Source organism: Bubalus bubalis, chromosome 2, assembly GCF_019923935.1.
Source record: "Bubalus bubalis isolate 160015118507 breed Murrah chromosome 2, NDDB_SH_1, whole genome shotgun sequence".
Classification (NCBI taxonomy): Eukaryota; Metazoa; Chordata; class Mammalia; order Artiodactyla; family Bovidae; genus Bubalus; species Bubalus bubalis.
In genome coordinates, this window is record NC_059158.1 from 31,057,936 (window position 1) to 31,170,994 (window position 113,059).

The following is a 113,059-nucleotide window of genomic DNA, read 5'->3' on the forward strand; positions in this document are numbered from 1 at the left end:
TTGGATACACACACACATACATGCACACACACATATGAGATATTTAATCAATATTTATTAAAATACTATCATATATAAAATATTTTAATTTGCCAGAGTATAGTGGGTTTTTATTTATCCAAACTGCCCAGAGGAGCATCTCTGTCAGTTATATGTTCAGTGAGCTTCAGAATTTTTCTAAAAGAAAAAATAGTCATTGATTATTAGAGTATTGAATACAAAGAAACATAGATTCTTCACTAAATGAGGTTAAGAACTAAAAGATTGTCAGGAAAGGAACAAAAAAAAAATATTTTACAATAATAAAATTTAAAGCTGAGTTACTTAAAAACAAAATATCTTTCAACATTAGATCGTTTAGGAATGAGTTCTATTTTGGTTGTAATTGGTGCAGTGATAAAGAATCAGCCTGCCAGTGCAGGAGACCCGGGTTCAATCCCTGGGTCGGGAAGATCCCCTGGAGAAGGAAATGGCAATGCATTTCAGTATTCTTGCCTGGAAAATCCCATGGACAGAGGAGCCTGGCGGGCTACAGTCCGTGGGGTCACAAAAAGTCAGACACGACTGAGTAATTAAACAGCAACAACACTAGGCTCATCCACAGGCAGATATGAGTTTCAAGTTTCTTAAAGCAGAAAGCAACTCCATTATTGCCCACCCCCACCCCTTCTGATCCATTCTCTAAATCCACTGTTTGCTGTAGAAATACCATATAACAGTGCAAATGCTTCTGTGAAAAGTCTGATATTTCAGGGAAGATGCCAAGAGTTGCAAAAGAAGCCTCCTATCTAAAATGAAGAATAAAATAAATGACTGCTCGAGACATCCTCCCCCCAGATTTATGATTCTATGCAAAGATTAAAAAAAAGAAAAAACCTCTTGGAGTAAATTGTATGTCATTAATCACATTATTCATGTTCAGATATTCCTTTGAGCAATAAAATATACTCTGGCACCCTAACATTTGCTACTTAATGGTCTTTTGCCCATAAATAATGCTTCTTAAAACTGTTCTCATAACAGCTTATTATAGAAAAATCTAAAGACATCCCCACTCCTCATCACCTGTAAAAGTTTTCAATATTTTTTGAGTTACCAGCATTGACCTCTATGATTTCACAATAAAAATTAAGAGGTAACTTGAGATGGAGCCAGATCCAAGTTCTCCTGCCTAAACTGAAAGAATTTACAAATGACTATTTAGCAGATATGGAAAACAGAATGGCAAATCAAGTAAACACCTTAAATCAGTGTCAAGGATGATGATTTAATTCTATCCAACTTTATCCAGTCTTAGAATTATCTTCAAAGAATGTTAGGCCACAGATTTCTCTCTGACCTGCTGAATTGTCACTTTTTAAGGCAGGAGGTAGCATGGACATTGTAGATAGCTACTTATACATAGGATCTGAAAGTGTTCTTCCCAAAATGGGCTTTCCTACTGGGCTGCTCTGGCTTCTGAAAAGTTTGTGGTTTTTTTGCCTGAAAGCTTTATCAACCCCATATTTATTTCTAGGTATATACCATCTGAGGGGCCTCCCAGATGGCACAATGGTAAAGAATCCACCTGCTAATGCAGGAGGCTCAAGAGACACAGGTTCAATCCTTGGGTTAGGAAGATCATCTGGAGTAGGAAATGGCAACCCACTCCAGTTTTCTTGCCTGGCAAATTCCATGGACAGAGGAGTCTGGCGGGCTACAATGCTTCGGGTCACAAAAAGTTGGACATGACTGAGCACGCATGCATGCACATATATTATCTGAGAAAATAAGATGTGAATCTGTCAGCATCCATGAAATCTTTAACATCAAGGAGTTTCTGAAATGAGTTACTTGGTACCGAGTAGCAGCCAGTGGAGCTGAAAATAAGTGGGATACTGCTGCTGCTGCTAAGTCACTCCAGTCGTGTCCGACTCTGTGCGACCCCATAGACGGCAGCCCACAAGGCTCCCCCGTCCCTGGGATTCTCCAGGCAAGAACACTGGAATGGGTTGCCATTTCCTTCTCCAATGCATGAAAGTGAAAGTTAAAGTGAAGTCATGTCCGACCCTCAGCGACCCCATGGACTCAGCCTTCCAGGCTCTTCCGTCTATGGGATTTTCCAGGCAAGAGTACTGGAGTGGGGTGCCATTGCCTTCTCCGAAGTGGGATACAGGTAACATCAATGGCACAAAGGAGGAGGATGGAAACATGGTAACACATGGTGATGCTTGAAAGAACACAGAAGGTCATGAAATATCCAGAAAGTTAATAAAGAAGCACCCAAGAGTTAGGGAAAGGACATCAAAGCAAGAAGAGCAGCAAGAATTGACAATATTCAACTTCTAGAGGTCAAATTTCTTAGCATTAAGCCTAATATAATGTAAGCAAGGAAACACAGATTTTAAAATTCTTTAAGTCCAATGGATGGCTTATCTAGGTCATTGTCAAGTGGGTGTTGGCCCATTTTTACTACTGTCTTCAAAGGCTGCCCACAATAGGCCTAGAGGACAAAAGGTCTGTGGTTAGATTCAGTTTAACCTCAATTCCAAAACTATGCTGAATCAAAGCGGTGAAAGCAGATGGACACACTCGTCTTGTCCTTGATCTTAGAGGAAATTCTTTGAGTTTTTCACTATTGAGGATAATGTTTGCCATGGGTTTTTCATATATGGCCTTTAATATGTTCAGGTAGATTCCCTCTATGCCCACTTTCTAGAGAGTTCTTATCATAAATAAGTGTCGAATTTTGTCAAAAACTTTTAAAAGAATTCCTACAGATGAAAAAAATACACACACACACATTGATTCCAGAAATGTGTCCCCTCACTAGGCTGGAGTTTTGCAGTAAGAGGCCAAAAACTCGAGATCAAACTTCCTTGTAGCTCAGCCCCAATGACCAGCCAGCCTGGGCCCCTCATCGTAAGCAGGGAGACCACTACCGAAGACCCGGGGGTGGAATTTTCTTTGCCTGCTTTGTTCTCACCTCTCTGCTGCCCTCTTCAATCTCAGGCTCTGCCTTTCCCACTGGAGAACCACAGTGCCTTATGCCATCACCCCCACCGTATCCTTTCCTGTCAAATTCTTCTCTAAAAAATTGGAGTTGATGCATGTGGTTGACATAGGAGAGTGTTCACAATATATTTGGTGAGGAAGAAAAAAACTATCAAAGACTTATGAATCACTTTTTTTTTAAAAAAAAAAGGAGAGAAAAAATATAAAGATATATATCCAGGGGTTATGTTTTTTTTATTATGAACTGTGGTAGTCTGGCATAGTGATATTAGGAGGAATTTTTCCTCTACTTTTTATTTGAGATCACTTGATGATATATTCATTTTCTAATTATGTAGCAGAGGTATGTTACTTTTATAATATCTATATTTTAATATAGGAGTTGTTACAGATTATTTGTGAAATTTGTGAAAATTTTACACCCATTCATTCATATAAACATTTACAAACTACAAGTTGTATGGTAGGCCTCTACTGAGTCCATGAGTCCCTTCCCTTGGGACTTTGTCATTAAGAGGGGGCCTTGCTGGAGCTGAGTTAGATTTTTCTGCAAAAGACTACTCATAGCCCTGAAATCTCACCACACACATGGAGCAGCTCACACCTCTGCCCCTGATCTGTGCCTAGCACTGGCCTGAATGTGTGTCAGCCACAGGTCTGGGACCCAGGAGACACCTTGGGAATTTTCTCCCCATTTCTTGAGTCTCTTCTTGCTCACTGAGTGTTCTGCAAATTTAATAAGCTTAAACCGTGCTCTTCATGGCGATTTTTTTTTTCTGTGTCAGCAGCTGCAGAAGCTTGATGTTCATCAGGCAGTCATAATACTCATACTAATATATTGTAAACCACATCTGTACCCTAGTGAAGCAATCTGGATGATTCTGGCATCCTTGTATTAAGGATATGGTATTTTTGTTTTTTATATACATGAAGAAGGACCCTGCAAGAGCTTCAACAAAGTGGCAATCAAGAAGAAAAAAAATAATGTGGGAGCTCAAATAACCCCAATCCAGGTCTCCGGAGAGGTAACCTTTATAAGTTAGTTAAGTGTTAATGAGATCCTTGCCTTCTCTACAGGAGAAATATTCACAGCCACAAAGAAAACTAGTAATCAGCTGAGGTCGGCTGTCAAACAGAAATGCACCTAACACCCTTCAGATTTTCCTGTCGTGGTTCAATATGATGCTAGAGAAGAAAATAGTCATTTTTTTTTTTTTTTTGACCCACTTAAGACAAGAAGCATGAGAAGGAAGAGAGGGATAGAGGAAAAGAGAGAAAGTGAAGGCGGGAAAAGGAAGCAAAGAATATTTTCTGCTGCAGAACCAAACCAGCAAGAGAGCAATCAATTCAACTCAATAGCTCCTAAGCCATGTAAAAAGGGGGCTGAGTTGTCTGTTGAGAATAATAACGTTCAAGTCAATTTATTCCAAGCAGTTCAGCTTGAAGCAAATTGACAAATCTAAGGCAATGGGAGGATTGTAAGCCATAGAAGTCTGCTTTAATTCTGTCTTAAATCATTTGTCTTAACTTCTTGTGTGTCAGCTGTCACATAACTCCCAATTCAACCACCTCTCCTCTTCTGAACTTCTGAGTAATGAGTTTGAAATTAGTTTATCCCACATTCTCTCCAAACCACTTTTCCCAGGCAAAAGGCAGTACAAATTTCATGTAAGAATGACCATTTTAATTCTCAGCTCTCAGTACTTTTCATTCTCAGGACAAGAGTCCCCACCTACTTAATCCAAGTATCAGACAACATTGTCCAATTCTGGCATGGGGCACAGTTGCCCCTTCCTTTGCCTGGGGTACTCCTATTCTCTCTCTGTTAGGATCTCTTCCTAAGGAAGCAATCAAATAGCCCAGACCTCTGCAGATTATCAAGGTAGGCATTGTCTCAAGAGCATACAGGAAAATGTAAGCCCCAGAGGGGACGCTAGAACCTCAGGACCCCTACTGGCATCATGACAGAACACCAGATGGGCAAACCCTTCTCAAGTGGGAAATACTTTTGTCCATACCCTCACAGTGAACATTTTATTTCCTCCCCCCAGCCCTTAAACTCTAGGATAAAAAGAAACTTAGGCAAAATAAAATGGCTTTCAAAAAGGGATACAAAATCCCCTGCTTCCTTCCCAAATTCATGTCCTGCAGGCTCTGAGCTCATCCAACTCTCCACATCAGATCATGTAGCTGAGATTCCTAGTGACAACTTTGCCCTCAGGAATAGTCATGGCCAACATGAAGCACACACAGAATCTTCAGCAAATGAATCTATTCATATTCCTTTGAGAAGAAATCAGCCATACCACATGAGGGTTAAAGAAAAATGGGAGGAACAAACCGGCTAGACACACAGTTACTTTGACAGGAAACTCAGAGGGCTTCAGACAGATCCGAAACTGTAAATTTTACTGCAATCTCTCATTGTTCTACTGTTCTTCCTTGTTGCATTCATGATCCAATATTCTGTTTCTGCAATGCCTTTTAAGCATAAGTTGATAAGCATTAGTTGATAGATTTCACCCTAAACTCAACAAGAGGGAAAAAAAAAAATCCAGTTCGCCTCATCAATTACACAGTGGCATTCAGCATAAAGAGTCAGACAGAACGGCTCTAACTTGATCCTAGTTCTTACAACCCCAAAGAGGAGGGAGAGACATCCCCTAAAAGTGAATTAAGAACCGCAGTCTCTGTGTCAGCCTCGGCCATCCTTATCATTCCCTTTAACTAACTATTCAACTCAAATGTCCTATTTTCCTGACAATCATCTTAGAATTTTTTGTTTCTTCATTTTTTTTCCCCCTTGTTAAAACTCACCAATTTAAGGGCCTGCCAAAAAGAAATGTCTTTCCCTGGGCTTCTCAGGCTGGGTTTGCTCAGATCTTGCGATGTCTTCCTATTGGTTCTTTCCAAAACACTAGTTACTCTGCCCTTCAGCTGATTTTAAACAGTATCAAGTGAAAGGTACTCATTTTCTAGACTTTCCTGCTCTCTCCACCCCTCTGCTGAAAGGACCAATCATATCTTTGGAAAAAATAATCTCATTTTATTGAATTATTGAGAAGAGATGTAATTTTTGGAAGCTTAACTTATTGGTGATTAAAACCCAGCAGCAGCTACTGGGCCCAGATATTGATCAGAAACTAGAATAATGCTATTTGCTGACTGTACTTTAAAACACCATATGCTTGCTTTTTTATTTCCAGATTTTAAAATCTCAGATTACTATTTAGGACCAAGAATTAAATCCTAGAGCTTTTTATTAATTGTCTTCTTAGCTTTTTTAAAAATATCAAGGCACACTCTCTTCAATTACCTAACATAACTTCCTGAAGGAGAGCACAAAAATAGAAAAAGAGAAGCTCACGTATAATTTTTAAAGCATAAACCTTTGTCCTGACCTGGTTTATGGCTCTAAAGGTTTACCAAAATTAAAATCGAGGTTTTTGCTCTCTGGTATTAAGCATCTATGGGATCCTAGCATGGATCAGATATTCTTCACATAACTGGAATGTGTTTAGTGTTCCACATGCCTTGTTCCATTACAACTCCATGACAATAATTTTTTGTCAATAAGAATACTGAGATTGGAGCTTCCCTTGCGGCTCAGTGGTAAAGAACTTGCCTGCCAATGCAGGAGGCACTGGTTCGATCCCTGGTCCAGGAAGCTCCCACATGCCTTGGAGCAACTAAGCCCATGCATGACAGCTGTTGAGGCTGCGCTCCAGAGCCCGGGAGTCACAACTGCTGAAGCCCACATACCCTAAAGCCTGTGCCTGCAACAAGAGATGCCCCTGCAATGAGAAGCTCCCGCACTGGAACTAGAGAGGAGCCGCTGATCACCGCAACTAGAGAAAAGCCCACACAGCAATGAAGACCCAGCAGAGCCAAAAAAATAAAATAAAATGATAAAAAAAAAAAAAGAATACTGAGATTTAGAGAAATTCAGCAGCTCATGAGAAGTTATACTACTTAACTCCTAGTAGAATCTCATTAAAAACTTGTGGACTAAATCAATGAACAAACATTTAACCCACACAGAACATTGTTTCAAATGTATTCAAATGTTTTCATGGACAAAGGGGAGAAATTATATGTATTTTAAAGGAAAAAAAAAAAAGGGTATGTGTCAATAAACACAGTCATTTCAGGAAAGCCTCGTAAAAAATAGGACTATTTCAGAGCAGTCCCAAAAAGAAATATTCCCAGAATTTCCAATACAATCTCGATTTTAAATATTCTATCTTGTCAACACAATAATTGTGCTTTTTCAATCATGAGATCTCATTTTTTAATTTCAGACTTATTGAGGTATAACTGACATACAAAATTATAAAAGATATTTTAAGTGTACATCATGGTGATTTGACATACATTGCAAAAGGATTTCCTTCCATAGAGTTAATTAACACATTCCTTGCTTTATATATTTATCTCTGGTTTTGTTTTGTTTGTTTGTTTGTTTGTTTTTTGGTGAGAACATTTAACTTACATTCTCTTGGTAAATTTCTATTATACAATACAATGTTAAATTTCAATTACAGTCACCATGTTACATGTTAGAGGTTCAGATCTTATTCATCTTATCACTAAAAGTTTCTACCTTTTTACCAACCTCTTTCTATTTCCCCCAACTTCCAGCCTTGGCAATCCCTTTTCTACTCTCTGTTTCTATCAGTTTGATCTTTTCTTTCTTTAATATTCTGTATATAAATGATAATCATGCAATAATTGTCTCTGTCTGGCTTATTTCACATAGCAGAATGCCCTCAGTTCAGTACAGTCACTCAGTCGTGTCTGACTCTTTGCGACCCCATGGACTGCAGCACGCCAGGCCTCCCTGTCCATCACCAACTCCTGGAGTTTACTCAGACTCATGTCTATCGAGTCAGTAATGCCATCTAACCATCTCATTCTCTGTCGTCCCCTTCTCCTTCTGCCTTCAATCTTTCCCAGCATCAGGATCTTCCAATGTGTCAGTTCTTTGCATCAGGTGGCCAAAGTATTGTAGTTTCAGCTTCAGCATCAGTCCTTCCAATGAATATTCAGGGCTGATTTCCTTTAGAATTGACTTGTTGGATCTCCTTGCAGTCCAAGGGACTCTCAAGAGTCTTCTCCAACACCACAGTTCAAAAGCATCAATTCTTTAGCATTCAGCTTTCTTTACAGTACAATTCTCACATCTACACATGACTACTGGAAAAACCATAACTTTGACTACATGGACCTTTGCTGGCAAAGTAACGTCTCTGCTTTTCAGTATGTTGTCTAGGTTGGTCATAACTTTTCTTCCAAGGAGCAAGCGTCTTATAATTTCATGGGTGCAATCAAAATCTACAGTGATTTTGGAGCCCAAAAAAATAAACCCTCTCACTGTTTCCATTGTTTCCCCACCTATTTGCCATGAAGTGATGGGACTGGATGCCAAGATCTTAGTTTTCTGAATGTTGAGTTTTAAGTCAACTTCTTCACTCTCCTCTTTCACTTTCATCAAGAGGCTCTTTAGTTCTTCACTTTCTGCCATAAGGGTGGTGTCATCTGCATATCTGAGGTTATTGATATTTCTTCCAGCAATCTTGATTCCAGCTTGTGCTTCTTCCAGCCCTGCATTTTGCATGGTGTACTCTGCAGGGTGACAATATACAGCCTTGATATACTCCTTTCCCAATTTGGAACCAGTCCATTGTTCCATGTCCAGTTCTGTTTCTTCTTGACTGGCATACAGATTTCTCAGGAGGCAGGTCAGGTGGTCTGGTATTCCCATCTCTTTCAGAATTTTCCACAGTTTGCTGTGATCCACACAGTCAAAGGTTTTGGTGTAGTCAATGAGGCAGACGTAGACATTTGTCTAGAACTCTTGCTTTTTTGATGATCCAATGGATGTTGGAAATTTGATCTCTGGTTCCTCTGCCTTTTCTAAATCCAGCTTGAACATCTGAAATTTCACAGTTCATGTACTGTTGAAGCCTGGCTTGGAGAATTTTGTAGTTCTAATTTTGTAATTAGTAAAGCATTACTTTACTAGCGTGTGAGATGAGTGCAATTGTGCAGTAGTTTGAACATTCTTTGGCATTGCCCTTCTTTGGGATTGGAATGAAAACTGACCTTTCCCAGTCCTGTGGCTGCTGCTGAGTTTTCCAAATTTGCTGGCATATTGAGTGCAGGACTTTCACAGCATAATCTTTTAAGATTTGAAAGAGCTCAGTTGGAATTCCATCACCTCCACTAGCTTTGTTCATAGTGATGCTTCCTAAGGTCCACCTGACTTCACACTCCAGGAGGTGGGTGATCACACCATCATGGTTATCTGGGTCATGAAGATCTTTTCTGTATAGTTCGTCTGTGTATTCTCACACCTCTTCTTAATATCTTCTGCTTCTGTTAGGTCCATACCATTTCTGTCCTTTATTGTGCCCATCGTTGGTATCTAATTTTCTTGAAGAGATCTCTAGTCTTTCCCATTCCATTGTTTTCCTCTATTTCTTTGCATTGATCACTGAGGAAGGCTTTTTTATCTCTCCTTGCTATTCTTTGGAACTCTGCATTCAGATGGATATATCTTTCCTTTTCTCCTTTGCCTTTAGCTTCTTTGCTTTCCTCAGCTATTTGTAAAACCTCCTCAAACAACCATTTTGCCTTTTTGCATTTCTTTTTCTTGGGGATGGTCTTGATCACTGCATCCTATACAATGTCATGAACCTCCGTCCACAGTTCTTCAGACCCTCTGTCTATCAGATCTAATCCCTTGAATCTGTTTATCACTTCCACTGTATAATCATAAGGGATTTGATTTAGGTCATACCTGAATGGCCTAGTGGTTTTCCCTTCTTCAATTTAAGTCTGAATTTTGCAATAAGAAGTTCATGATCTGAGCCACAGTCAGTGCCCAGTCTTGTTCCTGCTGACTGTATAGAGCTTCTCCATCTTTGGCTGCAAAGAATACAATCAATCTGATTTCAGTATTGACCATCTGGTGATGTCCATGTGTAAAGTCTTCTCTTGTGTTGTTGGAAGAAGGTGTTTGCTATGACCAGTGCATTCTCTTGGCAAAATTTTGTTAGCCTTTGCCCTGCTTCATTTTGTACTCCAAGGCCAAACTTGCCTGTTACTCCAGGTATCTCTTGACTTCCTACTTTTGCATTCCAGTCCCCTATAATGAAAAAGACATCTTATTGGGGTGTTGGTTCTAGAAGGTCTTGTAGGTCTTCATAGAACTGTTCTACTTCAGCTTCTTCAGCATTACTGGTTGGGGCATAGACTTGGATTACTGTGATATTGAATGGTTTGCCTTGGAAATGAACAGAGATCATTCTGTCATTTTTGAGATTGCACCCAAAAACTGTATTTCAGACTCTTTCATTGGCTATGAGGGCTACTCCATTTCTTCTAAGGGATTCTTGCCCACAGTGGTAGACATAATGGTCATCTGAATTAAAATCACCCATTCCAGTCCATTTTAGTTCACTGATTCCTAAACTGTCAATATTCACTCTGGCCATCTCCTATTTGACCACTTCCAATTTACCTTGATTCAGGGACCTAACATTCCAGGTTCCTATGCAATATTGTTCTTTATAGCATCAGATTACTTCCATCACCAGTCACATCCACAATGAGGTGATGTTTTTGCTTTTGCTCCATCTTGTCATTCTTTCTGGAGTTATTTCTCCACTCTTCTCCAGTAGCATTTTGGGCACCTACCAACCTGAGGAGTTCATTTTTCAGTGTCCTATCTTTTTGCCTTTTCATACTGTTCATGGGGTTTTCAAGGCAAAGATACTGAAGTGATTTGCCATTCCATTCTCCAGTGGATCACATTTTGTCAGAACTCTCCACCATGACCTGTCCGTCTTGGGTGGCCCTACACAGCATGGCTCATAGTTTCATTGAGTTAAACAGGCTGTGGTCCATGTGATCAGTTTAACTAGTTTTCTGTGATTGTGGCTTTCATTCTGTCTGCCCTCTGAGGGATAAGGATAAGAGGCTTATGGGAGCTTCCTGATAGGAGAGACTGACAGTGGGGGAAACTGGGTCTTGTTCTGATGGGCAGGGCCATGCTCACTAAATCTTTAATCCAATTTTCTGTTGATGGATGGAGCTGTGTTCCCTCCCTGTTATTTACCCAGGCCAAATTATGGTGGAGGTAATAAAGATAATGGCAACCTCCTTCAGAAGGTCCCATGCACACACTGCCACACTCAGTGCCCCTGACCCTGCAGCAGGCCACCACCAACCCACACCTCTGTTGGAGACTCCTGGACACTCATAGGCAAGTTTGGGTCAGTCTCTTGTGGGATCACTGCTCCTTTGTCCGGGGTCCTGGTGCACACAAGGTTTTGTTTGTGTCCTCCAAGAGTCTGTTTCCCCAGGCCTGTGTAAGTCTTGGCAGCTCTATAGCGGAGCCTGGTGGGCTTCCATCTATGGTGTCACCCAGAGTCGGACACGACTGAAGCGACTTAGTAGCAGCAGCAGCATAGTGGGGTTAATGACGACATCCTCCAAGAGGTCTTATGGCACATGCAGAACTGCTTCACCCAGAGCTCCTGCCCCTGAATCAGGCCACTGTTGACCTGGACCTCCACAGGAGACACTCAAACACTCAAAGGCAGGTCTGACTCAGTCTCTGTGGGGTCTCCTGGTGCATACAAGGTTTTGTTTGAGCCCTCCAAGCATCTCTGTGGGTATGGGGTTTGATTCTAGACACGATTTCTCCCCTCCTACCATTTTGCTGGGGCTTCTCCTTTGCGCTTGGATGTGGGATATCTTTTTTTGGTGGGATCCAACATTCTCCTGTCAGTGGTTGTTCAGTGGCAAGTTGTAATTTTGGAGTTCTCACAGGAGAAGATGAGCTCACGTCCTTCTACTCTGCCACCTTGTCTACTCATGTCCCTCCATGTTAGCACAAAAGGATTTCATTCTTTCTCACAGCTGAATAATATTCTGTTGTGCACATTCACACATCTTTTTTATCCATTCAACTTTTGATGGATACTTAGATTGCTGCCATCTCTTGACTACTGTTGTGATCTCACTTTTGAAAATGTTCTCACCATAAACATGCCTCATTTCCCATCACCCATTCACCCTCCTTCTGAAGGTCAGATATCTTGTTTTTCAAAACCTGGACCTGAAGGACAAATCTGTCTTTATTGAAGGTATATGATTTATTTTATTTTTTTAAAATTTGATTGCATGGCACAGCTTGCAGGATCTGGCGCTGGGCAGTGAATACACAGATTCCCATCTGCTGACCAACCAGAGAATTCCCAGTTATTTACTTTTTGAAATTTACAAATCATCATGTCTCTCCAAAGAAAGATGTTGGAATGAGAAAAATAATGAAAAGATGGCTTAAATGGAGGGAGGGGAGAAACAATACAAAGAACATTGACTTTTTAAATTTGTGTGTGGATTCTCTACCAATGCCAGGCCATGTCTTTTGTGTAGATTCATTCTGGCCACAAAATGAAATCTTTGTGTGGATTCAAGAGACCCAAGATCCAGGATTAGTTATACTTGGATGTGTGCTAAATCACTTGAGTCACATCTGGCTCTTTGTGACCCTATGGACTGCAGCCTGCCAGGCTCCTCTGTCCATGGGATTCTCCAGGCAAGAACACTAGAGTAGGTTTCCATATCCTTCTCCAGAGGATCTTCTTGACCCAGGAATAGAACCTGCATCTCTACCATCTCCTGCATTGGCGGGTAGGTTCTTTACCACTAGTGCCATCTGGGAAGCTCTTTAGTTATGCTTATTGTTGATATAAAAAGGTAACTACTGACCACAGAGAATCCGAGTTAAGTGTCCAAGGAGAATCCCAAATGCTGGATTCCAAGAAGGAAGACATGAATGGTTTAGAAGAGAGGGACGCCTTCTGTGCAATATAATAGTGTCCAAAAGGTTCATCTAGTCAAGGCTATGGTTTTTCCTGTGGTCATGTATGGATGTGAGAGTTGGACTGTGAAGAAGGCTGAGCGCCGAAGAATTGATGCTTTTGAACTGTAGTGTTGGAGAAGACTCTTGAGAGTCCCTTGGACTGCAAGGAGGAGATCAGCCCTGGGATTTCTTTGGAAGGAATGATGCTAAAGCTGAAACTCCAGTACTTTGGCCACCTCATGCGAAGAGTTGACTCATTGGAAAAGACTCTGATGCTGGGAGGGATTGGGGGCAGGAGGAGAAGGGGACGACAGAGGATGAGATGGCTGGATGGCATCACTGACTTGATGGACATGAGTCTGAGTGAACTCTGGGAGTTGGTGAGGGACAGGGAGGCCTGGCGTGCTGCGATTCATGGAGTCGCAAAAAGTCGGACACGACTGAAAGACTGATCTGATCTAATCTGATGTAACTATTTGGGTGGTATTATCTATTTCTAAAATTAAAGAATATGTTTTCTTCTACCATGCAAATCTAATCGGTTCTGGGAATAAAACAGTAAAACAACAAAGTTTGTTCCTTCTTTCATGGAGTTTCCACTTTAAAAGAGGTGCAAGATCACTACAAAAATGTATTTAATTACTGTTGAAATAAGCACTTATTCAGTAAGCATTAATAGGAATTACAAGTGTCTCCAAAGTCATGTGGTGGGAAGTCCCTATTTTAGAGGTGGGCCAGGAGGAGTGAGAGGATGAAACAGCAGGACCCTGTGGTCTTCCCGCTATGTCCTCTGCCTCCTTTTGTCTCTGGAAAGCTTTAGTCAAAGAATAAGCTTAATCAGAGAAATAAGAACATGCAGAAACAAAGGGAAACAGTCCAAGGAGACTAAATGATGATAATGTAGTCATCAAACATAGTTAAGGGCTTTTAGTTCCTTCACAAGAGCTATAGATAATATTCTGAACCAATTCCTGTGAGCTGTCTTATAGATACTGAAATCCCCTACCAGGTGGAAGAAGTCATTAATAATTACATGATGACCAGACTATAACTGTGACCTAAGCTGCCACAGTTCCAAAAACTGGCCGCAAAGAAATGGAAACAAACCAACCCTGGACCTGAAGATTAGCTGTACTTAAAACAACCAAGATGATGCTGGTCTGACCACTGATGATCAGTTTCAAAATATCTGCCAGAGGTAACTATGCTGTTTCTGCATGTAGCCCCCTCCTTCTGTCTATAAATTTCTTCCCCTCTGACTGTCAGTTGGGGGAGTTGGCCTTTGGACAGAGGTCTGCCCTCCGCTCCAGTTGCCAGCATCTGAAATAAAGCGAAATTTACTTTCCACCAATCTGGCTGGTTTTTTGGCATTTGAGTGGCAAGCAGCTGGATCCTACACCTTTCAGTAACAGATGTGCCTTGATAAGGTACTGGGGTAGTTAAAAGCCTCAGATGCAAGAAAAGCTGTCATTTATCAGATCCAGCACTTAGCCCCTGCCAGGGTCCTCCTGATATCCAACCCAAGACAAGAACCTGTGAGGTGCATATCTCACTCTTTTCTGGGTCTCAGCCAAAAAGATCTCAATACCACCCCCAGGACAAGAGTATCCAGCATCTAGTCCGCTGAATTGTTTTCTCTGGTGTGTGTCTGTGTGTGTATACTTACTGCTTCAGTTGTGTCCAACTCTTTGTGACCCTGTGAACTGTAGCCTGTCAGGCTCTTCTGTCCATGGGATTCTCCAGGCAAGAATACTGAAGTGGGCTACCAGTTCCTCCTCCAGGGATCAAAACTTTGTCTCTTGCTTCTCCTGCATTGGCAGTATGAATATTGACAGTATTCTTTACCACTGGGCCACCTGGGAAGCCTGTGTTCTCCATTATATATCCCCAAGTAATCTTGAACTTCTCTTTCATAGAGCTCCCTTCTTAATGCATGTCTCTTCTGCCTGAAAAATTCATGGCTACAGGAACTGTGACTCTTGGTGACCAATGGTGCCCCAGGACCAAGCACACCATCAGAAGCATATTTAGTAGGCACTCAGTAAATATTTTTTGAGTGAATCAATCAATGAAGAGGAGGGCCGTTCCATGTTAGAACTGAAACCAAGAGGCGAGGAGTCAGGGTGACACAGCAGAGGTCTTGCACAGCAAGACTGGACCACATTGACTGTTCCCCTGTTCCCTCATGAAGAAAATAGAGTAGGAATTTGAGTTGACCTTTATCCCTTCTCTCTTGCTTCTGAATTCTTCTGATTATTAGTCATGGTGCTATTTTTCAGATCCTCTAGTGAAACTTTTCAGTTATAAGCTCTTGGGCCCCAGATAGTGATAAAGGAAGATTTTCTCATCCATTTATTTGTCCTTAATCTTCTTTGTCTGTCATTTTGACTTAACACCAATAATACTCAAGCAGATGGTTGTAAGTTAATGCTGCTTCCCTGGGATTTAACATATAAACTTGGGCATTAGGGGAAATGCAGACTTATGTCTCCTTTTATATCAGGAAAGCAATCACCATTAAAAAATCCATCTCAATGAATGTTTTTCCCACACAGGAAGCAAAAAACCTATGTATCTCAACTGAAATAATCCGACTTGTCAACTGATCTACTATGAATAATGTATCTAGTAGCATTTTTTCTAGAATAGTAGCCTGAATCCAGCTCCCTGGGTCCACACTTTTGAAGGACTACTTCCATCTTAGCTGAGAACAAACTCAAATCTAAGTCATCATAAGGGATGTGCAATTATTATTTTGAGCATCCCTGCCCTGTAACAAATACTCTAGTGCAATATTTAAGTTTTACTATAGCTGACTATTTTTTTAATTTTCTTTATTCCCTCTTTAGGGCTTTTCTCCTTTCTTTGGCTATATGGTTCCATTCTAGGTATTCTAGATATCTACTCTCTCACTTCCTTCATATCCTACTCCAATGACCTCTTTACAGTGTGGGTCTTCCCTGGTCAACCTATACAAAAATGCCTAGCTTTATACCTTGGGAGAAAGGTAGATATACTTTCCAGATATAATTCAGGGAAGAAGAATCCAAACACTCTGAGTTGAAGAGACTGAATAGGGAGTTTTAAAAGGTAGGAAAATATCATCTCTAATGGAGCCATATGTCATCCAATCAAAACTGACCCAGATTTGGGAGAATGGCATTGAAACATGTAAAATATCATGTATGAAACGAGTTGCCAGTCCAGGTTCGATGCATGATACTGGATGCTTGGGGCTGGTGCACTGGGACGACCCAGAGGGATGGAATGGGGAGGGAGGAGGGAGGAGGGTTCAGGATGGGGAACACATGTATACGAAATTAAAATTAAAAAAAAAAAAAAACTGACCCAGACTTGACACAGATGTTCGAATTAACAAAGACATGAAAACAATTATTATTATAACTCTATTATATATGTATATTCAAAACTTAACTAGAGACATGGAAAGTATAAAAACGTCCCTAATCAAACTTCCGAAGATGAAAACTGCAAAGCCTGAGATTAAAAAAAATACTCTGGATGGTAGTATTAGATCAGAAAAGATGGTGAATTTGAAGAAAAATCAATAGAAACTCATAAATGAAACAAACAGAAAAAAATATAATTTTATATATGTAAGTTTTCTCTTATTATTTAAACGCAGTGTGGGATATATAGTATATATAAAAGTAAAGTGAACAAAAACATTACAAAGATTAGAAGTGAAGAAAAAGAAGTATAATACCATGTGGTTCTTATGTTATATGCAGAGTGCCTATCTTTTAAAGGTAGACTGTGATCAGTTATTTATAATTCCTAAGGCAACCACTAAAATAACAAAACAAAGTTGTAGCTAATAAGCCAACAAAGGAAATAAGAGGATATCATAAAAGTAAAAAAGGAAGGAAGAACAAAGATTAGATGATGTCTTCGTCAGGGTTCTCCAGAGAAACAAAATCAACAGGGGTGTGTGTGTGTGTGTGTGTGTGTGTGTATGAAGAGGGAGAGATTTATTAGAAGAAATTGACTCACATGTCTATGGAGGTTAATAAGTCCAGCAATCTCACTCACTTCTGGGTATTTTTCCAAAGAAAACAAAAGCACTAATTTGAAAAAATACATGTACTTCTATGTGGGTGTATTTGCAATATCCAACATAGGGAAGTAAACTCAGTGTCCATCGATAGATGTATGGATCCAGAAGATAAATGCTGTTGTTCAGTAGCTAAGTCATGTCCAACTCTTTGCAACCCCATAGAGTGCAGCAGGCCAGGCTATCTTGTTCTTCACTGTCTCCTGGAGATTGCTCAAATTCATGTAGTTTGAGTCAGTGAGACTACCTAACCATCTCATCCTCTGCCACCCTCTTCTCCTTTTGCCTTCATATTTCCCAACTTTAGGGTCTTTTCTAATGACAAAATTGTTAAGAATTTTCTGTCTAACTAAAGGAAGAAAGGGGCTTTCCTGATGGCTCAGTGATAAAGAATCCACCTGCAATGCAGGAGATAAAGGAGACAAGGGTTTGCTCCCTGGGTCGGGATGATCCCCTGGAGGAGGAAATGGCAACCCACTCCAATATTCTTGCCAAGAAAATCCTGTCAACAGAGAAGCCTGGCAGGCTACGGACTATAGGGTCGCAAAGAGTTGACCATGAATGAGCAACTGAGCTTGTCAAGGAAGAAAACCTCTTTGATTGCAACTGCATTATTAAAAGGCTTTTAAACCATACTTTTACCATGCCAAGTCACTTCAGTCATGTCTGACTCTTTGTGACCCTATGCCTACCAGGCTTCTCTGTCTGTGGGATTCTCCAGGCAGGAATACTGGAGTGGGTTACCATGCCCTTCTCCAGGGGATCTTCTTGACCCAGGAATCGAATCCGCATCTCTTATGCTTCCTGCATTTCCAGACAGGTTCTTTACCACTAGCGCTACCTGGGAAGCCCAAATCATACTTACCTGTTTTCAAGTCTGAATAGAATAACAAGCCTCATGGCTTTTTGTCTAGCCAGAAGATGACTTTTGTCAAAGAGATGATCTTTCTCTGCCTCTTACTCTGCTTTCTGGAACACTTTTCCTCGCGCCTCCAAGATCAGCTAAATGTCACTATAGGTACCATTCCATTCTCACCATCACATTCCAATGCAGAGAACCACTAATTCCTCCCTGGCTATATTGACCACTATTATACTGACTATGATAGCGCACATCCCATTGTACCTTAGTTAATCCCCTGTGCCCTTGACAATTCCCTCTGCATAATTCTTAAATACACAGACTGTGTTTTGCTCATTATCTTTGTATACCTCATACCTTCACCTTGTCTGCTTCATAGTAAACATTCCAAAAAAGCATACTGAGTAAACAGTCGTTGTCACTGATCATTTCACACTATGAAAACACCAGGGTCTTTGTTTCTCTTCCACCCCATCTGTGAACCGTCATCATTGACATCTACGTATTATACGTATATTAGAAATTCATGGTCAGAGTGAGAATGTTAAAGACTGGATTGATCAGATGTCCTTTAAAGAATTTTACTCTGATTGCACTTTTCTGATTCATCAAATGTACAAAATTGAAAGTTAGCATTTGTTGTCCAACAGTGTTTTTAATTTAGAACCCTTAGCCCCCTGAGATAACTGTGAGCATGATGTCCTAGGGCATGACATTTCTGGAAAGTACTATTACTCATTCTCATAACCAATCTGCATTTAAAGGTCAAAATCTGAAGCTCCTTATTATATATGTGGGCAATGACCTTGGAAAGGATTGACTTTTCACTGTCCTCATTCATCCTCAAATAATTATTTTTTCCTAAATAAACTTATCAAAGATTAGAGGGAACTTTACATTAAAAGGGCTTCCCTGATGGCTCAGGCAGTAAAGAATCAATGAAATGATTGTGGAAATGAATGATTTCCTCCTGAAATGTAGGAGATCTGGATTCGATCCTTGGGTCCAGAAGATTCCCTGAAGAAGGGAATGGCTTCTAAGATCACATAACCTATTTAGTCTCTTTTGGTTCTGAGACCAATTCCAATGTGCACGTGCATGCACACACAGACACACACACACAGACACACACACACAGACACACACACACATACACACACACCAGCAAATAATTCTCCAGGCAGCAACAGGATGTCCTGCCATTCAACTCAGTTCTGACACTATCAATCTGAAGAGAGCTTCAGATCCCACAGGTCAAGGAAGGACAAGGTCATTTATCCTCCACCCACCACTTCAAACACCAGCCAGTTGTAAGCCCAGGTCGTTATCTGTTTCTGATCAACTGACTACAAACTGCAGGCCCCAGACCCACCCTAGCTCAGAACACCAGCTGCAAGTCCAGATGGTTACCTGTACTTCTGACCAACTGCCTATAAATTGGAGGTTCTAACGACCCTTTTTTTGGGCTGGATTAATTTGCTAGACCAGCACTCAGAACTCGGAGAAATATTTTAGTTACTAAATCACTGATTTATTGTAAAAGGATGTAACTCGGAAACGGCCAAATGGGAGAGATGCTTAGGGCAAGCTTGCCCCTCTTCCCAAATTTCCACATGTTCATCAGACTGAAGCTTTCCGTACCCTGTCCTTTTGGGGGATTTTTATGGAGGCTTCATTACATGGGGGTTCCCCTTGTGGGTCAGACAGTAAAGAATCTTCCTGCAATGCAGCAGACCTAGGTTCAATTCCTAGGTCAGGAAGATCCCCTGGAGGGAAAATGGCAACCCACTCCAGTATTCTTGCCTGGAGAATTCCATTGACAGAGGAGTCTGGAGTTGCAAAGAATCTGACACAACTGAGCAACTAACACTTTCACTTTCTTTCATTACACAGGCTTGATTGATTGAATCGTTAGTTCAGTTCAGTTCAGTCTCTCAGTCGTGTATGACTCTTTGTGAGCCTATGGACTGCAGCACGCCAGGCTTCCCTGTCCATCACCAGCTCCCAGAAATTTCTCAAACTCATGCCATCCAACCATCTCCTCCTCTGTCGTCCACTTCTCCTCCTGCCTTCAGTTTTTCCCAACATCAGGGCCTTTGCCAGTGAGTCAGTTCCTCGCATCAGGTGGCCAAAGTATTGGAACTTCAGCATCAGCATCAGTCCTTCCAAGGAATATTCAGAACTGATTTCCTTTAAGATTGACTGGTTTGATCTCCTTGCAGGCCAAGGGACTCTTCAAGAGTCTTTTTCAATACCACAATTTAAAAACATCAATTCTTCGGTGCTGAGCTTTCTTTATAGTCCAACTCTCACATCCATGCATGACTACTGGAAAAACCACAGCTTTGACTATGAAGACCTTCGTTGGTAAAGTAATATCTCTGCTTTTTAATATGCTGTCTAGGTTTGTCATAGCTTTTCTTCCAAGCAGTAAGCGTCTTTTAATATCATGGCTACAGTCACCATCTGCAATGATTTTGGAGCCCAAGAAAACAAAGTGTCACTGTTTCCACTGTTACCCCATCTATTTCCATTAAGTGATGGGACCAGATGCCATGATCTTTGTTTTTTGAATGTTGAGTTTTAAGCCAGCTTTTTCACTCTCCTCTTTCACTTTCATCAAGAGACTCTTTAGTTCCTCTTCAATTTCTGCCATAAGGATGGTGTCACCTGCATATCTGAGGTTATTGATATTTCTCCTGGGAGCCTTGATTCCAGCTTGTCCTTCATCCAGCCCAAAATTTCATATGATGTAGTCTACATATAAGTTAAATAAGCAAGGTGACAATATACAACCTTGATGTACTCCTTTCCCTATTTTGAGTCTGTTGTTCCATGTCTGGTTCTAACTGTTGCTTCTTGACCTGCATACAAATTGCTCAGGAGGCAGGTCATGTGGTCTGGTATTCCCATCTCTTGAAGAATTTTCCACAGTTTGTTGTGATCCACACAGTCAAAGGCTTTGGCGTAGTCATTGAAGCAGAAATAGATGCTTTTCTGGAATTCTTTTGCTTTTTCTACGATCCAATGAATGTTGGCAATTTGATCTCTGGTTTCTCTGCCTTTTATAAATCCATCTTGAACATCTGTAAGTTCTCGTTCACGTACTGTTGAAGCCTAGCTTGGAGAATTTTGAGCATTATTTTGTTAGCCTGTGAGATGAGTGCAATTGAATCACTGGCTACTGGAAACTGATTCAACCTCTAGCCCATCTGCTCTCCCCAGAGGTTGATGGGTGGGACTGAATGGACTGACCATCTAATCACAGATTGGTTGCACAGGCAACCAGCCCCCATCCTTAGGAGTTTTCAAAAGATCAATCATTAACATAGCAAAAGTCACCTTTATTGCTCTTATCACTTAGGAAATTCTAAGTGTCTTAGGAGTTTTATGCCAGAAATGAGGGGGAAAACCAAATATCTATTTCTTAGTATAAATCACAATATCACAAGTCAAAATTATCATTTTCATAAGAGTCCAATTAAATTAAGTGCCTGAGTCTTTTTTATGTCTGCTCTCCTGGTATCTTACTGGCATTTTTTTATTCTTTTGAAACTAAAATAAATATTGTGGAGCCCCAAGGATGAAAGCTTCCTTGGTGGTTCATATGGTAAAGAATCTACCTGCAAAGCAGGAGACCTGGGTTTGATCCCTGGGTCCAGAAGATCCCTCGGAGAAGGGAACCCACTCCAGAATTCCATGGACAGAGGAGCCTGGTGGACTGCAAAGAGTCGGACACAACTAAGTGATTAACACACAAAGACCAAAGACCAGATGAGAAAGAAGGGTCTTGAAATGCAGGAACAGAAGAAAAACAGACCCTTATCACCCTTCCCGCCATGTTGTAAGCACTGCAGAATTTTTGAGTCTTCCTGAGTAGCATGGCCTGTCTCTGCTCCTACCCCATTGGAGGAGAACATGTTTGCCTTACTCTTCTCCCATCCTGTGTAGGGAATGTATATGTACCTCATCCAATCAGGAAATGACTTGCAAGACCTCTATCCTGCTCCTTGTCCCCTGGCTATAAAAATAGACCAAGGACCCACATTTGAGGGGTCAGCTCTCCTTGGCTATCAGGAAGTTTCCTTGCTGTACTGGCAGGTACCCCCTTTCCCCCACTGCTCTAATAAACTTTGTTCTCCTTTTATTCTGCTTCATGTCTGGAAATTCTTTTCCAACTCATGCACAGATCATGACATTTACATTATTAAAAAAACTATAATATATCCTTACTGAACCTTCTTTGTTTCTAGTTGCTATTCTAAACTGTAAAGATTTGGGCAGGGGGCAGCGTTGGGTGGTTCTGTTGGATCTTTGTGGCACACAGGATCTCTGTTGCAGTATGCAGGATCTTTCCTTGCAGCTCGGGGGCTCCAGAGTGTGTGGGCTCAGTTGTTTCAGTGTGCAGGCTTCAGAGTACTTGGCCTTAGTTGCCCCTCAGCATGTGGGATCTTAGTCCCCCAGCCATGGATGGAACCCACATCCCTTTCATTGGAAGATGGATTCTTAACCACTGGACCTCCAGAGAAGTCCCATGTAAAGTTCTTTTTAAAATCATTGTTTTGTAAGCTCAGTATCCTACCAAAACAAGACAGTAAGGCATAAATCCAACAGGAGGTGAAGGATTTGTTAAACAAGGATTTGTAAGGCAATATCATGGAAATGCAATACCTCTCTTTAGCTTTAGATGAGTCATACAGTTTAACAGACTCTGCCCAATGAATATTTTGGGTATGCATTGTCTCAAAAGATTTAACCAATTTATCAAAAAAGCATTGGAAATCCACAGATTAAAAAATTTGAGCTGGTGGCACAGGTATTCTCAAATCTTTCACATGTGTCAAAGAAAAATTTCTGCCAGATATGAAAAATTGGTTTCCACCACAACAGACAGTGCTCTGGATGTTTTAGATCAAAATCTATGTTTATTAGAATTAAACATAAGCATAAAATCCATGTTTATTGAAATTAAACAAGGTGCTCATGCTTTCCTCACTGCTTCATTCCAATGTGTGATAAATATTGAAAATATTTTTCCTCACTTTTTGGAAATAGTCTCTATAAAAAGTATCATAGACACAGTTATTATATATATTCTGGTGCCAGAATTCATCACCGATTTGTGGACTTAGTGAAAGAAATAAAAATCAATGAGTTTAATTCTCTTGTATTCTTTGCTAATGTCCATTGGTTGAATTTGTGAAGTTGCTTATGAGTATTTATTGTATTGCTAACTGCAATTCAAAATTTTCTTGAAACAAAATAAATGCCTTTCAAATATCCCTTAATCAAAGACAAAAAATCAGGAATTTGATTTATGTTTCCTAACTGGTATCACACTGCATATAAATGAGCTAAATTTTCAAGTTCCAAGGAAAAAAAGAGCTTATTGCAACCTAACTAGAGAGGTAAGAAAACTTAAGTTAGCATCAAAACTTGCAAGTTTCTTGATACTTATTGTCACATATTTTTCTAACATAAATTGACATAAAGAAGATTTTTTATTATAATTGACAATGTTATAGAGACTGGCTACAAACACTAACAAACAATATGCCTGCAATGCATTGTTAACTAATAAACATTAGCAACATGCCTTTAAAATCAGTGATAACAGTACTGAGTTGGCACAAAAGTTAATCAATTTATGAAACTTGAACAGGCATATTTTTGAAAAGTATATGCTTTTGCTTCAAAAGTTTGATCAAGTATTCTAAAACAGATAAACCAGTTTTGTCAATGTGAATATAAATGTTAAATAATAATACCTGTGGCAGATTCATCTTGATATATGGCAAAACCAATACAATATTGTAAAATTAAATAAAATTAAATTTAAAAAAAAAATAATAATAACATAAATTATTTTGTTGGCACTTGATTCAGGAATTGAAAACTTTCAAATTTGGTTGGAACAATCCAGATACGTGAGTCTATGTTTACCTTTTCAAATGTAAATTTTATAAAATTTAAATAGGGATCAAATAGAGCACTTGCATTGAGATGGGCTGTATTAAAAAAAATTCATTAATAATTTTCTGCTAATTACACATTGAAATAAAATATGACTAAAATAAATATTACCTGCTCTTCTATTTTGTAATGCAGCTGCTAGAAAATTTAAAATAAGAATTACATATGAGAATAGCATTATATTTCTATTGGGCTATGCAGATATAGAAGACAATTTGAACAGTAAGAAAGAGCTGCTGCTGCTGCTGCTGCTGCTGCTAAGTCACTTCAGTCGTGTCCGACTCTGTGTGACCACATAGAGGGCAGCCCACCAGGCTCCCCCGACTCTGGGATTCTCCAGGCAAGAACACTGGAGTGGGTTGCCATTTCCTTCTCCAATGCATGAACGTGAAAAGTAAAAGTGAAGTTGCTCAGTCATGTCTGACTCTTCGCGACCCCATGGACTGCAGCCTACCAGGTTCCTCCATCCATGGGATTTGCCAGGCAAGAGTACTGGAGTGGGGTGCCATTGCCTTCTCCAGTAAGAATGAGCAACATGCTAATTAACATGTATAGAATACTGCATTCAACAAATGTGGAACATACATTTTCATGTGCACGTGTAACATTTACTGAAATTGATCACATGCTGAGCCCTAAAGCTAGTGTCAATAATTTTCAAACAATTTAAATTATCAAAAGTATGTTCTAAAGCTTATGAGTACACTTGCTGTACATTTATAATAATAAAAAGAAACAGAAGAAATAAAAATATCCAAGGCTATTATAATACTCAAGGAAACAAAAATATCCCAGATGTACATATTATTGTTATCATTAAAATGGAAAGCATAAAGAACAAAAACTACATGTGGGAAATAAATGTTGCATAAAAACATAGAACTCTAAACAATATACATACCTACACACATGTAAACAGCATGCATTTTAAAAATCAATTTTTATACAAAAGGGCCTTAGAGGGTATTTTAGATACTATTTTCAGTAAAATTGTTAAAGATTATATTTTAATATTTCTTAAACATGCTTATTATTAGCTTGGAAAAGTGAGATCTTACATAATGGTATTTCTGAATTACAAAAAAAGGAAAGTAAAAAATTGAAAGACATTATACCATGATGAGTAGCACTATAACTTGAACTTTACAGTTAGATTTTTTTAAAGGCTCAACTTGGTTGACTCAGCAGTAAAGAATATGCCTGTAATGAAGGAGACCAGGGTTCGATCCCTGGGTTGGGAAGATCCCCTGGAGGAGGGAAGGGTAACCCACTCCAGTATTCTTGCCTAGAGAATCACACGGACAGTCTACAGGGTACAGTCCATAGGGTCGCAGCCAGTCGGACATAACTGAAGCGACAAGCACGCATGTACACAAAGCTCAACTTAATTTCTAACTCACACAGGTGGGGTTTCTGAAATGATCATTCAATATTCACCTTCAAAAAAGCCAGAAATCTTTACCACTGGAATCTAATGATAGGATTTAATTTGTAAGAAATCCATTAACAAAATAACTATTATAATTTGTAAATAGAAAAAATATACTTTCTTTAATTAATTTCTGGGCCAATTGGTAGAGAGTTGAAAGAGATTTTCTTTTTTTCTTCTTTTTTTATTTCTTTTTCAGAAAATAAAATAGGAGCCACTTTCAGAAGAAAAAATAAATGAACCATTCAGTTTCCTTTGGGTTCAATATAGGCAGAAATAGGATAGGAAACAAGCCATTTTAGAAACTGACACTTTCCTTTATATTTTCACATTTATTACTTGTTTCACAGAGACCAAGAATGTGTGAATATCATCCACCAGTTGGCTGATTTAGAAGAGCTGTGCTCCACAAACTCCGGAGTAGCCTAAACTTTTAATTGGGCGCTAAAAAAAACAAACAAAAAAAATAGCCCTTGCAGCACTCAGGAAGTTCAATATCAGAAGTAAAAACGATAATAGGCAAGGAGCCATCCAAAAGCTATATTTATTTAAAGAGCAAAGATTAAATTGGCTTACTAGGGAGAGTAAAGTGAGTTACAGTAAGCTTCCACAGATCACCTAGCTCCCATTAACATGCTGGAACAGTCTTGGTAGCAAGAACCAAAGCACACTTTTCTTTTCTCCCTGTAGGTTCAGGATGATGAAGATTGCAGATTAAAATTTTCTAAATTTCCCTCTATCTGGCCTTGTTATTTTATCAATATTATCCCTCACCTTATTTTTAAAATTATATCTTTATTTTGTGTTTTCTTCCATTGTGTGTGTGTGTGTATGTGAATTCAGTCGTGTCCGACTCTTTGTGACCCTATGGACTGTAGCCCTCCAGGCTCCTCTGTCCATGGGTTTCTCCGGGCAAGAATACTGAAGTGAGTTGTCATTTCCTCCTCCAGGGGATCTTCCAGACCCAGGGATTGAACCTGCATCTCCTGGGTCTCCTGCATTGGCAAGTTGATTCTTTATCACTGAGCCACCTGGGAAGCCCGTCTTTTTCCTTTCAGTTCAGTTCAGTTCAGTCACTCAGTCGTGTCTGACTCTTTGTCACCCCATGAATCGCAGCATGCCAGGCCTCCCTGTCCATCACCAACTCCCGGAGTTCACCCAGACTCACGTCCATCAAGTCAGTGATGCCATCCAGCCATCTCATCCTCTGTCGTCCCCTTCTCCTCCTGTCCCCAATCCCTCCCAGCATCAGAGTCTTTTCCAATGAGTCAACTCTTCACATGAGGTGGCCAAAGTACTGGAGTTTCAGCTTTAGCATCATTCCTTCCAAAGAAATCCCAGGGCTGATCTCCTCCTTGCAGTCCAAGGGACTCTCAAGAGTCTTCTCCAACACCACAGTTCAAAAGCATCAATTCTTCGGCGCTCAGCCTTCTTCACAGTCCAACTCTCACATCCATACATGACCACTGGAAAAACCATAGCCTCGACTAGATGGACCTTTTTTGGCAAAGTAATGTCTCTGCTTTTGAATATGCTATCTAGGTTGGTCATAACCTTCCTTCCAAGGAGTAAGCGTCTTTTAATTTCATGGCTGCAGTCACCATCTGCAGTGATTTTGGAGCCCAGAAAAATAAAGTCTGACACTGTTTCCACTGTTTCCCCATCTATTTCCCATCAAGTGATGGGACCTGATGCCATGATCTTTGTTTTCTGAATGTTGAGCTTTAAGCCAACTTTTTCACTCTCCACTTTCACTTTCATCAAGAGACTTTTTAGTTCCTCTTCACTTTCTGCCATAAGGGTGGTGTCATCTGCATATCTGAGGTTATTGATATTTCTCCCGGCAATCTTGATTCCAGCTTATGTTTCTTCCAGTCCAGCGTTTCTCATGATGTACTCTGCATATAAGTTAAATAAACAGGGTGACAATATACAGCCTCAACATACTCCTTTTCCTATTTGAAAGCAGTCTGTTGTTCCATGTCCAGTTCTAACTGTTGCTTCCTGACCTGCATACAAATTTCTCAAGAGGCAGGTCAGGTGGTCTGGTACTCCCATCTCTTTCAGAATTTCCCACAGTTTACTGTGATCCACACAGTCAAGGGCTTTGGCATAGTCAATAAAGCAGAAATAGATGTTTTTCTGGAACTCTCTTATTTTTTCCATGATCCAGCAGATGTTGGCAATTTGATCTCTGGTTCCTCTGCCTTTTCTAAAACCAGCTTGAACATCTGGATGTTCATGGTTCACGTATTGCTGAAGCCTGGCTTGGAAAATTTTGAGCACTACTTTACTAGCGTATGAGATGAGTGCAATTGTGCGGTAGTTGGAGCATTCTTTGGCATTGCCTTTCTTTGGGATTGGAATGAAAACTGACCTTTTCCAGTCCTGTGGCCACTACTGAGTTTTCCAAATTTGCTGGCATATTGAGTGCAGCACTTTCACAGCATCATCTTTCAGGATTTGGAATAGCTCAACTGGAATTCCATCACCTCCACTAGCTTTGTTCGTAGTGATGCTTTCTAAGGCCCACTTGACTTCACATTCCAGGATGTCTGGCTCTAGGTCAGTGATCACACCATCGTGATTATCTGGGTCATGAAGATCTTTTTTGTACAGTTCTTCTGTGTATTCTTGCCATCTCTTCTTAATATCTTCTGCTTCTGTTAGGTCCATACCATTTCTGTCCTTTATCGAGCCCATCTTTGCATGAAATGTTCCCTTGGTATCTCTAATTTTCTTGACAAGATCTCTAGTCTTTCCCATTCTGTTGTTTTCCTCTATTTCTTTGCATTGATCGCTGAAGAAGGCTTTCTTATCTCTTCTTGCTATTCTTTGGAACTCTGCATTCAGATGCTTATATCTTTGCTTTTCTCCTTTGCTTTTTGCTTCTCTTCTTTTCACAGCTATTTGTAAGGCCTCCCCAGACAGCCATTTTGCTTTCTTTTCCATGGGGATGGTCTTGATCCCTGTCTCCTGTACAATGTCATGAACCTCATTCCATAGTTCATCAGGCACTCTATCTAACTTTTTCCTTTAAGCTACCTCAAATCTTATGTGATATAGTAGGATCATTGGTGAAGAAAAAAATTCAAAATACCTAAGTCAAATAAATATTAAATTTATTTATATGCTTTATTGTCAAGATCCAGTAACATAACCTGTTAATAATGCTTCTCAATAAACCATTCTTCATTTTCTCTCTTCTTAACCTGTAATTTATATGTATATTACAAATTCATGAATATGCTGATTTTTACCTTAATGAGTTTTACCTCCTTTTGAATTCATTCATTCATTTGTTGTTGTTGTTAGTAATTCATGACAGTAGGAGACCTAGCTGAAAGCCGTAAAGAGCATATCCTGGGCCTCCTATGCTGGAAGGCTGCACAATCGAGCAAGTGATTAATGAGACATAATAGCATTTCTGTTTGTAAGATGGCATGATCAGTGCTGGCCGGCATGATAGAAAGATCTAAAGGGCAATTCTGAACGTCTCTCTGCTAGTGACATGTATACCATTCTACTAGTTGCTCTCCATTCTGCAGCCAAGACCTCTGTAGCGTCTCAGTGATTCCAGGCAGAGTATAGAAACAAGGACATCTTTTTGCAATGTGGTGTGCCTTTCTTACCTCAAAATTGACTAAATTCGAAAGCCAACTTTGTAACCTCTCTTCGAAAGCATTCAGTTCAGTCGCTCAGTCGTGTCCGACTCTTTGCGACCCCATGAATTCGTGAGTCTACAATTAGAAAAGTCTTTCATTCCTCAATCAGCGGGTACCAGATCCATTTAACAAGCGTCAATACTCTCATCCCTGCCTTCTTGGATTTCCATAAAACTTGCTATGAAGGCAAGCAAATCAAAATGGACTGAAGTACATTGAAAAGATGCTCCAACCTCTTCTTATGCATTGAAAGGCATCAAAGTGAAGTCACTCAGTCGTGTCCGACTCTTTGCGACCCCGTGGACTGTAGCCCACCAGGCTCCTCTGTCCATGGGATTCTTCAGGCAAGAATACTGGAGTGGGTTGCCATTTCCTTCTCATGAAAGGCATCAAACCTTCTTTTAAATCTTTGGTTATCGTAGTCATAGTTAATAACCTGGCTGTGCTCAGTCACTCAGTCTTGTCCAACTCTTTGCGATCCCATGGGCTATAGACTGCAGACCACCAGACTTTTCTGTCCATGGGACTTTACAGGCAAGAATACTAGAATGGATTGCCATTCCCTTCTCCAGGGGATCTTCCTGATCCAGGGGTTGAACCCACATCGCTTGCATCTCCTGCACTGGCAGGCAGATTCTTTACTGCTAGCACAACCTGGGAAGTAACCTGGCTAAAAACTGTCATATCTGGGAGATCAGAAGCTGCTTTTTGGTGCTCCAGACAAATACACTGAATACTAGCTGATTTTTTTCCACACTGTAAAATAGATTCTCATATCATATAAAATACCAAATGTTAATATAAATAGTATTAATTTCAGCTTACTGAAAAAAATACATAATCATATCAAGTCACAGACCCTTAAGATATAAAGCAATAATCTCATCTGGTCCAAGACAGTAATGATTATTATTCATGTTTTTTTAAGTATCTTTGCTAAAATCATGGCCAACTATTAATTTTTGTCTTTAGAACTTTGAAGGAAAAAAATCTTGGAAGGGATACGAGTGGATTGATTGTCCTTATAAGACCTCTGTCATGTTTTCCAAAGAGATGCTTCACAATTTGTATACTTAGATGGACTTACAATTTCCCAGTAGTTAATGCCATGGGAAGGATTTGTAAAACACACTCTTGTTCCTGACACATGAAGTCCACTAAAATCTTTCTTCTAACATATATTTCTTCTAGAAGTGTAAAGGTATAAAAATCTTGAAAGATATATGATTTCTAAAGATAAGTGGGTCAAAATATATATTGAATCTGGCAGGTACCAATGGCGCCACTTACTCCCTTCTGCAGAGAAGCAGATGCCTGGTCACCCTCCCACCATGGCTTCTGTCCTGCTCTCATATTGCTGACATGAAAACAGACTACTTTTACAACAGTAATGATGTTATAGAATTGACAATTAATTTTTAAAGCCAGAAACTTGCTATACATTTTGGTATTGATATGGTTAGATTTTCCTCACCTTTGCTAAGATATAACTGCTCCATAATATTGTGTAATTTTAAGGTGTATCACATGATGATTTGATACATATGTCCTTAGTTTTTTTTAACTGAAGATAATATAACCAAAAATAAATAAATATATGAAAAGGTAATGCACGTCTTGTAGCAAAAGTAGTTCTAAGAGAAAAGTTTAAAGTGATAAATTTCTACACTAAATAAAAAGGAAGATCTCAAAGAAACAACCTAACTTTGCTAATGAAATGAAAGGAATCAAGGAAAAATAATCTACACATTAGGAATTGCAACATATTTTTAAAATATAGTGATACCTAATCAGTCAGGGGGAAAGATATGTTTCACATATGTAATGTTTGTGAGTAATTGAAACCGTTCATTTTATATCCTCGTTATTTCAGGGATCTTCAATTTTTTATGGTAGAAATTTGTGGATCATGTATTATATATTTCTACCCATCATTAGATTTGAAGTCAATGGGGATGCTTTGTAAGATAATAGACATTAGGCACATCACTTGAGCTTTTAGTATTTCTGATCCTTACCTATAAACGGGAAATAAAATTTTATCCTCTGGCTGCACACAAGGAGTTTGTGAGGGTCAAATGAGATAAATATATGATAAAGCATCTTCAGAATTTGAAAGTACTAAACAAAAATAAGAAATGTTAGCTATGGGGCTTTCCTGATGGCTCAGTGGTAAAGAATCCTCCTGCCAATGCAGAAGTGTGTTTGATCCCTGATCTGGGAAGATCCCACATGCCGCAGAGCAGCTAAGCCCGTGTGCCACAACTCTCAAGCCTGTGCTCTAGACTCCACGTGCCGCGGCTACTGGAGCCCGCATACCCGCAGCCTGTGCTTGGCAGGAGAAGCCACCGCAATGAGAAGCCAGCACACCGCAGCTAGAGACAGCCCCCAGTCGCCACAACTAGAGAAAGGCCTGTGCAACACTAAAGATCCATAACAGCCAAAAATAAATAAATCATTGGTTTTTAAAAAATGTTAGCTATGCTATTCTAGATGATTCAGGGCTATTGTTATAAACGCCAATCTTTGTCATATGCTGGAATAAGTGATATCTTGTGAATTGTCTAGCTCCTCAGCGCTCCATGTTCCTCACTTTGTAGGCCAATATTCAGTGTTTTTGTAAGTTCTGAAGTCTTCTTTTTAGAATCTAGGCTGTGATTATTAAAGAAATATGAAAGGAGCAAAACACACACACACATAGATATACACACACGTTCTCTGTTTTTGTTTATTATTAACACTTTAATATTAAAAAGGCAGCAACTCTCCTTTTAAAGAATCGGCACTCTTTTTGTGTGTGCAATTAAAAGGTAATCATAAGCTATAAAATTGCCTACCCTGTATCGTCTTGTCAGGGAAACAATGTAGGCTCTGATTTATTATCCTGTGAGACTTTTCTTCTTCCCACCCAAATTCAGTTCTCTAGTACCTGTGTTTCTTCTATACTTATGGACTGAGTTCTGAGAAGACAACCTATGAGAGAAATAAAATAAACATTTTATTTGCACCTCCTGAGTCATTTTGATTCACACAGGTAAGAGGGTTTAAATTAGGCAGTTTCTGGCTGGGCAAGTTATGCTGTTCCTAAAATGGAACAGAGAGGCTGGAGGTGTGAGTGTAGTCTAAAACGACTCATCGTCAGCCGCAATTAGACTTTCTCAATCGCCTGCCAAGTGCGTGACAGGCCTGGACACCGGGCTGCCCAGCCCCTGCTAAAGACTTCCTTGACTTCTGGTAATCTTCCTCAGCTACTGAAAACTATTGATCTCGTTTCCACACATCTCAATGGTAATCAGCTTCTCTTCAAGCGTCCCCATGGATACCACAGACCAACCTGACCTCTTAAATAAGCAGAGTTGATTCCTATTAATATTTTCTCTCATCTGAGTTAAAGAGTCAGACACCACCAACTGCGGCAACTTCTAATTTGTTCTTAAAATAGGACAGACATTTCCAGATGATCCACTCATATGAGGCCCTATTTCTGACAGTGATTCAGCAGTATAATTGGTACCCAGAGAGATGGTGGTACAGGTTTCATCTAGGTAGTACCTAAATGGAAAAAAAAAAAAAAAAAAATCACAGAATAAACTAAATAAGCTGTGTGTGTGTGTGTGTGTGTGTGTGTGTGTGTGTGTTAGTTGCTTAGTCGTGTCTGACTCTTTGCAACCCCATAGACTGTAACCCACCAGGCCCCTCTGTCCATGGGATTCTCCAGGCAAGAACAGTAGACTGGGTTGCCATTTCCTTCCCCAAAAGAAACTATAGAAAGAAAGAAAGTGAAGTCGCTCAGTCGTGTCCGACTCTTTGCGACCCCATGGACTGTAGCCTACCAGTCTCCTCCATCCATGGAATTTTCCAGGCAGGAGTACTAGAGTGGGTTGCCATTTCCTTCTCCATAAATAAGCCATAGGGGTTTTGAAATCAATTTAAATCCTTAATCTCTCACTTTTTAGCTATTTGTGATTATCTATAAAAATTGTCGTTCAGTTGCTCAGTCATGTCTGACTCTTTTCGACCCCATGGACTGCAGCACACCAGGCTTCCGTGTCCTTCACAGTCTCCCGGAGTTTGCACAAATTCATGTCCATTGAATCAGTGATGCCATCCAATCATTTCATCTTCTGTCGTCCCTTTCTCCTCCAATTCAGTTCAGCTCAGTTGCTCAGTCATGTCCGACTCTTTGCAACCCCATGGACTGCAGCAAGCCAGGCTTCCCTGTCCATCACCAACTCCCGAAGCTTACTCAGTCTCATGCCCATCGAGTCAGTGATGCCATCCAACCATCTCATCTTCTGTCGGCCCCTTCTCCTCCTGCGTTCAATCTTTCCCAGCATCAGGGTCTTTTCCAATGAGTCGGCTCTTCGTATCAGGTGGCCCAAGTGTTGGAGCTTCAGCTTCAGCATCAGTCCTTCCAAAGAATATTCAGGCTTGATTTCCTTTAAGATTGACTGGTTTGATTTTGCCATCCAAGGGATTCTCAAGAATCTTTTCCAGCACCACAGTTCAAAAGCATCGCTTCTTCAATGCTCAGTCTTCTTTATATATATTTATATTTTTATACATATATATATATTTGTTGTTTAATTGCTAAGTCTGACTCTTTTGGGACCCCATGGACTGTAAGCTACCAAGCTCCTCTGTCCATAGAATTTCCCGGGCAAGAATACGGGAGTGAGTTGCCATTTCCTTCCCCAGGGATCTTCCCAACCCAGCATCAAATCTTTATCTCCCGAATTACCACTGAGCCACCAGGAAAGCCTATATATATATGCACACTTTGGTTGTTTCCATGTCTTGGCTATTGTAAAGAGTGCTGCAATGAGCATTAGGGGGCATGTATATTTTTGAATCATGTTTTTCTCCAGATACATGCCCAGGAGAGGGATTATGGAATTGTATGATAGCTTTATTTTTAGCTTTTTAAGGAACCTCATATTGTTCTCCATAATGCTCTATCAGTTTACATTCCCACCAATTGTGTAGTACACCATACCCTCTTCAGCATTTATTATCTTTTGGTGATAATAAGATAACAAAATATAGATTTTGTGATAAATGGCCATTCTAACCAGTGTGAGGTTATACCTCATTGTAGTTTTGATTTGCATTTGTCTGATAATTAGTAATGTTGACCATCTTTTCATGTGGTGACATTCAGTTGAGAACTCTGACCTCCAGAACTATGATATATAAAATTCTGAGGGGTTTTTTGCTGTTGCTGTTTTATTTCTTCTTGGTTATGCGGGATCTTTTTGCCATGTGGGCTTTTCTCTAGTTGCAGGGAGTGGTGGGTACTCTAGTTGAGGTGCTCAGGCTTCTCTTTTCTGTGGCTTCTCTTGTTATGGCGCACAGTTCTAGGCACACAAGCTTCTGTAGCTGCGGCTCCCTGGGCTCCAGAGCACAGGCTCAGTAGTTACCATGCACCGCCTTAGCTGCCCTGGAGCATGTGGGTTCTTTCCAGATCAGGGATAGAACCCACGTCTCCTGCATTGACAGATTCTTTACCACTGAGCCACAAGGGAAGACCAATTCTGTTGTTTTAAAACACTAAATTTGTGGCAGCTTGTTATAATAGCTGCAGATAACTGGCATTCATGCCTATCAAGTCCAGCCCATCTCTCATCCCTACCCTGGCCTGCTGCTACCCATTATCTCCTGCTTTCTGCTTCCTGTGTACATATATTGTTAACAAAAAATACATATATATTTATCCAAAATTTTCTTTCTTTCTTATACAGAATTTCCATACTGTATACAAACTCTTTGCACCTAGGCTGGTTTTTTTTTTTTCTTTTTTTACGGAACAACTTACATTCTTGTTCTTTGTTAGCACCTGTACAGGACTCCATAGTGAGGATGCTCTATAACTCATTCAACCAGTCCTTAAATGATCAACATTTAGGTGGATTCCGAGCTCTGCTAATAAAAATGGAACTTCATAAAGAATGACTTTATGAATATGGTCTCTAATAATCAGGGAGCTGTGTTCTTACACTAGATTTCTAGACATGTTTCCCTACAGTAAAAGTATATTTTTGTGTGTGTGTGCTCGCTAAAATGCGTCAGTTGTGTTGGACTCTTTGTGACCCCATCGACTCCTCTGTCCATGGATTTCCCAGGCAAGAATACTGGAGTGGGTTGCCATGCCCTCCTCCAGGGGCTCTTCCTGATCCAAGGATCGAACCCGGGCCTCCTGCACTGTCAGGCAGGTTTTTTGCCACGAGCACCACTTGGAAAGCCCATGTTCTTTTGTAAATATTGTCAAGTCCCCTCCATAGAAGTCATACTGCAACAAGTTTTCACTACAACAAGCAATACATGAGAATCTCTACATCTTCACAATCTCTCCAAAAGCATGAGCTGTCAAACATTTGTGTTTTTGCCAATCTGATGGTTGGAAATCGTTTTTAGCGTAGTTTTTAATTTTCATTGTCCTTATGAGTGACAGTAAGACACTCAAATAGGCCATATATGTCCAGGCAGGTGCAGATTTTCTGTACAGAAAAGATCTAAGGGTGCTTTCTAGTTAAACAAGGTTGAGAAGTGTTGATTGTGCATAACTAGTATCAGGAGAGTAGCGGTCTGATAAATTTGATGGAGTAAGTAAGGCTTGAATGGAATGAGAGTTCCCCCAGGCACTGGCCACCACCGTCACTGGCTAATGGTTCGTAAGCAGGTCTTACAAGCTGCCTGTGTTCTACCACGGGTCCTTGTAATAAAATGCTGTATCCCTGAATGCGTGTAAGTTGAGTTTCTTTTCCCACTGTATCGTTAGGTAATCCATCTGAACCATTTCAACCTTATTTCATCATCTGATCATAATTAGCCTCCTGCCCTGCTTGGGGGATAGTATGCCTGCTCTTTGTAGGGGAAAGCTATGGGCAGATGACATTTCAGGTCCTTCACTGTAGGATTTCAGCCACCAGGTGGCACTAAAGTGTTTATGCTATGCTATGCTGCTGCTGCTGCTAAGTCACTTCAGTCGTGTCCAGCTCTGTGCGACCCCATAGACGGCAGCCCACCAGGCTCCCCTGTCCCTGGGATTCTCCAGGCAAGAACACTGGAGTGGGTTGCCATTTCCTTCTCCAATGCATGAAAGTGAAGAGTGAAAGTGAAGTCGCTCAGTCGTGTCCGACTCTTAGCGACCCCATGGATTGCAGCCTAACAGGCTCCTCCGTCCATGGGATTTTCCAAGCAAGAGTACTGGAGTGGGGTGCCATTGCCAGCCACCAGGTGGCACTAAAGTGTTTAATGTATTCAAATCCATCGTTTGCACTGTCCGTTTGTCAAGACTGCGGCTAATTTGCCTGTGAATTATTTATGACAATGTAGTTACAGCTACTCTATTAGCTTCCTATCACTGCTGTAACATACTGCTACAAATGTATTGGCTTAAAACAATACAACATATTATCTTACAGTTCTGCTGGTCAGAAGTCCAAAGTGGGTCTTGCTGCCTTAAAAGCAAGGTATTGACAGGACTGCATTCCTTCTAGAAGCTCTAGGAGAGAACTCTTTTTTTGGCCTTCCCCAGCTTTTAGAGGCTGCCTGTATCTTTTTACCAGTAATGTCACTTCCCCCATGGAATGCTTTGTACGATCTCAGTTTCACCAGACAGAGGGCCCTGACCACTAGTCCTCCATGAAATGTACATTGGATTGTGGGATTAAGTGACTAAAGTAGTTCAAGAATGGAACTTATCTTCTGCATACATCATTACTCTGAAAACTCATGTTATCCAGGTAGAGGTCTTTGCTCTCTGGCATCAGCTTCCAGATCCAGTTTTAACTTCTATTCCTTGCTCTGAAACCTTGTCCCTTTTCCTATCTTGGGACCTGGCCAATCCACTAGAAGCACATTGACTCTTGCTCTTGAGTCTAATGAAAGTGCTAGGTCCTCAATTTCACTTCTTTATTAGTTAGTCCACACCACCACCCCGCTTGCTGCAGAGCAAAAAGCTCTGCCACAGGAAAAGCAAAGCACACACGCCCCATCCTCAGACACGTGGAAGGATGGGGAAGGGAGCTAACATTTCTCAGGCATCTCCCATGAGTGCAGGGACATTCACAGACATCCTCTTCTTTGCTCTCCACAATACGATAAAGCATGTTTCATAGGACCGTTTTATAGATGACCAAAGTAGGAAACTCCTAAGGACTAAATAATAGCCTCCCCAAGTCACTCATTAGAAGGTGGAAAGAATGGACTCCCCTGGTGGTTCAGTGGTTAAGAACCCACCTGCCAATGCAGGAGGAATGGGTTCAATCCCTGATCGGAGGAAGATCTCATGTGCTGTGAAACAACTAAGCCCATGCACCACAGCTACTGAGCCTGTGCTCTAGAGCCCGCGCTCTGCAACACGAGAAGCCACTGCCATGAGAAGCCCGTGGGCCACAAGCAGCAGGGCAGCCCCCATTCACCGCAGCTACAGAGAAGCCCTTGGAGAAGTGAAGACCCAGCACAGCCAAAAGTAAATAAAGAAAATTACAAAGTTAAATCTTCTACAATTAAAAAAAAAAAAAAGGAGGTGGTAAGGTAAAAATTGAAACACATATCTGTCTTCAAACCCTGTTTTCTGGCCCACACAGCTTTATGTATAAAGGGCATCACTGAACCACGTCTGAATCCATGCCACCCCCTCCCCAAATTCCCCAGGCCCAAAGGCTGAAGTGTTTGTGGTCTTCACCTCCTGAGTTTCACAGCCCATTCTTGTGTCTGAACAAAGGTTCTACCCACTAGTGGTCTTTAGATGTCTTCTGTCTACACTTGATTGTTTCCTGTTGAATGAGTTTCAGCATTCTTCATTTGTTTTATCAGCTGAGAGCTTCTGTTTGCTGCCTCATCATATCCTGTGCTGAGGGCTCTTAAATCTTAGCAGAAGATTGAAGAGGAAATTGTGGGAAAGCAGGATATGCTTCCTTCTCTGTTGCCTCTTTAAGTGATGTTGCTTTCTCACTGACTGCTTCCCAGAGATCTTTTAACTCTTTGAAAGCCAATTCCCCTCTCCCTGAGCAGTTGTTGGCTCTTGAAGATTTGGGCTGGGAAACCAAACACTAAGTGAAAGCCACGCCTGCTGTTTGCAATGCAAACTTCTAGCCACACCTCTTTAAGCAATGAATGGGATGTGGGAAGGTGGAAAGAGATGATAAAGTATCACCAAACCACCTAACAAGGGTGAAAAATCTATTTCTCAATGGAGGCATTGAGTTATGCCCAAAGATGAGAATTACCAGGAGGGGAAAAATTCCAAGGAGAATATTAATCTTCAAACTGAGTCGCTCAGGTCTAAGATATCTCTGCCTAAGGTTCACTCTTGGATGCTGGAGTCAGAAAACAAGATATTAATATTTTCAAAAAGGTGGGTGTTTCACTTCTGAAAGCATAGGATTATGCAGGAGATATTGTATGTTCTATTTTGTAATATAATTATTTTAAATAAAGAGACAAAAAAGAAAATAAAAATTTTCATTTTTATTTCTGAAATAACACCCAAAATCGTTTTACATATGTACAGTTGTTTAAACAGACACACACACACTCATGCACACACAAATAATAATAACTACAAGAATTTTTTTTTTCTGCTTCACAAATGAAGAAAGTAAGGTACCAGGGGCAAAATTATTTTACTCAAGGTCTAAAACAGAGCAAAATAGCAAGCACATTGAAAAGTCCTCTTGAGAATTGCCTCGTGGTCCTGTGGTTAGGATTCCACAGTTTCACTGCTGAGGGCCCAGGTTCAAATCCTGGTAGGGGAACTAAGATCCCACAAGCTGCACAACCAGCTCCCCAAAAAAGTCCTCTTTATTATTATTATTATTGTCGCCTATCTTTAGGAAACCTAGCATGCTTTAACTGTCTCCAAAGTAAATAAAGTGTGTTTCCTGCCACCCCATTCCCCACCCCCACCCCCATGCCTATCCCAACCTGCCCCAAACCTGGATCCAGATCCTGACCTCCCAAAGGGCCAGGATCCATGCAGAGACATGGGAGGTTGAGCCAAGGAACCGCAGAGCAAGTCCTTGGGGGTGAAAGGGGATTAAGTCTTAATCTTGCCAACGCTGACCAACAAGCTAGGCTTTTGCAGGTCATGGGTAGATCAAAGAACTCATAAATCCACATCCTTAAAGCCCAGTCACCAAATGCTCTCCTCAATTTTTCCTCGGCAAACCTTCTTACTGAGAGTTCAGGCGTCATTTCTGGCAAGAAGAGAAAGTCTTCCAAGGAAACATGACTGTCCCTCTACATTCCAGCCTGCCTTCCAGCCACCTGCAGGAGTTCAATTCTCCAGCCAGGACCCAGGACTTCCATGAAGCATGGGGCAGCCTAGGCAAAATGATTGACATGCTGGTTAAGTCAGAATAATAGCTGGCATGTATGGACAACTTACCTCCCAGGTGGCTCAGTGGTGAAAAAAAACTCTGCCTGCCAAGTCAGGAGACACAGGTTCGATCCGTGGGTCAGAAAGATTCCCCTGGACAATGAAATGGCAACCCACTCCAGTATTCTTGCCTGGGAAATCACATGCACCGAGGAGCCTGGCAGGCTATTCCATGGGGTTGCAAAAGAGGTGGATACAACAACTAAACAAAAAACAACAAAACCCGATAACTTAATTCGAACCAGGTATTAGTCTATGAATCTTGAGTATGTTGGCTCATTGAGTCCCGAAACCTGAGAGGTATGTACTATTATTAGCTTAATTTTACAGATGAGAAAGTGGAGACACAGAAACATTGAGCAATTTCTTCAAGGTCACACAGTAGGAAGGCTAAACTCCCAGCTTTATTTTTCTGTGCCTTTTGCCTTCTCCATGCCACTCCCACATGCCTAAATTTTCAAGGTCCCCCCTCTCGCCCTTCTGCTAAGTAAGCTTGATCTCTAGAATGACTCAGTCCTCTGAATTTGCAACTTCCTAGGAAAACCTTGGTACTTCTCTCTGGGTATCCTTCTATTCGTCCCGTTTCTCACTTGGAATAGTTTTTTTAAGTGAAGTTTAACCATGAATACGTGGAAGAGATTTCAGAAGAATGGAGGAGCCATCCTAGTGACTCTGAAATCACACTAGGTTAATAACAAGCCCTACTGGGTCTATTGGAGAAGGAAATGGCAACCCATTCCAGTGTTCTTGCCTGGAGAACCCCAGGAACCGGGGAGCCTTGTGGGCTGCCGTCTATGGGGTCGCTAGGAGTCGGACACGACTGAGCGACTTCACTTTCACCTTTCACTTTCATGCATTGGAGAAGGAAATGGCAACCCACTCTAGTGTTCCTGCCTGGAGAATCCCAGGGACAGCGGGGCTTGGTGGGCTGCCATCTATGGGGTCGCACAGAGTCAGACACGACTGGAGCAACTTAGCAGCAGTAGCAGCAGTCCGTATGAATCAGCAGAGGGCGCTGTGCAGCGTTGGCCGCGTGTTAAAAATGCCCTTCCCTTTCCTCCCCTCAGAGAAGGCAATGGCAACCCACTCCAGTACTCTTGCCAGGAAAATCCCATGGACGGAGGAGCCTGGTGGGCTGCAGTCCATGGGGTCGCTAAGAGTCGGACACGACTGAGCGACTTCACTTTCACTTTCCTCCCCTGCTTCCCAGGACGGGGTCCCCCAGTTGGGATGTGGGGAAAACTGCCCTATTTTCACACTGCTGCTGTCCTTCCACAGTCCCAGGGCCTCTCCGAACACATGTCCAGACCTTGCTCCTAATAACAGTCCCACCTGAGGTCCCTGGGGTATGTGGTGTTTCCAACAATGGAGGGCCCCTCCGTATCTCACCTCCGGCCCCTTTTCTGACCCCAAACCCCTTCAGTCTAGGATTTTGTGTCCTGGTTTAAGATCTGAAAAACTGCCTTTGCATTGTGATTAACCCCAGCCTCGACCACGATCCAGCCTTGTGCTCCCCAACTGCCTGTGTCTTGAGCTGTAATTCTGTTCTCAGCCCCCTGACGGGGGACCTGCTTTCTTCTGCTGAAAGACCTTCCCAGGGCTGCCAGCCCTCCATTCTAGACTTGGGAGGATCCCTGGTCATGAACTTCCCATCCTATCCTCTGAGCCTGTTTTGGCTCCAGCGTGGTGCCAGCTGCTGCTTCTGAGGGCTTCTAATTCTTCCTGGGTCCAGATGTAAATAGCAAAGAGACTGCAATTACCAGGAGAATTCAATAGGCCCAGGGTCACCTACTGAAGATGTGCTGAAAGAATGCAATCCTCATCCACCCCCCACTTCACAGGTTCAGAAATAGAGGTTGAAAGCTGAAGAATGAGGTGGTGAGCATTTCTGTGGGGCAAGGTGTTGGTGTGTTTCCACCTCCTTCCTCCATTTCCTCCTGATACTGGCCAAACACTGAGCACCTCTGATTCTCCTAAGTGGTACAGTCCCTGACTTTGTCTTCTACTGGTTGTCTCCAGCTACAGATACAGTCAGCCAGATACGCTGAGCTAGCTAAAGTGGAGACTTCATCTACACCTCTCCTCTAGAATGGTTAGCGATCGTATCCCCAGGTGGCCCAGCCTCCTCCACCCAAGATAGTCTAATACAGGGGTCCTCAACCTCTGACATCTAATGTCTGATGATCTCAGGTGGAGCTGATGTAATAACAATAGGGTTAGGGTTAGGGTTAGGGTTAGGGCTAGGGTTGAATCATCCTGAAACCATCACCACCCTCCGGTCCATAGAAAAAATGTCTTCCACAAAACCAACCCCTGGTGCCAAAAAGATTGGGGACTGCTGGTCTAAGAAGCTTCCCCAAACAGATCAAATTAGAACCTTGATGGAAAGATTGGGCTTCCCTGGTGGCTCGGTGGTAAAGAATCTGCTGCTAATACAGGAGACGTGAGTTCAATCCCTGGTCCAGGAAGATCCCCTGGAGAAGGACATGGCAACCCACCCCAGTATTCTTGCCTGGGACATCCCATGGACAGAGGACCCTGGTGGGTTACAGTCCTTGGGGTAGCAAAAGAGTCAGAAATGACTTACAACAACAATGGAAAGATCAGCTTTACTTGGTCATCTGAACTACCTCTCCTTACTTACTAATCAAGAAATTCTAAAGCACTGTCCACCAGGGAAGATCCCTATGGACTAGGAAATGGACAGAAGTTGGGGGCGTTAGCTCTTCAAAGTTCTACTGAATCCTCCCCTTTAAAGTTCTAAAATTAAAATTCAAACATGAAGGCGATTAACTAAGGGCAATATACCAGTGTTTTCCCCTCTGTTTTCATAGCACCCGGTACATGCCAGTCAATGTATATGAAAGAGCCCCTTCCCTCTTCTGGGCACCACGTGCCAATGTCCACAGCAGCATGACAGCAGGTTTGCGTAATCTCTAATCCAGGAGGGCCCTTAAAGTTTCTTCCAACTCAGAGAGTCTTTCATTCCATGAGATTGTTTCAACCCCTTCCTTTGCCCCATTGCTCAATAGATGGGCCATGATTCAGAAAGGAAAGGAATGTAAAAGAGATTGTGCCTGCTGCTGGGTGGTGTTTAAAAAAAGAGTCTGAGACTCCTTGGTATCCATGCAGAAAGGCAGGACACCTCTCCGAGACAAAAGCACAGCAAGTTCCATCACCCTGCCCACATTCTGCTTTTACCTCTCTGGCTTCAGGCTGCCACTGTGTGACTCATCCTGCCCTACACGACTGACTAATATTTGTTTCCCCCTGATCTCACCTGTGTAGAAATAAGTCTCAGAGAGTGCCTGTGAGTAGGCAGCTGATTTGTGCAACTCCACCCTCATCCCTTTAGGAATGATTCTGAACACCAGCTTCTTTAGGGAGAGACGTGCTTGTTGCTTTGTGATTCCAATCAATTAAGATTTCCTTCTCAACAATGGGGCTGCTGTAAGTGTCTACACTCACTGCACGATGGAATTAAGGTGTGTGTAATCACTGCAGATGGTGACTGCAGCCAGGAAATTAAAAGACGCTGACCCCTTGGAAGGAAAGTTATGACCAACCTAGACAGCATATTCAAAAGCAGAGACATTACTTTGTCAACAAAAGTCCGTCTAGCCAAGGCTATGGTTTTTCCAGTAGTCAAGTATGGATGTGAGACTTGAACTATAAAGAAAGCTGAGCACCAAAGAATTGATGCTTTTGAACTGTGGTGTTGGAGAAGACTCTTGAGAGTCCCTTGGACTGCAAGGAGATCCAACTAGTCCATCCTAAAGGAGATCAGTCCTGGGTGTTCACTGGAAGGACTGATGTTGAAGCTGAAACTCCAATACTTTGGCCACCTGATGTGAAGAGCTGACACATTTGAAAAGACCCTGATGCTGGGAAAGATTGAGGGCAGGAGGAGAAGGGGACGACAGAGGATGAGATGGATGTATGGCATCACCGACTCAATGGACATGGGTTTGGGTGGACTCCAGCAGTTGGTGATGGACAGGGAGGCCTGGTGTGCTGCGGTTCATGGGGTCACAGAGAGTCGGACATAACTGAGCGACTGAACTGAACTGAACTGAAACATCAAGATGTATCCTGTATCAGAATGTGGATGATGACTGCATCCTCTCACTGAGGACAGAAAAAAAAAAAAAAGATGTATTCTTAACATTTGATCAAGTAAACTGAGCTGACGTGGGTTTTAAAGATGTGTGTATTTTCATTTATGTGCTCGGCAATAAAGACGTTTCCATTCTCTGAAAGATATCCCCAGTTCCCTTCCCGAAGCTTCTCCTTGATTTTTTAATACTCACGTCTTATCTTCAACGATTCATTAATTTAGATCCATAGGTTGGGCTTAACGATGCATTCTAAATAGGGAAAAAAATAACACTGATGTCTGTGAAGAATGGCATTGACTGGAATGCACATAGATTTATGTCTATACCTGACTGAAGATAAACATTTAACAATGGAAACATGAAGTACCAGAGTTGACACAGCTACCCTGAATTAAATTATCATATTTCACTGAATCTCACATTGTAAGCAACATCATTATATTTTATGTCTGCGGAGGAAGAACATGAAAAAATAACTTGCCAATTAAGTCATGGCATGCCACTGATTACCCAATGTGTTCCAATTTCAGAAATATGCAAAGGTGGATAAAAAATGCCTGTCTTGGAATTGATGGTCTTTGGCACTAAAAGTCACTCTAAGTACTAGCTGACTGTAAATTCTGACTCTGTATATCTCCAGAGAGTTTTTTGTTTGTTTTAAAAGCAGCTCTTATTGAGAAACTGTTGATTGAGTAAATGACTTCTTTCTCATTAATATAACAATGGTAGCAATTTCAGTTGGTGGTTGATGAGACAGATAACTAGGTCAAAAGTCATCTTCAAAATCTTTAGATACACAGACACTGCAGTTCAAGGGAGTGTGGTTCACTGCAGAAGCCCATGGCAGGAAGAATGCTAATTCTCACAAATTACTGGGTCCCTCTGGTAAAAATCTCATAAGTACTCTGGGCTTTGGTTTCCTTACCTATGAAATGACAAGGGTGGTCTAGTATCTCATTTCTAACTCGTCTTATTTCCAGCTCTGGCATTTTATGAATCTATGGTCTACGCGTTCACATCGTCTCTCTCTCAGTGGTCCAAATGTATTTAGTTGAAATACAACCAGTATGGAAACTTTGCTTTTTTTCTTTTCTCATCATGCTGCAGGGCTTGCAAGATCTTAGTTCCCCAAACCAGGGATCAAACCCAGGCCCAAGTGTGAAAGCATGGAGTCCCAAATACTGGGCCATCAGGGAATTCCCTGGAAACTTTTCTTGAGGGGTATGTTCCAGTGACCCTAAGCTCTAGCAGGATACTTCAAATTTGTTGATTGAAGAAATGAATGAATAAAGGTATGCCCTTATGATTCTGTTTGCTAACAAATCCCCAATATTGAGCTATAGTATTTGTCTCTCTATGACTCTACTGAGAACACAGACCTTCCAGTATTGAGACTGAAAGGGAGAGGCTTACCTCTGCTACCCTTGACTGGCCCTTCAGTGAAGACATCCTCATCCTCAAAGCATCTCGTATCTAAAGAAGCAATGAGAGTGAAGAAATGACAACATCCTCAAGGTCTAGACCTGGGTCCTGAAACTTTGAGGCCAGCAACTCTGGCAGAAGCAGCATCAGATGTTTCAGCACCATGCTTGGAAAATAATGAAACTTGGATAAAAGTTGAGGTGTAATCATAACTAGATTTAGGATTAAGATTAAAGTTCTGGTCATGGTTTCTATTTTTTTCACCGGCTATGTTCAAATATAACCTCCAGTTGACTTAAGAAGGAGCAGGACAAGACAGAGTATGGTTCTTCCCTTTCCACCCGCCAACCCCCTGCAGCTGACACCTTGAACCACCCCACAAACTCAACTCTTCTCCACATCCTCTCTGATCAAGACTGCTTCATCCTCCTGCTCCCCCCAACCACATGGAAAAAACATTTACAGTGAGTGACACAAATTCAAGTTACCTTGTGGTCCATAATGGTTCCAAACAGCAAGATGAAGAACCCCTGTGACAGAATTCAACAAAAGTATGAGGGACAGTTCTGCAGACCATAATCCAGAAGTTATTTTAACACCACTCTTCTAGATTCCTTCAAAGATAGTTATCATATATTAGAAACCTCAGTGTCTACTGATTCTCTTGCACTAATGAGTGTTTTCTTTGAATGGACCTCAAAAAAAGAGGACCACCTTCAAGCTTGTGCATGAGAGTGATTGATATTTCTTGAATGGCTTCAAATGTAGGATAGTTTTCAAACTTATTAAATCTGTTTACTTTCTTCCCAGGTATTAAGGTGGTTGTTCTTACTCATGATGATAGTAACATACACATAAAATTTTGTCATTCAAAGTCACAATCAGGGAAGGTGTCATGGGAAAATGAAATGTATTGTAGTCTACTTTCAGTGGAAAAGTCAAGAAACAGGCAGCTACAGTCTCTAAAACTGGTGAAATAAGTTACTGCATAAAAAAAGAGAGAGAAGTCTAAAGAAACCCATAAGACCAGGGTCTCTTGGAGTTTAAATTATCTGGTCACCTACAAAGTCAGAATAATTGCCAGTCAATTCTTTTAAGTCATGGGAGTTGGGGGTCCAAGGAAAATCTGAATACTGCCACAAGAGTGAAGGGAAGCCTGGTTTCTAAGGATGGTTTCATGGAGAAGAAACACTGATCATAAAACTGAAAATGCTTAATTGTAAGTCACAGAGAACGCTTGTTTTAGAAAAATGGAATGTGTGTAACTAAAGGGAGTCTAGAAATTGTCTTTCCATCGAGAAAATAGAAAGAGAAATGATCCAAAAGAGAAATGCAGAACAAAATTTCCTGGGGTTTAATTAAATTGCAAAGTACAAGTAGGATGAGGTCAGTGGTAATGAGTATAACTTCAAGAGCAGGGGAGATTTATGTGAGTCCAAGAGCTTTTGATCCCACTCCCAAAGAAAACCTTAAGAAAAAGTTTCTCTTTAAAGCAATACAGAGGAAAGAATGAAATAAATGTTCTCCATAGTTATTACGGAGAAGGCAATGGCAAGCCACTCCAGTACTCTTGCCTAGAAAATCCCATGGATGGAGGAGCCTGGTAGGCTGCAGTCCACGGGGTCGCTACAAGTCGGATGCGACTGAGCGCCTTCACTTTCACTTTTCACTTTCACACAATGGAGAAGGCAATGGCAACCCACTCCAGTGTTCTTGCCTGGAGAATCCCAGGGACAGCAGAGCCTGGTGGGCTGCTGTCTATGGGGTCGCACAGAGTCGGACACGACTGAAGCGACTTAGCAGTAGCAGCATAGTTATTAAGAAATTATGAGTAAGATATATAATTGTACTGAGTTGGAATTACTGTAAAGTTGGCTTTATTATTTCACATTAGGTTTTTAAGTAGAGTAATAGTGATATGGAATACTTTGTTGCTTTGTTAAACAGTTATATTTAATTTAAAGCATTGGTCAAAATGTTTTTGAAGATATTTTTCTGAAAAGAAGCAGATAATAAATACTTTAGGCTTTGCAGGCTTTACAGCCTCTGTTCTGACTATCTCACCTTTCCCACTGTAGCACTCAAGCCACCAGAGGCAAAATGTGTGTGTGTGAGGTATATTTCAATAAGACTTTTTCAATAAAAAGATGTGTATATAAGCCCATGTGTAAGGTGTATTTCAATAAAACTATCTACAAACACAGGCAGCAGGCCACAGTTTGCCAGCTCCTGATTTAAAATATATTAAAAATATAAACCTTCTGAGATTTCCCTGGTGGCCCAGTGGCTAAGACTCCACACCACTAATGCAAGGGGTCTGGGTTTGATCCCTGGTCTGGGAACTAGATCCTACTTGCTGCGACTAAGACCCAGAACTGCCAAATAAATAGACGTATTTAAATAAATATATATATATATATAAACTTCCTAAATTTTCTATTACTCATGGGTGCAGAAAGCAGCCTAATGACAGCTTCCTAAAAGTGGCTTAGTAGCCAAGATGAAGTGGAACGACTTTTAGATGGATAATCTTATCAAAGCAAGCATGTCAAGCAAGAAAAGACATTAGAGATCATTTTAGATCCATCTTTATTTTACAGAGGAGAAGTCTGAGGACCAGAGAAAGTGACATTGCTGGGATCCATTTCTGTGAATAACAAATGACATTTATTTTACAGAGAATAGCAGGGAAGGAGTATGAGAATCCCTGACTGATTAACATCCAAAGTGAGTGGCATGGACCATCTCTGCATGCTGTGAAAAATGACTATTATTTCATAGATTGCCTAGACTACTTGAGAAAGCATAAAAATTGTGCTTGTTTTGAGGCATAATACATGCCTCACACATCCCTACCAAAGACTAGTCCTCCATAAGTGAAGGTCAATGTCTCGTCACATTGAAACTTTAGAAAAGACAAAAGGAGATGCCTACCCAATCAGCCTGATCATCGAAATCCAACTGGACAATCAATAGACAGAGAGATGTCACAGATAAATGTCTCTAAGATATGAATGGAAATGGAAGGAATATGTGGTGTTCTGTATTTTTAAACCATAGCCATATTTTGTTGTATAGCCAGAATTATAAGGTAATAATATTTTGTAAATAAAAAGTAGCTAATAGTATCAATAGTATCAGTAAAATAAGTCTCTCTCCCAGAACTTACCTGGAAAGCATTGAGCAGGGCAAAGATTATGTGGAATATCAAGGAAGTGCCTTCTATGAGCGTAGCTATTCCAAAACCCCAGGTCAGTCCCAACAGTGGGGTGAGGATGGCGACATTTTTGCTGATCCTCAGGATTATGGCCACATCTTGAGACTTGGAACTGCCAATAGAGGGCCTCTGAGTGTTGATAGCCACAACCAAAACCACAACGAGATTCACAGCCACAATGACCAAGGCTGGGATGGCAAAGGCTAAAAGGGCTTTGGTGTCATCCCAGTTAAGCCAACAGGCACCACGTCTCACGTAGCCTTTCCCTGGCACTGTGCTAGCCACAGTGGTGGCAGCAATAACCAATGGGCACCCATAGCCAACGGCAAAGCCAATGGCCATCATGCGGGACTTCATCATCCTCCGGAAAACCACCAGCAGTCCATAGATGATGAGCAGGGCTTTGAAGAGCATCCAGAAAAACAGACAGAGGTAGAAAAAGTGGCTAAAAAATGTCACCGCAACACACCAGTTGTAGTCCTGGGCCTTTTTGTTAAAGTTGGAGCCTAAGATGAACCACACATTGGCAGTCAAAAGCGACACAGCTATATTGACAATGCATACATGTCGCATATATGATATGTCCGTCATGACCACCCGGGACCAGACGGTGGCTTCAATCATCAGGCAAAGAATCAAGCTAAGGATGGAGACGCTGAGCCCAATGCAGGTGATGTAGTCCAGGACTTTGTTGTCCACAGATATGGGGGACATGAGGATGGAAAAAGACATCATCACGTTGGTGTAATTACACCGGCATTTCACTCTATTCTTGATGTCCAACTTTGTTTCACAGACATTCTCATCCCACCTCCTTTTCCTGGAGTGCCAGCCAACGCACTGGGCTCTGGCATTCTGGGATTTGTTGATCTTCTCAAAGGTGAATAAGATTTGCTCCAATTTTTCTGGTAAAATCACTGAAAGGACCAGTCCGTTTACCAGCCTGGGAAGACGGGCGTTTTCCAAGTGGGCTTCTTTCAGGACAGCCCCCAAGGTGGGAAAAGCTATACCAACAGCTTGGGATGCATCTGGAGGCAGCTTCCACAGCTCTTGCCTGGGAATTTCTATGATTCCTAGGATACCCTCCACTGTGTTGTTCAAGTTCATGGAGAAACGGAGACTTCTCTCTGAGGTATTGTTGTTGATGGGGAACCCTTTCGTCTGAATGAAGAATTCATCCACAATGTGCTCAGGTTCATTTTGGATGTGGAGTTGCCTCGCAAACCAGTTCACTGACTGCAACAAATCGGAGCTGACATTTTTGTCTGGAATGAAAGCCCAGTTTGGAATGACCGCTGGGTCGAGGATGTGGTTGGCCACCTTGCTGTAGCTCTGCAGTGGAGAAAAGTGGATACAATACTGGGGATGTACACACTGTGGCACAAAGTTGATTTCTAAAACCTCAAGTTTCTAAAGATCAGACGATTTGATATTATTTGACATGTTTCTCTTCAAATTCACTGTTTACTAGAATCTCATACTAGTAGGACTTCAGAGAGAGGAAAAAAATTAGAAATGCTAAAAACAAAATATGATAAAAAGAAATGAAATAAAATAAGATTGAGGGTTGACATATATACACTAATATGGATAAAATAGATAACTGATGATATTGATAACCTGCTGTATAGCACGAGAAACTCTACTTAATGTTCTGTGGTGACCTAAATAGGAAGGAAATCCAAAACAGAGGGGATATATGTATACCTGAAGCTGGTTCACTTTGCTGTACAGCAGAAATTAACACAGCACTGTCAAGCAACTATACCCCAATTTCAAAAAATCTATAAATATAAAGTAAAAAAAATAAGATAAAATAAAATGAAATAAGCAAATAAGATGAAATAAAATGAGATGAACTACAGAGAAGGGTTGCCTGCTTTATTATATGCCCCAGGCAGCATTTCCAACTTCAATTTGTATAACCCAAGTTTTCCATGAGATATTAATGACTGTTTAAGGAGGAAACAGTCCTATGGAAATCCAAGTACAGCACACCATATCCTTATTCTTCCCTCCACCCTTGTGAAGAGTGCCAAAGTTTATTAACACATTTAAAGCTCTATAAAGTCCTGCCATAAGACCTACTTGGCTTCATTTACCCCAGAATTCCTATATCTGCTGTACTACAGATCTCTCTTTTAAGAAACGAAACCTCTGCTAACATTTCTCAGTATAATTACATTTTACAAAAATAAAATTTGGGAAACTTTACAGTAGTCAAAATCTTCCTCACAGGATCATTATGTGATAGTTCCTTGAAAATATTCAGTCTGTACAAAAACCTGTATTGAAAATGTTCTTATTTCTTGAAAGGGGTTTCCCTGATAGCTCAGTTGATAAAGAATCTACCTGCAATGCTGGGGACCTCGGTTTGATTCCTGGGTTGGGAAGATCTGCTGGAGAAGGGATAGGCTACCCACTCCAGTATTCTTGGGCTTCCTTTGTGGCTCAGCTGGTAAAGAATCCGCCTGCAATGTGGGAGACCTGGGTTCAATCCCTGGGTTGGGAAGATCCCCTGGAGAAGGGAAAGGCTACCTACTCCAGTATTCTGGCCTAGAGAATTCCATGGACTGTAGAGTCTATGGGGTCACAAAGAGTTGGATGCAACTGAGTGACTTTCATTTTCACTATTTCTTGAAAACATCCATAAACTAGGAAGAATCCACTCCCAAAACTGAAATGAGTTGTTTTTCTGGTTATGGTAGCTTTTACCCTGAAAACTATTTTGAAACTATTAAAGTGAAAGATTTTGAAACAAAAAACTGTCAGATTTTTGAATGAAATTAACAAATACCTTCATTTTCTCTCGGGTGACATTATCAGACAAATCTGTAGAAATGTTTTTTAGTAACTCCACTATAAATGCAATATTTCCGGACGTTGCTTCTGATGATTTCACAGCATTAATTATGCAGGCATAATCCAGTGGGCAATTCTTTTGGATTCCTTGAGCTACACTCCTGATGGGCTCTGGGGTTTGGTAGTCAAGAATGTGCAGAGTTATAGACGGTGCTGCCACGGAGAGGCGTGATGCACTGTCTGAGTCCTGTTGTAAAAAGATGGTTATTTCACTCAAAAATGATTAAGCACCCAACATGTCAAGGAGATCCAACCAGCTCATCCTAAAGGAAATCAGTCCTGAATATTCATTGGAAGGATTGATGCTGAAGCTGAAACTCCAATACTTTGGGCCACCTGATGTGAAGAACTGACTCATTTGAAAAGACCCTGATGCTGGGAAAGATTGAAGGCAGAAGGAGACAACAGAGGATAAAATTGTTGGATGGCATCACCGGCTCAATGAGCATGAGTTAGAGTAAACTCCAGGAGTTGGTGATGGACAGGGAGGCCTGGCGTGCTCCAGTCCTTGGGGTCACAAAGAGTCAGACATGACTGAGCAACTGAACTGAACTGAACTGAAGTGACAGAGACTGTATTGATACTCCTATTCTAAAAACCCTTGACATTTTAGGAGATGCAGAGACAAATGTGCTTCTACAGGGATGAAGGAGAGGCAGAAGGAAACAGTGGCTAAGTGAAAGGATACAACATAAAATATTTTAATTGAGAATTGTTTTATTCATTGGATTTTTATTCTTTCTGGAACACACACCTTGTCTTCCTTTGGTCAAGTGATTGAAAGTACGAGAAAAAGATATCAAAATGAATTTAACTGTAGACAAATTCAGTTGCTTAATTGATTAGCATAAGAGGTATGAAAATCCATTTTTAAAGCTAAAACTTTAATCTCTAAGTGTTTGTCACTGTCTGAATGAATTTCAGATCTTTTTTTGTTTGTTTGTTTTTGAGTAAAGATTTTGAGAAGGCAAAATAAAGTGGTTGAGAGTTTGGGTGAGGAAGGGATGATAAGAAACAAATTTGAACCCACTCTGCAGAATTCCTCAAGTCCAGATCTGAGACTTATTGTCATGCTGAACAAAAAACATTTAAAATGTTTCTTGTAGAATATGCAAATAAGATGCAAATATGCAAATACATCACCATAAAGAGTGCTTCCACAGAAAGGCTTGTACATGTTTCAGTTGATTTCTGCCACTTGTTTCCATTACAGATAAATCCTATTTCTCCATGAAAGTGCTGAGCACAGGGCTGGCTGCAATTAGAAGAAGTGCTGCAAGGTCCATGGCATTTTTCTTAGAAGAGAGAAAGAGGACTGATTAGCATTTCCACACTTTGACAAGGACATCTAACTCCTTCCTGGGGCTTGGGGGTTGCTTCCCAGAGAAGGCAACCACTAAGACCTGCCAGGCAGACTGTGATATCCAGCTGATATCCAGACAGAGTGAAGAACATGTGAAAAGGAGGGTCATTCATAAAAACTGATTCAGAGTGTCTGAGGGGAGAGTGGCAAGAGATGAGGGTGGGGAGGAAAGCAGGGTCAAGTCCTGAAAGACCTTGGATTCTGTGTTTATATGAGGGTTACCAGGAAACCTGATTCGATTTGTGAAAGATAATTAACGATGCATGGAGCAGGAGTTAGTAAACTTTTCTGTAAAGGACCAGGTAAATAGAGTTGCCAGATAAAATACAGGTTAAATGCCAGTTAAATGTTGGTTTTGTTTTCAGATACACTCAATTCCCATTTGCAGCAGTTACAATCTATAAAGTCACTGCCACAAATGCTGAATTAGTGAATACGTAACCATCACTTCTAGGAGAAATACAAGATTAGGTTCCTATAAGCTTCTGCTCACAACATTGTCACCAACCAATCAATATATCACTATATAAGCTTGTTTTGTGTGTTTGCATTTAAAGACATCTTATTTAATATATGCTTTTGATTCACTGACATTGAACTCACAGCCAAGGGTACTATAACTCGTGACAACATATTAACAAAGCTTATCCAGCACATATATTTTCCCCATCAGGCACATCACAACCCTCTTAGGCACACTATACATCACCTTGGAACTATATTTGGGGGCGATTTTAAACAGCAAAATCACCAGCTAAAAACAAAACCACAAAACACGTGACACTACATAGACCACAAAAAACACTTGTTTATAGTAGGAAGGTCAAGTGCCACCTCATTCAACTGAGAACATGCACCTTGGCTGACCATTTTTCTGTTATTCTGTGCATGTCTGTTAATAATTCAGAGAGCTCTGTGAGTGCTGATTTGGAGAAGATGCAAACACAGAATCCACAAATAAAGAGAACTGACTAAAAATGTTCAGTGAAACAGTGGATAATTTTTCATTTATGTATAACCCATGAAATATCACTCATGGCTTATCTGAAATTTAAATTTCACCAGACATTCTATGTCTTTGCTAAATATAACAAAGCTGGCCAGAGAGTAAACATTTCAGCTTTGAGGGCCATATGGTCTCTGTCACAAATACTCGGCTCTGCTTAGTAGCATAAAAGCAATCAAAGACCATGTGTGAATGAGTGAGCATGGCTGGATTTCAATAAAACTTTATTCAAAAAAACTGGCGGCAGCCTAATTTGGCCCAGGAGGAGAGTGGATTGACTTGATGAAGCTGCTGAAGTATTCCCAGGAAGAACTGCCTTCAGATAGCAGCAGGGCAGTAGGAAGAAGTAGATGATACTGAGAACTATCAAGGTATTGAAATAAATACAAACTGAAGTGCCCTATTGGCTGTGAGCCAAAGAATATTGATGACAAATATTTATTACTCGGACAGGAGAATAGAAGCAGGTTGTTTTGCATCTTTCTTTGACATCCACCCAAGTGTATCTATTGTTGCAATTTATTTAAGCCAAGTGCATTTCAATTCCCTCATTCATATAGTTTGGAGGTAATGCCATATTCTTGTTACAAACATTGAATGAGACAGCATCTTGTACAGCACTTGGGTCAGTGTTGTCGTAAATGTTCAATGCATATTAGATACATTTCTCTCCTCTTTCCTTTCTTAGCTCCAAATCTGTATAGATTTGTATTTGCCCCCAGAAATATACTTGGCCATGACTGTGCAGATTCCAGTAATCTACGTGGATGAGAACCGGAGGATTTCACTATCTTACTTCTCATGATGATTCCACAGTTTGTCTCTCACTTCTCCAGAGTAACCAGTCTTGCCAGTTCCGTTCAGTTCAGTCGCTCAGTTATGTCCAACTCTTTGCAACCCCATGGACTGCAGCACACCAGGCTTCCCTGTCCATCACCAACCCCTGGAGCTTGCTCAAACTCATGTCCATTGAGTTAATGATGCCATCCAACCATCTCATCCTCTGTCAATCTCACCAACATGATACCTATTACATCACTGAATAGATAGCTCAGCCTCAGAGTGCTACATGCTTTTAAGAACCTTGAAAGTATCTTTGAATGAAGGAATGAATGATCCTGTCCTCTTCACTCTTCTGCCTCTTGTTAGCTCATTAGTTCAGATTTCCCTTTTGAGTTTTAAAAGGGACTCTCATCTACTATTCTTGGAGAAGGTAATGGCACCCCACTCCAGTACTCTTGCCTGGAAAATCCCATGGATGGAGGAGCCTTATAGACTGCAGTCCATGGGGTCGCTAAGAGTTGGACATGACTGAGCAACTTTGCTTTCACTTTTCACTTTCATGCATTGGAGAAGAAAATGGCAACCCACTCCAGTGTTCTTGCCTGGAGAATCCCAGGGATGGGGGAGCCTGGTAAGCTGCAGTCCATGGGGTCGCTAAGAGTCGGACATGACTGAGCGACTTCACTTTCACTTTTCACTTTTATGCATTGGAGAAGGTAATGGCAACCCACTCCAGTGTTCTTGCCTGGAGATCCCAGGGATGGGGGAGCCTGGTGGGCTGCCATCTATGGGGTCGTACAGAGTCAGACACAACGGAAGCAGTTTAGCAGCAGCAGCAGCTCATCTACTGTTCTAGAACATGTATGAATATCTGCCAACTTGTTTCATTGATTATGCCGTGGGTAATAGTATAATTGCAAGAAAATCTATTGATGATGTTTAACATTTAGAACTTATTTGAGATTGTTATTCTGTGTGAAAACTTGTGGTCTGGGGATTGATCTGCAATATCCATGCCCTTCCTTTATTCTGCCCAGGCTTCAAATGGAAGAAGACTGTTCTGTAGCTACATACCTTGAATTCTTCCAGTCTTGGGTTTTCTTTCAGGACCCTGAAGTTTATCTCCATCCTGTAAAACATAAATTCTCAAAGGTTTTCTTTACAGTGGGACTCTTCTCTCTCATCTCAACTTAGAGACTCCATGTGAATATGAAGAGAAAATGTGTTCAGGACTAGAAAGAAAATGGCATTTGATATTGCAGGAATTTGCTGAAGGGATGTGAGCCCTGGCAGAGAACATGCTGCCCCCAGTGAAGGCTAGAAACTGGGTGTGGTCACATAGGCTCTGAAGGTCAGGGGATTGGGTACATCTGTTGGAAAGCTTAAGGACCCATGGAGAGCACAGTGGCAACAATTAGAGCACTAAACTGTTCTTTGCTTGTATTAACTGTAGCTATGATAGGGAACTAATATGGTCCACCGGATACACAGAGAAAGAAGTGAGAAGATACTAGGAATGAGTGCTAGGTTGCAATAATAGAATCTTTTTGTAGCTATGTTGCTGTTGTTAGTTGCTAAGGGTGTCCAACTCCTTTGCAACCCCATGAACTGTAACCTGCCAGGCTCCTCTGTCCATGGGATCTCCCAGGCAAGAATACTGGAATGGGTTGCCGTTTCTTTCTCCAGGGGGACCTTCTTGACCCAGGGATCAAACCCGAGTCTCCCTAGTAGTTCAGTGGTTAAGAATCCACCTGCCAGTGCAGAAGATATGGGTTCAATCCCTGGGATTGAGAAGATTCCCTGGAGAAGGAAATGGCAACCCACTCTAGTATTCTTGCCTTGGAAATCCCACGGACAGAGGAGCCTGGGGGGTTACAACCCATGGGGTCACAAAAGGGTCAGACACAACTTCCTGACTAAGCACCTTGTAGCTATAAAGGACTGTAAAAATCTAAAAGAGGAAAAGACACTCTTCGTGTTATGGTAAGGAAATTAAGACCCAGAGAATTGAAGCAACTTGTGCGGCTAACAGATAAACTTAAGGTTTGAACCTAAATTGCTTGACCGCCAAGTTAGTGCTTCTGCCTCTCAAGAGTTGCCTGTCTACATACTCCATGGCTTGCAAAGTGGTTTTTCTACTATACTGTCGCACCCTGTGACAATAATATGGTACCGTCACAAGCCCCAGCCAACTCTCAACATTTCATTGTCCCTTTCTTTAGAAAGTTGCCATCAGAAAGGGTAACATTGTAATCATTTGAAAATTTCTTTGAAATGACATGTTATTTATCATAAATTAATCATCTCAGAGACCTGATTGATTTCTCTTGGGACCACATAAGAATTAATCAAACTTACTTTTGCGCGGATATGGAATCTACTCTGAGAATATTCTGTGGCCAAAAATAATATTAAACAGCAAATCGTGGTTGCCTGGGACTTCATTTTCACACAAGAAGATCTTCACCTGCAATAGACAAGGGTGGATCGAGCTGAAGATGACAATACCACATAACTAACCTAATATTTAGTCAGCTAACCAACCACTGAGTTCGCAGCAAAGGTAAATTTCCTTATGCTCCAATGGAGATACACTCACTCTTATCCATTTAGGCTCCCGAGGCAAACTGTGTCCCGAAGCAGACAAAACTCAAGGATCTTGGATAAAGCCTTCCTAGTTGGAGTCAAGACCAAGAGGGACTTTCACGACACCACTGTGCCCTTTGCCGAGATGACGATCCACGGGCACTTATAGGAAGGCTTCCAAGTTGTCTTTTAGTTTAAAATTGTCTTTGAGCGCCTAACCAATGAACAGAGGGAAAGTATGTTTTGACTTATACCATCATCTTGTAGAACAAGTCTGAGCAGGGGAAAGGGAACATGGCAAAATGACAGGCAAAGTCGGTAATGGATTTGCATAGGTGTTGAAATAGAACTGTGGAATTCACAGTCTTATAGTGTGGGCAGAAAGAAGTTTTCACGTAGGCAACCAATCGGTGGATGGGCACAGAAGGCAGTTTTCAGTATCAATATTGTTTAGGATAGATTTTTAACTGATCCTCACAAAGAGAAGTAACAGAAGTACCAGTATGAGTTGTCTTAAAATAACTGTATGTTTTACATATAATTCTCCTGTAACTTTCAAGATGATGCTTTTGAACTGTGGTGCTGGAGAAGATTCTTAAGAGTCCCTTGGACTGCAAGGAGATCAAGCAGTCAATCCTAAAGGAAATCAGTCCTGAATATTCATTGGAAGGACTAATGTTGAAGCTGAAACTCCAATACTTTGGCCACCAGATGCAAAGAACTGACTCATTAGAAAAGACTCTGATGCTGGGAAAGATTGAAGACAGGAGGTGAAGGGGATGACAGAGGATGAGATGGTTGGATGGCATCACCAATTTGATGGATATGAATTTGAGCAAACTCTGTGAGTTGGTGATGGACAGGGAAGCCTGGTGTGCTGCAGTCCATGGGGTCACAAAGAGTCTGACATGACTGAGTGACTGAACTGAACTGAGCTTTCAAGAATTTTTTACCATAACCCAATAATAAACAGATCTTACATTGTGACTCAGTGTGTACTGACAAAAATATGTGTCTATAAAGCTATCTCTATATAAACATTTGAAAATAAATAATTTTTATATTTTAAAAACTTTTATGTTAAAATACTATTCTTCCTATCTGCAAGCAAGACATTCTGATATAGTCACAATTTTTGTCTTGTATTCCACTTTATTCTATCTGACATTCTCTCAAAAATTGGTTGCTACCCACTAAATTGAATTCACAAACCTCTAATGGATGGAACCTGCAATCTGAAAAACAGAAATATAGACTATAAGATTCATTTTCCTTGTCAAGTCAAAAATTGTTCACTTCTGCTGAATTGGTCATCTTGATCCTTTCTCTTTGCTATTCCTCACAATCTGATCACAATCTCCTTCCCCAGGTACACTTCTCAGGCAGAAAAGATATCTACATTCAGAACCAAAGAATAAGACTGATGGGTGAGTGCGATTCTCCTGTACCTGGAGAACATTGTTTGAAATGCACAGTTAAATGATCAAAGTCAAGCCAAAAGGAGGCATTTATAAATAATAATGCCTGCTGTCTAAGGCTTCAGGTGAGAGGCCACTCTCATTCTTCATTATTTTCATTATAGGAATCCTGCTTATAGCTAATCTTGCTGAAAGAAAGTCAAGGGTTTAGCATAGTGACATGATGTGATTTATGGAATCCAAAAATATTCCCCAACCAATGCTAGGGCCTCCAAGGCCACAGTTCCAAAAAATGTTCAAGGAATAGATAGCCCAATAACCATGGCATTTTCTGTAGATCATTATGCTCTTTGTGAAAGACTATGAAATGATGTATTTTATATATTCATATAAACTAAGAAAAATTTTACTGGCATAAATATTTATGCAATATGAAATCATAAGCATACACATAAGGAGCACAAATTTTGAACTAAGCATTCTTGGTTAGTTTGAGGTTAATTTGCTACTTAATCATTCATGTTATCATTGTCTGGTATGTGCAACCCACATACCACTTGGTAGGATAATTATATGGTAAATTTCCTTCAGTTACTACAAATGCTGGGAGATACTGTTTAATGATATTACTCAAGAGAAGTCATAGCATTCTCACTTGTGTCCAGTTTGACGATGGGGATGAGTCAGATGGATAGATGTTTTTAGGTTAGTTCCAATTGGCTTGTTTCTCTTCTCACCAGAAGGAGTTAGATGGAATCCCTTCCATCAGAATTCAGATGTTGGCTGAGGCCAAAAGCTAGAGTGCTCTGCAGAGCAGTGGGGAAAGCTTAAGACCCCTGAGAATGAGGAATTAAAAAATAATAAGCACTGCCAACATAATCTATAATCAGAGGTTGATATTGTACAGAAGAGAATGGAGGAAACACGTTCTCTTAATCATTGGTAAAGACTTGACGGGGGAGTCTCTGCTGGCTCAGACAGTGAATAATCTGCCTGCAACACAGGAGACCTGGGTTTGATCCCTGGGTTGGGAAGATCCCCTGGAGAAGGCACTAGCAACCCACTGCAGTACTCTTGCCTGGAGAATTCCATGGACAGAGGAGGCAGGCGGGCTACATTTGTCCATGGGGTTGCAAGAAGTCAGATATGACTGAGCGACTAACACACACAAAACCTTGACAACTAGAGCAAACTTTGAGTTTGTGTAATACCAAGCTGAAAAATTTATGGAAGTACAAATAAAATGCCTCTCCAAGGCCTAGCACAATGTCTACAAATAGTAAGATTCTCTTTGAGGTTTTAACACTCATATCTTATCCTCAGTGATTCATTAATTTAAATCCATTGGTTGGGCTTAATGATGCCTTCTAAAAGGGAAAAAAATAACAGTGAAGACAATATGAGAAATGACATGGACCAAAATGCACATATATTTATATTCATGTCCATGCCTGACTAGAGATAAACATGTAAAGATGGAAACAAGAAAGTACCCAAATTGACATTGCTACACTGAATTAAATTATCATGTTTCATTGACTCCAACATTGTAAGCAACATCATTCATTATTTTCATGTCCACTAAGAAAGGAAAAGAAAAAAAGCTTGCCTATTAAACTACGACATGCCACTGATTGTACAATATATTCCAATTTCAGAAATGTTGAAAGGTTAGAAAAAAAATGCCTATCTTAGAACTGATGAACTATGGCACTATAAGAGGGGCTTCCCAGATGGTTCAGTGGCGAAAATATATATATAAGCCTGCAGGAGCTGCAGGAGACTTGGGTTCAACTCCTGCATCAGAATATTCCCTGAGTAGGAAACGGTAACCCACTCAGATATTCTTGTCAGTATAATCCCATGGAGAGAGGAGCCTGGAGGGCTACAGTCCATGAGGTCTCAGAGTTAGACATGACTGAGCTCTCACGTACGCAGCACTAAAAGTCTCACTCAGTACTAGCTGACCATAAATTCTGACGCTGTGTGTGTCCAGAAAGCTTTTTATTTGTTTGTTTCTAAGGAAGCAGCTCTTCTTGAGAAACTTGGTTGAGTACATGATTTCTTTCTAATGAGTATAACAATGATGGCAATTTCAGTTTTTACTTTAAAAGATAGCTAGGTCAAAACTCATTCTCAAGCTCTGTAAATACTCAGATACTTCAATTCAAGGGAGTGTGATTTTCACTGAAAAAGCCCAAAGCTAGGAGACTTCTAATTCTCAGGAATTGCTGGATGGCTTTGGGCAAATCTGACAAATGTTCCATGCCTTGGTTTCCTTACCTTTGAAATGACACGGTTGGACTAGAATCTCATTTCTAACTCATGTCTTATTAGAAAGCTCTAGCATTTTTTTTTTTTAATTTAAGGTTCTTGGGTTCACATTGTTTCATCTCAATGGTCCAAATCTCAAGTTGAAATGCAACCAATATGGAAAATTCTTTTGAGGGGTATATTTATATAATTTAATTCCTGAAAACATAACAGTCAACTCTCTTGAGGCAGCACAAGCCAGCTCTAGCCCAGTAGCAGACTAACGCTGCAATCATGTATATTTATCATGGGATGGATGCATATTATCCACCATCAGTTGGGCAACAATTTGTCCCAGGCATCAAAAGGTAACGAGAAAAAGGATGGAAGAAAAACAACACTGGGGGCTTTTATATACTTAAGCTGCTGCTAAGTCACTTCAGTCGTGTCCGACTCTGTGCGACCCCAAGGACTGCAGCCTACCAGCCTCCTCTGCCCATGAGATTTTCCAGGCAAGAGTACTTAAATGTTCTACAAATTCAGGAAATCTCTCTGCTTTGCTCTTAGTAGGCAAACAATACAGAATTTGGTGTCTAATGGATTTTGCCAAGGCATTCTGGTCTCATAGAAGAGCAGGGGGGGTCCATGGTCAAGTCCATTTGGGAATCACTGCATTCCAGCACCACCACCACCACCCACCCCTCACACACACAAGCTTTCATATAGCAAAGTCCCGAGAGTTCTTGAAGTGATAAGACTGTCACCCAGGTTTTACCAAATTTACTCCATCATCAAAAGTGCCTTGGGTGCATTGAAAGCTGCTATCCAAAGACAGTATGCTATTTGGGAACACATTAATCTCCCCAGATTTGAGCTTCCCATGCCTTTGTCAGACCCCTACCCCATGCTACCACCAGGGACTTCCCTGGTGGCTCAGATGTTAAGGGGTCTGCCTGTAACGCGGGAGACCCTGGTTCAATCCCTGGGTCAGGAAGATCCGTGGAGAAGGAAGTGGCAACCCACTCCAGTATTCTTGCCTGGAAAATCCAATGGATGGAGGAGCGTGGCAAGCTACAGTCTGTGGGGTCACAAAGAATCGGACACGACTGAATTACTTCACTTCACCCCATGCTAGTCCTGTGCTAATTCCTTTAATTCACTCAAATTGTGATGCAGAGTAGCCCAGCAGAGGGTGATAGTCCTGGTTAGCACATCCTGAAAGCAGGAGGCAGTGTAGGGTCATCTTTAGTCCAAGAAATAAGCCAGAATTATCCTGAAACTCGAGATGATGCTCGGAGTAGAGAGGGAAGGGAGGCAGGCACAGATACACGGCAGTCAGAAGTTTGGGATGACCGCAGGGAGGGCAAGAGAGCCTCAGAAATGGAGAATAAAAAAGAGGAAAAGAAAGATGCAAAAGAACTCTCACCAGAGGCCATCTTCGGTAATTAGGTAAATAAATAGCTTCTGATTTACAAAGAAACTCCCTCCAGCTTCTATACTAGTCACCCAATAAAGGCAACTCCACACTTTGTCCCAAAGTATCCAGAAGGAGATTTATTTCAGAGATAAAAGCAACAATCAGGGGACTTCCTTGGTGGTCCAGGGTTAAAACTTCACCTTCCAGTGCAGGGTCTGTGGGTTTGATCCCTAACCAGGGATCTAAAATCCCCCAAGCCTCTCGGGCAAAAAAACAAACAAAAAACAGAAACAGCATTGTAACAAATTCAATAAAGACTTTAAAAATGGTCCACATCAAAAAACTCTTGAAAAAATAAAATTAAAAAAAAATAAAAGCAACAAGCAATCTGGAATGGCAGCTTCTCAGGAACTAGAAAATTTCCAATTACTCCTCCTTATTCCCGCAACCCAACTCTCTGTGCATCCTCATAGAGGTGTGAATCACCTCCTTTTGCTTTTCACTTAATAATAAGCAGCAGTTCTAGGTGGCTGAATGGAAGCCAAGCTCCCTGCTCTGACATGGTGATTACTTTGGAGAGAGAGAGAGAATACAGTGTTTGCAGCCTTCAGAGGCTTAAAGGAAAATGCAGCTGCACTCAAAAGTCCCAGAGGGACTGCATCTCAGGATTTAACTTGCTGGAGAATTCACAGCCATAGGCACCTCGCACACCATTCACTGCCTGTGCTCTGAGCCCTAAGGACATGGGGTCAGCACTGGGCTTAAAGCTTTTAGCCCCAGAACCCTAGAGAAAATAGACTGCACATTGTGGGAAACTCAGGTTATCATTACTTAGGAGGTAAACATAGAAGGGCATTTCTCCGTCCCCAGCATCCAGCACAGCATAAGGTGTATAATAACCTCAGTAAATATTTGTTGGAGAAATGAATAAAAGAGTGAATAATGCCAGCTTCTGATGTTTTTGTTTTAAAATCACAAGATCATTCTCCCTAGGTGGAAGGGAGGTCCAAGAAGCAGGGGATATATGTATGCACATGGCCGATTCAATTCATTGTACAGCAGAAACTAGCACAACACTGTCAAACAATTATCTACTTTCAGTTGCTCAGTCATGCCTGGCTCTTTGCGACCCATTGGACTGTATCCCTCCAGGCTCCTCTGTCCATGGGACTTTCCAGGCAAGAATACTGGAGTAGGTTGCCATTTCCCTCTCCACAGGATCTTCCCGACCCAGGGGTAGAACCCTTGTCTCCTGAGTCTCCTGCATTGCAGACAAATTCTTTACCTGTTGAGCCATTGTGCAAGCCTGCTAAAGCAATTACACTCCAATAAAAATAAATTAATTCAATGATTAATTAACAAATAAAATCACAAGATAACTTTCCTCTCTTAGCAGAACAGATGAGCATACTTGCAATGCTAGATAAACTTCAGTTCAATTCAGTCGCTCAGTCGTGTCTGACTCTTTGTGACCTCGTGGACTGCAGCACGCCAAGCTTCCCTTGGATAAACTTGGAACCTGGTAATGTAAGTTGAAATGCACCCAGTCTAATGGACCGCCTCTTTGCTATACTACGTGGAGCCTTATGTAAAGAAAGGTTTTGAGGTCTCATCTAGTTTCAGTAGGAAACTGTGGGCTGCCAGATTAGTGATGTCTTCCACAAGTATGACAGTGCAAGTGTCTTTCCACACTGTCGCCACCAAGTCGGGAATCACAAAATACTGTTTCCCTGGACGGACCTAGAAGGTCCTGGCTATGTTTAAACACCATCTTCTAACTGTCCCATCTTCCCTGAACCTGGAACTGAGTTTCTGAACGCGTTGGAATTCAAAAATACAGTCAGCCTTCGTGGGTCCTGGAACTGTTTCTGATACTAGATGTTAGACGGTGTTGGAGCAGGTGACTCACACAGGCTCAGGCGCTCCCCGCCTGTCTGAACATGATGAGTGAGGGCTGGCATCAGGACTTGCCAAGAAAATAATAGGAAGTGCAACCTGGGAACTGTAGGCGCAGTCAGGCGGGGAGGAATGCAAGGAAATGTGTGATCTCTCAAACCTCTTCATGCAAAACGCTCGGAGGTGAGCTGCCTGAGAATGTTTGTTAACTCCCTGGACACTTTCCCAAAGCGTTGCGCTCCACTGAACTTCACCCCAAGGTGAGAGGAAGAGAAAACTCATTTTCAAACCTTCTAGATGGCACCTCACTGCATACTCCTCAGCCAATCCCACTGGTGGGAAGGATCAATTCAGAAAGGTTAACTGGAGGGTGAGTTCAGTGATCCACATTTTGTTGTGTGTGTGTGTGTGTTGCTCCCCTCAGCTTAATCTCCTGTCTATCCCACTAGGATAATTAAGACTCTGATTATTTAGCCAGATGGCAAGTTGTTTGTGTGTGTCTTGGCCTTGATATAGAATATATTCAGTCTCTCTTACGGGTTCTCCCTTGCCATGGATGAGTTGATTCATAGGGAGCCTTGAGGGAAGAAAAAGATACGAAAGATTTGCTAGTAGAAACATCTCATCCTAGATTATTTTAGATGGCGTCCAGCCCGGGCCTTTGTAGTTTAGCATCTTCTCTGAAAATTGCAGTCTGGATTCAAATTCTGTTAAGTCTGAATAATCACATCATCTCAGAATTGGAAAGCTTCCAGCATCTCACCAACTATCTTGATACTTACATGATGTTAAAGAAATTGATAAGACAGGCAATTTCCCTGCTTCATGAAGAAAGTTCCCTGGAGGGTTGACACTTAAGGAAAAAAAATAGCATCTTAAGATGCACACTTTAGAGGTTCCAGAATTGTCCTCAAAGTATAAGGAATATATACCATCAAATGACATAGTATTGGCCAAAAAGGAGGGTGAGATGCCTTTGCAAAAAGGTTTCAGCAGTTCAGTGGAGGAAATGTTTCCCGTTTAAGGGCAGCTTTGTCAGTCCCACTAAAAGAAGAAGCTACTAAAGCATGCTTCATTTAAAAAAAAAAAAAGAAGAAGAAGAAAGAAAGAAAACATCTAGCTTTACACTCAGCCTAAATAAGGGAATTGAAAGCTAGTTTTCTCATCCAATTATCAAGCAAGGGAGACTATTGGAAAACAGAGGATTTAATTGCCATTTTCAGCCCTAGGAGTGAGCAATTTAGAGCAAATGACAAATGACTTTTTAAAAAGAAACCAATGTAAAAGAGACTGAGGAAATACTCCAGACTTGAGTTAGCCAATCTCTAAGTAATGGGAGGGAAGTTTCCTGCAGAGTCAAGCATTCCAGAAAATACCATCATAAATCACACATCTTCCCCACTCTGGGATATGTCTAACGACAATCCTGTCTGCAGCAGGAAAAGGCGCTGGTGTGGCGTGTGTACTCACGGCATCCAGGAAATCCCGCAGCCCAGCAGGGGGTCGGCGCTAGGCTTCCCCCCAGGGTGCCCCACCATCACTGTGTCCGCCCTGGCACCCCCCACGATGTCAGCGGCTGTGATCTGCCTTCTCCATGTTTGAAAGGAAGCCGAGGAGGCCCTGGTGCTCACTAGCCTCTGTGAGAAGCCGATGAGAACTGTGAACCTGCCCTGGGTTTCGAGGCTTGTGTAAGTCTGTGATTCACTCCTCAGTGGGTCGGTCAAACACGCCTAAGAGAAATTACAGGTTCCTCTCGTCTGAAACAAATCCATTAAAATGAGTCAGTTGTTTGTCCTTTCTTTCCTCCTCTTTATCTCAGATAATCACAGGAGACTGTGGCACCTACTGCATTGGGGTGATGAGAACTCAGCCAGGCGGGTGGTAAAGGCAAGATTGTGCCCCTGTTGTTGTTGATGTTAAATTGTTAAAAGGAGATCCCATTTTTGCCTGTACTGACCTTAAACTTGGAAAACACTGGTTAAGACATGATCCAATCCCTGCCTTAACACCAAAAATATTTTGGTTTATTTTTTAATGACTTGTCCAAGGAGTTCTTACTGAACCTCTTCCTTGGTGCACAGCCATGGGGAATTCAGATGGAGAATTTCACCTATGGGAAACTTCCCTTGGTCTGACTTGGGACAGGGTGGCCAGGTGGATTGTCCTTGTCACCCCCAAATGGTCCCACACCTCCCAATTCTAGCCCCTCCCATTAACCTACCTTCCTGGCTCCTCCATATGACTGTTGCAAACTTTCATTTGACTATTACCAGGGGAAATGTAGACATGAAGAAGAAACAAGTGAGAGGAGTTTTGTTATGTCTGTTGTATTCAAGAGGCTCAGGGAGACGATGCCTGTAGAAATAGGTCATTCCATTTAGGTCATGAGTTAAGTACCGTGTCATTTGGAAATTTTGAAAAATCAGTATCATCAAACTTTTGGTTGTGTAATCAGAGGACTTTATTAAACATTCTATGTACAAAGCACTTCATTCTGCTCTTTGGACATACAAAACAAGTGACTTATCGAGTAACAAGGGTAAATCTGTCTCCAAAGGTTTATGGTCTTATCTGGGAAAGAAAATACATGCACACAAGAAGGCTAAAAGTAAATAATACTATACAATAAATACTGACTCAACAGTGAATGGCCCAGATACACATATTGCAAGAAATCAGTGGAGAGAATCAGCACTTCTGGTTGGACTGATTAGGGAAGGCTTTACAGGGAAGGCAAAAAGTGATGCACAGTTCAGACACAGAAAGGCCTGGATATGTGTATAGTCTCTGAAATATACTCTTTCCAGGGCAGGATACCAAGTATCACAATTCTGTAAACACTGAATGAAAAGATCCTTCAGTAGATTTTGCTGGCTGGTCACCCTGATGAAAGAAACTGAATCCAATGCTCAACACTTTGATTTAGATGCCAGTGAACCAAGACTTCCTTGGTGGTCCACAATTCTGAATCAGGGGGCAGAGGTTCGATTCCTGATCAGAGAACTGAGATCCCACATGCTTCACGGCCAAAAAATTTTCTTTAAAAAGAGAAGAAATTAGATGCCAATGAACCAACTCCTATGAGAGTGTCTCATCCACACTCATGCAAAAGGTCATGGCTGTTTGCTGTTTGTGTGTGTGTTGCACATACATGAATTCATAGGTACTCTAATACAAACAGCTTACATTTTAATGCCAATTATTATTTGCCAAGTACTATTCTCAGTATTTTATCTATATTTGTTCATTTAATCTTTCCAATAGCCTTATAGGGTAAGCTCCATTATTCTCAATTTCTGGTTGGGAAAATCAAGGTCCCAGGAATTTAAATAACTGTCCCAAGGATTATGAAGTGCTAAGTGCTCTGCCCAAGAATCTGCCTTAGACATCACTAGCACCAGTTTCTCCTTGAGCCACCTGGCCAAGTCACTTCCTTGGTGAGGTGAGAACAGGGCGTGCCACGTATCTCCACCCTGGGTCTTCCACAGTCAGCCTGATCCAGGCAGTTCTTTGTCACCTTTCAGGATGGGACAGACTGAAGTGTGGGCCGCAAGAGGGAGGGTGGACTTCTCCAAGAGATCGTCAAATGATGGTGGGGCTTCTCTGTTAGCATCCACGAGCCTTTATTTATTTTTTATCTTTAGGTCACACCACGAAGCAGGCAGGATCTTAGTTTCCCTACCAGGGATCTGACCTTCACCCCCTGCATTGGCAGCACTGAGTCTTAACCACTGGACCACCAGGGAAGTCCTCCATGAGACTTTCTTAATGAATAATAACCCCAAGATAGAGTCTTGCGCACCTCCTCTCTTACATCGGAGTACATCAGAGCAGAGTGTGCTTTCACATGAGATGTGGTTGCCAAACGCACAATACAGATGAAAGGTCAGCCTCTCCCTCTCTCTGTCTCTCAACCCTTCTCTCTTGTGTTCAGACTTTCCATCTGCAAATGGAGGCACTTGGACTCAGTCTTTTCTAAAGTTTTTTTCAGAATTATAAATCCTAAAACCATCTAGCTCCATGACATTGTGTCCTTCCTTCAGTATGTTGATTTGGGGTAACTGACCTTTCTTCATATGGAAATCTCTGCATCAGGAAAACCAGGACTGTGTCTGCTCCATTCTCTTCCCCTGAAGAGACCCTACAGAGATACTGGGAAATGTCAAATTAAAGCTTCTTTCTGACCTCATTTGCAAAGGGTGCAATTGTTGTCCTAAGATGAACAATACCACTTAGAAGATGACTCATTCTCCCGGTTGGTATATTTTTCTACATTCTGATTATTATATTTTTGCTTTCTTAAACGTTCCTACTTACAGGAAATTTTCTATAGTAAAAAAAAAAAAGAGAGAGAGAGAATAAAAAAGTTTTACTACAGTTTCTGTGGTTAAAAAAAAAAGACACCCCTCATTCACAAAGTGAGTCGCCCTTTTCCATTTGTAATGTAACATCATTAATACTGGCTTCTTTTGTCTGTAACTTTAAAAACTTATTTATTTATTTGGCTGTTCAGGGTCTCAGTTGCAGGATATGGGCTCTTGGTTGCAGCATGTGGGATCTAGTTCCCTGACCAGGGATCAAACCTCAGCCCCTCTGCATCAGGAGCTTGGACTCGTAACCACCAGGAAAGTCCCAGTACTGACTTCCTGGGGAGATAACTAAGGGCTACTCATTGCCCTTTGCCCTTTATCCACTAATTTTTTTTTTTTCTGCTGCATCTGACTGTGCTTGCTTTAAAAAGGACCTTTTTTTTTTTTTTTTCCCCAGAAGGATTTTTATCTGTAATACTGTTCTATTATCAGGTGGCTCCTGATTTGAATGTTGAATTTGTTTACATACAAGGTAAGAAAATCAGTAGCTCTCTACTTGAAATATATTTCTCCTTTCTCATCCCAGGTTTCAAAACACCATATTGTTGGTGGGGGTTCATCTTACATGGGCTTCCCAGGTGGCGCTAGTGGTGAAGAACCCACCTGCCAACGCAGGAGACATAGGAGACATGCGTTCAACTCCTGGGTCTTGAAGATCCCCTGGAGAAGGGCATGGAAACTCACTCCAGTATTCTTGCCTGGAGAAGCCCATGGACAGAGGAGCCTGGCAGGCTACAGTCCATAGGGTGACAAAGAGTCAGACACCACTGAAACAACTTAGCACACAAGCACCTCTTACATACTCAGAGTAGACAGAGAGACCCTCGGTGGCTCCGTGGTCTTGAGGAGAAAGTCCAGGGCTAGGAATCAACAGACTTGGGTTTTTACCTCTGGCTCAAATCTCTATTAGCTGTTACTTATCACTCCAGCCTTCAGTCTCCTTAACTTAAACACCTTTCTGGTTCAAAAGCTCTGTGCTTTTTGCTTGGTTCACGGCCAAAGAAGCTGTATCTAAGCCCACGCTAGGCTGACCATGCAATCAGTTTAAATGTGGAGGGGTGGAACATATTGGCCCTTGAATTCCTTTTGTCCAAAGAACAATGACCCACTTAGAGTCGGCCCAATGTTGGTGACTATGCAAGAGGGCCCTCCCTCAGCCACCTGTAGAATCTAGCTGGGTGACATCCCTGGCCACCACTGCCAAGACAAGCCAGAGCTCTCTTCCTGATGAGGCTGGAGACCCTGGCTAGACCAGGATTCTGCTGTCCGCTGTTGAATACCCAGCATGGCATATATATGTAGACAGTGGATGGGGAAAATGTCAGCAACACAGAACAGCTTAGACAGAGGGGCTTTCCATCCTCTCTTCACGTCCTCCTCCGTCAGCACCACCAAGAGGGAGGCTTCCTTCATACTCTTCGGAGGCAAGAAGACACGAATCAGGACATTTCTGCTGGGGTCTCTGCCACTCCTGAAATGCATGACCTGGTCAAGAACAGACAATCACATCTTTAACATACAAGCAGCAATATCTAAAAGCATCATGACAACTGCATCATGGATTGGCTCTTTCTTGAACAAGAAGCCCCTTTGGGTAGAGCCCCCTTGGCAAATGAAGATTCGCTTCCCTTTAAGTCCCTTGGGAATCCAAGAATCAGCTTTGTTCTCTTGTCTGCAAAAGCTATTACAGAACTTGTTTGTCTCCAAGTTGGACCATGCCCTTTCCTCTTGGAAAAGACCTCTCTTTTGACCAAGGCCCTGGGTTGCTGCAGGAGGTCTCAGCTACATTGGTTACTAGAGCCCTGATGTACTGGGATCAGGGAGGAAGGCTCTTTCTAGAATTCTTTTTCTGGCACTCTACATGTGTCTGTGTGAGTCTGTGTGTGTGTTGCTCTCTCTGTTTCTTTCTGTATTTCTCTATGTCTCTCTCTGTATCCCTCAGCTTCTCTCTGTACCTCTTTGTCTCACGGTGAAAGTAGGGGTCCTGCTGTAGATGTCTCCATCTCCCTGCCTGGTCTTCTCTCTCTAGCTCTAGAGGGACACGGAGACAGAGGATTGGAAGTCCTGACTGCACATGTCTGATTGCTCTTCCATCTCTGAGTTGCCACCCCATGTCACTAAGCGTCCCTGTCTGCCTGTCTCCCCCTGTGCCTCCCTTTCCTTTCTTTCTCTCTGTCTCTGACCCTCCTGCAAATGAAAACTAACTTCTGCATTATCTCCAAGGCCTCCCACAGACAGTGTGTATCATAATTCCCTGATCTTTTAACACTAGGGAAGAGAGAGGGTGACAGGAAGAACTGTGGGGATGTTGTTGATATCATGGAGGATGTCCTGGGGATGGGGAATAAAAAGGAGGGAGAGAGGGAGCAGCTGGGACCACGGATCCCTCTGCTCACTCCCCTCTCAAAGACTCAGGCTGATTTACAGGCACCCCCCGCCCCCAGACAAGCCTGACTGTTTTACAGGGACAATAACAATTTCAGACGTCCAAGAATTAGAAGTGTGGCTATATCTCCAACCAGATCTAGGTGAGAGTAGATTGCCTGAGAAGAATCATTTCAATCAAGAAAACATCATTTCTGATTAGAATGAATCAAATTGAGGGTTTTTTCCCCAAGAAATGTCACATACAGGCCACGTATATGGGGTCCCCTTCATTGTGTACTCACCTCCCAAGTTAGGAGTATAGCCTGGCTTACTAGCTTGGGCCTTTGGTGGGGTGACGAGAGAAATCAGAAACATTCTGAGGAAGACAAAGGATAGACGGCTTGTCACCAGCAGTCTGTTCGATTATTCAGTCATTAATATGATCACAATTATTCAAAGCACATGGAGAATTATTTCATTAAGCACAGTATTGTGCTTAGTGAAACATGTCAGACAAAGACAAACACTGTATCTTATCACTTATATGTGGAATCTAAAAAAAATAAAACAAACCAGTAAACAGAAAAAGAAGCCGACTCACAGATATCAAGAACACACTAGTAGTTACCAGTGGGGAGAGGGGTAGAACAGGAGTAGAGGATTAAGAGGTGCAAACTACTACGTATAAAATAAATAAGCTGCCAAGATATACTGTACAGCATGGGGAATAGAGCCATTATTTTGCAATAACTTTAAACGGAGTATAATCTATAAAGACATTAAATCACTATGTTGTGTACCTGAAACTAACATAATATTGTAAATTGATTCCATTTCGATTTTTTTAAAAAGCACATGTAGAATTGTGACCTACAGCAGTTTCTTTCTTGCCTTCACCTCATCCCTGTCCTTTTTTATTGTAGAACCATTGACAACATGTGAATAGGCTGGTATGAGAGATTCTCCTCCTTCCTGGCTTGGATGCTTCTCCTGAAGCCTCTAGTTTGAGATGGAGGTGGGGAGAAGGCAGTTGACTGGCATGGAGAGAGTGAAACAGGCAATCCCTAGTCTTCAGACAACTCCACTTTTTAAATTAACTTTTATTGAAGTATAGTTGCTTTACAATATTATATTAGCTTCTACTCTAGAGGACAGTGAAGCAACTGCACGTATACATCTATCCCCTCTTTTTTGGATTTCCTTCCCATTTCGGTCACCACAGAGCACTGAGTAGAGAGGTCCCTGAGCTACATCCCTAGAGGCTGTCATACAGAGTGAAGTAAGTCAGAAAGAGAGAAACAAATGTCAGATATGAACACACTTATGTGGAATCTAAAAAATGGTACAGATGATCTTATTTTCAAACAACTCCTTCTCAGCTACTGAAATTCTCAACAATACGATCACCACCTTGCGATGCATCTGGGTCTAAATTATCCTTGTGCTTCAGGTACATGTTGTGGAGTGGAAATATCATCTTGCTGGTGGAATTATCACCACATGAACATAGATTAATTCATCACATAGGATATAAAATGAATGCAAACAAGTATGTTTATTATTTTAGTTTAGGGGAGCTGGGACTGACACTCCCCAGGCAGGTAGCCCAAGGAGAAAGACTTAAATCTGGACTGTAGGATATGGTGACCTAAAAGTCAGAGACCTACAGATAGGAGAGGAGGAGACAGGTGGTAGCCTACTTCCTCTGCTGCTGCTGCTGCTAAGATGCTTCAGTCATGTCTGACTCTGTGCGACCCCATAGACGGCAGCCCACCAGGCTCCCCTGTCCCTGGGATTCTCCAGGCAAGAGCACTGGAGTGGGTTGCCATTTCCTTCTCCAATGCATGAAAGTGAAAGGTGAAAGTGAAGTTGCTGAGTCATGTCTGACTCTTAGTGACCCCATGGACTGTAGCCCACCAGGCTCCTCCATCCATGGGATTTTCCAGGCAAGAGTACTTCCTCTGAGTAGGACTAAAACACCAACTTACAGTGGCTACAGCTGGAGGCAGAGTGAAGGAAGGACATAAAAAGGTAAGAACAAATTTGCCTAAGACCCAGAAAAGTGATTCTCTTTTTTTAACACTTATTTTTATTTTATTTAGCTGTGCCAGGTCTTAGATGCCGCATGTGGGATCTAGTTCCCTAACCAGGGATCAAACACAGGCCCCTTTCACTGGAAATGTAGAGTCTTAGCCACTGGGCCACCAGGGAAGTTCAACAGACCAGTGATTCTTAACCCTAAGAGTACATTAGAATCACTGAGGAGCTTAAAAAAAATAATAATAACTCGGCTCTACTCTAAGACTTTCTAGTTTAATTTCTTCAGTGGAACCTGGACAGTAGTATTATTTACAAGCTGTCTAGGTGTTTCTGAGGTGCAGCCAGCCTGGAAAACCTCAGATTCAGACAATCAACAAGCTAATAATGAAATTCTGGGTATTATCCTGACTTACCTTGCATACAAAGACACAAAGAGAAGGAGGGGGGAAAATAACTATTTTCTATAACACCAAAGAGCAGAGCTTCCCTGTGGTAGCTGAATGGATAAATACAAGACACACGTAAAGGAGTGAAACTAAGATGAAAGAGATTGGAAGAGTCTGACCTCCCTCCTGAGAGCATCCAGGCAGACCCCAGGGAAGAAGTGGGAATACATCAGATAGGCTGCTGCTGCTGCTAAGTCACTTCAGTCGTGTCTGACTCTTAGCGACCCCATGGACTGCAGCCTACCAGGCTCCTTGCAGCCTACCAGGCTCCTCCGTCCATGGGATTCTTGAGGCAAGAGTACTGGAGTGGATTACCATTGCCTTCTCCAATCAGATAGGGTAGCTGGAGGCAAACATTTACATTGCTGAGATACTTCAGGAAGGCTTAGATGAGTGTGTCTCAGCTCTGACTACACTAGAACCACCTAGGGAGCTTATGTGTCTTCCCAAATCCAAGTCACAGTGCAGACCAATCCAATTAAAACCTCGGGGGACGGCAGCGGTGGAGCAACATTTTTTTGTAAGCTTCCCAGTTGCTTCTGATATCCAGCCAACATTGAGAATCATTGCTTTAGAGAATCATTAATGTTTCTTCTCAGTAAAAATTGGCTTTTTTTTTTTTTTTTTCCAGCTGGAAAGCATGTAAAGGTTATCAACCATCTTCCAGGTATGCAGACCAAGGACTGGGAAGGAGACCAAAGCTTCGGGAAGAGTAAGGCAAAAGGTATTTGCAACAATATGGATGGACCTGGAGATTAGCATGCTACATGAAGTAAGTTAGGCAGAGAAAGACAAATATCATATGATATCACTTATATGCAGAATCTTAAAATGATACAAATGAACGTACTTACAAAACAGACTCACAGACATAGAACACAAACTATGATTACCAAAGGGGAAAGGTGGGAGGGAGGGATAAATTGGAAGCTTGAAATTGACAGATACACACTACTATATTTAAAATAGATAACCAACAAGGACATACTGTATAGTACAGGGAACTCTGCTCAATAGTCTGTAATAACCTAAATGGGAAAACAATTTGAAAAAAGAATAAATACATCTATATCTATAACTTTTCATACTGTTCATGGGGTTCTCAAGGCAAGAGTACTGAAGTGGTTTGCCATTCCCTTCTCCAGAGGACCACGTTTTGTCAGAACTCTCCACCATGACCCATCTGTCTTGGGTGTCCCTACATGGCATGGCTCATAGTTTCATTGAGTTAGACAAGGCAGAGACATTACTTTGCCAACAAAGGTCTGTCTAGTCAAGCCTATGGTTTTTCCAGTAGTCATGTATGGATGTGAGAGTTGAACTATAAAGAAAGCTGAGCGCCAAAGAATTGACGTTTTTGAACTGTGCTGTTGGAGAAGACTCTTGAGAGTCCCTTGGACTGCAGTCCATCCTAAAGGAAATTGACTTCATTGGAAGGACGTTGAAGCTGAAACTCCAATACTTTGGCCACTGGATGCCAAGAGCTGACTCATTTGTAAAAACCCTGATTCTGGGAAAGATTAAAGGTGGGAGGAGAAGGGGACAACAGAGGATGAGATGGTTGGATGGCATCACTGACTCAATGGGCAGGAGTTTGAGTGAACTCTGGGAGTTGGTGATGGACAGGGTGGCCTGGCGTACTGCAGTCCATGGGGTCGCCAAGAGTCAGACATGACTGAGCGACTGAACTGGAGCTGATATCTATAACTGATTAACTTTGCTGCCCACCTGAAACTAACACGACATTGTTAATCAGCTCTATTGTTGTTTCATTTCTAAATCATGTCCAACTCTTTTTGGGACCCCATGGACTGTAGCCCACCAGGTTCCTCTGTCCACAGGATTTCTAAGGCAAGAATACTGGAGAGGGTTGCCACGCCCTCCTCCAGGTCCCTAACATTTTACAACTCCAGTAACCATGGAAACAAGCCCTCCTGAACATCAAGCTATTGATATTAGGAAAATTTTTGTGTCGGGTCAGAATTTGTTCCTCTGGAATTGTCACACCTTGAATATGGTTCAACTGGTTAGAGTCACAGTGAATGAGTGAGCTGTCATGGGGACCCAAGACTTTCCATCCACTCTCATTTCTCTGTTTCATCACCTGCTCTCCTGCTCCATAGTTTGAGGGTCACCCCTCCAGGCCCTGCTGCCTTGTCACTCTCCTCTAAATGCATTGAAGTCTACTTTCTCTCTGTGGCTGTGGTCCCAGTGCTCCACCTAGAATCTGAACAGCTCAAAGAGGCACTCACAAAGCTCTTCTGAAAAATCCATACCGCAAAAGTGTTAGGTGATGGTTTGAGCAACACTCCAGGTGCCAGAAACTCCAATGTGGCTGTTACCTCGTCAAACTTTTAAATGCAAAAATGAACATGAAGGTTTTACCTCTGATATCCTGGAGATCCATTGTGCAGAGTTTATTCGATCCTTTAAGGCATCTCTTATCTGGGGGGTTAACAAAAGGAATTAAGGATTAGAAGATAATGAAGAACTAACACATATGCTTGAGACTGGCAAACACTATGGTGAGAGTATCTTTCCAGCAAGTACTGTTGGCGGGACCAACAGTAATAATGCTCTTGTTGATACTTTGCCTACAAATACTAGCTGTGGTATTCGATTCATTTAAAAAGTAATCATATGGTCTATAACTACATAAAATCTTAAGTGCTTTTTATGCAGTCTCACTTGCAAAACTGCATTTGTTCTTTATCCTAATCTAGCAGGGAAGGCAGGGCATCCCAGGTGGCTCAGTAGCTAAAGAATGCCCCTGCAATGCCATCACAATGAGAAGATGTGGGTTCAATCCCTGGGTCAGGAAGAGCCCCTGGAGGAGGGCACAGCAACTCAATCCAGTATTCTTGCCTGGATAATTCCAAGGACAGAGGAGTCTGGTGGGCTGCAGTCCATAAGATCACAGAGTCAGACACAACCGAAGTGACTGAGTAGCACAGAAGGCAGGAAAAGCATTATTATGTCTGTGATCCATTGGAAGATTCTAAGGCTCATGGGTTAAGGACTCTCCAGCAGCACACAGCTATTCCATAGAAATATCAGGATTAAAGAGCTCATTTCTTAACCCTTACCTCTTTTACTTTTAGGTTGGTATTGTATCCCCATGGGAAAACAAAAGAGCCTCTGTGAAATATGTCTTTTACAAACCTTGCATATTAACTTAGTAGTAAAACAGCATTGGTAGTACAATAAATAGATGCATAAAATTTACAAAATAAGCCCTGCCGTGTGAGTGTTTGCATCTATGAATTAGAAGGTTTACTTTTCTCAATCCAAGAAGCAATGAAATAAAATAGAAAGAGGGTGATCTTAAAAGCCTGAATAAACATCTGATGTTTTGTTCCTTTTTTTCACTTATTTTCATCATACCACCTACACTCACTCATCTGTATTTGGAGAATTTCCTTCCTTAAGTCCACTGCTCTTTAAGGTAGAAGCCAGGAACTCACTTTCTCAGCCTCTCTTGCAGCTAAGATGTAGCCGCATGGCCTGGGCTCAGCCAATCAGACATGGTAATGCAAGTGCAGGTATCAGTGATCCTCCCCAGGCAGTGTGCAGGGGCTGCAGTAGCGGGAACTCTAGCTCAGCACACACTGTCGGATGTGGCCCTGCCGAGCTGTGCTCTCTGTGCCCAGCAAAGTGGGAAGGGGCAGAGGAGCCTCGTGTGGAGTCATCTGTGCTGTGAATCAGAAACTATTCTTTATGCATAGCCTCCATGCCTCCCAGCCACAGAGAGACCTTCCCAAAGATGTTATCGTGAGATGTAATAACTTTGTCTGCTTCAGCTAGCTAGGGTGGGTTTCTGAGAAATTGTGAACAAGCTACTTCATCACTCTGAGTTTCAATTTCCTCATCTGTAGAACTAAAAATAGGAATAACCAGGCTTGCTTTCAGGGTGAGAGCTAATGAAAATAAGAGCTTAGCCCCATAAAAGCTTGAAAGCTTGCATCATTGAGACCTCGATGTCCTGTTCAAGTGTCTGCACAAATGATTGAGGTGAAAGACTCCCAATAAGTGGCATTTACTAGTGAGCATTTCAGGGCCAAATACTGATAATGCATAAAACAGCAGAAGAATTTATTGTACCTTCGGATCCAGGATTGTTCCAAACACCAGGATGAAGAAGCCCTGAGAAAGATGGAAGAGGGAGGAAGAGCCATTTAACAAAATAAAATGATAATAATAAATACCAGTACTTATTATCAGTTCCTATTCTGGTAGAAGGTAAAAATAACTTTCCTAAATCCTTAAATTGAAAAACAAAAGCCATTTTATTAAATCTTTGACTCTCTCATTTTAAAGTCGCAACACCTAGATTGATCCATTCAACAAATATGGATACAGAATTTTTCATGCACCAGCCACTGCTCTCGACACTTAGAATTAAACAGTAAACTAAGAAGACTGAGGTCCCTGAGGCATGCAAGAATACTATAGGAATTTTTTATTCAGGCAAAATAAAGTGTTATGTGTTTATCAGGAGTTGTGCATCTCATCAGAATATAATGGCCCAAGAAAGTCCAAGGAGACAGGCTATGCACAGCCACCTCACAGTTCTTGAACAATCAGTAATGAAAGAAACTTCCACAGAAAATAACAAAAGCAGCTGTGTTCAGCTTTTATGAACACCCCCAACCTCCTTCCCCCATCCACAACTAAAAACTGTTATAAAACTTGTGAAGAAAAATTAAGTCCACGGATACTCATAAAAACTCTAGAGTTTCTAAGTATACTAACAGGTGCTCAGAAATGCGTGCTCCAGATATTATACTAAAAACTCTAGAGTTTCTAAGTACACTAACAGGTGCTCAGAAATGGGTGCTCCAGATATTATAGTATAGAGAGAATTTATTAGTTCTCATATCTCTTATCTCATATCAATATTTTGGCTATCTGATGTGAAGAACCAATTCATTGGGAAAGACCCTGATGCTTGGAAAGATTGAGGGCAGGAGGAGAAGGAAGTGACAGAGGATGAGATGGTTGGATGGCATCACTGACTCAATGTATATGAGTTTGAGAAAACTATGGGAGATAATGGAGGACAGGGGACCCTGGAGTGCTGTAGTCCAAGGGGTTGCAAAGAGTTGGACATGCCTTAGAGATTGAACAACAACATCTCTTATGATTCATACAAAGATAGACCCCATTAAAGTCACACAGTGGCTGTTCTCCTATCATTATAGTCCATTTGAGTTTTCAACTTTTTTTTCATGGAATTGGCACAAAACCACTCTGGAAGAAGGAAGGAAATGCATTTGTCCCATTTTTCGCCTAAGGAAGCTCAGAGATTTAACTTTCAAAATGTGAACGGCAACAACAAAATACATTAGACAAAATTTCTCCTGGAGATGAGGTTACTCAGGTCTTGACTCACCAGACAAGAGACGTAAGATAATGACCTTCAATTTAGGCATCCTTGTTAAGCTGCTTCTATTTCATAATCAAATGTGATCCTTACCCAGGCTGAGGCCTACTAAGGTACATAATTTAAGACAAACGGCACCCTAAAGATGTTACAACCAAGTGACCATCAGCAGAAACAATATAAAACCCCCTGCAATCATGATCAGCAAAAACCTGGCTGAAGGATAGAGGACTTCACAGGGACCAGTGCATGGCTACCCAGCTCAGCTATTCCCCCAGACAAGCTAAAATACACCTCCCTGTTCACCCAGTCTGTTGAGCGCTCCAAAGCATGGAATGATTCTTTCACATTACTCTTTTTAGTGTTTCTCTTAACCTACAAGAAAACCATTGAAATCTGTCATTGTGTCTATTAAGAAAACGTCATTGATTTTGTGAACCATTCAGTTATAAAGTATCACTTGTATAAAGATGCTTGGGCCAAATACATCCCATTCGGGTTTTGGTACTAGGAATGCATTTTAAACCAAAATCTTCACGAATTTTACCCAGGAAGTAATTTTAAAAGATCAGGGAACCACAATTCTAGCCTGTTTCCTGAAGGCTAAAGGACTAAGCTCTCTCTTTGAAAGATCTTTAATTTCTTTTTTTTTTTTTTTTGATCTTTAATTTCTTGAGTTTGGATTAATTATATTCGTGTCTGAACATTTACCATAATGCTCAGCACAAAAGAAACAATAAACGTCATGGCTCTGTGTATTTCTGTATGTGCGTGTGTGCATTTAATTGCTTTATTATACAACCTGCATCTATAGCAATAAATATGTAACAGGAAAACATTCCACAAGGATCACTTGTCATTGGTCCATGCCACCTTGGGAAAAGTTACAAAAAATATCCTTCAAAAAATTCAGATAAGATTTTAGTCACAGTTTTATCTCTGAGTGAGAAGAATTCACTGGTAGCAACTTCTTTGAATTTCCTTTGGTAGATAAAGCACAATTTGAGCAGGTAAATCTCAAGATGTTCTCCCAGGTTTTAAAGTATGTGCTTTAACTGCTGTAGACTGAATGTTTGTGTCCTCCAAAAATTCATGTTAAATCCTAGTGCTGGATGTGAAGATATTTGGAGGTGGGGCATTTGAGAGGTGATTAGTCATGAGAGCAGAATCTCCTGAAAAGGATTTAGGGTCCAAATAAAAGAGGCCCCAGGGAGCTCCTGGCCCGTTTCAACAGGCAGGGTTATGGTGAGAAAACTGTCCATCTGTAAACCAGGAAGTGGGCTCTCACCGGATAACTCAGTCTATCTGTGTGTGCCTTGATCTTGGACTTCCCAGCCTCCAGAACTATAAGAAATAAATACCTGTTGTTTATAAGCCACCCAGTCTATGGTATTCTTTTGTCACAGCAGCCCAAATGGACTGAAACATTTACTTTTCTCCCACCAAAACAGCTAGAGGGGGTCCTCAAACCTCCCACCCAGCCAGTTATTCTCAGTAAATATGAAGGAAGACACGGGTCAGAAGTTATGGATTGACAAATGAACAGTCAAGGTAGCTCTTGACTATATAATAACACTTCCCTCGCTAAAGGGTGGGGCTTCCCCAGTGGCTCAGAGGTAAAGAATTCGCTCGCAATGCAGGAGCCACAGGAGATGCGGGTTCAATCCCTGGGTTGGGAAGATCCCCTGGAGGAGGAAATGGCAACCCACCCCAGTATTCTTGCCTTGAGAATCCCATTGACAGAGGAGCCTGTCGGACTACAGAGAGTGGAGTCACAGAGAGTTGGACTTAGCACACACACAGCTTGAGCTTTAAAACCTGTGGAGATGCTCCCACAGAGAAGGAACCATGAAATCTTGAAGAAGGTCTTTCGCCTACATCCTGTTGACCTCCTGCATGTTTAGGAATCTCTCTTCTCCATCTGCCCCGTCAGCCTCAGCTGCCCCACATCTCAGTTCCTCCTTAGTCCCTGCATGTCCTGCTTCTTCTTGCTCCATTGATTCTGTCTCCTCCATCAGTGAGGGCTGATGACTGTCCTTTCTCTCCTCCCGCACTGGGCATCCTCAGGATACTCTGATCCACAGACTTGCTGGTAAACAGCAATAACCAACTCGCCTACTTTGTAGCTCTTGCCATTCTCCATGGTTAAATACTTCCACCACAGCTGATTTAAATCCAGCAACACTACCATGTGTAAAATAGATAGCTAGTGGAATAGACAGCTGCTGTATAGCACAAGGAGCTCAGCTCGGTGCTCTGTAACGATGGGTGGGGGATGATGAGGGAAGGTGGGAGGCAGGCCCAAGAGGGAGGGGATATATGTATACATACAGCTAATTCACTTCCTTGTACAGCAGGAACTAACACAATGTTGTAAAGCAATTATACTTCAATAAAAAAAAGATAAAATATGAAAATAATATCAATCAATCAATCAATCCAGCAAGATGGCATCACTGAACATGGAGTCAGGAAGAGATGGACACATCATTACACAGTGTTCCCACCACCCAGACAAAATAGTTGCCAATAACCTCAAAAGTACAGTGAAAAATAGACACGAACAATTACAAAGTGATGCATTTTGAAGATGTATGACCTTTGTTTTCAATCTAACTTATTTAATTTGTAAGGATGTCTATGTTTACAATCAGCTCCCCAAATTCCTGAAAGGTAACAGTCAGCTCTCCTGAGCCAGTACAAGCCAGTTCCAGCCCAGCACTGCCTCATGCCTGCCCCAGGGTCTGACCTTCACCCTGACTCTGCTCTCAGCTCCACACTGTCCCAAGGGTCCTGGCATTTAGCTGGATGGCCCCACCCTCCTCCTTGTCAGGAGTCAAGGCAGAAACAGCTGAAATTACAGGTTGACCCTGTAATAATAGGTAAAGGAGTTCATGGTATCCAAATAAATGTTCACAGCCTGGTTTAAAACAAAAGTCACAGTAAAGTGGCCCCGAGGGAGACAAGGGAAAAAAAAAATGCTTAAAAGTGAAACATGAATTCATTAAGCATTCATGATGAATGGCCATGGGGTACCCAGAAGAGAAGTTTTAGGAACATTACATTTTTTTTAATATTTTTTATTTTGGGGGTCTTGCTGCAAAGTATGTGGGATCTTAGTTTCCAACCCATGCCCCCAGCAGTGGAAGCATGGGGTCTGAATCACTGGAGTTCCAGGGAAGTCCCTAGGAACACTACATTTTGAACCCAGTTCTACCAGTGACTAGCTGCATAAATGTGGGTAAGGCAATTGATAATTACCAAGAGCTATACAAAAAATGTATGGCACAATTAATATTTTTCATACAAATTAAAAAAAAATTTGAAAGGTGAAACACCTTTGTTTTTGTGTTTTTTTTAAACTGGAGTATAATTGCTTTATAGTGTTGTGTTAGTTTCTGCTGTACAACAACGTGAATCAGCCATAAATATATGTATATCCCCTCCTTCTCGAGTCTCCCTCCCGTACTCCCCATCTCACCCCGCAAGGCTGTCCCCAAGACATCAAAACACTTGCTGTAGAATGAAATCATGTACACTTAAATTCTACAAGAGCAAAATGATAAAACATTTGACTTAAAATTTCTATTATAAATAAAACATTTATTTGAAATAGTCTTATTTTCTAATAAGTACACAATTAGGAACAAAAGCACTATTTTAGAGGGCTTTAGAAAAATAAAAGCTCTCTTTTCAGTTAGTTACTATCTACATTTAACATTCAGTATAAGAAACTTTGGCTCTTTGGTATACCATAACTGAAAAAATGAAAAAAAATTTTCAGTCAGGTAAGGAATCATTCAAGATACATACATAAATGCTGGTAAAATGCTCGGATGTATTTTTAAGTAAAAACATACATTGTTTTTTAACCCCAATCCTATGTGGAAACATATTTGTATGTAAGCATAGAAAACATGATAAAGATACATATAAAACTGGGAATATCGCTTAATCCATGAGAAGAGAGACTGTCTTTAATACCACTCTGGATGGCTTGCCTCATTAAAATAAGTTGGTTTCCAATGGTCACTAAAAATTCTAAAATGGTGAGGAGGGTGGGAGGGAGATCCCAGAGAGAGAGAACATACATGTACTCATGGCTGATTCACATTGTTGTACAGCAGAAACCAACACAACATTGTGAAGCAATTATCCTCCAAGAAAACAATTTTATGAAAAAAGTAAAAATAAATTAAATTTTTTAAAATTTTAAATAGAAATATAATATGTGGGCACATTTTAGTACCTCCACTTACATACCTAGATTTTTGGGGAAGTAGTAGTATTTAGTTTCTAAACAGCAACAGCTCAGCTTTTAATATTTTATTTATTTATTTGGCTGTTACAAGTCTTAGTTGCAGTACCCATGATCTTTAAGTTGGGACGTGAGGAATCTTTGGTTACAGCAAGTGGGATCTAGTTCCCTGACCAGAGAACGAACCTGGCCCTCTGCACTTGGAGCGCAGTCTTAGCCACTGGACCACCAGGCAAGTCCTCCATTCACTGTTATCTTTCCTTTTTAAACAGTCCTATAAAACGGGAATTCTTCTACCCATTTCGTAAGTGAAGAAAACATGGCTTGGCAACGTTAAGCAAATATCCCAAGAGAGTGTTACACAGGCATAAGTCAGAGAATCCAGATTTTAATCCAGACCTTTCTGGAACAAAAGCTTACTTCCTGCCTCAATTTCCCTTCCACGAGCACGCTCAGTCATGTCCTACTCTTTGCCACCCGTGGATTGTAACCCACCAGGTTCCTTTGTCCATGGGATTCTCCAGGCAAGCATATTGGAGTGATTGTCATTTCTTCCTCTAGAGGATCTTCCTGACCCAAGGATCAAACCTGAATCTCCAGTGGGAGGCAGGTTCTTGACCACTAGCACCAGCTGGGAAGCCCTCCTGACTCAACATGCTATTTCAAGTCCTTTGTCTTTTATAAAGAAATACGATGCTACGAGCTCCTGATCACAAAACTTTCTCCTGAATTCTCTCACGGTGGACTCGGTCAGAAGGCTCTGGACTTACCTGGAAGGCGTTGAGCAAGGAGAAGATGATGTGGAAAGCCAGCGAGCTGTCATTGAGAACTGTGGCTATGCCAAATCCCCACGTCAGTCCCAGCAGTGGTGTGAGGATGGCAATGTTTTTACTGATCCTCACGATGGCCCTCACCTCCTGGAACATGGAACTGCTGATGGCCGCTCGCCGGGTCTTGACAATCACCAGTGTGACTGTGACCAGGTTGACAACCACGATGGCCAGAGCCGGAACCACAAAAGCTAGAAGGGCCTTGGTCATGTCCCAGTTGAGCCAACAGGCCTCAGGCCGGAGATAACCTTTGCCAGGCTCAGTGGCAGCGACCGTGATAGCAGCTATGAGCAAAGGGCACCCGTAGCCCACCGCAAAGAGAGCTGCCACCAGAACGGATTTGGGCAACGTATGGAAGACTATCAGGATTCCGTAGAGAATGAGCAGTGCCTTGGCGAGCATCCAGAAAAACACAGAAAGGTAAAAGAAGTGAACAAAAAAGGTTGCTGCCACGCATGCACTGTGGTGCCTCATTGGGCCACTGAGAAAGGAAGCCACGATGAACCACACATCTGCCATCAGTAAGGTGGTCGCAATGTTAGCAATGCACACGTGGCGTAAGTATGAGATCTCTGTCTTCGTCACCTGGCCCCAGACCAAGGCCTCGATGGACAAGCAGAGGATCAAGCTGCAGATAGAAACACCCAGGCCTATGTACGTGATGTAAATCAAGATGGGGCTCTGCAAGACGTGGGGTGCCATCAGAATTGAAAAAGAGGTAAACGTCTTGCTCGGGCTACATTTGCAGACCACCTGCTGGGAGTTCTCCTGAATCTTTTGGCAGACCTTATGGTCCCATCTGCTCTCCACGGAGTGCCAGCCTGCACATTGTGCCCTCCTGTCCTCTGACTTGCTGATCTTTTCAAAAATCAGCGAGATTCTTTCAAGTTCCTTGGGCAGAATGACAGACAGGACAAGTCCATTCACAGTGATGCTTTCCAAAACACTGGCTTCTAAGATGGCCCCGAGAGTTGGAAATGCGATGCTGACGGCCTGAGAAGGAGAAGGCACCTCCTGAAGTTCCTCTCTACTGATCAACACCTTCCCCGTGACCACGTCGCTGGTGTCGTTAACGCTCATTGAAAAGGTGAAATTCTTTCTGGCGTTGTCTCTAGAGAGGATGGTGCCCACCGTGTGGATGAAAGTATCTGCTATGTCAATGGGATGCTTATTGACAAATAGCTTTCTTGCAAAGGAATTGATTGAATGTAGCAGGACACAGCTGCTGTTTCTTTCAGGGATGAAGGTCCAGTTTGAGATGCTTTTGCTATTTAGAATGTGGTTGGCCATGATGCTGTAACTCTGTCAATGAAGAACTGGGATTAGTACTGAGCCACTCTCTGAATCTGCCAGAACAATCAACATTTACTTTTAAAATGTGTGGTCCTGGGACTTTCCTGGTGGCTCAGTGGTAAAGAATCCCCCTGCCAGTGCAGGAGACACGGGTTGGATCCCTGAACCGAGAAGATCCCACATGCCATGGAGCATCTAAGCCCGTGCACTACAACTGTTGAGCCTGTGCTCTAGAGCCCGGGAGCCACAACTACTGAAGCCCACACACTCTAGAGCCCGGGCTCCGCAATAGGAGAAATCACCGCAGTAAGAAGCCCTCACACTGTAACGAGAGTAGCCCCTGCTTGCCGCAACAAGAGCAAAGCCTGAGCGGCAACAAAGACCCAGCACAGCCAAGAATACATAAATAGATAAGTAAATAATTAAAATAATACATAAAAAAGTGATCCTCCGGCTGGCAGCAAAGGCATCCCCTGAAACTGCCTGGAGATCCAGAATCTCAGGCCCCACGCCAGACCTAGTCAATCAGAATCAGCATCCTTTTTTTAAAACTGAAGTATTGTTGATTTACAGTGTTGTATTAATTACTGTTGTCCAGCAACAGACTCAGGTACACACACACATATATAAATACACATTCTTTTGCATTTCTTTTCCATTATGGTTTATCACGGGATATTGAATACAGTTCCCTGGCTATACAGTAGGACCTTGGTGTTTATCCATTCTCTGTATACTAGTTTGCATCTGCTAATTCCAACCTCCCAATCCATCCCTCTGTCACCACCCTCCCCCTTGGCAAACCACCAGTCTATTTTCTATGTCTATGTAGAACCAGCATCTTAATGAGACTCCCAGGTGAGGTTAGTACTGCAAGGGAATTGCCTTCCTCCCACTTTGTGCAATGCCTTCCTTCCACATGCCCATTGCCATCATCAATTCCTTTTCATACCTTAGTGAAACTAGCATTTGTTTACCCCGGTCAGAGCACCTATTACATAATTAGCATCTAATGAATCCCGCTTGTGTGCAGCACCCTGTATAGGAACATTTGTTGTTCCTTAATTGCTAAGTTGTGTCCGACTCTCTTGTGACCCCATGGACAGTAGCCTGCCAGACTCCTCTGTCCATGGGATTTCCCAGGCAAGAATGCTGGAGTGGGTTGCCATTTCCTTCTCCAGGGAATCTTCCTGGCCCAGGGATTGAACCAGTGGCTCCAGCATTGACAGGTGGGTTCTTTATCTCTGAGCCATCAGGGGAGCCCACATATGGGAACATACCAAACTGGAAATCGATCCTAAAGACTAAACTTACTTTTTAATAGCCTCTGCTTTGAAGATCAAAGCAAAAAAAAAAAAAATGGATCTAGTTCCATTTTATATTCCTGAGGCAGATATGTATGATTGTTTTCTTTGCACTCAGTTATTTTCCTTTTTTGCAACCTGTTCAGACTCCAAATGAAAGTAAAAAAAGTCTCTTTCTCTCTGCGGATCTACCGTGGTTCTTAGTTTTCAGTAGCCAAATAGATACTGGAAATGTACCCTGGGGTTTGATCCACACCCCATAAGTGGTCTCTCTAAATGTTTGTTGATTGAATGTTTTCACTTTTTCATTCTTCTATTCATTAGCTCTTCATTCACTTACCAATGACGATTTACTAAATACTTGCTGTGCTAAGCACTGGAGATATTGCGATGAAAAACACAGTTCTCAGACCCCCATAAGCTCACAGAGTATCCAGCTTACCTGCATTCCTTTTCTATCAGATGATTCTCTACCACATCCTCACCACCACTCACCTTCATCTTTGCTTCATCAACATCCACCATTGGCACAGTGGAGATGTTGTGTAAGAGTTGCACAATCAAAGCGATGTTTCCCGGAATCCGAGGAGACTTCTGAATGTTCCTGATCACACAGGACAGATTCTGTGGACACTTTTCCATTAACAAATCTGTAATAGTCTCAGGCTTCTTGGTATATTCACTTATTTTTGATCCTCCAAATGTTTGAACAGAATTTGAATCTGCCTAAGAAATGGCAAAAAACAACAAAAAGTTTTTTAATGTTCCTTTTGTTTTAAATAGAAAAGGAGTTTTACTAAAATTTAGGACAGTCTGATTACACGATTGTATATTGCATAATGTTTTTGTATTTTACATTCTCAAGCTCATACTCGCTGTGAATAACCTGCCCAATACCACGGTGTTTCAACAGAAAAGGAAAGCCCTGCCTTGCCAGCCACCTGCTTCCTGCCCCAAATAGCAACTGTGGTCTTTAGTACACCTCTTCTGACTTCTTCTATGTATGTATGCTGCACGTTCATTCTGTAGGTAGATTTCTAGTGCCCTCTAAGCTTATTTCTACTATTCTTGAGGGGCAAAGCATGAGATATGAGCTTATTTTTAAAATAGAAATTCTGAGCTGAATTTGGATGAATCCGTTGGAACATCCATAGAGAAGGACTGAAAGTATTGATAGATCTCCCATGGATTCTGGCTTGAGTCTCACCCTTGAGAGCAAGCAGGGCAAAGTATGGCCCCAGGATAATCACCTGATTTGGGGTGAGAGGTGGGGCAGGGCATGCTGCATGGCTTGTGGGATCTTAGTTACATAAGGAATCAAACCCAGGCTCTCAGCACTAAGAGTGCAGTGTCTTAGCCACTGGATCACCAGGCTATGGCAATAGTCACCAGGTTGCTGCTGCTGCTAAGTCACTTCAGTCATGTCCTACTCTGTGAGACCCCATAGACGGCAGCCCACCAGGCTCCTCTGTCCCTGGGATTCTCCAGGCAAGAACACTGGAGTCAGTTGCCATTTCCTTCTCCAATGCATGAAAGTGAAAGTGAAGTCGCTCAGTTGTGTCCAACCCTCAGCGACCCCATGGACTGCAGCCTTCCAGGCTCCTCCGTCCATGGGATTTTCCAGGCAAGAGTACTGGAGTGGGGTGCCATTGCCTTCTCCTTATCGCCAAAAATGGCCTAATTTTTGGTAAATATAGTTTTATTGGAACTGATAGATTTATTGGACAGGTACAAACACACTTACCAACCACACAGCCTCATGTCTACTTTCCCCTTATTGAGTGCTCCATGCATTGCTAATTTGTTATTTTTTAATTGGAGTATAATTGCTTTACAATGTTGTATTAGTTTTTGCTGCACAACCAAATGAATCAGCCATATGTATACATACATCTTTACCCTCTTGAGTCTCCTTCCCACCCACCCCCATCCCACCCCTCTAGGTCATCACAGAGCAGTAAGCTGAGCTCCCTGTGCTATATAACAGCTTCCCACTAGCTGTCTATTTTATACATGGTAGTGTATATATGTCAATGATACTTTCCCAGTTCATTCCACCCTCCTCTCTCCTGCCATAGCCACATGTCCATTCTCTATGTCTGTATCTCTCATTCCTCCCCTACTAATAGGTTCATCTGTACCATTTTTCTAGGTTCCATATATATGCATTAAATATACAATATTTGCTTTTCTCTTTCGGGCTTACTTCACTCTGTATGACAGTTTCTAGGTCCAACCACATGACTACAAATGATCCAATTTCATTCATTTTTACGGCTGAATATATATATATTTTATGGCTGAATATACATATATATATACAATATTCCATTGTATATATATACCACAGCTTCTTTATCCATCCCGCTGCTGATGGATGCGTAGGTTGCTTCCATGCCCTGACTATTGTCAATTGTGCTGCACTGCTAGTCTGGGGCTCCACTTTGCAGGTGGGAGAAAGGATATTACCTCGAAGATGTTGAAGGCAGTGAGAGTGCGGCAGGACTCAGTGACTTTGTGCCATTTCTTTTGCCTGCATAAAAACCCCATATCCCCTGGAGTGTCTGGAAGGCAAGGTTGGCTGCAGTAGGAATTGTCCACACAAGCGCCATGGCATTCACCTGAGAAAAGAAAAGGTGTCAGCATCGGATGGAGAGGTCTGGGCTCTGGACCACATGGGCCATTTATCACGGTGTCCACAGTTAAGGCACATCAGTCCTAGGGACATCTGGTGTCTTTTCTTTGTAAAGTGCAGGACGATTGAAATAGATCAGGGATCATCCTCTATTTCAGTGACAACCTCCTATTAATTCCAACAAACTAGTATCCTGAACTCTAAGGTTTAAAATAGATAAAAATGGTACCATCCCAGCTGAAATGAATAAGAGAGAAGAGCCCACAGTTCAGTCCACTAGCTCCCTCTCTCACCCCATAGGAACCCCCTAAACATGCCTCATGCCTGCAGCTCCCCAAGAATACAGTTTGGAAGCCAGCATGCCTGATATCCTCTAAGAAATTTCTCAGCTCCAATTTCTTAAAAAGCTAGGAATAAAACCACATATGACCCAGCAATCCCACTTCTAGACATATACCCTGAGGAAACCAAAACTGAAAAAGACACATGTTCCCCAATGTTCATTGCAGCACTATTTACAATAGCTAGAACATGGAAGCAACCTAGATATCCATCGACAGATGAATGGATAAAGGAGCTGTGGTACATATACACAATGGAATATTACACAGCCATAAAAAGGAACACATTTGAGTCAATGCTAATGAGGTGAGAGAACCTAGAGCCTATTATACAGAGGGAAGTAAGTCAGAAAGAGAAATATAAATATTATACACTGACACATATATATGGAATCTAAAAAGATGGTGCTGATGAATTTATCTTCAGGGCAGCAGTGGAGAAACAGAGATAGAGAACCAACCTATGGACATGGGGGGAGGGGAGGAGGGAGAGGATGAGATGCACGGAGAGGGTAACATGGAAACTTACAATACCATATGTGAAATAGATAGCCAGTGGAAATTTGCTGTATGACTCAGGAAACTCAAACCGGGGCTCTGTGACAATCTAGAGGGATAGGATGGGGAGGGAGATGGGAGGAAGGTTCAGAAGGGAGGGGACATGGGTGTACCTATGGCTGATTCTTGTTGATGTATGACAGAAAACCACAAAATACTGTAAAGCAATTATCCTTCAATTAAAAAATTTTTAAATTTTAAAAACTATTATACAAAAAAAGAAATTTCTTAGCTCCAGAACTTTACAAGGAGTTATGTCATCAACAGGGTCTTATAGATCCCCCATAGCTACTGCTCTATTTTGAGTTGGTTCAATCCAAAGGATTTATGGCAAAGAACTCTCAGACCAGGATGGAGCAAGAAGGGAGCAGGGGTCAAAGGTACAATTTAAGATGAGAAGAGTAAAAGAAAATCCAGATACATGCCATCGAGGTGTGCCATCTACCACGCCATGAGACAGAGGGCTGAGAAGAGCTCTGCGTTACAACAGATGGATAGGAACACAGCCAACTGTTAGTATCTGCTGCCAACATACCATGTGGCCTGGTAGGCACCTGCTCCTTGCTCTTGCTGGAAGCCTAGGAAGGAAAATTAAAACTCAGGTCAGAAGCAGTCACTAAAATGTGTAGCCAGTGATTCACTTTCACCACATCTGACTCAGCTCTGACGCCAGCGTGCCACTAAATCTAAGACTGTGATTTTGTCACCATGGTCCCATTTCCCCTCAGCCTGAACAAATGTCTTTCCATGGCTATTCAGCAGGAGAACTCCTTCCACTCCAGGAAGAATGATCTGCTTTCTATCTAGGAAATACACCCTGGGCAGATGTGGGCTTACTGGAAATTAATGAAGGTTGAGGTGCAGAACCCCTTGCTTGCATGGGCCCCTTCTATGTGCTGAAAGAGAGTGTAGCAACGTGTTCACATGATCATTGTTGTTGTTGTTTAGCTGCTAATTCATGTCCAACTCTGCGACTCCATGGACTGTAGCCCGCCAGGCTCCTCTGGCCACGGGATTTCCCAGGCAAGCATATTGGAGTGGGTTGCCATTTCCTTCTCCAGGGGATCTTCCTAACCCAGGGATCAAACTCACGTCTCCTTCATTGGCAGGCAGATTATTTACCCCTGAGGCACCAGGGAAGCTCCATCATTATCATATGTTTGATTAAATTTTCAGAAGCAAAATAGTTTAGCCATCATCTGTTCAGTCCTTTTTTTTTCTTTTTCCAACTCCCCTTCCTTTACATTCTCCCTTATTTTGGAGAGCACTCGAAGGATGTAGCTGTTTGGGGTAGAAGTTGAGTTGGGTATATGTTTAGTTTGGATTCAATAGCATATATTTATGTAGTTTGCAGTCATATCTGCATTACAAGGAGGACATCAACATGTAAGAGGCATTCATTCTCAGAGTATTGACAATTTGTCATAGAACAAGAAAATCATGTGTGCTCAAGATAGATACCTTGCAACTAACATATGAGAAAAATTTGGTTTCCCCAAATTTGACAACAGTCTTTCTTACATGTTTACATGACATTATTAACAATGAATTGAGAAGCTGAAAGGTATTTTTTTTAACTAGCAATAAGAATGAAAAAAAATCTGATCATCAATTTTAAAGGTAAAACTGAATCATCTTTCTATTTTTGTTATAGAAAAAAACTACAAAATTATTGACATGTAAGTATGCAGCCAAAAAATGTAGGGAAGAAATGTTGGCAGTTTATTTATAAAAATATTGTTATTAATTTATTACTGGAGGGACTGCCCTGAAGGTCCAGTGGTTAAGACTCCATGCTTCCAATGTAGGGGACACAGGTTTGACCTCTGGTCAGGGAACCGAGATCTCACACGCCACTCGGTGCCAACCAAATAAATAAATAAATAGATGCATGGACGTGCAAACATTTCAAGATGCCCTCGGCCCATCTTGAGTGGATCATGATCTCCAATGCACCATAATAAAGCACTTCAAAATGAACAATTCTGGATAACACTTGGCCCATTAAACAGACTCCAATGAGGTCACATCCTGCTAGTCAGATAGGAAGGCAGAAGGCAATGGCATGTTATTTACAAAGAATTCTGGAAACTGTCTTCTTAAGTGAAGGAACTGATTCACTTCCAGTTAATCTGCCAAAGTCCATGTATACAACTCCACCTGATCTCTTCATTTCTAGGGTGGTATCCGATCTGGGCCACTTAAGCTTCAGATAGTAACAATCCATGGACAGAGCAGCTTGGCAGGCTACAGTCCATGGGGTCGCAAAGAGTCAGACACAACTGAGCAACTAACACACACACACACGGCAACAATCCTCAGACTAATACTGCGAACAAGACACTTGCAAACCCATCACCTGTTAAACCCGCAGAACTGCCTGAGAGAGGTTGGAAGACAGATAGCACCCCAAAAAAGCTCAGCCCCCAGTAACTTGTAAATTGAGAAGAAAAGGATGGAACATTTCTGGTAAGGTGAGTCCCCAATAATCAAGAAAACAAAGGCAGCCTCCCATGCTCAGCCTCCAAGTTCTGTCTTGTGGAAGAGTGTGGATGAGGAAATGAAGAGGAAATAGTACAGAACTGTGGGGTTGGGTGCCTCCTGGAAAAGGCCTTTCTGAGGGGGTTTCTAAGTTTTCCAAGAAACTGGGCTGTAACTCAGTATTAGGGGGAGGGGAGTCATGGAGAAAATTCCCATCCAGGGGCACATTATTTACAGAGTGAATATTATTTGGAAACTTCTAGAAAGAATTCTTTAGCTTTTTATTTTATATTGGATTATAACTGATTAACCATGCTGCGACAGTTTCAGGCAAACAGCAAAGGGGCTCAGTTATACATATACATGTGTTCACTCTCCCCCAAACCCCCTCCCATCCAGGCTGCCACCTGACCAAGGTGCTCACTGCTCCTTCCTGCCCATTGGTGGTGTTCACCATCAGGCTTCTCGAAGGAGATGCCATTTTGGGTGGGACAGTGTTTCACAGTGCCGGGACCATTCCTAAATCCTGCTCATTCAATGCCATTAACCATCTCCCAGTCAAGGTTGGAGACTTCCCTACAGTTCGGATGGTAAAGAATCTGCCTGCAATGCAGGAGACCCCGGTTCAATTCCTGGGTCAGGAAGATCCCGTGGAGAAGGAAATGACAACCCACTCCAGTATTCTTGCCTGGAGAATTCCATGGACAGAGGAGCTTAGCAAGCTACCATGGGGTTGCAAAGAGTCAGACACGACTTAACTAACACACACACAGTCAAGGTCACACCCCTCCCAGCCTCCACGTTCTCAGGCACCTTTAAGGAAGAGGCACTACCCTGTTTACCAGCCACTGAAAGCTTCACCATCAAAGGATATGGGAAGAAGAGTTGATTACCCTTACATCATTCAAACCCCTTTGCATCTCAGGAAATTATGGAAAAAGCAGATGGGAAAATAATTGGCAGCTATTGACTAAAATGGGTTTTGGTGACCTGTAGTTGAAGTTTCTTCCGGTTGGAGCATTTTACCCCATCTTCGGGCTTCCCTCATGGCTCAGTTGGTAAAGAATCTGCCTGCAATGCAGGAGACCCCAGTTCAATTCCTGGGTCGGGAAGATCCCTTGGAGAAGAGATAGGCTACCCACTCCAGTGTTCTTGGGCTTCCCTTGTGGCTCAGCTGGTAAAGAATCCGCTGGCAATGTGGGAGACCTGGGTTTGATCCCTGGGGTCACAAAGAGTCAGACACAGCTGAGCAACTTTCACTTTCACCCCTTCTTCTACATACCCTTCAGCTCAGATGGGCTGGCTAACTCACGGGTTCTAGTTTCCCTTTGGTCTCCCCACCAGTTCATCCTCCCACCTCCCTCTTCTCACCTGGCATAACGTCCTGCAGGACTCTGTGGCCAAAAGAAACACGAAGCTGCACAGCAAGAGCAAAAGCATCTGAGTCATCGTCTTCAGCACAGTTGCCTTTCTGGCTACTAGAAGAACAAACGAAAAGGCAAAATGTCTCCAATCTGAAGCTTTCAATGTTCCATGCAGAACCAGTCAGCCTGAGACTGGGTTCTGTCCTTAGCGCTGTCTGCTTGGGCTCCACCGCTTCAGAGGTGGGGTCCCTGTGGTCTCCCTAGACCTTACCAGGATGCCGCAGGTGTGCGCACCAGCTGGCCCTGGAGGTACAGGCAATCGCCGTGATAACCTTCAGGTTCTGCTGTTGTCTTGCATGTAACACCTAGCATGGGAATCCCTCCAAAGGCATCTGCTTACTGGGGTGTGACATATCCAGCCCATATTTGGGGAGCAGGAAGGATGGTGCACTCGCTGGGTTAGGCAGGGCTGAGAAAGCTGTGGGTGGCTAGAGTGGAAGGTGAGCTGGCATTCCCACGTGCAAACTCAGATTAGAATCACTTTTGAAGGAGAGTAAGCACCAGGCTTGACCTATGGTCCCTCATTTCCACCTAACTCTGGAGCTGAATTTTCATAGGTAGGTAGCAGCTTCTTCAAAACGGATCTTAGACATGCCCTGGTATTGTTATTTCTGCCAAAACTGATGTCAAAACTAAAATGATTTCTTAGCATCTAGAACCATGCTGGACACATGATGGGGACATAGAAAATTCCATAAGAAAGAAGAAAGGTGGGAGGGAGAGAAGGGAGACAGGAAGAACTGAGGATTTGCATCAGAGTCCATGCTATATAGATATAAATTTTAATAACTTCAATATTTTTCATCCCTGAGTAAGATATTCTTTGTGAGGTGTTTCTTTGCTTTTAGATAAAGAAGGAGAAGACTAGGATGTCATCAACAAAGGCCAGGAGCTTTTACAATGGTTGATACTGACTGACCATTTTTTGGTGAAAAAGAAATAGTCTTTATCCCAGCTATGCATAATTCTATAGAAAACAACGCCATTATTTTAAAGACTAGGCAAATTACATTTTAAAATCATGTTTGCTGCATTGAAATGATTGTCTAGCTGAAGTTACACTGAAATCCAATGATTATTTAAAATATTTTGCAGTGTCTGTTTCAGACCATCATTAACAGTTTTCTGAAGGTCCTATAGTATTTTATTCTCCTTTAATTAAAAAGAATTCTTTTAATTGAACTGTAGTTGGTTTACAATATTGTGTTAGTTTCAGATGTACAGCAAAATGAGTCAGTTAAACACACACACACACATATATAAATATATATATATATATATATATTCTTTTTTCAAATTCTTTTCCTATTTAATTCCTGGGTCAGGAAGATCCCCTGGAGAAGGAAATGGCAACCCACTCCAGTACCCTTGCCTGGAAATCCCATGGATGGAGAAGCCTGGTAGGCTACAGTCCATGGGGTCGCAAAGAGTCGGACACGACTGAGCAACTTCATTTCACTTCACTTTCCTATTTAAGTTGTTACATAGTAGTTCCCTGTGCTATCCAGTAGGTCCTTGTTGGTTATCCATTTTAAATTCAGCAGTGTGTACATGTCAATCCAAACTCCCTAAATATCCCTTCCCCCACCGCCCCCACCCCTGCTTTTCTCAACAAACATAAAATGAGCTTCCCGTCTCCAAGTAATGCCTTAACAGAAATTAAACAATGGTGTCCTAAATAGAAATTAAACAATGACAGCAAGGATGACTACTTTCCGTGTCCCCTCAACATCTCGGGAAGTCGCAGTCTAATGGCACTCTTGAAGCACCACCCACTGGGTGGCAACTTGGCTGGGGTTTGCTCCCTGGAGATCTCCGGACCTTGAAGCCAAAGCAAGATAAGTAGACGTGACAGGAAGTGTCCCCAAGTTTCAGATTCCGCAAAGCAATTCCCAAATTTGTTAGCAATTCAATTCTGAAATATTTCTTCCTATCTTTATGTCAAATTCCTCCATCCCCCAAAGCCATAGGTTGAGTGACAAAGACAAAACAGGCAGAAAGAAAACATGTGCTGCACCCTGGCATGTGCTTTGCATATGGCTCCATCGGAAACAAACATCTGTTTAATTTAAACACACTCACACACACAAGTCATAGAGATCAGAGCAACTCTATAGAATGATTGGGGGTGGGAGGGACTCTACAACTTTAACCCTTAAATCTTGACTAGGAAAAAAGAAAGTATTGGAATAGCAATCATGGCAAACACAAACAAGAGTCAAGAAAACTCCAGACATATTTTGATCAGACACCCAGGAGTATTTCAATCACCAGCCTGGTCAGCTGAGTCTGCGGCTCCTACTTGCATAATTAGGTTTCGAGGTGAATTGTTGAGGCTTCTAGTGAGATCCACAAAACACTATGTAAGTTCCCAGACAGACTGTGGGAATACACTTCAGATGATCTCAGGGGTGGAAGATTCCATAGCGTCTATCCTGTAGACATCGTACTCTTTCACCCCTAGTCAATGACCAATCCCCTCCTCCTGCCTAAATGCAGACACTATGAAAGGAAAGAGATTGGTAAAACAAATAGACACTGTCTATTACTATGTGTCTGACACTATATTTACATTCACTCTTGTAATGCCTTTGGGTAGTTCTAAGTAACTGAGTGATTGCCACAATTTTTTTTTTTTTAAATTAAGGGGCTAAAAGTTGACCCTGGCTAACCTCATAGTTACTAAGTGGCCTAGCTAAGATTTAAACCCAGATCTGCAATTTTTTTCAGTATGTCACATGTCTTTTCTGATATAAGAAAGAGCTGATCTTTGTATGGAGTTAATTCCTTCAGAACATTTCACATATAACTTTCACCTTGACCTCATAAAATTTTATGCGGTAAACAAAAAAGTTGCCATTTTCCCTTTTTTATCAAAGAGGAAATTGTCCAGACAGAAGGTGGCTTTTCCAAGATCATACTCCAAGTTACTGGAAAAACCAGATTCTTTGACTCCTGATCAAGGGCTTTTTAAACTACATCAATCTGTCCCTGTCCTCCTTCCTGTACTCATTGGAGACGTAAAAGAACTGATCACTATCTCTATCTCTCAGTAAAAAAAATTATACACATAGATATAGAGAGACAGATGGAAATAGTGATGTCAGAGATAGATGATAAATAGAGAGATCTAGGTTTAAATAATCTGTTAGAAACATACAAACTAAGTAGAATTTCCTTCAGAACTCCTTCAGTCTTCATCCTGAGTCATCTCCATACTGTGCCCAGATGCTCAGGGTCTCACTTTGACTCCGGTCTAAAAATCTCTGTCCTTGGACAAAGCTCCTTCCTTACTCTGAAGCAAACTTTGCCACATCAATGAGCTCCTTTCTCGGATCTTAGCCATTTGGAATTCTTCTGACTGCCAAGAAGGAACTACCTTCAGTCAGGCTGACTACCAATAATGCGAAAGTGAATATTAATGGTTTGTGATTTAATCACCCCAGGTAAGTGACATTCTAACAGGAATTTCCCAGAGGCAATCTCTCCAACTTTGGCCACCTGATACAAAGAACTGACTCATTGGAAAAGACCCTGATGCTGGGAAAGATTGAAGGCAGAAGGAAAAGGGAATGACAGAGGATGAGATGGTTGGATAGCATCACCAACTCAATGGACATGAGTTTGAGCAAGTTCCAGGAGTTGGTGATGGATAGGGAAGCCTGGAGTGCTTCAGTCCATGGGGTGGCAAAGAGTCAGACACAACTGAGCAATTGAACTGAACTAAACCTCTCCAACAGTAGGAAGTAAAGGCACTGGCCCTGGTCAACGGTCCAAATTCTTGGGCACAGGGATGACCCTCTATGATCCCAACCATAGCCACAGAACTACCTCCTCTGATATGTTTATGTAAGTCCTCTGTTTTCTCCAGATGCCCAGTTTTTTGAACTTTCCATCAATTTCATTGGTTCCCCTGAGCCTTGGCAAGCTTCACTAACCTCCTTTTGAATTGGATGTTTTTCTCTTTATGCATGCAGATTTCCAGCCATGATGAGTAATGAATTACTCACACCTGAAAGGTAAACAGCAAACAGGCAGGAACATGGGTTGATGGCGTCTCTGCAGGCACTTGGTAAAGGTGTACCCCAAGAACCACCAGCCTCATGAGTCACCACAAAACCAAAGAGAGAATTTACTCTGACAGAGGCAGCTGAGATAAATTCAAGAGATCATAAACACATACAAAATTTGGAAAAGAAGACTAAGTAACTAGGTAAACCCAAACTATTGTGGCATTGAAGCACTTCTGGGACTCCATCATATAGAAGTAACTTGAAGTACAGAAAAAAGCATGATTATGTAAGTTTGCTGATCACGCTTGGATAATATATAGTAGGTGGCACTAATGGTAAAGAATCCGGCTGCCAATGCAGGAGACGCGAGACTCTGGGGTCCCATCCCTGGGTCGGGGAGATCCCGTGGAGTGAGAAGTGGCAACCCACTTCAGTATTCTTCCCTGGAAAGTTACATGGACAGAGGAGCCCAGCAGGCTACAGTCCATGGGGTCACAAAGAGTCAGACACGACTGACTGCACACGTAACTGTCAAATAATAATACAGTGCATAGTAAATTCTGATAAATCTATATAAAGGAATATTACACAAATATTAAAAACGTTTATGAAGAGCTTTGATAATATATTAGTATGAGGTAGCAGTGTTTTATATATATATATACATGTATAATTTTATAATAGTAATGGGACATCAGTCAATAGGATGCAACAGCCTCATGGGTTATCTTTGTGAACTTTAGCTCCATCTTATTTGACATTTGGTATTCTCTCATTTATATTATACATATATGAAAATAGCTGTTCACAACTCATACGTATGGAAATCATGAATATTTTCTAATATAAATAGAAAGAGGAGAATGTTTCCAAATAGATCTTTAGAAATTTTTTAAAAAATGTGGAGGGGCTTCCCTGGTGGTTCAGTGGTAAAGAATCCACCTGCCAATGCAGGAGACACGAGCTTGCTCCCTGATCTGGGAAGATCCCACATGCTGCAGAGCAACTCAGCCTGTGCCACAGCTATTGAGCCCATGCTCTAGAGCCGGGGGAGCTGCAGTTACGGAGCCCACGAGCTGCAACAACTGACGTCCTCTCGCCCTAGAGCTGGGGCTCCTCGACAAGAGAAGCCACTGCACTGAGAAGCCTGAGCACTGCAACAGAGAGTAGCCCTCGCAGCAACAAAGACCCAGCACAGCCAAAAATTAAATAAAAAAAAAAACAGTGAGGAGTTTAAAACAAACAAACAAACAACAACCCAATATGGAAACAAGGCATCACCTAACTCCTAAACCTGAAACAATATGTCCGTCCTGTTCAGCTCTGAGTTTCTGAAAAGAGACACTGCTCCTCCCGTGCTCCCTTAGGTGTCACATTCTTTCTTGTTCTCTGTGCCTTTTCTCTGTGTTCACTTAGGTCTTGCTGGAATGTATCTTCTCAAACTTCTGAAATGAAGATCTTTGAGTGGTGAATCCTCTTAATCTTTCCTTCCTGAAGATTCCTGGGGTGAGGGCTGGTCTACCCAGCTTGGGTTAGCTGCCCTCCCCTAATCCAATCAGCTGGGGCCAGGCCCATCTTTCAGCTCCATGTGCAGTAAACACAGAAGACGTAGGCAGTTTCTAGAAAAGTGTGGGTGGGGTGAGGGTTTATCCAGGCAAAATGATTAATAATGCAATAATAATAATAGGTGTCCAATGTATTCCTCCAACAGAAATGCAAATTGAGTCCTAAACTGCTGCATCTGAGAATATCTGTTGATAAGCCAAAGCCATTATTTCCTATTTTAGCTATTTTTCAAATTATGTCATTGTTTTCAAAACACTCACTCTCTTCTAGAGAAGCTGAAAGAGACAGCAGCCCACGCCAGTAGTTTTCAACTTTACACATTAGGATTCCCAGAGAGCTTTATTTATTTATTTTTTAATTGCCAATGTCTGGATCCTACCCCAGAACCACTGAATCAGAATTTCTGATAGTAAGGCTCAAACACTAATATTTTTCCCCAAACTTTTTATTTTGAATAATTTCATTACTACTGAAAAGTTGAAAGAATAGTACAGTGAAAACCTACATATCCTCAACTTAGATTGCACTAATTATTAACATTTAGGGATGAGTAGGGTTTTTTTTTTTAACTCCCCAGCTGATGTTAGTGTGATGGGATTGAGAACACCCCTAACTACAAAACAAAAAAGAGCACAAAATTAAGTAGATACAGCAAGAAAGATAAAGATTAAAAATGGCGTCCTGGCGACCCTCAAGATCCTGTATTTCATGCCCTGGGTTCTATGAGCCACCTTAGTATCATCATCATAAAATCACCTTCGGGGCTTAAAGTAGCATGACTTAGGAGTTTGTTTATTGCTATCAAAAGGGTCAAGAATAATATTCAGAGGCAGTAGAATTCTATAACCTCATTCCTAATTTAGCAACAACAACAGAGGGTTTATTGACTTGAAAGATCAAGATTACATTAAGAGGAATATACTTTTTTCTTACCAACCCAAGAATTGAACCAGGGTCTACTGCACGGCAGGCAGATTCTTTACCATCAGAGACACCAGGGAAAGACCTTTTAAAAACCAGAAGCTGTGTATTCCCAAGAGAGTGGGATTAAAGATAATTAGACCACAGGCTATGGTTTTGTGGAAGCAGCAACCGCTAAAGTAGCCGGTTGGTGAATCAAGTCAAACCTTGCACAAGCCAGGCTCCGTCTGAAAGGGGAGGTGCGGGGAGAAGGAGGAGAGGGAGGGGAATGGTGTGTCCCCGAGGTGACAAGTATTGTATCGTAACACTGATGTGGTTTAGAATCACCAAAACCTGATAATAAAAGTAGACCGAATCTCAGTTAGTTCTATTATTCTTTTCAGACATATTTAAACATATGATTGTCTACGGATACTGCCTCCCATTATTGGCTGGACCCGGGCAAACCACCTCTACTCCCAATGCCTGTGCCTCTGCACCCATGTCCAATTTTAGCAAGATCAGGCGGTCACCAGGCTTGGAGCTGTCCCCTGATCACCTCATATTCGAATGACAGCCTTGGTTTCTGTTTACAAAATATCATTTATTTTGCAAAAAGACAATGATGCCATAACTCTATATCATGCAAATACTGTTGGAAAGGGGTTTAGGTCTGTATGATCTTAAGATATCTCTAAAGACAGAAAATAGTTTTTGCTGTCTTTTAAGTTTTGCAGGGTTTTTTTTTTTTTTTGTCTTTATTGAATTTGTTACATGTTTTATGTTTTGGATTTTTGGCCTCAGGCATGTGGGATCTTAGTTCCCTGACCAGGGATAACTTTCACCCCTGCATTGGAAGGCAAAGTTTTAACCAATGGATCACCAGGGAAGTCCCAGTTTTACAGTTTTTAAAGCTAAACAAAAAATCATTCCTGTGAGCTACAAATAAACTGATTTTTCCAAACTGTAAAAATATTAATGAACTTTCTAGGAGAAAATTTAATAAACCCAAATAATGTGAGGTCCAGTCAAGCCTCATTCTTTAATCGGCAAGTTTACTTTAGAGGGGAAAACTCATTTTGTCAAAATTCAAAGAGAAAAAAGTTTTTAAGCAGAACTAAACTTTCAAAATTCACACTCAACAAATACAAAGAATCCTTCAGAAAAAAGGAAAGAATCAAATTAAGCACCAATTTCAACAATATTTTAAGGAAGAACATGAAAAGCAATGGACATGGAGATGTTTGGGTGTCTTCCACCTCTCCTCGACCCGCCATACAAAGAACACAAGTCAAGAGAAATCTACCCAAACTTTGTATTCCTCCTGAGAAAGTCTGATCTCAGGAAAACAGTGTTTAGGATCAGGAATTCTTAATGCCATAGATTAGTCATTAGAAGTGCAGAATTTGTGTGTGTAAGGGTGTAAAAAGATTCCTCTGTATTCAAGGAGACTTTAAGGCTGGTGATGACTTGATAATAAGCCAAAATTATAGACAAAACATTACAAAGTGTGATGAGGGAAAATTATGATTTTTAAAAAGTTAATTAGCTTCTGTATCTGTACTTAATCACTGTCAAGTCATCAAAGAAAAATTCCTTTAAAGATTCTACTTTCCTGGCCTCTGTTTGCATGGGATCAGAGAAGTGGAGAGTAATAAATAAAAACAAAAATATTGTCCTACGAGACTAGTGCTCTTATTGAATTATGCCAAGTGCCCCTAGGTTACCGAATTCCTTTTTAAGACTAACTCTCTGTATATGTTAATGAAAGCCCACACTACACAGCCTCACTGGCTGCTCATCTCTGAAGTTCTCCAAAGGAAGGCCTTGGACTGAGAAGGTCATGGGGCTACTCACCGCGGCTAGCCAACGACACGGGCAAATTTGTCACTGGCAAATTCGACCTACTCCCGGCAGCTGGAGACGCAGATGTCAAAGACTTCCCTTTGCCATATCTCACAGCAAACCAGCAAGCTGGGCTCCTGTATCTCTGAGCAGTCAATTTAGCCCTGAATGGTGGCTCCCCTGGCTGAGACAGTCAGGCTGGGCAGCCCCATATGCCCTGCAGCCTGCCAGGCAAGTCCTGCTTGGGAGTAGCCCCTGCCGTGGGAGGGGCAGCGTGGCGGAGAATGTATGAGTCATACACGAGGTGAACACATGCAGACTCTCACAAAAGGCCAAGGCTTCTCTTTCTGGCAAAGGATCCAGGACTATAGAGACGGCACAAGATTTGTGGTATTAGGTCACAGCTACTAACATCCTCACGCATCCGCCTAAGCCTGAAAATGGGATACGGGAAACACAAGTGTCTGTGCTTGGAGCTCTGTCTTTGGCTGGCTTTCTGGTCACAAAGATTATGGTTGTATGGTTTGCTAATTGTCTCTGGGTGTCCCTAGTTCAGATACAAGGTGGCACTGCCATTCCCAACCTCCTTGTAGTTGGATGGGGTCATGCAAGTTGTTCTGCCATGGGGACCAGCAATTTAAAATGGTAGCCACTCCATCCTGACTTCCTTGTAACAAGTATGGGGCCTGTTGACCTGTGATGGACATGAGTAAAAGGTGAAGATTATTTCTAGTTGCTAAAATTTGTGGGCTATTTGTTACTTCAGCCATAACTTAGCCTCTGCTGATAGATACAAGGACCAAGGCTCTTGGAAGATGACATAGATAGTTATACATCTTTCTAACTTTGAAACCCTCACAAATCTTTTTCAAATTTTTTTAGCATTCATGGACTTTCTAGCTCTCCCAAGTCCATGTTTCAAAAACCACACTCACATTCATCTGCTGCTGCTAAGTCACTTCAGTCGTGTCCGACTCTATGTGACCCCATAGATGCCAGCCCACTAGGCTCCCCTGTCCCTGGGATTCTCCAGGCAAGAACACTGGAGTGGGTTGCCATTTCCTTCTCCAATGCAGGAAAGTGAAAAGTGAAAGTGAAGTCGCTCAGTTGTGTCCGACCCTCAGCGACCCCATGGACTGCAGCCTTCCAGGCTCCTCCATCCATGAGATTTTCCAGGCAAGAGTACTGGAGTGGGATGCCATTGCCTTCTCCACATTTATCGAAGGTGTGGCATTTTCAAAACGTGTATAAAAGGGTTCTTGTAACACAGAAAGAGGCACTCATTTTTAATCCCAGAGATCCCTTATCCTCATTTTGCTTCCTGGGTCTTCTTTTGCTCTGGATCTTCTAAGGAAAGAAATCTGAGAATCCTGTTTGGGGCCAAAACCCACTCAAGTTCCAGCAGCAGATGGAAAAATTCAGTATTTTCATTGTATATGTACTATACACCCAAGCATCCCCTATATTAGTGGATATATGTAAATTATGTAAATTTCACAGCTGACCTCTCAGAGCTCACCGTCTTATTGGGAAAAAAAAGAAACATAGATGCGAAACCTCCCTGGTCATCCAGTGGCTAAGAATCCACTTGCCAATGCAGGGGATAAGGGTTCAATCCCTTGTTGGGGAACTAGATCCCACGTACCTTGGAGCAACTAAGGCTGTGTGCCAGAGCTACTGAGCCCGAGTGCCCTAGAGCTGTGCTCCACGACACGAGAAGCCACTGCAAGGAGAAGCCTGTGCACCGCAACTAGGGAGGAGCCCCTGCTCGCCACAACTAGAGAAAGCAACTGAGCACAGCAACTAAGACCCAGCACTATTAATCAATCAATCAGTAAGAGAAACATAAACGTGGAAAATGAGTAAGACCAAAACAAGGATGGGTTGATGAAGGCTGGTCCAGGGTCACTTGATGCAGCCTGCAGGCCTGGAAGGGCACCTCCAGGTTATAGTGATGGCAAAGTTGTGGCAACAGGAGAAACTGAGGCTCGTAGTTCATAGGCTGGCTTAACTTTTCTTGAGCACCTACTAGAGACCAGAATATGAAAGACAGAGGTGTTCTTGGGGATCATCCAAGCCCAACCTCACACTGCCCACAGGAGAAAACCAGTTCATTTATTTTTACCAGGGACTCTCAACTTTGGAAAAGGCGAGTCTTGGCCTAAATTAAGTACAGCAGAGCTCACCAGCATGGCTTGAATCTCATCACCAGTTGCTCTCTGACTCATTCATGGCACACTGGTTGAAGATTTTTCATCATGTTGTTCCAAATCTCCAAAACTCCAAACCCACTGTCTCTTTCTTGAGGAAGTCTCCACAGCTTGAAGTGAAACTGAGTGCCCTCCTTTTGCATATAATTACCTTATCACGACTTTTGTAATGTTGGGATTGGAATCTTTCCATCTGAAGTCATCTTCACCAGGGTTGCGACCTAACCTGTCTTGTTCGTTTCACTCTTGCTTACAAACTGGGTCACATTCCTTTTCCTTGCCATTGGCCTCTCCTGCCACTTGAAAGGCCTCCACCCATCTCCACCCAGAGTGATGGCCTCCACCCATCTCCACTCATTCTTGTCCTCAAGGGTGTACTCCGCTTTTGGACCATCCATCACCAACTAACGTGGCCCAGGTCCCCCTCTGCACCACCGAGATATGTGGTACACAAGATTGGCACCACTTCGTCATTTAGGTTTTAGCTCAAATGTCATTTCAGAGAGGCATCCTCTGATTTGGCAGCCATTATTTACCTAGCCAAGGTCATTCTGTCTTCTTGCCAAAAATCTAGACTTGATGACTCATCATTATTTTGAACCAACGGTGACGATGCAAGTCCCCTTACTGATCACTGAATTAGATGTAGATGGATGGCCATTTGTATTCAATGAGGTTTAGTGGGAAGTCCGCTGGGGGATAAGGGAACTTCTAGGAAGGATTTCTCCTGATAAAATGAGGGCGCTACACCAGGGGGAAAAATTTATCTTGCCCCTCTTCATCTACCCTGTTCTCCCTTCTGGCTTTGGCAGCTGTAAGAGGATGTAACATCTGCAGCTATAGAAGTCATCTTGCAACTGCAAGGAAAATGTCAATGTATTGAAGATGGGGAAACAGAAAGATTGAAAAAGTCTTGGTCCTTAATGATACCACTAACTTACCGAACCCACCCTGGGATCAATAACTTCTGGGCTTTTTTGATAAATAATTAGTGCTCCTAGGATTGATATGATCATAAGATTTTCTATTATATGTAGTCAGAGTAGCTTGACTGATACCCTAGTGCCCTCTCCAAAGTAGCACCCCAGTCATTATCTATGATATCCCATGTATTTTCTTCATACATATCACCAGTGCAAATTATCATACTTATTGAAATATTATTGGTTGGTTTTCTTCCCCCACTAGAGAGTAAACACCACGGAGACAGGAACCTGTCCAATTTTATCACTGCTGTATTTTCAGCACATAGAACAGTAGCTGGTGTCTTGTAGGAGCTCGGTAAATGTGTGTTATTCAAGTGATTGGATGAATAAATATCTCTGGTGACAACTCCTTGATACTTAACTATCTCTTATGGCAGATTGTGAGTTCCTTTAGATCAGAGACCTATATTTAATTATTTTTATCCCCCACCCCCAAACTAACAGACTGCTTGGCATACAGTAGGTAATTAATAAATACTTGATGGATGGAGACATATGCTCTCTGGGCCCTTCCTTCAATAACCATGCCTCCATTTAGGACACAGCTCCTGAGAATCTCATATTGGACACCTTGGTGAAGGAATTCTGAACTGTCATCTCAGGACAGTTTCGCTTACAAGAGAATTTTATGAGAGTCTTAACTTGGCATAAAATCCTTGAGATTGGACTCACAGACCAAACTTCTGATAAAGTACTTCCAGTAATCAAGAGCTGATCCCCTCAGAAGACAGTGCTTACAATCCCATCGCAATTATATTATTCCCTGAGTGGACTCAAATAGGTCTCTTTGTGACTGACAACTATTGCCTTGTCTTTGAAACCCTGAACACCTGCATGCAAGCAGCTGAACCTGGCAGGAATGAAATTACCATATTTCACTGACTCTAAGATGCTATTGATTGAAAGATGCGGTGACTTTATGGACAGCTCGGAAATAACACAGGTAACTAAACTCTGAATCAGTGCCAGCAAACCATGGAACAATACCAAAGGGTACTTCAATTTCAGAAGTGCATCTTAGAATTGGTAAAATACAAAATGTATTTATCACTTTGGAGTAATGTACGCAGACTTCCACAGCCCCTCCAGAGGTTGATCAATTTTTCTATGATTCCTCCTGAAACTTAATGATATATATTTGTTCTCTTCAAACCACGGAGGTAACTTCCCCCCCATTCCTCGCATTACCAACCTCATCTCACATTTTACAGAGAAAATAAAACCAGGAGATGAGACTCCATCTGCCTCTCACCAGCAAACCCACAAGCTCACTGTCGCGCACCCCCAGCTGCTCTTCCTTGCCTCTTGTCCTGTTAGAGGAAGCCCCTGTCTTCCTGTCAACACTTGTCTCTTCCCAGGAGCTCTGACCTGTCTCTTCAGCTCTTCTCCAGGGTGACATTCTGTTAGATTTCCTATTTCTTGCCTCATCAAGCTCTCCCTCTGTGATGGATCATCCCATTAACCTTCACATATAACAAGTCTCTTCTTTTCTAAAAAAACAAAAACTAGTTCCCATTCTCCTACTCACTCTGCCCCACCACTTCCTCCTCAGCCAAGCTTCTCCTGTCAACTTTCCACACTGGCTGTGTCCCCTTCCTCACACTCAGTTCTCTTTCAGTCCTGTTTGCTCCTTCAGGCCACTGCAGCCAGCTGTACACAGGCCACCAGTGCTTGCTCTCCACCTTCGTGAACCTGCATGTTAACTCTCTGCTCTCTTCTCGTTTGCTCTCTTGCTGCTGCTGCTGCTAAGTCGCTTCAGTCATGTCCGACTCTGTGTGACCCCATAGACGGCAGCCCACCAGACTCCCCCGTCCCTGGGATTCTCCAGGCAAGAACACTGGAGTGGGTTGCCATTTCCTTCTCCAATGCAGGAAAGTGAAAAGTGAAAGTGAAGTCGCTCAGTTGTGTCCGACCCTCAGCGACCCCATGGACTGCGGCCTTCCAGGCTCCTCCATCCATGGGATTTTCCATCCAAGAGTACTGGAGTGGGGTGCCATTGCCTTCTCCTGCTTGCTCTCTTGGTAGCTCTCAACTCAGGGGACCACTTCTCCCTTGATAGAAACACCATTATTTTTTCTCCTCTTTCTTTTTTATTTTTTAAATTTTGAAAGTATGTTTACGCATTTACAAGAGACTTGGAAAACACAGAACAGATTTACATATAGTTCTACTATATTTTACACCTTTTCAAGCAAATAAATGAAGAATTTAGTTGGAGTTTCAATATCAAACTCTCAAAAACCAATAGAATGAATATCAGAAAAGTAGAAGGAAATAGTCGACCTGAACAGTATCATGAACCAATTCAACATAATTAAGATTTACACAACTTTCACACACAGTAGGGTACAAATTATATTCATGTTCCCATAGACTGTAAACTAGGAGACACTGGAAAATATCCAGGGACATAAAACAAGGTGCAGAAATTTCATGATCTAAAGGTATTGAAATCATGCAGGGTCTGTCCTCTTATCACTGTAGAATTGTTTAGAAATCAAAATCAAAAAATATTTGAAAATAAGCCACATATTTTTAAGTGCAATGAAACACCATTATTTTTGTTTTGTAGCTAATCTTTATTTTATTTTATTTGAGTATAGTTGGCATAATATTGTGTTAGATTCTGGTGCACAGCCAAGTGATTCAGTTATTCATTTCTTTGACCATTCTCTCCAAAGAAGTCCCTTCATCCTTCCACCTACCAACCCTTTAATCTTAAATTGTTGCACCTTTCTTCTTTCTCTTGGTTCATTTGTTCCAGTGTATAATTATCTGCATGCATGTATGCTGTGTGCTCAGTCGTATCAGGTTCTTCGTGACCCCATAGACTGTAGCCTGCCAGGCTCCTCTGTCCATGGAATTTTCCAGGCATGAATACCGGTCTGGGTAGCCATTTCCTACTCCAGGGGATCTTCCCGACTCAGGGATTGAACTCACATCTCTTGCATCTTCTGGATTGGCAGGCGGATTCTTTACCTGCGTCACCTAGGAAGTCGCATAATTATCTACATATTTATTTAATTGGAAGTTGTCTGTCTTTCCCTCCTCCTCAGGAAAACAAGAGCTGGGCACACACACTAAGTGTTTGGTTTTGAATACATTTGATAGCCACAGTTACTTCAACCATCCTTGAAAATACAGGGCTTCACATTCACATCAATCCCTGGTCAGCTTCCTCTCCCTTCTCGGGGTGGAGGGAGAGGGAAGAAGGAAGGGGGATAAGAGTTGCCACAGGACTGATACTTGAAGTAAAGCTTCTGAGATTTTTGAAATTTTCAAAATGAAAAGAATTCAAGCATTACTAGATCCAAGATTCTTGGAAAGATAGAAATCTTGACAATTAACCCAATATACAAAATGTAGAGCTAAATTGGTATGGAAAAGTGGCCTCATTTCTGATATGTTACAATAAAACTTTTGTTTTATAGCTTAGAGCAACATTTCACTTTTGACATCTGCTCAAAACACCACTAGAAAAATCCATTGATCAAGCAACTCTAAGTCCATTACACCTTTTATACATAGTAAGAGTACACCACCGTGATGGCCTTCATAAATTTCAAAAGAAAGAAATCAGGGGAGAATAAGTAAAGGGTTGTTAGGTGATTAAAAACACTTGGGAACTGGTGGGACTGGGCAGCGTTTGTGTCCAATGGCTTGGCTAGGTATTTAAGACCAAGATCTTCAGCAAGTCTCAAAGAGCAAGAGGTTACTGTTGATAATAAGCTCTTTTACATAGTCCAGAGCTTTTTTTGCTAAGTCACTTCAGTCATGTCCGACTCTGTGCGACCCTGTAGACGGCAGCCCACCAGGTTCCCCTGTGCCTGGGATTCTCCAGGCAAGAACACTGGAGTAGGTTGCCATTTCCTTCTCCAATGCATGAAAGAAAAAGTGAAAGTGGAGTCGCTCAGTCGTGTCCGACTTTTAGCAATCCCATGGACTGCAGCCCACCAGGCTCCTCTGTCCATGGGATTTTCCAGGCAAGAGTACTGGAGTGGGGTGCCATTGCCTTCTCCGAGTCCAGAGCTTATCTTCCAGGAATTAACATTTCCTGGAGACCAAGGTCTCAATCTATTTTTGCATATTTTCTGAGTTATTTCACACTGGGACAGGAAAGAATGCTCAGTTCCAGTATTGTTTAACACAGGAAAATACACTGAATTCTCAGCCATCATAAAATCTTAATTGTAAATTTCTAAAACCTACCCTCCTAGTTTTCACTGACAAGCCCTCTTCTTTGCTCACCCCTCATCTTTCCTCAACTCCATTATTTAAGTAGTCAATATTCTAATTTCCAATCTTAATCACTAAATAGGCTTTTAGGCTCAAATTTGATCGGCAGGTGACCTTGTTATCTTGCTCTTCCAGTGTTTTTCTCAATCGCAGAATTAGCCAGCTGGCTAACTCTAAGAGTCTCACTGCTGGAACAGACTGTGATGTTGAATGTCTCCTGGGGGCAAAGTGTTTCCTTTTCACTGTATTCATCTATTTACCTCAAGCCACTTCCCTGCTTTCTTTTTTGAAGGACTGGTCCTTTCAGCTGTGTTCCTGTCTTTGACAAAAATAACTAATAAACAATCTATAATAGGAATAGAAAAGAATTTTATTTGAGCCGAACTGAAGACTATAGTCCAGGAGACATGGATTCAAGAAGCACTTGAATCGTGTCCCACTTGAATTGTGTTCCAAAAAAGGTGGCGATGGGGATAGGAGGTATGCATAGGCAAAAAACCCTCAAAGTTATATAAATAGTTTGTCAAGAATTAGGATTGGAGCCAGCTTGTTAAGTAAGGGTTGTTGATGTCCAGAATGGTTGCATAGTTACAAGAGAAGACCATGAGGCTTCCCTGGTAACTCTGTTGGTAAAGAATCCGCCTGCAATGCAGGAGAGCCGGTTTGATTCCTGGGTTAGGAAAATCCACTGGAGAAGGGATAGGCTACCCACTCTAGTATTCTTGGGCTTCCCTGGTGGTTCAGCTGCTAAAGAATCCACCTGCAAGGCAGGAGACCTAGGTTCGATCCCTGGGTTGGGAAGATACCCCAGAGAAGGGAACAGCTACCCACTCCAGTATTCTGGCCTGGAGAATTCCATGGACTGTATAGTCCATGGGGTTGTGAAGAGTCAGACACAACTGAGCAGCTTTCACTTTCACTTTGCCTTGAGACCACAAGTTTGCAACTGCCAGCTGCCAGCGGACACTGTTTTGAGAACGGCTGGTGGTGTCCATGAGTCTGATACAGTTCAGAAAATTTAAGTTCTTGGTGACGCAGGAATGTGTCTGAAATCACATGCACAATGGCCATGCAGCTCCGTTTTGCCTGAACCAGTTAGTCCGTTTTGAGTTTTCAATGTGTTCTCTTCTTGACTGGTTAAAGTTGATGTACGATGCGTATCTGACAGGCCGTGTGACAGGCTGTTCTACTTAACATAAAATTTGAGTCAAATCATGGCTGAGCCAGAGTGACTTCCCCATACCTCCATATGTGAATATTTCTTTCATCATGTGTGGCTTAATATTTACTGGTCACTCCAATTCCATTTCACTTCCAGATGCAGACCCCAGCACTCTTATTCAGTGTGATGCTGTTGTTCTGCTGGGGTTCTGTGGGTTTTGGTCTCAGGTGAAAACCCCTAGACACACCTACTTCCTTGCTTTACAGGAGTTGGTGACCTTGCAGGTGGACACCATTGACTGTGGAAGTCTTCTCCAAGCTTAGACAACAGTAACCCTCTAAAGAGGAGAAACCACCATCTGTTCATGTACGTAGCACCAAGGACAGGAAGGGATAACACCAAACACACATTAGAACAGCTCTTAAAATTCAAGTTCTTAATTTTTTTGTTAAAAAAATAGATCCAAAGATGTGATGACATCTACTCAACTTCCTTGAGATGGAGAATGCAAGCCCGGATTAGAATTCAAATTTCAACTCCTATCTCTTCATTCAAGAAGGGGGAGGGAGACAGGGGAGGGGGAGGGGGGAGGGGGGAGGGGGGGGAGGGGGGGCGGGTGGGGAGGAATTGGGGGGGAACTACTCAGTAGTGAATAAAAACACTGAAATGCAACTTTTCCTTTGCCCTTTGCATTGCCTGTAGATGCTTGCTTGCAAAACTTTAACAAGAAAAAGAAGACACTTCTTACTAAATTTTGTGCCATCAAAGCCCTCAGAAGGCTGTTTTTCTCATTCTTTGGGACCTTTGTTTCCATCAAGAATCATAATCATTAGTTCTTACTTGCTCAAAATAAGCCCTGAGCCTTTCCCAGCTGATACCAGCCCACATGGAAGGCTTTGCTTCTACCCAGAGTGCACTGTGAGGCTTCACTGGAGGTTCAGTGGTAAATAATCTGCTTGCCAATTCACGAGACGCAGGTTCGATCCCTGGGTGGGTAAGATCCCCAGTTCAGTTCAGTCGCTCAGTCGTGTCTGACTCTTTGTGACCCCATGAATTGCAGCATTCCAGGCCTCCCTGTCCATCACCAACCCCCGGAGTCTACTCAAACTCATCGAGTTGGTGATGCCATCCAGCCATCTCATCCTCTGTCGTCCCCTTTTCCTCCTGCCCCCAATCCCTCCCAGCATCAGAGTCTTTTCCAATGAGTCAACTCTTCGCATGAGGTGGCCAAAGTACTGGAGTTTCAGCTTTAGCATCATTCCCTCCAAAGAAATCCCAGGGCTGATCTCCTTCAGAATGGACTGGTTGGATCTCCTTGCAGTCCAAGGGACTCTCAAGAGTCTTCTCCAACACCACAGTTCAAAAGCATCAATTCTTTGGCACTCAGCTTTCTTCACAGTCCAACTTTCACATCCATACATGACTACCGGAAAAACCATAGCCTTAACTAGACGAACCTTTGTTGGCAAAGTAATATCTCTGCTTTTGAATATGCTATCTAGGTTGGTCATAACTTTCCTCCCAAGGAGTAAGCGTCTTTTAATTTCATGGCTGCAATCACCATCTTCTGTGATTTTGGAGCCCAAAAAAATAAAGTCTGACACTGTTTCCACTGTTTCCCCATCTATTTCCCATGAAGTGATGGGACCAGATGCCATGATCTTAGTTTTCTGAATGTTGAGCTTTAAGCCAACTTTTTCACTCTCCTCTTTCACTTTCATCAAGAGGCTCTTTAGTTCCTGTTCACTTTCTGCCATAAGGGTGGTGTCATCTGCATATCTGAGGTTATTGATATTTCTCCTGGCAATCTTGATTCCAGCTTGTGCTTCTTCCAGCCCAGCGTTTCTCATGATGTATTCTGCATATAAGTTAAATAAGCAGGGTGACAATATACAGCCTTGACGTACTCCTTTTCCTATTTGGAACCAGTCTGTTGTTCCATGTCCAGTTCTAACTGTTGCTTCCTGACCTGCATACAGGTTTCTCAAGAGGCAGGTCAGGTGTTCTGGTATTCCCATCTCTTTCAGAATTTTCCACAGTTTACTGTGATCCACACAGTCAAAGGCTTTGGCATAGTCAATAAAGAAATAGATGTTTTTCTGGAACTCTCTTGCTTTTTCGATGATCCACCAGATGTTGGCAATTTGATCCCTGGTTCCTCTGCCTTTTCTAAAACCAGCTTGAACATCTGGATGTTCACGGCTCACATACTGCTGAAGCCTGGCTTGGAGCATTCCTTTACTAGCGTGTGAGATGAGTGCCATTGTGCAGTAGTTTGAGCATTCTTTGGCATTGCCTTTCTTTGGGATTGGAATGAAAACTGACCTTTTCCAGTCCTGTGGCCACTGCTGAGTTTTCCAAATTTGCTGGCATATTGAGTGCAGCACTTTCACAGCATCATCTTTCAGGATTTGAAATAGCTCAACTGGAATTCCATCACCTCCACTAGCTTGGTTCGTAGCGATGCTTTCTAAGACCCACTTGACTTCACATTCCAGGATGTCTGGCTCTAGATGAGTGATCACACCATCGTGATTATCTTGGCTGTGAAGATCTTTTTTGTACAGTTCTTCTGTGTATTCTTGCCACCTCTTCTGAATATCTTCTGCTTCTGTTAGGTCCATACCATTTCTGTCCTTTATCGAGCCCATCTTTGCATGAAGAAATGGAAACTCACTCCAGTATTCTTGCCTGGAAAATCCCATGGACAGAGGAGCCTGGCAGGCTACAGTCTGTAGGATCACAAAGGGTTGGACACTAGTGAGCACACACACACACACACACACAAGTGCACTGCAGGGAGCCCGCCGT

At 41.9% G+C, this 113,059-nt stretch overlaps 2 protein-coding genes across 4 annotated transcripts; both read right to left on the reverse strand.

The window, feature by feature from the left end:
- Nucleotides 1-38,329: 38,329 nt before the first annotated feature.
- Nucleotides 38,330-65,256, reverse strand: ADGRF4 (adhesion G protein-coupled receptor F4). Of its 3 annotated transcripts, none has more exons than XM_044929200.1 (11): nt 65,071-65,256; nt 56,630-56,830; nt 56,389-56,497; nt 55,105-55,159; nt 52,022-52,173; nt 50,814-51,065; nt 47,969-49,348; nt 45,288-45,329; nt 44,791-44,850; nt 43,570-43,626; nt 38,330-39,204 (listed from the first exon to the last, which is right to left on the reverse strand). In XM_044929200.1, the coding sequence occupies exons 3-10, from the start codon at nt 56,473-56,475 to the stop codon at nt 43,579-43,581; spliced, it is 2,076 nt and encodes a 691-aa protein (XP_044785135.1). In that variant the 5' UTR covers nt 56,476-56,497; nt 56,630-56,830; nt 65,071-65,256; the 3' UTR covers nt 38,330-39,204; nt 43,570-43,578. The 3 variants fall into 3 exon arrangements, with proteins under 3 accessions (XP_044785135.1, XP_044785138.1, XP_006076177.3); XM_044929203.1 differs by lacking the exon at nt 56,630-56,830 and adding an exon at nt 58,690-58,870; XM_006076115.3 differs by lacking the exon at nt 56,630-56,830.
- A 787-nt stretch (nt 65,257-66,043) lies between these two features.
- On the reverse strand, nt 66,044-102,639 carry ADGRF2 (adhesion G protein-coupled receptor F2). The gene is made up of 10 exons (XM_006076116.3): nt 101,667-102,639; nt 93,278-93,384; nt 89,961-90,003; nt 88,361-88,512; nt 86,387-86,617; nt 83,235-84,596; nt 76,925-76,966; nt 75,209-75,268; nt 70,640-70,713; nt 66,044-69,455 (listed from the first exon to the last, which is right to left on the reverse strand). Exons 2-9 carry the CDS (start codon nt 93,353-93,355, stop codon nt 70,669-70,671), a joined length of 2,013 nt encoding a protein of 670 aa, XP_006076178.3. The 5' UTR covers nt 93,356-93,384; nt 101,667-102,639; the 3' UTR covers nt 66,044-69,455; nt 70,640-70,668.
- Nucleotides 102,640-113,059: the final 10,420 nt, after the last annotated feature.

What these genes read in the sequence shown, in the direction of transcription:
- ADGRF4 (XM_006076115.3), bottom strand. Translation starts at nt 56,475, where the DNA reads ATGAAGTCCCAGGCAACCACGATTTGCTGTTTAATATTATTTTTGGCC. An exon ending in CCCTGCTCAATGCTTTCCAG is followed by an intron (nt 45,330 to 47,968) that starts GTAAGTTCTGGG and finishes ATTCTGTCACAG; the next exon opens with GGGTTCTTCATCTTGCTGTT. An exon ending in GCCAGTCAAGGGTAGCAGAG is followed by an intron (nt 43,627 to 44,790) that starts GTAAGCCTCTCC and finishes TTCCCTATTTAG; the next exon opens with AATGCATCGTTAAGCCCAAC.
- ADGRF2 (XM_006076116.3), bottom strand. Translation starts at nt 93,355, where the DNA reads ATGACTCAGATGCTTTTGCTCTTGCTGTGCAGCTTCGTGTTTCTTTTG. An exon ending in GGTGCCTACCAGGCCACATG is followed by an intron (nt 88,513 to 89,960) that starts GTATGTTGGCAG and finishes TTCTTTTCTCAG; the next exon opens with GTGAATGCCATGGCGCTTGT. An exon ending in GAACAATCCTGGATCCGAAG is followed by an intron (nt 75,269 to 76,924) that starts GTACAATAAATT and finishes TTAACCCCCCAG; the next exon opens with ATAAGAGATGCCTTAAAGGA.